Genomic DNA, 109,407 nt, shown 5'->3' with positions numbered 1-109,407 from the left:
GCCCCGGTGTCACCCAAAAAATGGGTTAGATAAACATAAAATAATGTATTTGTATAAACATGTGTATACGCCAAATTACCTAAAGAAAAAACATGAAAACAATGACCATAAACATACACATAAAAAAATAAACAGAAAGACTGAAGTGGGAAGAAAAAAATAAAAAATTCCCATATGGATGGATGCAAGCGCAGTTCTCTACAAAAAAAACTGCATATGAAATTTGTTCGTTCAGCCCCTTAGGCCGTACAGTGTCCAAACGGTGGATCCATTGTGTCTTCCTCTGTAATCATTTCTTATCACAATCATCTCCTCTCGGATCCTCCTGTACCTGGTCGATGATGATATACCGCAATGTTGCCAGGTTGTGTTTGGCCTCAACAAAATGTTTGGCTACGGGCTGATCTATTTTCTTGCTACTCAATGCCCCTCTAATCGATGAACGATGTAATGCCATCCTGTCTTTGAAGGGTCTGATGGTCTTCCCGATGTAGCACAGGTCACAGGGACATTTAATCATGTATACAACATGAGTGCTCGTGCAGGTGACCGGTACTCTGATGTCAAATTTTCGTCCAGAATGAGGGTGAAAAAAATGTTTGGCATTGGTCGCCGGAAGTGCGGCGGATGCGGACACCGGACCGGGGGGAAGTAGCGCGAGGCGGGATCCTTTTTGTGAGCACTATTTAGGTAGGATGATTTATGTATGTTTGTCTTGCATCTTCCATTTGGTCCTTGACAAAGGAGTAAAATCCGAAACGTTGGAAACCAATTCATATTGAGTGTTGTCTTCATTAGCCCAGATGAGTGACTGTTTCACTACAGATGCTGAGCACCATGGCAACTTACAACTTGTGCAGATAGGAGTGCCATCCACTGGAAAAGTATATAAACATGTCTGGCGGGGGTTCATGGTGGTCCGCCATTGTCCGCAAGAGGTCCGGCTTGCATTTCGGGGGTACAGAAGCACTCAGGGTAGTGTGCGGGGGTCCAGCAGCGGGGTGCAATGGGGTCCAGCAGGGGTGTGGGAGGGTCCAGTGGTGCCCGCAGGGGGCTTCCAATACTGTGGAAGAGAAGTAGCTGGTGAGAGAATGGCTGCAAAGCCACTCCCACGCTGGCAGTCATTGGACAGTGACATCATGACACCAGGTCACGTCATGACATCACGGCACATCCGAAATATTCCAGTTTTATTTTAAACATTGATGTTATAGGTTATTTTATTTTTATAATAGCGCTCGTGTACACTCAAGACTCGATATGGGGCATCCACTTAGGGATGGTATACTACATAGTATACTAGGGATGGCCACCAATCATCGATGGTTTGCAAACCAATGTTAATGAAACATCGGTGGCTGTGGTTGCAAACAATCAATGCTTTCTATTGATGGTTGAACCCATAGGCCATCGATGGTACAGCTGTCAATAGCCATCATTACAGTTTACCATAAGAATTGCTAATTTTATTGAATACGATGTTTAAAAAATATTTTTTTTTATAAAATTGTGTTGGATAAGTTTTAAAAAGATGTTCTTGACCTAATTCAGTCATAAAAAGACAGACAATTTCTGAGCGTTTTTTTAAAAAAATATTCGTCAGTTAAGTGGTTAAAGGTGAGACCTCTAGACTCAAGAGCAAGAAGATGTTTGAATAAAGTACCCCTTTAACACAGTGCTCCTAATGGCGTCTTTTAGTGCATAAAAGTCACAGTTTTTTTTAACACAGTGCCTGGCACTGAATATACAATACAGTGTTTTTTAACTCAGTGTCTGGCCCTGAACACACAATACAGTGCCTCACAGTGCTGCAGCCCACAGTCCACACCCACCCAATCACAAGGGAGGGACTTTTTATATGCAATCAAAAGAACACTATATGCAACACCGGGAAAATTACGCAATACAAAACACGCAAGATCCAGCATCGGGAAGATGATGGTTTGCCTCATTTTGGGATCCGAATTTGGTGGGAAAACCTGAGCCATGGCTCAGTTCAACTAATATTTCAGAAATCCAAACCCACACATCTCTAGAATTAAGTAGTAGCTATAGGGTTTATTTACATTGGGCAAGTAAAAAACAAAAATCTTAGAGCCTGATTCAAAGGTGGATGCTGCATCTGTTCTTGCATCTATTGCTGGAGTTGAGACACATTCTGTCTTTCCCTGGTGTAGTAGCCTGTGTCTGAATGCGCAAGCACTGAGACACCCACCTTCTGCATCTATGCACACTGTGACACCACCATCAGGGGCATCGACTGGGGGGGGAGTGGGTACTAATTATCCAGGCTCGGGCTTGCTCTACGGGCACAGTTGGGGCCCACACTGCCTCCTCCCTCTTACACAGCTGCAGCAGTCTCCAAGAAGCAATCACACTGATCGTGCCCCCCTGCCTTTGCGCTGGGCTGAGGGGCTCATAGCACCCCCCCTCCTCAGCGCAAACATTTTTTTTTAATTCTAAGGGGATTGGTCATGCTGCCTATGATTAGGCCAAACCTCCTTCCTCCCTGGCCCGTCACGGCTCTCAACACCCCTGACCACCATCATCATCGGCATTGCGCACACCATCAGCACTTACACAGCCCTATGGCAGGTGCAACTTTTCTGCCCGGAGTTGGGCGATGGTAATTTATTAATACTGGGACTAAGCCTATATCTAAGAGGGAACAGCTGACATAAAGAACTTTTGGAGAGATTGCTCCTAAGAGAATATAATACAGCTTGCCATCCTTATTTGAATCACTATATGGGGGATTTAAGTGGCTGGCACAACATTAAAAGACTGCCTATACTGCGCTCTACAAATGTGTCAAATCTGATTGCAGAATACGCTTACTTGACTGATAAGAGGACCTATTAACAAGTTCGGTGAATATAAGGTGGAATGTACCATTTATTAGCATAGAGCTGTGGCAGGATTTATATTATATATGCATTGATCCTTGTCTTTGATACCGTTATTCAGGAGTAGGGTTATTATATGTTTTTTAATGAATGTATTTATGTGTAAATTCTGTATATGAAGGTTTAAATATCCTTGTTTTTTAACTATAAATAAAATACCATTTGGTGTTTATCTGAGTCCTGATTTGCCCAATATTATGCCCACTCTCTAATGGAGTGATTTTCACGCCGTTTGATTCTTCCATTTTCTTTCTTTGTGTTTTGGGTTACTACAAAAGAACCTATTTGGTAGCAGCGTTTTAATAAATGTGCATTTATATATATTTCACGATTGCACTTTAAATAATTAGGAGAGCGCCTGGTGTTTAAGTTACCAAGGTAACTTAAAAATGTGTTGCCTACATAGTATATGCAGCATTATTATGATGGGATCGTGAGTCCCACCCGGGTAGAGGTACAAGTTTAAGACTAATTTCTGATTGAGTTAACTGCTATAATATTATATAGTTTGTGAAGCTTGGATTTAAAAGTATCTTATATTAAATAGCTCAATATACAATGTGTCCCTGACTTTCTGCATAGTCAACATTCTGTGAACATGGGTGTGAAAGTTTTCATAGTATTGAACAGGTTAAAGGTACGAATTACAGCCCCTTTCAAAGTACACCACAGTAAGTCTTTGAGCAGCATAATGAGTATAGAGAACACACCTTTCCCAGCTTCATCATATGTGATACAGCATTTCTTCCACAGTAACTCTCCAGCTTCCTGCTTTACAAGATGACTGTACTACAGATGGCTCTACTGGGGATTCCACTACTATGGATGCTGAAAAGAGTTTTCTTCTACTTGTGGCAGGACTTAATGTTCTTTATCAGAGTAATCAATTGTGGGAGGAAGATGGATAAGGAGCTTCAACGCTGCCCCTCTTTTGGCATGGTGGATATATTTTTGAAACAAGTGTCCATAAGACCTGACCAGACATTTATTTTGTACCAGGACCAGTCCTATACCTACAAAGAGATAGAACTTAAAAGCAACCAAGCGGCATGGGCTTTACAGCAATTTGCAAAGCTGAAAAAAGAGGACTGTGTTTGTATATTCATGAGTAATGAGCCTGCATATGTATGGCTTTGGTTGGCATTAAGCAAATTGGGATGCGCAATGGCTTGTCTGAACTACAACATACGTGCTAAATCCTTTCTTCATTGCTTCAAGTGCAGTGGTGCAAAAGTGCTTATTGCTGCTCCAGGTAAGAGACCTGGATATACATTTATCAATATGATTAGTGCCTGGAAGACAAAAATATTATGTCTTGAAAGATTAGTTAACTGGTAAATAAATATTAAGATGTATTGGAGGCCTAGAGGGAAATTTACTAACTAATATGTAGTTTTGTCAAATCACAGGTTTCTGACTGTTTTTTTTTATTTTTAAATCACCAGATTACTAAAAATAAAAAATTCTATAAATATGCCAAAATCCACAATTTTTACAAATTCCACCATATACAACACCATCCCATTTTTTTAGATGCAAAGAATACAAACCACCATATTCAACAACCGCCAGAAAAAGCTCCAGAAAAGATATGGTTGTGACAGGTGACATAGCTCAAACTCCATGCTGTTTGAGCTATCTGGCCTATAGGAACAGAAGAGGAGGCAAAATACACTTGTTAATTATGAAGTCAATCATAATTTATTGATTAAAGGGACAAAAACAATCAATATCATGGGGAAAAACTATTATATGAATACTGTATATTTAGGGAGATAAATGAATATTATTTTATTAAGACAGCAATATGATGTTGACATAATTTTAAGGGCGCAATATTGTATAATTAAATTATTGTGGCAATAATAATTTATTACAGGGGGTCACTTATTATTTCAAGATGTGGGCACCAATTATATTTACAAAACAATCAGTTTTTGACTGGTCTCTTATGCATTTTCCAATTTTGAGTTTGTTTTCAGGAAATTGTTTTTAGTTTTGTTTACTTATCTTCTATGATAACAAAGGTATTGTGGGCCTGATTCAGCAAGGATTGCAGTTGCTAAGACGTACGCAATCAGCCGCACATAGGTATGCATTGCAGTGCGCGTGCGCAAACTGGCCACTGCGATCGGGACTGCGATCGTAGAGGCTAAGCAGACCCATCGCAGAGTGATTGACAGGAAATGCCATTTGTGGGTGGTGACAGGGGGGTGGTCGGCCGAATGCAGGTGAGCCAGTGTGTTTCAACGCCATTGCATAAGCGTGCATAAATTATCTACTGCAATACTATACGCAGCCTGAGGCCTCATAGCATGTGCTGAAGTTAGCAATTCCTGAGTGAGGTCTGACCTGCCTTAACTGTGAATAGGGGTCTGATGGTACACAATTGTACTGATGTTTTTGCAGTCTTGCTAACCATTACGGATATGCATGTAAGTGAAATGGACATTATAGAGTATATTGTACCTCATAATATTGAGAGTGCTGTCTGGCACCTCAGTGTATTTGTACCATTAGTGTATATGGTTATTTATTATTTTATGAAATAAGATAATTAAGGGCCTCATTTATCAACGAGTTTATCACTCAAAACTAGTGATAAATATCACTTTTTATGATAAATGGGGCTCAGCCAATCAGCTCCCAACTGTCAACTGTTAGAAAAATGACAGTTGATAGTTGATTGGCTGGAGCACCATTTATCATAAAAAGTGATATTTATCACTAGTTTTGAGTGATAAACTCGTTGATAAATGAGGCTGTAAGTGAGTAAAGTGACAGCCCAGCACACTTACACAAGTTCCCTATTACTGACACTAAAGGCAGCGCTAAGGTTCAGCAGTGTCATATAGGCAACTGGAAGAGTGCAAATACTAGCAAATTGCAGTAAGGGACAGAGAGTATCGTGTACCAAGCACTCAGGATCTCAGACACTACAGTTTAAATACTAAGGAAGTAAATATATTCAGGAGTATAATTTTCCTCAGCTCAGACTTTACAGATATATATATATATCCGCATTTAAGGGAGCATAAGTGCTTAAGATTTCATGTGAGGAATGACATGTTCAAAGAGAGCATTTCAGACAAGCATCATTATAAGGAATCTGCATAGACTGATCCAGGAAAGGCAGGAAGAAGGGTGCATTGTAACAAAATTTCAAGTATTGATTCAACTGGGAGCAGTAGATAATTAAAGAAAGATTCAGTGTGACATCTAGAGGGGAATATTATTCCATCTTGTAGCAGAGGAAACTAAGGGCCTTATTCAGACCGCGCTCGCTCTGAATCAGGGCCGTGTTTTTTTTTTATAGAACGGCCTCCTGGACGCTCGCATAGCTGTGGGTGACCACTCACAGCTACAGCGAGCGGCCATGATGATGGTCGCGATGGTCAAGACCATTGTGACCATCGGGCTTGCGACGAGACCCTTGTGGTAGGGTCTCGTGGCTGCAAGCCCCAGAGAGATTTTGGCTCTAACAGAGCCGGAATCTCTCCACTGACATCACTCGTGATGTCAGTGGGGCCGCCCCCAAACGACAGGCGTTCTCATGGGAACGCCTCCGTTTGGGCAGCCACCCCCCCTGGCCCGCCCACCAAAGGGGGCGCGCTGTCACTCAAAATCGACAGCTCACCCCCTTTGTTGCGAGACCCGGAGCGATGGAGTGCCCGTCGCTAGCCGGGTCTCGCGCATGCGCACGATGGAGCCGGCTCCATCGTGCACATGCGCTGTGGGCCACCATCGACCCTGTTGCGAGCGCTCAGCGCTTGCAATCGGGTCTGAATCAGGCCCTAAATCTTTTGCATATAAAGAGTATTTGAGAAATAATATAGCACACAGCCTTATGCTCTGGCTCCACTTAATCCTACAGGAATACATTGGTTGAAGTTATGAGATTATCATTCATCTAAAGCATCATCTTAGCTTTTATCTGCAGGATCTGGACTATTAGTTAACCTAGGACACACACATATTGCCTTGGAATACAACTGTGACTTATAAAGTGAGGGGAAATGCTTCACCTATAAGGTTAAGCAAGGACAATTTAACCCCTATAAGTGACAATCTTGGTAAACTATCGCCAAAATACCAGGAACTGTATTTCTTGTAAATGTGCATCTTTCAATTTCTTTATGTATGTGTATTGTACTACATTAGTAGATAGCCTATGTATGTTGTTTATTACTCTACTCTATAAACAGAAAATGACTACTGTGTTTAGTGTGCAATATTTACCTGGAGCAGATATCTGAGGAAAGTTCCGGAACAGCAACATCCTGTGTAAGAAAAGAACCAGGTGGTAATTGAAAGCATATTTGGTATAGTAAATTGCATATTGAATATTTGTGCACAACACACTAGAGAACTGTATGGGAAAAATTGCACACTATATTATTAGTTAGTAGGTTGTCCCAGGGCAACCTTAATTAGCTTGGGTGGAGGCACAAATACATTTAGTACTTGTTAGTAACCCAGCGTACCCTATACTGGGTAAAAAGGGGGGGTTACATTATGTAGTGGTGCGGCGGCATTGTGATTGCTATGGATTAGCATACTATCACAGTTGAACTGCGTGCATACACTATATTGCGATCCGTAGTGAATCAAGCCCTGAGACAGATAGTTATTTTAGCTTTTTGGTTTGGTTTGGTGTTTTTTTTGAATGTTTGTTATTACAATCAGCTTAATTTTGAATGTCTCGCTTATTGAGTCCCACCAGCTGGATTAATTTACAGTATAACTGAATCCAATTGGTCACCAACAGACATAAAACACCCCTTGGAACTGTGGGGTCTACATTGCCTTATCATGAAATCATGTTATCCATGATGAAATGCATCAAAGCCTGAAGGAATTATTTATTTAACCAGCTTTATAGTTATTGTTGCGGTATACATGATGACCAAGCCACCTTTCTATGGTTATTTCTAAACATTTTTGACTGCAACATGGGGAGATATAATGGGAGATATAATGCCTGTTTCTGAGTTAGATGCTAGAGGAAATGTGGACAGATCTAATGGATATCTGCATACTGTGCATGTACCATAGAAAGAAATCACCAACTGTGCATGCTCTGAGATGGAGTTTGCAAGTGCTTAAGTATTGATCCGTCAGCTGCCAGAGACCTATTTCAGTGAAATGGACATTTGTGGGTGGTTACTGGGTGGCACTGATGAGAATGCATGCAACTGATTTAACTTGGTGGGAGTGTAATGGGGGTGTAAGCCAACTTCTATGCTTGTTTGTAGTGTGCGGATACAGATTGGACGGCTGTTTCTGGTGGATCTTTAGGACTCAGCATGGGTTGGGTGCTAGTCTCGATACTAATAATGATGGCTGTAAACTTAGAAACAGAGGGCTGGATGGACTTCCACATGCAGGTGCATGGATATTCGGCATACATGGGTGGTTTCTCACATTAGCACAAGCTAGTAAGCAGGCTGCCACGGTCATACGGGAAAATGGATGCACATGCTTCCAACTCAGATTCACCCCCTATGGAGCTGATTCTGAGTTGGAAGCAAAGCAAAAAGAGCAAGTAACTACACCTGGACAAACCATGTTGCAATGCAAGGGGTGCAAACACATTTAATGTTTTGCATGTGGGGTAAATACTGGTTGCTTTTACATGTAGCCCACAAATGCTGGGCAACTTTATTTTACACTGCAATTTAGATTTGAGTGTGGACACACAAAAGGGTTAAAGTGGGCAGGAATGGGGTGGAACTGGGTTCCATCGCCTCTAATAGTAGGTGGAACTAGTTCCCCCTCCAGCACATCCCTGCCTAGATGTCCTAAAGACAGGGGCCCACTCTGTCTGGCGGCGGCCGCCTCCCCATCCTCGGTTTCCGGCTCCATGTTCCTCCTACACCCGTGGCCTTCCGCTCCGTGCAATGAAGAAGAGCAAGGAGTGCTAAAAAAGCATCTAAAATGTATTTCACATGGACCACTTTCAGTCCTGGACACACCCCTCTTACATCTAAATCTCTCTGCACATACTACATCTGTCCCATCTGCAGTGCAGCATGGTTTGGCCAAGGTGCAAAGTTACTTGCTTTTTTTTTTGCTTTTCCTCCAACTCTGAATCAGGGGCCTGATTCAGCAAGCAAATCAATGCTGCGTTTGCACACACTCGACCGCTGTGTGTATATGCTAATCAGAGCATATGCACTGCAATCGCAGCACAAGATATAAACACCCACTAAAACACAATGCCGCCCACCTCCCACTACATACAACCAGAGTAGTCCGCAAGATAGCGGCAACATCGGTAACATCACTCTCCATCGGACACATACGCAGGATAGTGGTTGACCTGACCCTCCCACAGACTTTGCTACTTCTCCTCCACGCAGTGAGATATCAGGCTGCGTAGGGTCTCACAATGCCTAATTTATGCACGCCTCTACAACAGCGTTGAAAGGCACTGACTCGCCAGCTTTTCGCACGACCACACCCCGTCACCCCCCACAAACGGTACTTCCTGTCAATCACTGGATGTTAAGTCTGCATGCTGTCTGCGATCGCATACCCCTTCACAGCACCTGCTTTGTGCACGCACTCTGCATCTTATATGCATGCGCAGGTTGCAAAAATCGTCTGGCTGCGTGCGAATGCAGCATTGCGTTGCTTGCTGAATCAGCCCCCTGGTTTATAATGAGGATTGGTGAACCTAATTAACCTTTTTTGACTTATGGATGATTTATTGGCCTGACATTAACCTGCATACCTGTCTCCAATGCCCCACTGAATTGTAATTATTTGGCTAATTATTTACATTTTTAAATTCTATTAACTGTGTTTATTGGCTTTATTGATGGTATAATCCAGGACTATTTATATATTGTGTATTAAACCTACACAGACTCATAGATAAATTAACTAAAGGTCTTAAATTAACTAGGTCTGTTGACGGCTCTATGTCTGAACGAGCGAACAAAACTTGCGGTTGTAATTTTGAAAAAGATGCCCCCTGGCCGCTCGCACCTTACGTCATGTCCGCTATTTATTAGATTAATCGAGTACATCGAACAGCGTATGAACTGCTCTGGCTATAAAATAACCCAGTGACGTGGTTAATGATGCTCCAGTATTAATTATGCACACCCATAAAACGCCCGATTTGACCTTTAAGCATGCCTGCGTTCTGATTTCCACTCCCCGTTTTCAAGCACCTTCCCCTGTTACCACCCACATACGCCTCCTCCTGTCACTCATATTAGCAGGTATTCGCTATTTAGCGTACAAACGATTTTCGGCCGCACTGACTGGTTCGCGCATGCGTATTACGATCCATACGCATGCGCAGTTGGGCAAACATCGCTCGGAGCGAACGAGTGGCCGCTTACGAGCGGCTCTGAATCAGGCCCATTGACAGTATTTCGGTATATTTATCATCCATCGGGTTTCATCTTCAACGTTTGCACTTCTAAATGCCGTCAGTTTTGAATTTTCAAAATCAACAGCAAATTGAAATTTAAACACGATGGCAAACCTGCAGTGTCGGACTGGGGCGTGAAGGGCCCACCAGGGGAATGCAGTGATTGAGGCCCATACTTAGGGGTGTGACCAGCCTGCAAATTGGGTCTAGGCCCCTTAAAATATACAGATATGGTAAATATTGCTAGTGAATGCATAATAATGTACCAGACTAATAACAGCAATACATTGTAGAAAATACAACACAGTCTGGAAACTGATCCCTTGAGGAGGGGGTGGGCCCTCGGGCAGTGGGGCCCACCGGGAGTTTCCCCTGTACCCCTGTGGGCCAGTCCGACCCTGCAAACCCGTCCAAAAAATAAATACTGCACAGATCACTATGATCTGTGCAATTAAATAGTTAATATTTAAATTAAAAAAACTGCTAGGGTCCCCCTCTAAATCCATAACCAACCCCTGGCTTTTCAGCCTGGTCTTTTACAGGAAAATTGGGGAATTAAACAGCGTGGGGTTCCCCCTAATTTCCTATATCCAGCACCGGGTTGAACCAGCCAGGGTGATAATATAGTGGCAGGTGGACACACAGCGTAGGGTCTCCCTGCTAAAGCATTATCCATCCCCAAACTGATCAGCCCAAGGCTGGTAATTAGGGCAGCCAATTTCATCCCATTTTTGTAATACAGGTTGAGTCTCCCATATCCAAATATTCCGAAATAAGGAATATTCCAAAATACGGAACATTTTTGGCGTGACTGAGATAGTGTAATCTTTGCTTTTTGATGGTTCAATGAACACAAACTTTTTTAAGGCACAAAATTATTAAAAATAAAGTATAAAATGACCTATAGGCTGTGTTTAAAAGGTGTATATGAAACATAAATGAATTTCATGTATGTACACAAACTTTGTTTAAGCCACAAAATTATTGAAAATATTGTATAAAATGACCTTCAGGCTGTGTGTATATAAAACATAAATGCATTCTGTGCTTAGATTTGGGCAATATTCCAAAGACATTTCATTATGATATGCACATATTCCAAAATACGGAATATTCCGATATCCAAAATACCCCTGGTCCCAAGCATTTTGGATATGGGAGACTCAACCTGTACTGGTATTCCCAGGATCATTTTATGATACTCTGCCTTATTCTCAAAGAGATGTAATTTGTATTTATTTTTTTCCTTGGAACACTAATTTAAAAGTTTTAGATTACACACTTTTTACAAAACATGTCTACATATGGGAAGCTTTAAGAGGAGATAATAAATGTTTCTGACAGGTGGAGAATGAGTATTAGGGTTACGCTTGTTATTAGAATCAGTGGTAAAATGAACAGAGAACTGTATCTGCATACATTGTCCTCAAAAGCAGCCACCGCTTCAGTCAGCTGGCAGAGCTGACTAAGGCTGTGTGGGGACCCTTAAAAAAAATTGCCCTGGGCTATTCCCTGCACTCCTGTTGGCGGTGGGTGCAAGATTAATGTGTCACTGGTAGAAATAATATTGTCTTTTACAGTGGGACTACTAAGAACCACAAGTGCCAGCAGGTCCAGACAGCAAATGGCCACTGGCACCTGTACACCCACTGTAAAGAAAATATAAAAAGACAATGCACACATACAGTATAATTTAATTTATTACACTTTCACGCACACTCACACTGCATACTTACCTTCTCCCTGAAGATCGTCGTCCCCTTCGCCAGGTTCTTCTTAAAACAAAAAAGCAACCTCCAATGCCTGCGAACATGCTATACTGTATACAGTATAGCAAACCGAATGACAGGACCCACGTGGTTTCCTGCACCTTAGCACTGATTGGCTAAGAGTCAGACAGCTCTTAGCCAATCAGTGGGTGGTTTCTATGACAATGTCTGCTGATTGGCTGTGAGCGGTCTGACTCTAAGCCAATCAGGGCTATAGTATAGGTAGCCATGTGGGTCCTGTCATTTCGTTCATGCAGGTAAAATCCCTGGCCTCTTTGATCCCTGGGAGAAAGGATTTTTATGTTTGGGGTCCCTACTTTCCACGGATTGCCAGCCATGAGCTGACCAGTTTAGGACTGGGTAATGTTATTGCAGGGGGACCCTACGCTGTCCTGTTATGACATTACCACCATGCCTGGTTCAGCCCTCTTATAGGAGAATAGGGGGAACCCAATGCCATTTTTTCCCCAAATTTTCCTGTTCCAGACTGGGCTGAAAGGTCCAGGGCTGGTTATGGATTTAGGGGGGGGACTCCATGCAGTTTAAAAAAAAAAACGTTTTTAACTATTTCATTGCTTTTAAGCCTAAGAAGCATGCACAGATCATAGTGAGCTGTGCAGTGATTCTTCCAAACTCATCTGCCTCAGCCAGGTCTATTGTCTGGTGGATTTTGATTTCAAAACGGGTCATTAATAAATCTCCCTTTTCTATAGTTGTCTGTGTAAAAGTATTGATTGTTGATCCAATGTTGTAACTTGTGCTAAAGTTTGATTTTTTTGTAAATTTTACATCTATTTTGACTTTAGTAAATCACCGATTTGCAAATTTGATGGGGATTCGGCCAAAAATTTACATCGACCAAAAATCCTCCTTTAGGAAATTTAACCCTTAAACTTAGTAAAAGTGGATAATACTGTTTAGATTTACTTGATTTTTTTTATTGCTTTATCATACTAATTTTATTACAATATGTTCTTTTAACAATTTGACTTATCTGCTTAAATTATGCCTGATGTATTAACTATGTTCTATCTATTTAGCATTTCTTTGTCTGTTTTCAGAAATCCAAACACATTTTTCATTAAGTTTCAGCTAGCTGAGAGTATTTTAATTCACTGTGGATTAATTTGGAATTGTTTACTGTATATTATGTATATATTAGTGCCAAGAGATAGTGTGTTTTGCTACTGAAATAACTGTCGATCTTGTTATTATTGCCCACATAATTGAATTATTTAATAGTGTTACCCCCCTTAAAATAACATTAAAATCACATTGCCCTCTTAATATAATCACATATTAATTTTTCTCCCTTATATTCAGAAATTCATTTTGCCCCATAAGATAAATATTGTTTTTGTCCTTTAACCATTAAATAATGACTGCCCTCACAATTAATAATTGTTTTGTGACTCATCTAATGTTCCGATTGGCATAATAGTTTCTCCAGCAACTTTTTTGGTGGTTTTGTCTTTTGTAAACTGCCACATCACCAGTGGATTGAAAATCACACTCCAAACCACTGAATAATAATTGCATGAGATGTAAAGCAACAATATGAGCGCATTTAGAAATCGCCACCAAATACACTTTTCAGTAAACTTTACCCCAATGATTTTAGCTTTATACATTTATAAAGTAATTTTAATATTTTAATAATTTATATATTTGCTATATTATACATACATATTAATATTTTATAGAATTGTTTGAGTATCAGGGTAACTAACTTTTATATATTTTGGTATTTGCAATATTTTATTGTGTACTAAAATGCAGGTAAAACATTAATAAACCACATTGCATTTATATACAGTAAGCATTTAATATATTTTTATATGGTATGCATTTCAATTGCTTAACTGCAATTACAAAGGTATTTATTATGTAAAAAAAAAATTCAACTGCATATAATTACATTTAAGTTATTTATTCACAGTTATTATATAGAGCCTACATATCTTGTCCTACAGGATCTTACACTTTATACTCTCTACCACAAGGGCACACATACAAACTAGGGTTCATTTTAAACACAGGGGAAACAATCAAGTGCCACACAGATATGGGGCTGGTTGCATATTACACAAACACAAAAAGAAGAGTTGTTGGGGTGGTGCACTTTAGAGAACTAATTTTGGTTTCCATTTATTATAATATTCATAACCAGCACCGGCTCCTGCCGTATTGCCTGAGGGGGGCTGCCGCTGCTTCTGGTCCCGGCACCTGCTCAATGAATGTCAGGCACCAGGACCTGCGCATATGCATGAATGGCAGTAGCACTACGCATGCGCATAACACTAGACCAGCTTCTCGGGGCTACATTGGTAGCAGCCCCAAGAAGGGCTACCCGAAAGGCAGAGCGGTGAAGCCGCTCTCTGCTTATGTCAGCCCGGACTGGCAGTCCCCGGGGCTGCGTGTCCTGTGCAAGACTGGCAGGTGGCGCTTCCAATAAGAAGCCACCTCCAGTCAAAGCATAGCCAGTGCAGTCACGGACTGCACTGGCTCACTGAAGTGGAGGATTTTACTGGGGTGGCAGTAGCCTCGCAGCCCCTAGGTAAAATCCGCCACTGATCATAACATTTTATTGGAATGTATTAAAATATCTCCCATTGGAAATCTTTATACTGTGAAATATTAAAATTATAGGGAAGAAAAGTGCAAAAAGTAAGGTATAGTGTATAATTCTAAAAAATTCAAACCCTGCGGTCATTGATAGTATATATTATACAATATTAAAAGTTCTTGTGATCTTCAGATTTTAGTTGTTTCCAATGTTGCAATATGTGGCATCCCTGAAGTAAACACAAATTCCTGTCTTATATATAGTCATTTGTATGAAGAGATTAATGCAGTCATAAGATAATTAAGATGTTAATTATAACAATTGTTTGGGCAAATTGGTCTGGAATTGACAAACACTTTTTTAATTAGGTTGTTGTGTTGTAACCATTAATTTAAATATGTGCTCTTATCCTCATACATCTATTTAATAGCTGTGTATTTTGGAGAATTTAAAATTTGTTAACTCCCAAGTGCTATTGTTGGGCTAGATCAGTGTTTCCCAAATTAATTCCTCAGGGAGCTATGACAGTGCATGGTCTCTTTTCTAGTTGGTGCAAGAAGTATTCATTACTGCCTGACACATTTTAAAAGATTCACAGGTGTAACTAATTATTTGACTTGCGATTCTGTGATTAGACCTGGAAAACATGCACTGTTTGTGGTCCCTGAGGAATGAGTTTGGAAAAACACTGGTCTAGATATAACAGCTAATAACATCCTGTCAGGGGCGGATCTAAACTGTTCTTTTAGGGGGGGTGATTAATGATTAATTATGACTCCTCTTCCTTTATTGGCACCTCCCCTTTCTGTTCCCAATGCCTCCCCTTTACAGTTTTTTTTGTGGCCACATTTATTGTTACAATGTATATATTTATGTATTCACTATGTGTGAATACACAGTATGAGCACCAGCAGCCATCTCTCTGCTCCCCCCTCCCCCAGCTGCCCCCACCAATTCCCTGCTCCTCCCTTCCCCAGCCATCTCTCTACGCCCCCCTTCCCCATGCCCCTGTAGTAGTGCCCATATAGTAATGGCCCCATAGTAATGCACCTGTAGTAGTTCCCATATGGAAATGCCCCTGCAGAGTCCATATGGTAATGCCCCATTAGTAATGCCCCTGTAGTGCCCATATGGCAATACCCTATTAATAATGCCCCCTGTAGTGCCCTTATAGTAATGCCCCCTGTAGTGCCCTTGTAGTAATGCCCCTGTAGTGTCCTTATAGTAATGCCCCCTGTAGTGCCCTTATAGTACTGCCCCCTGTAGTGCCCTTATAGTAATGTCCCCTGTAGTGCCCTTATAGTAATGCCCCCTGTAGAGTACCCTTATAGTAATGCCCCCTGTAGAGTGCCCTTATAGTAATGTCCCCTGTAGTGCCCTTATAGTAATGTCCCCTGTAGTGCCCTTATAGTAATGCCCCCTGTAGTGCCCTTATAGCCGCTGACACACACACACAAAAAATAAAACTTACCTTAAACCCGCTCCTGCGTCCTCCGCCCTCTGGTCCGCCAGGCTGCTCCTCAGAACTATGGGAGAGACATCATGACGTCTCTCCCATAGTTCCCGTGGGGAGAGCCGGAAGCTGGAGTTCAGGGGAGAACTCCAGCCTCCGGCTATGAGCTGAGCAGTCTGTGTTCAGCCAGTGCTGTGATCGGAGCCTGTGTAATGCGCTGTCCGAGCATTACACAGGCTCCGATCACAGCACAGGCTGAACACAGACTGCTCAGCATGCATGATATAGACTGTCTGTGCTAGGGGGGGGGGTGATCACTCCAATCGCCCCCCCCCTGGATCCACCACTGCATCCTATTGATAAATGTCTGTTCAATTCACTGAAACAGCTGCTAACCCAGAGGTTCCCAAACGCGGTCCTCAAGGCTCCCCAACAGTTCAGATTTTAGAGATATCCATGGTTGAATATAGGTGGCTTAATTAGTACCTCAGTCAATTTGATTTAACCACCTGTGCTCAACCATGGATATCTCTAAAACCTAAACTGTTGCGGAGCCTTGAGGACCGCGTTTGGGAACCTCTGTGTTAACCATTGATTAATATACATGTTATCCTCATACACTTGTTTAAAGGTTCTATATGCCGGAGGATCAAGATTTATTACCTTCCCAGTGTAAGTTTTGGTCTGAATATGGCAATTAACAACACAGTTTTGATATATGTATCTTCTAATAACTGCCAAATAGCTGCTAAGCCTTAAGCTGGGTACACTCCTATACAATGTTATGCTGCTTTTGTACCTAAATTCCGCATCTGACCCGAAGGTTGGAACAGGGTTCCAATCCAGATCAGACCCGGAATTATCCCTGGCACTGACCCAGGATATTCCTGCATTTGCGCCGTTCACACCGGAGCCGGGTCTGTAGAGACCCGGCTTTTCCGGAGATGAAGTGGACACTTGGAGATGACGTCATCTCCAAGCACCACTGAAGGCGGCCAATTGTCAGGCATGCGGCACGATCCAGGTCATCGTGACCTAGATCGCGCCGTTTACCCTGTAGGGTTTCACAGGTTATCCCTGTGTTAAACCCTGCAAGTTAGCTGGGTTGGATTGCCAAGTCACTCCACCCGGGACTCCAACCCTATCCCCTTTTACACCAAGGAACTACCCGGGTTAACCCTGCAATAACCCGGATTTTAGCTCTGGATGGGTGCCGCCATCTTGTTTCCGGTCATGTGACCTAGTCGCCCTATCCTGGTGTGTCACATGCTCTCTCTAGCCAGTGACAGTCTGACACTGGGTATTTAAGGGAGTGCAGTGCTTCCTTTCATTGCCAGTGCAACGTGTTTCTCAGTGAGAGCTGAGAGAGAGAGTTCCTGTGCTTTCACCTGTCTGTTGGGATCATTTCCTAGCCTGCTTCACCCTGCCTGTTCCAGTCCCGCTGGATTCTCCTGCCTGCTCCATTGCCTCTCCCTTGCCTGAGTACCTGTGTCAGCTGTTACCCTGCACCTTGCCTCCACTTGCCTTTTCCCTGCAAATTCTCTTCAGCTTGCAAATTCACTTCAGCCTGCAAATCATTTATGCCTCACAAAACCTGGATTACTGGACTACTTTCTGTTATCACTACCTGGACTTTTTCCCATTGCTTTACTACAGTTCCCCAAGTGCACTTTAGTGCTATACCCGGACTTTTTTGTTTTGCCACAGTCATGTCTGTTAAGCCACTCATTAAAAACTTACAAACCTTACAGTTTGCACTGGCGTAATTGACCCGGCCATGGGACAGGAGTCTGGAGCGAATTTATTCCGATGTATTGCAGATCATTTGGAAAACCTGGAAACTATGCAGCATGAAATGGCTCAGTTTCTTCAAGAAATGTCTAAACGACAGGATACTCTGCAAACTTCTTTGTCTACCTCTAGTGTAACTAAGGTTACTCCTACTTCCCCATCTGACAATACCAGCTACAGGGCATCCCCTCGGCTACACCTTCCGATGCCAAGTAAATTCGATGGCAATCCCAAGCTCTGCCGCAGATTCCTGAATCAGTGTGATATACATTTCACCCTACAGCCTGACAGCTTTCCCCCTGCTAGAACTAAAGTGGCATACCTGGTGTCTCTGTTGTCTGGCACAGCCTTCGATCGGGCTTCACCACTCTGGGAGTGTTCAGATTCCCTGCTGGATACAGAGCTTCGTAACATCATTCAGGAGGATTTTTGGCGAACCTGGGCGAACTGTATCAGCCTCGTCTAGCATTATGTCACTAAAACAAGGAACCCGTCCTGTCAGCCAATATGTAGTACAGTTTCAGATTTTGGCATCAGAGCTCAAGTGGAATGAGGAAGCCCTCACCTCAGCTTTTTGGCATGGGCTTTCTGACCGACTGAAGGATGACTTGGTCACCCATGACCTTCCTAATAATCTCAATGAAATGATTTCTCTCTGTAACAAAATTGATCTACACTTCAGAGAACGTCAGGTCGAGAAGCAAAGAACTGACCGTACTAAGTCAGTCACTCTTCCTTCCCCTACCCGTCTACCTCCCCCTCCTACAGATGAAGAGCCAAAGCTGGTGAATCATACCCATCTCTCCAGAGAGGAACGACAGAGAAGAATATCAAAAAACCTCTGCCTATACTGTGGAGAACTGGGTCACCTGGTGGCCTCCTGTACCCGCAAGCCGGGAAACGCCCGCTCCTAACTGACCCTGGGTACATCAAGTTAGGAGTAATTAGTCCGTCCCCAACTTCTAAAGACTTTGTCCTGATCTTGACCTTAGATGTCAAGCCTGAACCTGCCTTTGTCACTGCTTTACTAGATTCTGGAGCAGCCGGAAATTTTATGACCTCCAGTCTCGTTGATAAATTACTAATTCCCTGTTCTACCTTGGACCATTCAATCTTGCTGACTTCTGTAGATGGATGTCCTCTGGCTAACAGAGTTGCCACCAAAGAAACTCAGCCAGTGGTGGTCCGCATTGGAGCACTCCATTCTGAGCATCTAAAGTTTCTCGTGATTCCTGAGGCTTCCCAAGAAGTCGTTCTAGGGTTACCCTGGTTGCGTCTGCACAATCCCAGGAATGACTGGTGCTCTATGCAAATTCTTTCCTGGGGAGTCAAGTGTCAAAAATCCTGTCTTCCCAAGATACGACCTGTGAGGAAAACAGTCTCGTTAGTACCTCCAGCTATCCCCAAGGAGTATCAACTGTTTGCTGATGTCTTTTCGGAACAACAAGCTAATGTCTTACCTCCTCTCAGGTAATGGGATTGTCCCATCGATTTGTTGCCTGATGAGATGCCTCCTCGAGGTCACACCTATCCTCTATTCGTGCCAGAGACCAAAGCAATGTCCGAATACATCCAGGAGAATTTAGAGAAAGGGTTTATTCGTCCTTCTACGTCCCCTGCTGGTGCTGGATTCTTTTTCATCGGTAAGAAGGATGGTGGGTTAAGACCATGTATAGATTATCGAGGCCTTAATGATATAACAGTCAAGAATCGATACCTTCTTCCGTTGATTACAGAGCTATTTGACAGGGTCAAGGGATCCACCATTTTCTCTAAATTAGATTTACGAGGGGCTTATAACCTAATACGTATCCATGCAGGAGATGAGTGGAAAACCGCTTTTAATACCAGAGATGGACACTTTGAATATCTTGTGATGCCCTTCGGCTTATGCAATGCCCCTGCTGTATTTTAAGGCTTCGTCAACTAAATTTTCTGGGATTTCTTGTATGTCTCCGTAGTCGTTTATTTGGACGATATACTGATTTTTTCCTCTTCTCTAGAGGAGCATCATAAACATGTGAAGGAAGTGCTGTCTCGTTTAAGAGGAAATCATCTCTATTGTAAGCTGGAAAAATATGTCTTCAGTGTACCCAGTGTGCCATTCCTTGGATATGTCATCTCTGGCTCCAGTCTGGAAATGGACCCCAAAAAGGTTCAGGTGATTCTAGATTGGTCCCGACCCCAGACTTTGAAAGCTATCCAGAGACTGCTTGGATTCACTAATTAAGACAACCAGACATGGATAGACCTTTTCTGTTGGAGGTAGATGCATCATCGGAGGCAGCGGGAGCAGTTCTATCTCAACGGTATGAGGATAACAGAGTTCACCCTTGTGGCACTTAAAGAGTGGCGGTACCTGTTGGAAGGGGCTAAATTCCCTTTCACTGTCTTCACCGACCATAGAAACCTCCTCTTCCTCAAAATATCCAGTGCGTAAGCCCTCGTCTGGACCGGTGGGCAATATTCTTCGCTCAATTCCATTTTACTCTGACTTTTCAGTCCGGAGCTCTCAATCAGAAAGCAGATGGTCTGTCTAGATCATTTTCCTGTTACAATACTGAAGTCTCTCACAGTACCCCTGTGCTGGAATCCAGGGTGTTTGCCATCATACAGTTACAGCCTCCTACTGGGAAAACCTTTGTGGCCCCGGAGTTAAGGAAGCAGCTGCTCACGTGGGCTCACTCCTCATGCTTCGCAGGTCATTCTGGTACACGGAAGACCCTGGAACTTTTGAAAAGGTCCTATTGGTGGCCCTCGATGAAGACTGACGTATTGGAGTTTATCTCTTCATGTATCCCATGTGCCCAACACAAATCCTCACATCAAGCCCCCGCCGGTGAATTGTTGCACCTACCTATTCCATCACATCCATGGACGCACCTCTCCATGGACTTTGTAACAGACCTGCCAAGTTCTGGGGGCTACACCACCATCTGGATCATGGTGGATCGATTTTCAAAGATGGTCCATTACGTTCCTCTAAAGAAATTACCCACAGCTTCTGAGTTAGCCCATCTGTTTGTCCAGCATATATTCCGCCTGCATGGACTTCCTGCAGAAATAGTCTCGGACCGTGGTGCTCAATTTGTGGCAAAGTTTTGGAGAGCCTTATGCTCCATTCTGCAAATAAAACTGAATTTTTCCACAGCCTACCACCCACAGAGTAATGGATCCACAAAAAGAGTCAACCAGGACCTTGAGACTTTTCTAAGAATATTCATGTCTTCATCCCAAGACAATTGGTCCAAGTTACTGTCCTGGGCGGAATTCGTGCACAATGCCTTGTATCATTCCTCTACGAATCAAACTCCATTCCAGGTGGTTTACGGGCTTCACCCTCGAATTCCTGAGTTCCGGAGCCTACCAGCTTTTGATGTTCCAGCCGTGGAGGATACAGTGCAGAGATTTGCATCCATTTGGGCTCAAGTGCGCACTAATTTGGATAAGACGTCCTGTCGCTACAAACTACAAGCAGACAGAGGCGCAGGAAGGTACCCTGCATGAAAGTTGGAGACCAGGTTTGGTTGTCCACCCGGAACCTATGCCTCAGAGTCCCGTCCATGAAGTTTGCCCCACATTACATCAGACCCTTCTCCATCACAGAAGTCATCAATCCTGTGGCTTATCACCTTCAACTCCCCTCTTACTTAAGAGTTCCAAACTCTTTTCATGTCTCCCTTCTCAAGCCTCTGATTCTGAACAAATTTCTCAAGGTTCTCCCTGTTTCACCTCAGAGAGGAGTGGAGTTCGAGGTCTCTCAGGTCCTAGATTTTCGTATCCTCAGAGGCCGTTTGCAGTACCTCCTAGATTGGAAGGGTTACGGCCCGGAAGATCGCTGCTGGACCAATGCCCGGGACATTCATTCTCCCGCACTCATCGGGAAATTCCATTCTGCACATCCTGAGAAGCCTGGTGAGTGTCCTGAGGCCACCCATAAGGGGGGGTTACTGTCACGACCAGGGGATTTCGGCATGCCAGCCAGCAGGTATTACCAGTGAGGACGCTATGGCGAGGAGCATCTGGCGGTGGCGCTGGTATCTGGCGGGGTGCATTGGCTGCGCGTAGGCTTTTACAGGCATACTGTCACTCTGGTCTAGTCAGGCCTGGTGGTGCTTCCGTTCCACTCTGGCATGGGCGCCGCCATCTTGCCTCCAGTCATGGGACCTAGTCGCCCTATCCTGGTGTGTCACATGCTCTCTCTGGCCAGTCACAGTCCAGCACTGGGTATTTAAGGGAGTGCAGAGCTTCCTTTCATTGCCAGTGCAACGTCTTTCTATATATATATATATATATATATATATACACACACACACACACAGGGGTTAAAGTGGGCCGGAACAGGGTGGAATTGCGTTCCATCACCTCTATTTGGCAACTGAAAATTCCACCTCCTCCGACCCACCTCAGCCCGGCGCCGCAGGGATGCTCCATTTGCAGGGCACCCGCTGAGATTTTGTTACGCTCGACTCCTTCCCCACAGCGCCAGGGGCAGCCATTGGCTGGAGCTAACTGCTGAGCTCCGGCTTCTGGCTCCTGCAGTGTGCACTATGGGAGAGGCGTCGTGACATCATGACATCTCTCATATAGTTCCGAGGAGCAGCCAGGTGGACCGGACGGTAGCGTTCACAAGAGCAGGGCTTAAGGTAAGTAATGTTTTTGTTTTTTGTTTTTTTTCACGTGTATGCACAGGACTACTACAGGGGGCACTACCACAGGGGGCATTACTAGAGGAGGCACCACCACAGGGGGCACTACTACAGGGGGCACCACTGCAGGGGGTATTACTTCTACAGGGGGCATTACTATTGGTGGCATTACTATTGGAGGCATTACTACAAGTGGCATTACTTCTAAATGGGGCATTATTATTGGGGGCATTACTGCAGGGTGCATTACCACTTGTGGCATTACTGCAGGGGACATTTCTATTGGGGGCATTACTACAGGGGACACTACTTCTACAGGGGGCATTACTGCAGGGGCATTACTATTGGGGTCATTACTGCAAGGGACATTAATACAGGGGCAGGGGACATTTCTATTTGGGGCATTGCTATAGGGGGAATTACTACAGGGGCACTAATACAGGGGGCATTACTACTGGGGACATTGCATAGGGGGCACCACTCCTGGGGGCACTGCATAAGGTGCACCACACTACTGTGGGCTCTGCATAAGGAGCGCTACCACTGTGGGCACTGCATAAGGAGCACTACCACTGCAGGAAACACATAATGGGCACCACCACTGTGGGTACTGCATAAGGAGCACTACCACTGTGGGCACTGCATAAGGAGCACTACCACTGCAGGAAACACATAATGGGCACCACCACTGTGGGTACTGCATAAGGGGCACCACTACAGTGGGTATTGCATAAGGGGCACTACTGTTGTGGGCATTATGTGTAAGGGGCACTACTGCTGTGGGCATTGTATAAGGGGCACTACTACAGTGGGCAGTATGTGTATTAGGGGCACTACTACTGTGGGCATTGTGTATACTGCTGTGTGTCATAACATGAATAAGGAACACTGCTACATTACTATGGTGTAATCTGAATCAGGGGCACTATGACACTAATGTGAATAAGATTGTGCTATTGTGTGGTGTAATTTGAATTAGAAATACTATTGTGCGGCCACACCCCATTTTTGACACCACACCCTTTTTGGGTGCCCACCTTCTGCTCGCTGTCCCATTATTAAAGAAGCACTGGGGGTGGGGTGAGTTCCACCACTTCTCTAGGACCACTTTAAGCACTATATATATATATATATATATATATCTCCAGGAAATGGGCCGCACTCACAACTCCAACTTTAAATCAACAACTGGGGTGTCTCCCATCTTTTTCCCCCACTTTTCCGCTTACATAACCTATTGCCCCAACCAAAGAAACAGTTCTATCTACATAGTGAACTTTAGACCACTGTTCTATAAAACACATAAGTAGTTAATTTCACCTAAATAGGGATTCTGATAAGTGAAGTATTACAAATGATTATTATTATTATTATCCTTAATTTATATGGCGCCACAAAGGTTCTGCAGCACCTTACACAGTACATAAATGAGCACACAAGAAAAACAGTTAATAGTAATACAAAACAATGTAGGACAAGGACATGGTTTATAAACATAGCTGCATAACACAAGCAGCAGGACATGAGCAACCAGGTGTTAGGTGCCGTTGTGGGGAGTTAGGAGTAAATTATACTATAAGTAGGGGGAGGAGAAGCATGTGAGGGATGAGGGCTCTGCTTGTGAGAGTTTACATTCTAAAGGGGAGGGGCAGACAGACAGAGGTGACACAGATGGGGTAGATAGTGAGGAAGGAGCATGGAGCAGTGGGTTAGGATTTGTGCTGCGGTATGTGTGTGTTTAAGATAACCTGATGTTATGTCAAGATTAAGTCCTTCATTCATCTGTCTCTATGACAGAAAGTAGATTTTGATTATGTGTTATTTACATGAGAGATGTATAAAATAAAGTTGTAGCACTTTAATTATTATTATAGAAAAAGAAGGTCCAGGCTTTGAGGGGGGGGGGAGGTTAGGGTTAGGCTGCAGGAGGGGAGGGTTAGGGTTAGGCTGTGGAAAAGGTGGGTTAGGGAGAAAGGTTAAAATTACTTACCTGCAGGTGTCTGTATTTCAACCATTGGGATTACAGTGACGATATTCCAGCCACCGGAATTCTGTGCGCCAGGATCGCATACCCAGCCCATTATGTCTAGACCAAAAATATCACTGGGAAGGTAACCAATTTTAAACATCCAATATACAGAGCTATTAAATAGATGAGGATAAAAGCACATACTATATATAAAGTAATAGTTACAACCTAATTGAAAAAAAGTCGTTGTCAATTCCAGACTAATGTGCACAAACAATTGTTATTTTTAACCTCATCCAGTGCTCAAGTGGCTTAATTAGTTTAAAAAAATGAGTTACATTTCAAGGAAAAGATATAAAATAGAACATTTATATGAACATTTTATACAACTTTAGTCTGAGAGTTATTTTAGCACATTAAGGGGCCTATTTATCAAATAATATTTGAATTAGCCCATTCGCAAAATTTATCGAAGAGGGATCCATAGGCAGCAGGCCTGCTCGCACATCCAACTGCTGGCCGTAATTGAAAGTAAAGCGATGGCAATTGACCCAGCAACTGAGTAATGAAACATTTAGGCGAATAATGATTCCTTATTGCCACGAATTGACATATATTAATAAATATGATGAGCATATTACCACAGCAGCCATTACACCACTCTGCACACTTGTATTCTATCCTGAGGGATCATTGGTGGTTCAAACTACAGCTTGATTGGCAATAAATAAGCTGTCATAAATTTTGCGCAATTTTATTAAGTCTGACCAGATGTCATAATATAGTCTCACTCAGGTGTGCTGAGTTAACTCATCCTCATCAATGGTGGGTGTCTTGGGAAAGGTCAGTTTTTTCCTGGCAGCATCATTTGCAGGAGAAACTGAAGCAGGAGACGTCATGTCATGTGCCACTTGAGCTGACAACTTGCTCGCAAGGAGCTATTGCATCTCTTAAGATCTGTGCCATTTGAAAAGAAAGACATTACATGGGACTTAAACCGAGAATTATTATTATCCTTTATTTATATGGTGCCACAAGGTTCCGCAGTGCCTTACAAAGTACATAAACATATGAGCACACAAGAAAACAGTTATTAACAGAAAAAAGAAATGCAGGACAAGGACATGGATTACAAACATTGCAGAATTGGTGATCATAACACTTAAAAGTGCAGCAGGGTGTCAGCAACCAAGTGTTAGGTGCCGTTCTGTGGAGTTAGGATTAAATGATAGTAAGAGTAAGAGAAGGAGAAGCATGTAAGGGAAGAGGGCCCTGCTTATGAGACCTTAAACTCGAAAGGGAAGGTGCAGTCAGACAGGGGTGACACAGAGGGGAGAGATGGTGAGGAAGGAGCATGTAACAGTGGGTTAGGATGAGAGCTGAAACAGGATCAAGCAATAAAAGTCAAAATGTAGTGATCCAATAGCAAGATGTTGCATTCCTTTTGGTCCTGGTCAAGGAAATAAAGAACTTGATCTACTGTACAAGTCCAACATACTTAGCAGAATCATTTAATTTCATCTCCTCCTTCAATTTCTCTAGCATCTTTTCCAGTAGTTAAACTAATAGAATTACCAGACTCAGGCTGGACGTGTTTGAATTCACTTTACTTTTTAATATTTTAAATGGTTTCAGTATCTTGCATAATATGGATAGTATTATCCACTGCGCTGGAGTAAGGTACATTCTCCCTCCTCTCCCTATGTCATGGGTTGTAGTGTAGGTTTGGATGCCTTTTTGCTGTTCCTCCATTCACTGAAGCATATAAAGGGTATAATTTCACAGGGATACTATCACTTACATCAGTTGGTGGAATTGGAAATTGAACTGTTCTTGCAACTGCTGCAATCTTTAACATGTGACTGCTGAATGCCGAAAATGCCCGAAAATTTTACGGGCCACAGAACTCAGCTCCTGCACACACCTGTATTTTTTTTAATAAAATTCTGAACCAACAAATTTATTGTGTGGCAAAATATGGTACCTGTTCAAATTCATCCAGTTGTGATGCTCATTTAATGTTAATTGCATTATTGGAAATGACATATCCTTAGGAGAGTCTTAGCAGGTAAAGCCATTTTGCTATCATCCCTGAGTTTTTCTAACAGGTTGACACTTGTATGCTTTTTATCGAAGCTTGTGATACAGAAATCAGCCTGCCTGTGAATGAGCTAGAGCTGTGTGTTAGATATTGCTCCTGCTTCTGAAGGTGATACACCCACCCAGTGGGCTGTAACAGTCATGTAACCACATATCTGTAGTTAAGTGGATACTCGGCAAAATGGCATTTTTGAGGCCAACAAATATTTTTTTTTTAAAGTCCTGGTACAGGCGAGGGATTGCTGTACTGGTAAAATGGCATTGAGATGGAATTTGCTAGCAGGAACACAGGACCTCAAATAACTATCTGAAACCAAATGTATTAATGGTGGATATAGGATGCAGCTCTAATGCTAGCATAGTCATCATGGCTTCAGTGATCTGATGTGCAACTGGATGGCAGCTTTCATACTTGCTTCCTCTTGCAAATGATTGTTACACTGTCACTTGTTATTTCAAACTACTAGTCTTCTTAGTTCCTTTCTGTGATAAAGATTCATACCCGACAGCAGCCTTAGCGCGCAAGGATTCTTCTAGGAATCCTGTATAGGGGAGGAGTCAGTTAGCCTTCACAAATTGGATGCAGGAAGACTACCTCCGATTATTAATGAGGAGATTGATGATGAAGGTGTTGGCAGAGAAATTGCATGAGCTGGGATCTAGCTATGCTGATGCTGGACTGCTGGTTATAATTTTTTTAACAGGATTTTTTAGATTTTCCCCAAATAATTTGCATTGAACTCACTAAAAATTATGTAACAAGGAGTAGGTTTTTAGATGGTTAAAGTTACTTACTTTGGCCTCACAAACAGTACAGATGGCTTGACAAATGTCAGGATTTGCGTAAAAATAATTCCACACAAAAGAGGTGGCTTTTTTTGTCTTATGCATGACAATGGCCTTCTTATCACTGGCAAGAACTGGTGGATGGCTTACTTTGACACAAACAACAGACTCCTCCAGAATTTTATCAATTTCTTCTCGTCCAACACATTCATAATCAACATTCTCATTAGCGTCAAATTCACAAATATCACCCTCATCCTATTGCACTTCTACAGTAGCAAACTCAATTTCTATGTCACCATCTTTACTTTAATTGCAATTCATCCTCACATTTGCAGAAATGGCGGTAGGAAACTTCTCTAGGATTACAGTATCATAAATGTCAGATTCACACATAGCACTACCTTAGGCACTCTTAAGAGATTTGTGAAGTTTGTGAACACAGTTTGTTCTTCAGCCTTAGTGTTTTTTTGTGCACTGATTTGCCTGTTTTAAAGGTGACACCTCTAAACTCAGAGCGAGAAGGTGTTGCATATGGGTTTCAGAAGATGTCTAACTGTTTGGCCCAGACTTTTGTAATAGGCATTCTAGGGCATGAAACAGCAATAGTAGGACCACCACTCACAAAGGAAGGCCATGATTTGAGCCTTTCCTTTCCACTGCATGTGGTGTATGGCATGCTGGAAATTTTACATTTTTCAGCACTACATTTTCCCACTATTGTTAGAGGTGATGTGTTTTTCTTTAACATTGTGAAATATTGTTTAGATTTCAAGTGCCATTTCTTAAACCTTCTCTCCTCAAGACTACCTTTAGTAGATGTTAATGTACTATCATGACTGGCAGCAGCTGCAGCACTTGTACTGGGTTGCTGCTCCTGCTCTTCTATCGACCTATCCATGATTGGTTTTATTTTTGACACCAGCCAAGAAATAATTTATATGCACTTGAGAATTGTTTGGGCGTGCAAGATGATGGGGGTATACCACTGCACTATACACATTTTTTTGCACTAGTGGCTTTGTTTTTTAGACACAGACAGCAATGCCAATTGTTTTCATGCACTTCTAAGAACAGTTCTTTGTGAGATTAGATTTGGAGTGCAGATCATGGTGGGACACCACTGTACTCACCTTTATCCATCTGCTTACAAGCTAACCCTCTGTTCCGTGGCATAGCAATAGATAGTTTAGAACTAAAACTTTAATTATTTAGCTCCTGTCCTGATATTTCTTCAGCTCCTTTGTGGGTTATTTGATTTCCTTATTAAAATCTGAAGTTCTTCCTTAGCATGATACTCTGTCTGGCTTCATGGGTGTGGCCATATTGGATTCCATTCAGACAAACACTCTAATCCAACTATCTTTGAATTACGCTCACATGGCTTGCTTCACCAATGTGTGTTTAAAGTGCCCTATATAAACCTGCACCTGTGATTTACACATTGCCAGAACAACTCACCTCTAAGTAGAGATGAGCTCTGCCGACACAGCCAGCAAACCTGAGAACCGGACCCACCCGAATTTCGGGGATCCGGATCTCCCTGCCTGCCCCGGATCCCTGACCCGAGGCAAAAACTCGCGACCCCTCTGTCGAGTCGCGAGGTTTTGTTTTCAGCGGGCTTAACACTGATTGGCTGAGAGAGCCGTCTGTCACAGCTCTCAGCCAATCAGCGTTAAGCCCATTGAAAACACTACAAAATAGGGAAAAGAAGATGGCGCCCGCCATCCCCCACCGCCTGACACAGCCGGCACCCCCCGCTGCCGACACCACCAGCACCCCCACTTTCAGCATCCCCCGCTGCCAACACCACCACTGCCGACACTCCTGTACTGCTGCCCAACGTACTGAGGACACCGTCAGCGACCCCCACACTACTGACACTCCCACAGTGAGGACACAGCCAGCAAACCTGCACTAAGACACCACTGGCACCACCGCACTGCCGACACAGCCAGCAAACCTGCACTAAAGACACCGCTGGCACCCCCGCACTGCCGACACCGCCAGCAAACCTGCAATAAGACACCGCTGGCACCCCCGCACTGCTGACACAGCCAGCAAACCTGCACTAAAGTCACCGCTGGCACCCCCGCACTGCCGACACAGCCAGTAAACCTGCCCTAAAGACACCGCTGGCACCCCCGCACTGCCGACACAGCCAGCAAACCTGCACTAAAGACACCGCTGGCACCCCTGCACTGCCAACACAGCCAGCAAACCTGCACTAAAGACACCGCTGGCACCCCCGCACTGCCGACACAGCCAGCAAACCTGCACTAAAGACACCGCTGGCACTCCCGCACTGCAGACATCACTGGTACCCTTCACTTTGGAAACATGGAGGTGAGGTTTTGGCAAAACCAATCCAGATCCAAAACTAGGGTAGATCCAGATCCAAGACCAAAACCAAAACATGGGGGTCAGCGCACATCTCTACTTCTAAGTAAAAAGACTGCTATCTGGTGCCTGGTTCCAGTCACTGCTACACTAAGTGCCTGTTCTTCTGCTAGAACTGTGGGCCTAATTCAGAGACGGACGCTCTGAAAGAGCGCTCGCTCTGAATCAGGGCGTTTTTTTTTTTTTTTTTGAGCGGCCTCCCGGCTGCTCGCATAGCTGTGGCTGACCACCCACAGCTATAGCGAGCGGCCAGGTTGATGATCGCGATGGTCAAGACCATCACAACCATCGGGCTGGCGACAAGACCCTTGTGGTAGGGTCTCGAGGCCGCAAGCCCCAGAGAGCTTTCGGCTCTAACAGAGCCGGAAGCTCTCCCACTGACATCACTGGTGATGTCAGTGGGGCCGCCCCCAAATGGCAAGCATTCCGTTGGGAACCCCTCCATTTGGCCGGCCACCCCCCTGGCCCGCCCACCAAACGGGGCGAGTTGTCACTCACCATCGACAGCTCGCCCCCTTTGGTGTGAGACCCGGAGCGACGGAGCACCCGTTGCTAGCCGGGTCTCGCGCATGTGCACGATGGAGCCAGCTCTGTCGTGTGCATGCCCAGTGGGCAAACATCAACCCAGTTGCGAGCGCGCAGCGCTTGCGAGCGGGTCTGAATCAGGCCCTCTGTTAAGCTGGCCACACACTAGACCAACTTTCATCTAACCAGCCAACTAGTTGATTGGTTGGAATGAAAATCTGGTAAGGTATGGGAGCAAATGATGGTCAGCAATTTGCACCTAAATGCCAGAAAACAGATGAAAATGGTCATCAGACAAGTTTGTTAAATGTTTGATCTAAACAATTTGTTCAAACAACAGTTTTTTGTCCATTTTCCGGCATTTGGGAGCAAAGTGCTGATTGTCATTTGCTTTCATACCTTACCAGATTTCATTCCAACCAATCAACTAGTTGGATGGTTGGATGTAAGTTGGTCTAGTGTGTGGCCAGCTTTACACTTAGTGCCTGTGTTTCCAGTGGTGATTCCACTCTGCTTCAAGTACTCTCTGCTATACTAGTACTTGTTCACCTGCAAGTACTTTGTTAAACAGTGCCTGTGTTTCCAGCAGAGATCCTGCATATACTGTATCCGAAGCACCTGAGTTTACTCTGCTGCTTTCAGCATCCTTTCGTGCAGAAAGAACTCTGTCATACTATCTGATCCTATTCACAACCTATATTCAAATATCCAAAACACATGCATTTATTCTGCTGCATTCAACATTTGTTCCTGCAGCAAGAGCTCTGCTACATATCACCTGCTCTTTTTCTCAGCCTGTGTTCAAGTCTCCAGCAAGCACTTGCCTCCCTAGCTAGTTCCACAGACATTTGGACCTCCTGTTAGCATTCCACCGGTCACAGGTGTTAGGTCTTTGGTTCTGGGTATCTGGTAATTGGGGCTATTGCTGAGTTGCGTGATCCAATTCCAGATCAATTTACCAGTATGCAGGTTCCAGGGCAGTGCTTCTGCACATTCAGAGTACAGTTCTAAGTTCCTCATTTCTGATTTGCAGTCCTGAGTTTTGAGTTCTTGCCTACAGTTCTAGCTTATACTGGTTCTGAGTTTTCATTTTCTGATCATTGCTGAGTTCTTAGTAGTGGGTTCCACCTCCAGGCTCTTGTGTTCTGGTCCTAGGGCTCAGCTCTCCACAATCAGTTCCTGGTTTAGATACCTTCCCTCTCTTCAGTGCTACTTCGGTCCTGATTCAATAGATGAGCAGGGATTTCATCAAATCCTCCAAAATCTGTTACAGTCCAGCTTCAACTGGACCCAAGGGGTCCCAAGACGGATTAACAAAATCAGACATCAGTGACAGGCAGCCTCACGTTCTGCAGTATTGCTGGCAGCTTCAAGTTCTATAGCTGCTTGGTGTTCTGAGGCTGTGGGACTGTTGTATTAGCTGCAATTTGAGGGCAATTTGCAAGTACCTGTCCAAGGCAGGATCCTCACCGGAACAAAGCGAGGGGTCCAACCTCTGCTGGGGCTTTGTTGTAATAACCAGTGCCAGCTGGGTTTCCAAAAACAATGAGCTGGTGCATGCCTGCCTTCCTCTTGTACCTGGACTGTGATCACCCTCCATGAACAACTGGTCAGTTTATCACACAAGGCCAAAAGCTCATCATTTTTTAGCTGCTTATACTCTACTGCCATCTTGGATCTCACTTTTGTCAAAGAAACATAGACAAGAAAAGCAAAAGAAGAAGGGGGGGGGGACTATTTGCACTTGTCCGTTGTCAAAATATATTAAGTATTGAGTTTTTGGTACATTTTGATGTTGACCCTCTCTCAGTGATCACTCAACACTAATTTACTTATGTTCTTATAATAATAAAGATTATTATCCCACCACTTGCCACCAATTTGTAGAGTTTAGCCAGTCCACAGATATCTCAATCTGAAACCACTGGTCCCGATTATGGTTACATCAGCACTAACAGTTAATAACACAAATCAAGATGCCACTATGACGGGTTAAACTTGGAGCCCTTACGTCCTCCTGATTACAGTACCACGATTATTATTATACAAACAATAATGTCACACACATATATACTGTAGCATAGACCTTAGCAATACAGGTGTATAGGTTCATGGAAAGAACTTCAGGAATCACGCTAAGATTAAGGATTTTTAATCTAAATATGAAATTACTCCAGTGCGTAACAAATGCAAAAATGATTAAATAATGGACACAGATTAATATACACAAATAGTTTAAGAAATACAAAGGAATAACAAAGAATCTCTACTTACAAAGGATGGGTTAGGACCCTGCAGTGAATGGAGTTCACACCAGAAGCATTTGGTACATCCCAGTGTTACAGACTCTCCTTAGGTAATGGACAATACATTGCAGGTGTCTTACCATTTTATTCCTGTGCAGGATTGCTCCTACCCCCACCTTTCCCAGTGCCAATTAAGGGTCACTTTACACATGTTGTCAGAGATCAGATTTCTCAATCAAAAATGGGGAGGGAGGGAAGAATTGTACCATGCATGGACTAGTATAGGTTGAGTCTCCCATATCCAAAATGCTTGGGACCAGGGGTATTTTGGATATTGGAATATTCTGTATTTTGGAATATTTGCATGCCATAATGAGATATCTTGGGAATGGGACCCGAATCTAAACACAGAATGTATTTCTGTTTTATATACACCTTATGCACACAGCCTGATGGTTATTTTATACTATATTTTTAATAATTTTGTGCATCAAATAAAGTTTGAAAATTAATTAATGTTTCATATACACCTTATACACAGAACCTGAAGGTTATTTTATACTATAATTTTAATAATTTTGTTCCTTAAACAAGTTTGTGTACATTGAACCATCAGAAAGCAAATATTTCACTATCTCAGTCATGCTAAAAATATTCCGTATTTCGGTATATTTGGATGTGGGATGCTCAACCTATACCTGCTAAAGAACCCTGATTTCACTGACATGGTCTGGTAATATACCATGGACAGTTCTCCCTAAATATTGTGGCAGCTGCCTATTATATTAAGATGTATTCAGGAATGAACTTTGATAATTAACATCTACGCAAAAAACAGAAATTGGTCCAACTACAGCACGTATTTAAGGGTCAATGGGGTCTGCTATGTGATCAGTATATCTTTTATATATGAATGTATGTCTTTTATGCAGTAAGGATTAAAACATATATACCTTTAAATATTACATGAAGTATTATCTTTGATTTGTCCTCATAATGCTATTATTTATGCCTTTTAGGACAGGAAGTTTGGGTTTCTAAAGCAATATGTGGGAATTATTCAAGTGTAGGACCATAAAACCACATACAGTTGGGGTATCTGAAAACCCTTAGAAGTACATCCTGGACACTTACATGTGTCTTAAGTCACTGTCTTTTACAAGTAGCCAAAATGGAGTGGAGATTTGCTGCCCAGCTTTCATTGACAGATAAGAATACTGAAGTAGGTCATGAGTAGGTCATACAGTTATTACACATAAGGTTTTGGAAATTATAATGTCTAATTGTTACTGATAGCAGAATCATGACACCTTCCGTCACCAGCTTCTCATCCAGTTGTAAAGGCCCCGTTTCCTGCAGCTTCTTCACAGATATATAGTTTCATCAAATCATATAATTAATAATTATTGACTTTGACTAGACTGTTACTAATCCTTGAATCTCTTGTATTGTCTAGAGGCCTGTGATTTGCTGTTTGGATTCAGTTTCCACTTTAAATATCTCATTGGTATTTTAGAAGCATTTTTTTAATAGTTTTCCCCTTGCCTCCGATTTGTTTTTCTTGATAGATATTATAGTACTTGTCATGGTTCTGCGGACCAATTCTTCAGATACGCCAATCCGAGAATCACCGCCCGTGACATTTACAGGTTATGTCAGCACGTGTGGTTAACTAAACCTAATAACTGCCACCAGCAAAGGGGAATTTTAGTGTTAAAACACAAGGTAAGCCTTTGCCCTTACCTGCCATACAATTATGAACATTTAGTAAAAATAGGTAACATGAGCCATACCAGGCCTTGGGTCATAAAAACACTGATCCAGAACTAGAATGAATATTTAATTCAAGAATATCTTCAAAGCTTATTTACAAAAGTTACAAAGAATATAATAATGTTAAAAAGGAATCACACAATTACTTACAATTTCCAATAAAATAAAATAACAAAACTGGAGAACAAACCACTCAGTTGGATTGAATGGTTTCGGGATGAGGCCATCCCAGTGGCAAACTCTGGAACATCTGTATCCTTCAATAGCCTCAAGCAGAATGAACAACAAACTAGGGTTGTCCCCTACTTATGCCTGCTCCTCCAGGCATCCCCCTCAACCCCTTCCCTGGGGGTGATTTTAACCCTTGTCAGCTCAGAGTGGATTGTCCAGCGGGCTGAAGCCTCAGAGTTTCCCGGCCACCTGAGTAGGGGTTCTTTCATTATACCTTCAGCTCTCTGTGAAGTTTGGGAACCTAGACATAGGTCAATAAATGTGCCCATTGATTAGGTAAGAAAATATACACATCTGTAGACTGAATGTCTCTTGGTATATACAACCATTCTTTGATCTATGTCCCTAAACAGAACACAGGGCTCTTAATGACTGTTTAGCAAGGGCCTGGCCAGCTTTCCTGTAATTTCCACAGACATTTTTCTTATATGCCATATACAATTGGACATAGTTATGGCTGATGCAGGAAACAGACCTTCTTACAACCTCTGTTGCTCATCTTCAAAGGGGACTAGACCAGAGGAGTTTTGTCACCTATCCTCATACAAAGAATGCTACATGCAAATTTACAAGGGAAAGTTACATGTTTATACTAACACATAGTTTTGTCCCCTATCCACATACAAAGGATGCTATATACAGTACCAGTTTACAAAGGAAAGTTACATGTTTATACCAACACAATTTCATGTGCAGTTATGCCCATGCTGATGCGAAATCAGCTTTTCTGCTACAGTACTGTTAGTAATCAGTCAATCAATCAATGCTCTAGCTGGCTTCCAATTAATAATACTCCACCTCCATGTATCTGTGATGGCCTTGTGCCTCTGATCTACAGTAGTTTTTGATTAACATTCCAGATGATCGTATCGTTTATTAAACTGCCATCCTGTCTGCCACTGCAGTGTCACTATGTTTCATAGATGTGCTATATTCTTTTAAACTGCCATATGTTTGTGACACTGCTCAGTTGTTTAGTTATCCCCAGCATCTCCTGCCCTCCCCTATCACTTCCCTGACCCTTCCCCATGAGGCCATGGCCCTTTTTCAGGTGGACTATCTTATGTCAGCACATGGGCAGCACAGATGGTGTAATGGTTAGCGTTACTGCCTCACAGCACTGAGGTCATGGGTTCATTTCCCACCACGGCCCTAACTGTGCGGAGTTTGTATATTCTCCCTGTGCTTGCGTGGGTTTCCTCCGGGTACTCCGGTTTCCTCCCACACTCCAAAAATATACAGGTAGGTTAATTGGCTCCCAACAAAAATTAACCCTAGTGTGTGAGCGTGTGTTAGGGAATATAGATTGTAAACTTCACTGGGGCAGGGACTGATGTGAATGGCCAAATATTCTCTGTAAAGCGCTGCGGAATATGTGTGCGCTATATAAATAACTGGTAATAATAATAATAATAATAATGTCCCTATTTACAAAATAAGGGGGGGGCACCAATGCTTTCTGGCACAGGGCACCAAAAAGTCTGGTTACGTCTCTGGTCAACACTGACTGGAAATTAATGGTATTAATGTTAATGATACTGTAGGAACAAAAACAGGTAAAAGCACATGATTTTAGCCGCTTTTAAAACTTTTAAAAAAATCAAAACCAAATCCCAATATTTGAGAGTGGTTTTGCCAAAACCAAAACACGACAAATATTTAAAAACAAAAATTAAACATGGGGCTCTGGGCCTGATTCAGACCCACTCGCGAGCGCTGAGGCCAAGCTGTCGCTCCGGGTCTCGCTACAAAGGGGGCGTGCTGTCGATGGTGAGTGACAGCACGCCCCCTTTGGTGGGCGTGCCGGGGCGTGGCTGCCCAGACGGAGGCGTTACCCATGGGAACGTCTACCGTCTGCGGCCGGCCCCACTGACATCACAAGTGATGTCAGTGGGAGTGCTTTTGGCTCTGATAGAGCCGAAAGCACTCCAGGGCTTGCGGCAACGAGACCCTACCACAAGGGTCTCGTCGCAAGCCTGATGGTCGCGATGGTCTTGACTATAGCTGTGGTCTTGACTATGTCAAGACGATGGTCAAGACAATGGTCGCGATGGTCTTGACTATAGCTGTGGGTGGTCACCCACAGCTATGCGAGCGGCCAGGAGGCCGCTCTTAAAAAAGATAAGGAAGGCCCTGATTCAAAGCGAGCGCTCTGTCAGAGCGTCCGGCTCTGAATCAGGGCCTCTGTGCACACCTGAATAGGTGCTGTGTACTGTGCAGCAGAAATAGGTTGCATTGCAGCTACATAGAGAGGGAGAACAGTAAAGAACTCCCCCCCCCTTCATTGAGAAAGGTAGATTTCTCTCTATTTATTTATTTATTTCAATCAGATGAGAAAACAAACATAAAACACATCAGATAGGCTCCCGGCAGACCCAGCCATGAGGCCAATGACCTATCCATGGCTTGATTTCAATGTTACCTTCGGCACATTACCATTGATGTCATGCAAACATCAACTACATAACATCAATATTTTGTGGTATTAAAGCATCAAAGGGCCTGATTCCGACCCACTCGCGAGCGGCTGTCCGCTCGCAAGTGGGTCGATGTTCTGTACTGAGCATGCGCACGACGGAGGGAGCTCCGTTGTGCGCATGCGCCAGACGCGACGAACGAAGGAAAGTCCTTCGCTCATTGTGTCTGATCAAAGGGGGCGTGCTGTCGATGTTGATTGACAGCACGCCCCCTTTGGTAGGCGTGCCTCCCTGACGGGGGCGTTCCTAAGGGAACGCCTCCCGTCAGAAGCCGGCCCACTGACATCACTAGTGATGTCAGTGGGAGTGATTTTGGCTCTAATAGAGCCAAAATCACTCCGGAGCTTGCCTCCCAGACGGGGGCGTTCCCAAGGGAATGCCCACCGTCAGAAGCCGGCCCCTGTCACGACCATCGCGGCCATCAAACTGCACGCTCGTATAGCCTGCTATACGAGCATCCAGGAGGACGCTCCATTTGCATGGAGGGCGGCCCTCATTCAGAGCGTGCGCTCTGCTCAGAGCGTACGGCTCTGAATGAGGGCCAAAGTTTTAGAATGAAAACATTGGCTTCTGCTACTAGACACATACACAAATTATACTCCAAACTCTTCTCACATGTGTGACTGTCACCTCATGCTTAACTACTGCCAACACGTCAAACACACACCCAGTGACTATAATGTGCATGTAAACAATGTGAAATATCGAGTGTTGTGTTAGACCATGTGTTCTCAGAGAGCCAATTAGAAACAACCATCAATGGGAGGAAACATTGATGATGGAAAACATCCACCTCTCAACATTGATGTTTGCAAAATAAATAAAGCTTTCAAATATTGACCTCAAATCACTGATGTCCAAACAAGAGAAAAGCCCCTGCAAATTGTATGGCCAATCATCCCATGTCCATTATCACAATGTCTCTAGAAGGTGATAACTGTTGTTTTTCTCACTACCTATTTAAAAATCCATATATATTTGCAGATGACTAAAAGCAGTTATGGAGCCTGCAGTCCTGATACTGTAGTTTTATTTTGTTAAATGTAACATTAATTATATGCACGCCTGTAGTAGAAGTATAAAATATGCTGACTATTTGTGATTGACAATGCCTCTTTTTTTTTAATAAGAACTGAAGAGTGCTGTGGAGGAAGTGTTGCCTGCTCTGGCAGAGGAAGGAGTGCTGGTGTTTTACCTGAGCAGAGTATCCACCACTGATGGAGTACATAGTCTACTTGACAAAGTGGAAGCTGCTTCTGAAGACCCAGTTCCTGAATCTCTTAGATCAGATCGATCCCCCAAAGCCCCAGCTCTGTATATATACACATCTGGAACCACAGGTAACCTAATTCATTGCTTTGTTTTCACATAATTAGAATTGGGTTAATAAGGCAACTTAAAGTTTTGCTCTAATATCAGTGACATATTTCGTTAGTTGTGTAAGCTAGAGGTGGATCATGCAGAAGGAAAACTTAAGTGTCTGACCAGCTTGCAGTGGTATATGGCTGTGCGCTTTGTGGAGAGGAGTCTGTGGCTGTGTCTGCCCTGTGGACGGTTCTTGTAGAAGTGAGTATTATGCCACCGTCTATCAGATATTGCATGCATAAGGTCAGTGACCCCACATAACTTTATTTTTATCTGACTCTTATTTTTTATTCAGCATATCTATGATAGTTGCCCTAATTAGAGCAGTTCCCCTTTTTTAACCCCTGTGTGCACCATATTATATAAGTAGAATAACAGAAGGAGTAGGACCCTGCAATCCCAGCATAATGGCCATGGTGCCTCCTCTTGGACATTGGGAACTCTCTCTTTAAAGACCCAGGTCCTGACATCATTCACAAAGCCACATGGCCAGAATGCAATTGCATCCGCTGTGCTGCCAGGCACCCCCACGGAGGTGTGGCTAGCTTGTCTCACTGCCTCTCTTCCACTATCCGGCCTTCCCAGTGACTCCCATCTACATCACTGGGGTGGTAGAGCTTAAGCTTGGCCGGGTCCTACAGCTGGTCATATTGCTCGAACGGCCCTGACACTCAGTACATGCACCGACGCCGGCTAGAGTTAACCCCCACCCCCACGGCAAATTAAACTGCTTGGAGTAGTTTTTATCAAAAATGTCTTTTTAACATTATTTTAGTCAAATAAAAAAGACTGATATATAAAGCCCTTAAGCTGAGTACACACGGTACGATGTGTACCCAGAGATGCAATGAACGATGGCATGATACGGTAAAAGGTCCATGAGGGGGTGACACCATGAGTTGCCGTACCGGGTGACACCAAACCTAGTGACACCTCTAGGTAAGGGGGATATCAAGGGAGACTAATGAAGATATAAGAGATTGGACCATCGACCAGAAAGGGGCAATATGTGGATATGTCCACAAGACATGAAAATAGGAACCAATTTGTCCACATTATCTCCAGCAAAGGTTAGAGGTATCAGGATATATTTGATGTAAATGCTCTGGAATAAGGTACCAGTCAGTGTATACCTTATAATAGTTTTCCTTGATAGAAACACTAATTGAACATTTCGATATGTTGAGGCGAATTGCTTCCCACGTGTCTTCACCTAGAGAGGTACCTAAGTCCGATTAGTAATATCGTTCAAGGATCTCCAGGAGTGGAGTGTCCTGGATTAAGATAGAATGGTAAATTTTAGATATGATGCCTTGTCCATGGGCCTATAGATACAGTACATAGGCGTTCCATTGCCTTTGGATTTTGTAAAGAATCTGGAGAAGAAAGAGATGTAGTAATAAAGTGACGGATCTAGAAATATTGATAGAAACAAGACTGTGGTAGAAATTGTTTTTCCCATAGTTCTGAAAAAGATTGTGGAGCAAATCCACCCAGAATATGATGAAAATGGTAATGCCAGCTGCTAACCATGTGGAGACAATGTGGGGGTGAATAACCAGGAAGAAAAGAGAGATGAAACCATAAAGGCGTTTGAGGCAATGGATGATTAGACAAGGCAAACTTAGTATCAAGAGAGTCCCAAATAGAAAGAGTAAGTATAATTGAGGGGGCCGACGAGATTGAGAGAGGTCTTTGTTTCCGAGGAAGCCACGGAGGGTTAGAGGCCGAAGAGACCTTACTGAGTGCAGATTCAAGATCAACCCAAGGTTTGGTACCTTTGGGAGATTCCCAGGCAACCAATTGGCTGAGCCTAAAGGCTTGGTAACATTTGGACAATGATGAGAGACCGAGACCTCCATCTGCAGTACTCTTGAATAGCATATCTCTGCGTATGCAAGGTCTTCTATTGTTCCAAATAAATTTACCATAAAGCGTCTTAAAGAAGAGAGAACATGGGGGAGAACTGCCACAGGAAGAGCCTGGAAGAACTTTATCATTAGTGTAAAGTTTATGCAAATAAAAAAAAGACCGTCTTGCCTATAGAAACTTATGGACTTCTTTCCACAATGAGTCACTGCAGAGGAATCTGAAGGGATGCCTCTATGTCCCCTTCCCATCCTAATTGCACATGTGGTGACCTATGGCCATGCATGCACAATGGGACTCCTGGGTCATAAAACTGGAAGTCCTCACATGGGACAGCTCTTATCAGAAGAGATGTCTTGAGTGAAATTATTTATGAGTATTCATACATACGGCATTGATAAATGCCGCTATGCATGTGATAAGGGGTGGAATGTATTGCATAGAATATGCGAAACATGATACCCACCCTAAATAACAAATATGTGACAGAGCTATCCTAAAACTGATCAACCAGCCCAAGCACTACTCATCTTGGCTGGTTCCCAATATTTTATACAGTAACAGGAAGACCAAGAGTGTTGGTTCCAGTGTCCCTAATTTCTACAGACTACAGGATCTGCACCAACACTGTGGTTCTTCCCAGCTGTGTGGAAAGGGTAATGAAAGATTGGGATCCATGGTGGTAAATGTACTAAGAATCGTGTTTCACCAAGATTGTATTTCCGTGCGAGTTTTCCCTGAACTTGCAACTAAGAAATTTACTAAAGGCAATCACGAGTACAAAAACATGAACCTGCACAGAAATAGATGACCAAACAGACAAATAGAAGTAAATAAGCCATCAAACCAACACGTAAGTACTTTCCATACACAGGAATACAACTCACAGATTTACTAAGAATCATGTTTCAAACCACGAAGGAGTAGAATATAATAAATCAATAGAAGTGCCTGTGAGCTGTATGTTCTGCTGAAGCGCTGAACAGATCATTGTGATCTGTGCAGTGCTTTTGTGTGTAAACTGTAAATAAAAGGTAATAAAATAGAAAAACATTGGCATTGCCCCTCACCCCCCCAAAAAAGCATACCCAGCCCCAGACCTCTGAGCCTGTGCTGGTAGTGGAAAATTGGCTTCGGGTTCCTCCATATTTCCAATAACCAGCACCAGGCTCAGCCAGCTGGGGGGAATGACATAGCAGGGATACACACATCACGGAGCGCCCCTTGCAAAAGCATTATACAGCCACAAACTGATCACTCAAGCCCTGGGATTCCTTGGAAAATGTCACAATCGTGGGATTTAGAAGCTGTGTTCCCGGACTGGGCCTCGGACCTGTATTACTTGGCGCAGACGCTCGCTGGAGGAGACGTGGCTTGATAAAGTTTCTCCACATGAGAGGGTGCAGTGAACTGATAAGGAGTTTGAGTAATGCAGAAGTAGCGTGGTAGCTTGGAAGCCACTTGGAACGGCTGGATAGCCTTGAGTGGACATTGGTAGCGGGGAAGCTACGTGAAGCGGCTGGATAGCCATGTGAAGACATTGGTAGCTGGGAAGCTACGTGGAGTGGCTGGGTAGCCGTGTGAAAACGTTGGTAGCTGGGAAGCTACATGGGGCGGCTGGGAAGCCGGAAGGTGAATACTAATCTAGATAGCAGAAAACACCTTTGGAGCCGTGGGTAGACGTTGGTAGCTGGGTGGCTACGTGGAGCGGCTGGTTAGCCGTGGGTAGATGTTGGTAGCTGGGTGGCTACGTGGAGTGGTTGGGCAGCCGTGTAAAGACGTTGGTAGCTGGGAAGCTACGTGGAGCGGCTGGGTAGCCGTGTAGAGACATTGGTAGCTGGGAAGCTACGTGGAGCGGCTGGGTAGCCGTGTGGAGACATTGGTAGCTGGGAAGCTACGTGGAGTGGCTGAGTAGCTGTGGGAAGACGTTGGTATCTGGGAAGCTACATGGAGCGGCTGGGTAGCCATGTGAAGACATTGGTAGCTGGGAAGCTACGTGTAGCGGCTGGGTAGCCGTGTGAAAACGTTGGTAGCTGGGAAGCTACATGGGGCGGCTGGGAAGCCGGAAGGTGAATACTAATCTAGATAGCAGAAAACACCTTTGGAGCACAGTGGGAAGGCTCCAGTGGAAAGAAACTAGTTGTACTGGCAACTTGTGTCAGCATTGGGGATCCTTTTATAGTGGACGCTGGGAGCTGACAGGCTGAGAGAGAAGGAGAAGACTCCTCATTAGTGGTAGTGGAGTCACATGGGCAATCCAAGATGGCTGCGCCCATAGACCGAAGGACAGCGCTTCTTGGAAGTAGTCAGCGGGGAAGCAGCACAGCAGCGGGACCCTCCAGAGGACAACAGCGGAGACTGCCCTGAGAGAGGAGGAAGCAGCGTACAGCGCGGGAGCCGGAACACAGCGCGGGTCAGCGCCCGCAAAGGTAAGCGATGGGGTCTGATTCTGGGGTCTCCAGAGCGGCGTGTGACAGAAAATGGGGAAAGGGAAAGGTCTGACTCTCAACACTATGGTGCATGTAACCTCGTGGGTCCTGTCATTCACCAGGAAGCTCTGTATGTACAGAATATACATACAGTCCTTGCTTGCCCAAGGGATCTGGTTTTTGGTTTGTTTGTTTGCCAAGACCCCTGGATCTCTACCTGAAGAAGGGGACTGACCAGCACCATGGAGTAGGTAAGTACAGTGTGTAGTCTGTGATTGAATGCAGGTGAGTGTGTAATAAAGGGTTAACCTATTACGTGTCCATGTACTGTCTTTTTTATATATATTTTCTTCACAGGTGTGGCACATATACTGTGCCCTTACTGTCCGGGCATGGTGGCACTTGTGGTTCTCCAAGTGCTGCCATGCTGGGATAGGCTTGCTGAGACCTGTAGTCCCACTGCAAAGAACAATAATAATTACTAACTTTTGCATTAACCCTGCACTCGTTGCCACCAGGAGTGCAGGGAATAGCCCCAGGCTTCACCCCAGCCTTGGGTTATCCTTGGGAGGGGGAACACCTTTTTTTGGGGTCCCCATTTTATGAGTAATCCCAGTGCTGGGGTGACCAGTCTGGGACAAGATTATGCTTTGGCAAGGGAGACCTCATGATGTGTGTCCCACTGCTATGGCATCACCCCCCAGCTTGTTGAGCTCGGTGCTGTTTACTGGAAATATGGGGGAACCCCAAGCCATTTTTTTCCACTTCTCCAGTACCTGAAAGGCTCAGAGGTCCGGAGTGATGATGCTTTTGTGGGGGGGACCCCATGCTGATTTATTTCTGATTTTTAACACTTTCTTTACGCTGTACACTCAAAAGCATGGCACAGATCTGACTGATCTGTGAAGTGCTCAGCAGAGTCTATTGAGAAAGGGTCAAAATGACTGAATTGCACATGATACAACACGATCAGTATTGCCATCAAATCAAATTAGACAGGCAATTACGATTCTTAGTAAATAAGTGATTTTGTTTGCAAAAAACTCATGCGAATCCCAACATTGCCCAGCAAGCCCGACACAACTTCATTTTTGTTACAGTACCTCCCCCAAACGCTGACTACCTGTCACTCACTTTGCAAATAAATACTCTCCTAGACACCAATTACTAATTCATCACCACACGTGCGCAGACAGCTTTGATGTATGCGTAGTGCAGAGGTATATTAAGAGAGGAGGGGGCCCATGAGCAGTCTCCATCTGGGGCCCCCTCCTCTCCCTCTGGTGGGTGGCAGTGCAATGAGTGCAGCGCCGTAGCAGTAGACTCTGGCACTAGTCTACTGCGCATGGGCAGGTCACCGGGAAAATGGAGTGCGCATCTGCAAAACAAAGGGAAAATGGCTGCGGTGGCGAATTTCCAGGTGATTTTTACAGCGCTGAAAGCACCGACATGAGACTCTGGAGAGTTAAGTTTAAAAATATGGGTGCATGGTGTGTGGCGTGGGCCCCCGTGGACCCAGGGGCCCGTGTGCCCTGCACACCCTTCACCCATTATAGATACGCCCATGGCGCAGTGGCAAAAAAAACTCCACTGCATGGAACATCAACATTGCATTCATCTCTGAATCAGTACCATAATCATTTAGTGCCAGGGCTTTTTGCAAGCAGTTTGGGTATGATATGTCCACAGTCACAATCTCGACATTCATCATGACGACGTGAGAATGTCAACATGGTTATAATGTCGATATTCATCATGTAGACATTGATTAAATGTTGACATGTTAGAATGTCAACATAGCAAGCATCCCTGGAGGCCCAGAGGTGACTGACCTGCTCCAGATTGCTGCAGCGGCTCCAGCGACGTCTTCTGGGTCCTGGCAGTCATGTGCCTGTGACTTCTAGGTCAGACCTCTGATCCTCCGGCGTTCGGGTATTTCTCCCCTAACTGTAATCCATACCCCCAACCTTCCCTCTAGTGTCCCCCCCTCCCCTGGGAACCAAACCCTAACATCCCCCCGCAGTCTAACACTAAGGCTCCTGCTGCAGCTTAACCCTAATCTCCCCCTGCACCATAACTTAAACCAGGGCCGGCTCGAAGGGGGTCGCCACCCCATAGAGGGCGCACCTCTCCCCAACATCCCAATTTCAGTGGGACAGCACTGTCCCGCTGTTCCACCCATGAACCGAAGTGGCCCGCAGGTGGTCTGGTCGGGAGGTTGGGTACCCCCACCACCGCAGCCATGCGGAGGTGCCGGACCTCGGAGTCTGAATGGATGCTGCGCGCATGCGTGCAGCATCCATTCAGTGCCGGGAGAGGGCTGGGGGAAGCCCAGCATGTGACAAAGTGCTGGGCTCCCCACAGCCTGACGTTACACGGGAGACATGCCATGTGGGTACGCCTCCAAATAACGTCATTTAGTGGACGTGGTCTATGGTAATTAGGCCATGCCCCCATATTTGGTCACTAGACTAGAGGGGGCGACCATTATCCTGGTGACACAGGTTGATACTACCCCTGGGGCCGGCCCTGACCTTAACCCTCCTGTCCACCGCCTAACCCTAATGTCAACATTCTGACATTTCACATGTCTACATTCTGACAATGTCGACACATTGCCTGTTGACATTTTAACAATTTCAACATCATAACTGTAGAAACGGTGGCATCAACATTATGAATATCGACATTGTCATTGTTGAACTTTTGATTACATCCCATACAAGCCATCCATCATTATCTTTATACATGTTTCTTTTCTCATTGAGTAATACAATTATTTATCCATTGGAGTAGTAGAAACAAAGATGTTTTTAAGAAGATAAAGACCTAAAAAGTTTTAGGGGTCAAATCAATTAGGGTCGAGTTACCGTAGCTACGGCGTAGAAATGTAGAATCTCTCTCTGGATTCGCTGATCCTTGTACGTAGCTAAATGAGGCTCCAAACAAAAGTCAACAAGTCCAGAGCTACCATAAGCATACAGTATATAACATATAGCCACACTTACTCGAGGACGTGACATGGTTACACTTAATTAGTGCTTAAAGTTAAACTAAAGTATGCATTTATATTTGGGACTATTAAATACTATCAAAGATTTTCATACAACAGCATTCACCCAACATTTAGACATCAGGACAAAATAAGTTACACCCCTGATTCCACCACAAATGATAAAACCTGCCCATATTCGTGTAAACCCCTCCCTTTATAAGGTTTACTGCACTGAACTGTTCTAATAAATCAGGTGTCAGCAGGCAATGTACTGTCGTCATAATGTTGATATATTAACAATGAGGACATTCATAATGTCGACATCACAATGTTGACAGTTACGATATCGACATTGGTGAAATGTCAACATTGAACATGTTGGCATCTGAAGAATTTCAACATGTTTACAATGTCGACATGTAAAATATCTACATGTGAAATGCCAACATTCTGCACAGACCAGCAATGGAGAGTTAGACTTAGGCATTAGGGGGAGGGTTAGTCCTACAACTGGAAGCACCACAGGGTCCATCGGAAGCCATCCTGATGACACCACTGCACCTGGAAGACACCAATGGAGCCGCCATACCCACCATACCTGGTATGCAACCCCTAGACCACCAAGGACATTGTGTCGATATTCCAATCATGTTAACATTATGAATGTCAACATGATGAATGTCAGCAAAATATACCACACCCATTGAGAGGTTTTATTCCCTGATCCGCAGCGTGGAACTAATGACTGATATTGTACAGTGCACATAAAAAAACACAGAAATGTTGCAACTATAAGACAGAAAAAAAGTTGTTATGGTCAATGGTAATCTGCCATAAATGGATTAAATCCCTGAAAATACAGTAACTATCGCCCACTGAGATGAATTTATAACTATTTTGTGTACCTGTCTTGCAATATTTTTGATTATTTTTCATTGCAAAGTCATTTTTATAAAAATGTTTGATGTAGCACTACCAGTGGGGAGATGTGGGGAGGAGGGTAATGGGCGGCATTTTATTTGTACTGAGTGGTTGGGGCTAACTTCTGGGTCCCAGAGGCTTCAGCTTCGGGACCAGCCAGACCTGGTCATTATGAAGGGGCGGAGCCAGAGCCGCCTGTGTTTATAGTAGCTGTGACAGGTGGCTCTGAATAAACACAGCTGGCTCTGTCTCCACCCCTAACATGATGGCCAGGGAAAGCTGGTCCCAAAGCTGATGCCTCTGGGACCCAGCAGGTAGCTCCAACCTCTCTGTACACACAAATTGCCACCCGTGTCCCCCAACTGCCCATCAGTACTGCCAATAATGTTGTGCCTGCTGGGGACAGCCTGACCCTTAAATCTGCCATTGACTAAGACATGAATAGTACTTGACACTCTACTTGTGATGGTGAACATAATAAAGTATATCTCTTGTAGGTCTCCCCAAGGCAGCAGTTTTCAGTCTGGCCCGTCTTTTGTCAAGCTCCTCGTTAAGTACACTCTCTGGAATTACATGCAGGGATATAGTGTACATAACATTGCCTTTGTACCACAGCTCTGGCCTTTTGATTGGGGTTTATGGATGTATTCAGCAAGGTAAACTACCTAACTTGAACTGTTTCACTATTCATTTCTCATCATTCCGTATGCTATTTTAAACAACCACAGTTGGCCCTCCATAGAAGGATTTTGCCATGGGAGCAAAAGCAAATCACTGGCTCATCTTGCTGCATTATGAAAGCAAGAGCACAAAAAACATGTGGGCCTGGTTTGTCCAGTAGGTATTTTTTTAAACAGCAAGAGAAATACTGTACATGGAAATATTGTGGAAAAATCATTGCTCGACCACCTGCACTCCTGCATATCTCTTGCCAGGAGGAGGTCTAAATATACTGAGAACCAGGATTAGTAAATCACACTCTAGCCTTAGTGTGGGTGTGTATAAAAAATAAAAACAAGGGGTAGTGCTTATAAGTTATAGGTTTACTTTGAACATGGGGTACATGTAAAATAACTAGAGATGAGTGGGTTCGGTTTTCAGAGTTCTGAACCCACCCGAATTTAGCATAACCGTGTTGGATCCAAGCAGGCTCGGAGTTTCCCGCCTGGTCGGATCTCGAAACCGAGGCAAAAGGATAGAGTCGGAAATCTCGCGGTTCGCGAGCTTTCGTCTCTATGATCAATGTAGTATATAAGGGACCATGCGACGGATGCCATTTCACTCCAGCTGTGGAGACTGAACAGGGAGGGTGGGTAGTGTGGGGCTGAGAGAGGTGCTGGTGCTATCTGCTGTGTCCTGGGCTGGTGATTGCTGATCCATTCTGGTCTTTGGTAACGGTGCTGTCACTGTGCTATCTGCTGATCCATCTGGGCTGTCTGCTGTGTCCTGGGCTGGTGACTGCTGATCTATTCTGGTGTCTGGTCACAGTGCTGTCACTGTCACTGTGCTGTCTGCTGATCCATCTGGGCTGTCTGCTGTGTCCTGGGCTTGTACTGTGTCCATCTCTGGGCCCAAGTTCAGGACTCCAAAAAAAAAATAGTAAAAAAAATCAAAGTGTCCTTTATATTTTTCTGTGTGTGTGTTAGGCTTAACCGCAGTATCGCACAAGATTCAGCCCAACTCCAGTCGTGCTAAAATAAAAAAAATCAGAGGGTCTTTTATATTTTTCTGTGTGTGCGTGCGTGTTAGACTTAACCGCAGTATCGCACAAGATCCAGCCCAACTCCAGTCGCGCTAAAAACAAAAAAAATTAATCAATCAAAGTGTCTTTTATATTTTTCCGTGTGTGCGTGCGTGTTAGGCTTAACCGCAGTACCGCACAAGATCCAGCTCAACTCCAGTCGTGCTAAAAACAAAAAAATTAAATCAATCAAAGTGTCTTTTATAATTTTCTGTGTGTGTGTGTGAGTGCCGTGCATGTTAGGCTTAACCGCAGTACCGCACAAGATCCAGCCCAACTCCAGTCATGCAAAAACAAAAAAAAATCAATCAAAGTGTCTTTTATATTTTTCCATGTATGCGTGCGTGTTAGGCTTAACCGCAATACCGCACAAGATCCAGCCAAACTCCAGTCGTGCTAAAAACAAAAAAAATCAAAGTGTCTTTTATATTTTTCTGTGTTTGTGTGCACGTGCATGTTAGGCTTAACCGCAGTACCGCACAAGATCCAGCCAGCAACGCAAGTTGCAACCTCTTGCTGCCCGACTCCAGTCGTGATCAATCGTTGCTCTGGAGCCAAGTTCTTTTGGAGCTGACAAAAAAATAAAAATCATCATTTGTCTTTTTTTCTAATATTTTTGTGTGTGCGCAAGACTGCACGTGTGTGAATTTTGTAACCGCACCTTGGCTACACTATTGGTGATTGTGACACTGCTTCAAGACTGCAGAAAATATGGAGGGCTGTCACATGACAGGAGAGCAAGACCAAGAACTGCATGTTGTAGGTGCCGTCAAATTCCTCGTCCTCTATGAAGGCCCATGCCCCAGGACTTAAGTCACACCATCGATATGGTAAAGCAAGTTTTACTGAAGTTATGAAAAAAAAATTGAAAGGATATTTTCCTTTTGATAAACACAAAATTGGCAATATGCCATTCACTACATGAAGTGTACTACTTGTAGTAGTGGTGGTGGTGGTCCAATTAAGAATGTGAAAGTTGTTAAGACAGCTCCAGAAAAACCAACTGTGTGCCCTGAGAAATCGAAATCACAAATCCCCGAGGAGAGTGCAAGTGTGTCCGCGGTTGCCATGTGTGAGCCCGACCTAAATACTAGTGTACTGGAGGATCCACCAAGTTCCAACATTTGTGTGCCCTCTGTAAATGTGGGGAAGGGCAGTCAACATCTTGCACATGTAGCCATCGAGGATGTTTCTGTGGAATTGCACATGGAGGAGGAGGATATTTTGGTAGTTGAAGGCACTAAGGATGATGAGGACGTTGATGATGAAGATGTTGGTGATGAGGTTGTTGATGCCGAGGATGTCCTTTGTGTAAGTAAGGCAACAGCTGTTGCCCATGGTTTGAAGAAGCCAAAGCCCATTGTTTTCATGCCGGGACAAAAGACAAAAAAATCAACTTCTCACGTGTGGAATTATTTCCATCCCGATCCGGACAACAGTTGTCAAGCCATATGTGCCTGTTGCCATGCAAGAGTGAGTAGAGGGAGGGGCCTAAACCAAATAGAAACCTCCTCCTTGTTACATCACTTGGAGCGCATTAATCAAATATCAAAGTGTACGTCGCCAAGTTCCAAAACTCAAAACATAACAAGTCCAGTGTCACCTACCTGCTCCCTCTCTGTGAGATCCAAGTGCCTTCGATCTCCAACACCAACACCTGCATCATCAACATCCTCATTCGTCATCGGAAGTAGTCCTGCTGCATCCAATGTTGGTATTCAAAGCATGATTGACTCCTCTCCTATCTGTGATTCCTCAGAAGGATCCTTGATGACTACGCCTGTTGCTGCTGCTGCTGTCAGTGGATCTTCATCCCAGAAGGGGACCAGGCAGAAGACTACTTGTAGCGTATTCTCCAAAAAAACAATTAACTCAAACAATCGTTTGCAAGGGCAAACAAGTATGACAGCAATATATTTTGCACAGCAGATTACCGACGCCATAACAGCTATGCTGGTATTAGATGTGCGTCCAGTATCCGCCATTACTGCAGTGGGTTTTCAACAGTTATTTCAGGTCCTATGTCCTCGCTACCAGATCCCTTCTAGATTCCATTTCGCTAGAAGAGCAATTCCAAATCTGTACAAGGACATTAAAAAAACTTTATTAATGTCCTCAGAAATGCCGTTGTACCCACTGTTCACTTGACCACTGATATGTGGACAAGTGGGACAGGGCAAACTAAGGATTACATGACTGTGACAGCCCACTGGGTAGGTGTATTGCCTACAACAGCAATAGCAGCAGCAACATCTCCCAAAAGACAGCTGATACAGAGGCAGGCTACTCTTTGTATAACTGGTTTCACTAAGAGGCATACAGCTGAGAACCTCTTAGAAAAACTCAGGGAAATCATTGCTAAATGGCTTACCCAACTTGGACTCTATTCGGGATTTGTGATTTCGGACAATGCCATCATTATTGTTAGAGCATTACATGTCGGCGAATTCCAACACGTCCCATGTTTTGCTCACACAATTAATTTGATGGTGCATCGTTTTTTAAAAAATGACACGGTCGTACAGGAGATGCTCTCGGTGGCGCGCAAAATACCTGGACATTTTAGACATTCAGCAACCGCTTGTCGAAGATTGCATAACCAGCAGGTACTGTTAAATTTGTCCTTCCATCAGCTGAAGCAAGAGGTAGTAACTTGGTGAAATTCTATCCTCTATGTGCTTCAGCGGATGGAGGAACAGCAAAAGGCCATCCAGGCCTATACAACAGACTATGACATAGGCCATGGAGGGGGAATGCACCTTACTCAAGCGCAGTGGAGAATAATTTCCATGTTGTGCAAGGTTCTCCAACCCTTTGAACTTGCCACATGTGAAGTTAGTTCAGACACTGCCAACTTGAGGACTATTCCCTCTTGCACCTTTTTCCTTTCCATTATGTGCTGTTTGGGGCATTGCTGCCTGACATTTTAAATTAATATTATGGTTGGTTTAGGAAGAGATTTATTTTTGAATTAATTTATGATCAATTTAACAGCCAGGGGCTGCACCCAATGAATTGTTTTTTAAAATTTAATTTATGATCAATTTTACACCTGGCTGTCATTGTCATTGGCGTAGCTGCGCTCCATCTGTCAAGGGGCTGCTGCTCAAAATAATAAATAATCAATTTTTTTGTGAGCGTTTCAACCACACCTGTCTTTGGCATAGCTGCGCAGGGGTGCTGTGCTGCGTTCTGTCAAGGGGCAATGAATGCATAAATATTGCAATGAAAACTTTTTATTAAGTTATTGGGTTACAAAAAGTTTTTTTTTTTACTCTTAAACATAGCAGAAATGTTATCCTAACAGCTTATAAAGTTATATGCTCTAAAAAACTAAAGCCTATATTTGTAAAAAACTAAAGCCTAATTCTGCCAAAAGAGAGACTGACACCACGGCTAAACATAAGAGTCACCTTCTGGATGTGAATTGTCTCATTTACATGGGAAAAACCCAACCCTCAGATGAGATGGATCTCAGCCAGTGGACAACATTGAAATCACCATTAAAAAGTCACAATGGAAGACTACAATGTGGAAAATCTTTTTTCACAGTCAGGAGAGGCCTCGAAGAACATGAAAAAAGATGCTCTAGGTGCTGAACTTCAAGGGATTTCTCCATCATGTTCTGCAGTGTGGAAAGGTTTCATTCACATGTTTACTATAAAGCAGTTCAAAGTTACAGCCTTCAAAGTGTCTGGCTATAACACCCACCTTTGCCAGGAATTACCAAAGATTATTACAAGCAAAGGATTCATCTGTCCAGAATCTGTCTGGGAATTCATGGATCACATTTGGCCTGAATGCACTAAGACATCCAGTGATTCTGTCACTGTGTTCTGTAGCTGACTTTATTCAAGTATTTAGTTCAACTACTCTTTTCAAGTATTATTTAAACTCCGGTGTTCAAGTAGTCACTTCATCTCTTGTGTTAAGATATTCATGCCAATATAGTCCCGGTCTTTCTGCTACTCCCAGGTACCTGTCCAAAGGGCCAAGACTTTGGAGGGGTCACTGGTGAAAACCATCAAGTGGGTTAAACTCTGCACCTCTGTGCAGACCTAGTCAAACCTGGGTTTGGGCGCAATAGGGAGACCTAGTCATTGGCACTCGTTGTTCCCTAGCCACCCTAACCCCCTGGCTTTTACCCTGACCTAAGGATTTTCCATACGGATCGTGACAGTTTGAACAGCCAATATGCAAGTCACCGGGTTCCAGGGTGAAGCAAGTTTTCAAGATCTACTCCTTCGTGTGACTGCACAAGAAACAGCTCAGCAACTCATGGATTTACAGTTACAAGAATTTGTTTCTCAATTAAGTTCCATTCTTCTGTTATTGCCACATCATCTCGCCTCATTTCAAGTTCCGTCCAAAAATTCTTCTGGGTCCCTTCCTCCTGAGCCAAGTTTCCAAGATATTTCTACTCTGACTGCAGACTTCCTTTCTAATTGTACAACTTCAAGAATTCCTCCCTAAATTTTTCCAAATATATCCCAAGCTATCTAGTTCCATACCTGTTTCAACTGAGCAACCTGTGCCTCCTCTCTTATGAAGAAAAGTAAGACATCATAGTTTCCTACACCCGAAGCTTACTGAGGCAGAAAGACAGCAACGCTGGTAACTTTTTCTTTGTTTATATTGTGGAAAGGTGGATCACTTCATTAAGGACTGTCCCCTTAGTCAACCCAGTAAGTATAATTACAGTAAGACTTCCTATGACAACACTCTTGGTTCCAGCCCGCAGTCTTCTGCAGCTTCCCTAACTTCTGTTCTGGGCAAGGAGGCGATGTCGTCTTCACAGGTTCGAATTTACGATTGGTGTCCTGTAACAAGACACTTCCACTCATCTTGGGAAGTTAGGCAGAATATTCCAACCGCCAAAAGTTAGCATATCTCCTCCAGTCTGTTCTGGTTTCAGTCTGGGTAAAGCTTCTCCTAGTTCCGACTCCGGTGATGATTATGCTTCTCTCACTTTCTTTATGACGTAAGTTTCTTTAATCATGGGATAAGAATTTGATTTAAAAGTTTTGAAGGAGACATCTGAGCTGACATCTTCTGAGGGCAAATCCATTCAGCTAACTCCAGGAAACATTCCTGTGTCCTCACCATCAGAGGTGGATTTTAGTTGCTTACCCCAGGAGGGGTCTTCTGGTGTTATACCCCAGGAGGGGTTTTTAGGTGTCATACCCCAGGAGGGGGTCTCCAGTTTCTCACATCCACAGGGGGTTTTAAGTCTCGTACCCCAGCAGGGGATTTCAAGTCTCATTCCTCAGGAGGGGGTCTCTGTTTCAAGTTTCTCAACCCAGAATGGGGTCTCAAGCCTCACACCACAAGAGGGGGTTTCAAGTTTCATACCCAAAGAGTGGGCTACAAGTTTCACGCCCCAGAATGGGGTCTCCATTTCGAGTTTCATACCCCAGGAGGGGATTTCAATTCTTTCACCCAAGGAGAGGGTCTCAAGTTTTTCAACCCACTTGAGAGTTTCAAGTCTCTCTCCCCAAGGGGGAGATTCAAGTGCCATACCCCAAGAGGGGTTTTTAAGTGTCCAACCCCAGGTGGGGGATCCAAGTGCCATTCCCCAGATGGTGATTTCAAGTGCTATTCCCCAGGAGAGGTTTTCAAGTTTCACACCCCAAGAAGGGGTTACAAGTTTCACGCACCAGGCGAGGGCCTTCGTTTTGAGTTTCATGCCCCAGGAGGGGGCCTTCGTTTTCAGTTTCATACCCCAGGAGGGGTTTACAAGTGTTTTATCCCAGGAGGGGGTTCCAAGTGCCATTCCCCAGGAGGGGATTTCAAGTGTCATGCCCCAAGAGGGGGGTTTCAAGTGATATACCCCAGGATGGGATTCCAAGTGCCATGCCCCAGGAGGGGGGTTCCAAGTGTTATACTTCAGGCAAAATCTTCAGGTGTTATACCCCAGGATGGGGTTCCAAGTGTTATTTTTCAGGAGAAGTCTTCAAGTGTCTCTCCCCAGAATGGGGTTTCAATTGTTATACACCAAGAAGGGGTTTCAAGTCTCATACTGCAGGAGGGGGTTATAAGTTTCTTACCTTAACAGGCAGTTTCAAGTCTCTCTCCCCAAGAGGGAGAATCAAGTGCCATACCCCTGGAGGGGTTTTCAAGTGTCTTGCTCCAGGAGGGGATTCCAATTGTTATTCATCAGGAAAAGTATTCAAGTATCTCTCCCCAGAAAGGGGTTTGAAGTGCTATACCCCAGGAGGAGTCTTCAAGTATTTTACTTCAGAAGAAGTGTTCAGGTGTTATACCCCAACAAAGGGTTTCTAGTGTTATGGTAAATAAATAAATAAAATAATAAAAACCAAAAAATATGTAGTGAAGTGTATGCAGATAAAAATATATACTTAAAACTCACATGCAAAAATATACAGATACCTAAAAATCAACATGTACCACATATATAAGCACTACAAAGAATTGTAGCTAAATTAAGTATAACATCATTCAGTGCCACTCAGTGGAATTAAACATAAAAGAAAAAAAACAGATGGTTAAAAATACTACAACATCAAAGTATTCTAATTTTATATATATTTTTTATCCTTCTTTGTTGTTAGGAAAAGTGCATACAGCACTATTTTTAATATATCTGCAACAGTGTCCTTAGTGGAGATATGATAGTAGGTATGTTGCTTTTGGACAGCTGTCCCAATAGTTCCAATATTTAAGTCTGACTCCAGGAACAGAAAGCTGCTGTTCAACTTCACTGTTCCAGTGTCTGTGATTCTTACCAGTGTAGCTCTGTGTTATTCCCTGCAGAATGTTGCTTCAGCCTACTCACAGTTCTCCAGTGTTTTCTGCATTAGCTTCCATGCTAATTTTCAGTCTGAGACTTGAGCTCTCTCAGTTTTCCAGTCTTTTATGTTACTTTTACTGTGTATTTTGTAGTGTGCTTCTCAGCCTCTATTACAGCTTTTCTGTGGTACTGAGGTGTCAGGTTTCCTGCTAATTACTATTTAGCTTTCAGCTGGACCTCTACCAAATCACAGTACATGCATGTGTCCACATTTCTATGAGTTTCTCTGTGCAAATCTACACCAGGATCTCTACATTCTCAAGTTAATTTCCAGTGTTCAAGTATTCCGTTCATCACCAGTGTTCAAGTATTCCATTAATCACCAATGTTCAAGTATTCTGCTCATCAACAGTGTTCAAGTATTCCGTTCATCACCAGTGTTCAAGTATTCTCGATTTCATCTCCAGTGTTCAAGTATTCCATTCATCACCAGTGTTCAAGTAGTATTCCGTTCATCACCAGTATTGAATTATTCCATTCTTCACCAGTGTTCAAGTATTCCATTCTTCACCAGTGTTCAAGTATTTAGTTCATCACCAGTGTTCAAGTATTCAGTTCATCACCAGTGTTCAAGTATTCAGTTCATCACCAGTGTTCAAGTATTTAGTTCATCACCAGTGTTCAAGTACTTAGTTCAACTCCTGTTTTCAAGTATTATCTAAACTCTGGTGTTCAAGTAGTCACTTCATCTCTTGTGTTAAGATATTCATGCTAATATAGTCCCGTTCTTTCTTCTACTCCCAGGTACCTGTCCAGAGGGCCACGACCTACCTATTTGGTACAGCAAAACCCAAATCCCAATTGGAGGGGGTCACTGGTGAAGACCACCAAGTTGGTTAGACTCCGTGCTTCTGGGCAGGTCTAGCCAAAACTGAGTTTGGCCGAAATAGGAAGACCTAGTCATTGGCACTCACTTAGTTGTTCCCTAGCCACCCTAACTGCCTGGCTTTTACCCTCACCTGAGGATTTCCCATACAGATCGTGAAAGAACTACTGTGTGGTGTAATATGAATAAGGGGCACTACTGTGTGGCATAATGTAAATGGGGCACTATTGTGTGGCATGTGAATTTTGGGCACAATTTGGGGCATAATATGGTCTGCCTTCCAAAATTAAAATGTGCTCCCCTCAGTGGTCAGCACTCTGCCCAACAAATGAACACTACTGTAAATAGAATATTTGGTTCAATACATATAACATCATAAATCAACAACATTCACTTATTTCAGTAAGTCCTGCACTAAAATGTATGAATCCAATAATACTGAAATTCAGTTGAAATATTGTTTGTTCACAGGAGCCACCTGTGCAATAAGAAACAAATTCTCAGCTAGTCAGTTCTGGGATGACTGCAGAAAATACAAAGTAACAACTTTCCTGTACATTGGGGAGATACTCAGATATCTATGTAATACTCCTAAGGTATGGATAATATTATCTTTTGAATTATTATTTTATTATAAGAATATTAAGTGTAATTTATGAAATAACAGAACATGCGCAAAACCAACTGATTTAAGCAATCTGCAAAGATTTCGCATGTGAAAATGGCAACATCTGCTAAGGATCAGGCAAGACAAATACAAATACATTTGCTTTTTTACGTACTCATTTAAAAATTAGATTGTGACTGTGAATAAATAGTCGCTGCAAGGGACTACGGTAATGTACCTTGACTCATGCAGCGTGCGACTCAGACATTGCGGAGACGGACGATAATCTCTCAACTGTGCAAACATTGGCATAGCATACAAGTTTGAATCAGGCCCTTATTGTGCACATCCTCCGTGATTGGGGGAAACAATTATTAGCCTATACTTTCAGTAGGCTTAAATAACTAAAAATATATAGGTAGTGGCGCTTCATTTAACAACTGTGGGGCCGATTCAGAGATGGACACTATTCCAATGTTTTCGCAAATGGCCAATGTTCTTTGTACTGCACATGGGTCCCGTTGGTCTTGCGATGGCGGTCACAGAGTGGATTTATTTGTAAAGTGATTGACAGACATGAATCCTTTTGGGCAGCAATAGGGTGGGTAGCAATTAAAACGCAAGCATGTTGCGACCATTTCAGGGGAGGTGTCACGGGATGTAGTTACTATACCGACATGTGGCATCCTGGCTGAAGAAATCCCAACACCGGAATGCCACTACCCCAGGGGCATATCTATAATGGGTGCAGGGTGGGTGGTGTACACAAGCCCCCGGCTCCAGGGGGGGCCCACACCGCACACTCTGCACCCATATTACTTAAAACTTACCTATCCAAGGTCCCACGCCTCTGTCGGCAGCCATTTTTCTGGCATTTTGCACATGCGCAGTAGACTCCAGGCACACTCTTGTGCCCAGAGTCTGCTAATGCTCTGGTGGCTGGCCAGCTGCGTTAGTCGACTGTCGGCTGCCGGGAAAAGAGGAGTGGGCCCCGGACGGGGAATGCACACGGTCCCCCTCCTCTCTAAAGACGCCTCTGCACACCCAAGCTCCAAGACCGGTGGCGGAATACAGACAGTGGGTGACATTCTGATGCCAGAATGCCGACTGCATATTTTTCGCATGGCCTCTGCGTACAAAGATGGTATCTTACGAGCGCACGGCCTCGGAACTCATCTCACTGCAAGGTCCTGTATCCTCGCACGGGGTAGCCGGGGAGGGAAACTTGCCTTGGAGTATAACTGCTGAATGGCGTAGAAGAGAAAGGAAGTTCTGAATGTGGGGAACAAATCAGCATCTAAATGTGTGCAGAGACACATTTCGCAATATCATCAGAGGTCAGTCTCCTATTTATATCTGTAATTGTTTTGTAATCTTTTAATGTCATTTTTTTGCTCCCAGTTATTTTATTTATACACATAAGACACAGTTGCCCGACACCTGGGGGCTGTTCCACGCGACAGAAGCCACAGTGTATGAGGATACATCTGTACCTCTACATATCTATTGGTATGGGTTGCTTCCTTACGCCTGCAAAACCAGCTACTAGCTTCTGGTGAATTGAGGGGCTACAGCCTATACTGGAAAATGTAACAATGCTGACTTCACTGTGGGTATTTCAAATGTGCACTTTACTATATCAGTGTCTTCATATAGATGTTAATGTTTTTACCAGTATGTCTGCCATCTTTTTGCTCCATATCGAAATCATACTTTTTAAATCACAATTTAATCCAATCTGCACCATTTCTCCATTTTTTAGAAGGACAATGACAAAGATCACTGTGTGCGTATTGCTGTGGGAAATGGGCTCCGATTGGATGTCTGGAAAGAGTTTATCCATCGTTTTGGTGATATCAAACTATATGAATTTTATACTGCAACAGAATCAAATACTTTCTTCTTCAACTACACTAGAAAAGAAGGAGCAATTGGCAGATGTAATATGTTCATGAAGGTATACAATACTGCACAACGACTGATTCATAATTTGACATGTTGGAACAAGAATTGTTGTGTTACTAGACAACAAAAAGCTGTGTGATTCCATTATCAGTGCTTTATATTTATGGCCTCTTATATTACGCTATGAGATTGATCCTCATTATATCCTACTGACCCATCATCTACTACACACAGTCCTTATAGCAGCCTTGTACTTATCATCTTGCTTGAGAGATAGTCTAATATTCTCTGAAGTAAGTGTCAACTGGAGGAAGTTAATTACATTTCCTCAAATAGTATTATTGATTGTAATGGTTCTTAGAAATAAATAAAAAGTGTACTCCCCTGTTTATCCAGTTTTTCTTAATTCACAAGATGGGTTCATAACATAAAAGAGAAAAAAACACAACAACCAATTGTGTAACCTTGTTTACATATTATGTTGTACAATATCCAATATAAAGTACATAATCATATGGCTATAATGATATTAGTCCCCCGACCTAAAAAGCCGAAGGTTATTGGGGTTGTCCCCTACACATAACACTCACAGCTGTATACTGAATTTTATGTATATAATGTTCTCAATACCACAGCCTGCACCAACCAGAGCCGGCCCTAGCTAATTTGATGCCCTAGGCAAAATTTGGACTGGTGCCCCGTAGCATATAATGCCACCACCAATCTTATTGTTTATACGCGGATGCCAAAAATAACACATTGGTTTATAACTTTTTATTGTTAAAGAAACATGTGCTAAAGCACAAATTATAGTATAAATACACAGGTACCAATCAGCAATATAAATACCAGCCAAACTATACTATATAAATAAAAGAATTGTGCAAACATCAATCAAAATGTTAAACAAAATTAGTGCAAAATTTGAGTAAAATACTTAATGCTGATTACATGTGTTGGTTTACAGCCGAACTCGCCTTGACTTTCTTGCAGCAAAGTCATCTATCACATCATCATATGATAGTTGTTGTGAGACAACATGATTTACACTTATGATGGCAAGTCCACTGAACCACTCTTGCTCCATGGTCGATCTCAGATAGCTTTTAATAAGTTTGAGCTCAGAGAAGCTACGTTCAGCAGCAGCCACTGTAACAGGAAGAGTGGCAGAGATCCTAAGTGCTACCCACATATTAGGATACATTTCTGTTAAATTTTTATTTTGCAGGAAAGTCAGGAGTTCCAAATTCAACATATTTTGTGATGGAAAATTAGGGAAATTTTGCATTTCTACTGCAAGTTCCGTGCCATCAATATCTGGTTGCCCATCAAGTGTTAAAGCAATGCTCAATACTTGACATTGCTCTAACAACTCTGTTTTGGATAAATTGGAAAAGTTTACAAGCAATCCAAATTTTTTATTAACTGTCCCCAAGGTCTGGAATCTCTCATCAAGTGAAGAGAAGGTTGCATCCACTAAGATATTAAAAAAAGTGGTTTCCATTTTCCTTAGCACATTAACAATAGGCTCATCTGGAGCCTCATAACTAAAGTGCCTTTTAGTTGTTTTCAACCGATTTTGTTTAAGTATTGCCTCCATGTTCATTTCGTCACATTTCCTTTGCAACTGTCTGGGTATCAGAAAATCCTGTGTTTCTATAGCAGGTAAGGGAATCTCTGGTCTTCTGCAGCAAGTTGACAGACAAATCTTGCTGCTTGGAGGTTGACTGCATTAGTTTACTCGCATGTTGGATCTTGTTGAGAATGTCATACAATATCAGAGAGCAACTATAAAACCAATATGATCCAATCTCCTCAGTCAAAGACTGGGCTTCAACTTTCACCACAGGGTCTGTAGTAGTCTCCCTTACTTCCAGAAGAGCCTCTTTGACTTGCTCAGCCTGGTACCTTACTGCCTCAATGTTTTTAATCCTGCTTTCCCACCTGGTGTCTGACCATGATTTCAGGGTGATTTTGACATGTTTCAGCAGAATAGCCCATCTATGCTTGGATGCTGAGAAGAGTGTAAATATCTTCATTAAGTATCCAATTGCATCTACTGAGGTCTTAGCAGCATCAGCTACCACCAGATTTAAAGTATGGGCACCACATGGGACAAAAAGGCCCTTGAATTCTGCTGAAGCAACCTAGCCTGAACACCTTTATTCTTTCCCTTCATGTTGGCACCATTGTCATAGGATTGACCTCTGCAGTTCTGAAAGGGAATATTAAGCTCCTCCAGCTTTTTGAGGATGAGGGATGATAAACCATCTCCTGTTGACGCCTCTGCCACAAGGAAGCCCATGAAATGTTCTTTAATTTGTGGTGATTTTTCCAGTGTCACAATACTTACAATAACAGAGAGCTGTTCCTTATGGCTTAGGTCAGGGGTGCAATCCAAAATGATGGAAAAATACTTTGATTTTTTTATTTCTTCAACCATTGTATCAAGTATTTTGGCACTGATGGAGTTTATCAATTCATTTTGTACTCTCTTGCCCAAATATTGTATGTGACTGCCAGCTCCACTTTCAACCTTTTCAACATGATGTTTTATGACTGGGTCAAACTTGGTCATAAGCTTCACCTCTTTGAGGAAATTACCAATGTCTGGTTTATTTAGTGTGTCTGTAGACCCCCTTAAAACCAAGTTTCTTTCAGCTATGGACTGAATTATTGCAACTAATCTGGTAAGAACTTGATGCCACCTGTTTCTCTAAGCTACAGCAAGTGCCATCCCTTGTTTGTCGACTGTTAGCCCCTTGGAAATACGGACCTCCAATTCCTTCCATGTTCTCATGTTTATTGTGTGCTCCTGGCTATTCTCATGGTTCTTGAGCAACTGGCCTGCATTCCAGTCACTTAAACCTTCTTTAATCAATTTAAAATCTTTCTGAGAGAACAGTTTGCAACAAAAGCAGTACAGACTATCTTTTTTTTTTTAGTACATTAGCCAACTTCTTTTGAATTTTTCTCCATTGACCAACACTCTGTTGAAGTACTGATGCTGACATCTTCTTCCATCTTTTTGTTTCATAAATGTAAAAGTTGTTTTGATCTTATATGGTCCTCTGAGGACAAACTCTGCTCTGATGTTATCAGATAAGGTAGATGGCCAGTCAGCAGGGTCTATTGGGGCAGCCTGTAGAGGTTCAACAGAAGGTGACTGCCCAGCATATGAAGTAGGTGTGCTTGATGTTGAAGTGCTGGGCAGTACTGAAGAGGCGACATCAGGGGGATTTGATGTAAAAGTGCTGTACAGTGCTGAGGAGGCAATGACAGGGTCACTTGATGGTAAAGTGCTGGGCAGTGCTGAAGAGGAGATGGCAGGGGAACTTGATGTTGAAGTGCTAAGTAGTTCTGTGGAGGTGATGTCAGGGGCACTTGATGTGGGCAGTGCTGAGGTGTCAATGACCGGGGCACTTGATGATGAAGTGCTGGGCAGTACTGAAGAGGCGATATCAGGTGGATTTGATGTAAAAGTGCTGGGCAGTGCTGAAGAGGCGATGACATGGTCACTTGATGTTGAAGTGCTGGGTAGTGCTGAGGAAGCATAGGCAGAGGCATTTGATGTTGAAGTGCTAAGTAGTTCTGTGGAGGTGATGTCAGGGGCACTTGATGTGGGCAGTGCTGAGCAGGAGTTGTCTGCGGCTGGTCCACAATTTCCAGGAGAGGGGTTACTGAAATATTTGAAAAGTGCATCTGAAGAAAGAAGAGAAGTATATGTGAGCAAAGTGTATTACATGCAATAGCATAGTCACAAAGCATAGAACATGCAATCACATTACCTTTGTCTTTTTTCCATTTTTCTTCCTCTTCTCGTCTTTTTTTTCTTCCTTGTGCACCAGAGGACTTTGAGCATTTTGACATGATGGTTCAAGTGTTGCAACAAATCCTAGCACAAAATAAAAGGGATTTACAGGATACTACTACTCCTGAACCCCTGTTAAGGTGTTGAAAGACATGTTTGATGCCCCCAGTTCACATAATGCCATATATGACTAACCTGATTTCACATGATAATGCCACACATTACTAATCTTATTTCACATGATAATGCCACACTGTAATACGTAAAGTTCATGTTTTTTTAACCACAAGATACACCAAAAATATGCACATCTCACATCAATGACAGAGCACCAACCAAATTATATGCACAGAAATAATAGAAACTATAGAAGGTTTATCATATGACAACTATCGAAAATCTGACGCATTACTGACCACAGTTCACATCAATGATACAAATTACTGACCACGGGTCTCATGAATATGATACAAATTACTGACCACAGTTCACATAGTTATACCGTACTTTCCAACTTTTGCAAATATACAGTAGGAAAATTGTGAAAAAAACATCATCTTGCCACTGAACATAAACAATGAATAATCTGCGCTCCTAATTGTTAACATAAAAGTAGATATTCAGCATTGATAATAAACAGTCTCACAGTATATCACTGAGTTAAATATTAGTCCAAATGCATATTGAGGATCCACCAATGTCTCAGTCACTCTCTCACAAGTGGAATCATGGATTATTCATCCCCCATGTGTTCCTCCAAATATACGTCTCCTGGTCATATATTATTCCAGGTAAGGTTTCTTTATTCTTCACTGTGCAGTACCTCAAAAAAATGGAATAGAGACCCACATAGGGGCATATCCTATTAGCCGCGGGGTTTACCCCGTGGCTAATTGTTGGGATTCAATTAGCGGAGATTCCACGCGCGGGTGTCCCTGAGACCCCGCGTGCGAGTCCCCACTGTTTGACTTTACCTCTCGCCTCATGTAGGTGTGAGGTAAAATCAGCGTGAGGCCGCCCTATTTGGCCTCGTGCGAGAGGGTATTACACACTGATTCCGCAGTTCTCGCAGAATCAGTGTGTTCTCGCGTGGGAGTCTCGGTCTAATGATGTGGGGATTTAGCTATTTAATTGAATAGCTAAACCCTGTGTCACGGGACTTTTGCCTGTCAATTAGCCGCTGGTGAAATCCCGCGGCTAATTGGATATGCCCCATAGTGTATGATCCAATTTTCCAAATTTTAATAAAGTGCAAACAATAAAACAATGTTGCAATACAATAATAAAAGAATAAAAACCACCAGATGGGGTTTACCCGTACCAAATATGGTCAATCCCCTACCACCAATGAGGTCTTTATCAATCGGTCGAAACACGTTGGTGGTAGGGGATTGACCCATATACCCATTGGGACCATTAGGACTAAGACCACTGCAAGGAGGAGAAAAGAGTACCCGGGCTCATCACATCTATACCTCCAAGTGTGCCTTTCCCAAAAGGCCCAATTTGGTACAGGTAAACCCTATCTGGTGGTTTTTCGCAATGTTTTCATAAATGGAGCAATTTGTTACCACTGTGCATGTGTCTGACTTGCACTGCGCATGTGTCAAGGTACATTACTGTAGTTACATGCTGCAAGTCTTTTATCACAGTGCACTTGACAAGCAGGGAGTGTTGGCTAAAATGTCATTTTTGGGGCATGTCACAGTTGCAGATATATTCGAAGAGTCAGGTAAGCATTTTAGTACAAGTCCCGGCTGCTGCTGCATTTTAATAAATAAGAAGATCCAGTTACTGGAGTGTTAGCGTACAACTTGAATTCAGGCCCATAGTTAACCCCAGGCGTGTAGCGACGGTGGTTCCAGTGGAGCATGAGCTCCGGGTGCCAAAATGTATAGAGGTCGCCATCCCGGGTTCTGGAATTCATGGGGCGCTGCACAGTATGACAGTTGCCTGTTAGTTTTATCTCGGTTTGTTTGCCCTATATCCTAAATAAGTTACAGATCTCAGATCTGTTTCTACATTTCATTCTCCCTCAAGCTTCCCAGATTACCTCCCCTCCGGCCCCCCCTCCTCTGTGATCATCTTCTGTCACCTCCCCTTTCCTGTCATATTGAGTACATTCACTTTTCACCTCTTTAATTCCCTCCCCTCTCTAACTCCTCTGGTTAACAATATGCAACACTGTAGTGCTGCCAATACAGGTTATGCCACACAGTGACCCCAATTCATATTAAGACATATTCTAGTGCTCATAGTTCATACTATGAAACATTATAGTGCCTCCTTACCATCATAACATCCACTACACATACCACCCCTTGAAAGTGTAATGTCACCCCATTCAAGCCAGACAACGGTCCTGACCCAATTGCTCACTTATTTCCGTAAACTTGGTAGACACATATGCTGTGGTCTAGGGACCTCTAAACCTCTGAGCCCCATTGTAATGGCACCACTACACGACTATACTTACACTCTTGCTCTCTACAGACAGTGTACACTTACCTTTTAGGTATTTCTCTTATCTTTCTTCTGCTTCTTTCTTTCTTTAGGAGTCTGGCAGAGGACACAATATACTGATTTATTTGCCCCTCTTTTAAAAAAATCTATTGCATCATTCTCTCTCTACACACAAAACATAAATTCTGCACTTCTGTGTTAGGATATTCAGGAAAAGTGTGATCACACACAGATGAAAGTTCCAATTTTATAAAATAATATTTCCTCCTCTTCATGGTCATTTTCACCCAGTCAACACATATTTAGTTTAAATCATTTCCTTCACCTCCCAATTAATAAGAACGCGCTGCGCTAATTTGGCTGAGCTACAGCTGAATGTCATTTAGGAAATCAATGCCGCACTGTCTTATTAATCAGCACCAGGAAGACCGATTGACATATCTGCCATGATTGGATAGTTAATTGTGGCAAAAGCAGTGATAAGGCTGCAGATCAATTTGGGCAAACAGAAGCTAATCTAAAGGCCCCCATACATCAGAGTTTGATTGCAGCAATCATGCAATTTGCAATCGATTGTGTATAAAAATCTTTCCCTTTTTCAATCGATTGTGTCAATTCTGCAATCGATTGAAAAAGGGAAGGATTTTTATACACAATCGATTGCAGTATTGACACAATCGATTGAAAAAGGGAAAGATTTTTATACACAATCGATTGCAAATTGCATGATTGCTGCAATCAATTCTGATGTATGGGGACCTTAAGGCCCATATTCAATTACAGGCGAAAAGCCGTTTTTGCCTGAAAACTTTTCTCCAAATTCAATTCCAGGTGTATTTCGACTAAGCAGAAACTCAATGCATTCAAATAGGAGAAAAAGTTTCTCCATTGAATGGCAGGAGACAAAAAGTGAAAAATCTTTATTTTGAGGTACAAACATGTACAAGCATGTAATTTTTGGGGCAAAAATGTAAAACGTGGGTGGACAAGTATAAAAACTAGTGAAATAGGGTACTTGGGGTGCTGTAAGGAGGGGCCAAGTGTTTTTGGGATTGCAGGTGCATGTAGCAGGGTGTTTTTTGACAATTTTTTAAAGTTCAATTTAGAGACATAAAAATATGCTAGCACCCATTTTCAAGTATCCCAAATTGGACTGGACTATTTATTTTCACAAATAAGTTCAAAATCAGTTCAATTAGGGCTATTAGGACACATCCTTATTGATTCCAGGTATACAGAGTGAATCCCCCAATTTTTCCTGCACTTTCCGCCTATTCCGCATTCGCCAATTCCCGAAAGAGTGGACGTACACGGAGAGATTTTGCCTCTGAAACAGGCGAAGGAGGCGGAAAGTCGGATAGGAAAAACCTCTCCGACTTATCGCTGCTAATTGAAATCAGGCCTAAAACTGAAAGATAGCAGGAATACTCGTATATATTGGAGGGTAAGGGGGTGATTTAAACTGAATGTCTTGACTGGATGAAAATTATCCTGAAGAGGAGGACACACTGGCAGATATATTGGGTGGTCAATTGATCGACCAATATATCGGGTGCCCGTCGGCCACTGTGCATCAGTGATATGTTCACAGACATATTGTGTTGGCTCTGAAAAATGGTCATTACCCATGGTATAGCGGTGTATGTTATTGAAAGTATCTGGAGCACTATATATATATATATATATATATATATATATATATATATAAAGAAAAAGGGGGACAATGACAAGCACCTGATAGTGTAGTAGTTAGTGTTAACTTAAATTAGATACAAATATATTCATATGCATGTACCATGAATATGCTTGTATATTAAGCATATAAGGAACCAATCCTCAGATCACACATGACCGGTTTCCACAGCAGTCTTAACTTCAGCCAGATTTCACCCAGGGAATAGCTGACCAGATAGCTACAACCTTTTTGGAGCAGAAAAATTTGCTTCCATAGTGTGGTATGTTTTATAAGTATATGGTTTTTAATATACACAAATATACATGTCACACACAAAAACAAACATAAGAACGTAGCTTATCTTATAGGTCGCAGTGGTCAGTTCCAGTAGTAGTACCTTCAGGTACATCTAATAAAAGTCCATATAAGTCCCTTTAGGGTAGGTCTGGATGGTTTGTAGAGTTGGTGTAGCTTTTCCAATGCGTTTTACCTTTAACAAGGCTTCCTCAGGGGTCTTACATGATAAATTTACAGGGGGCTTTTTATACCTGTATGTCCTCCAAGATTTGGCCGTTTTTGGTGTTTTTGGTTTATGTAGTTTAAAAATCCTTACTCAAAAATTGTTCATCCAGAAATGGGAAATTCCTGGTAGGTATAATCAACCAAGTTATATCTTCTTATTAGCAGACAGTCATCGTCATTATATACATTCCACTGTTCAGAGAGTACTTCCATTTAAAAACAAGTCTCTCAATTCTTGACGGAATTTTTCTCAACCCCCCCCCCCATGGCTCTAAAATGACTCATATGAGTCAGAGGGACACAAATAGAAAGTAGTGCAACATCTTCTGAATAAAATAAAGGCAATTTATTTATCCAAACACGCATATTTTATAAAACAACAAGCATGTAATAATATCCCCAAATGCTTGGGTCCTGGTGTACAGTAGGTTTGGTCTGCCTCAGGTACAGCTTCCCAAAAGCCCAGTCAGTCAGCATAGAGATCACCTGGCTTGATGCGTTTCGGACAAATAGTCCTTCTTCAGAAGTCTGGTGACCAAGTAAAACAATTGTCCTTTATACCCCTTAAAATTATTACTCTTCCAATGCCACTCCCTTCACCTCCAGTTCCTGCCAATGAGCGTGGTAAGTCCGGAACCAGAGGTCATCGCTGACAAATGCAGATGTTCCCCATGCAACTTCTGGGTAACAAAGAACTTCTGGTCCACATGTCACTTCCACTTGTTTGCATTCCATATCGAAACCGAACGTTAGATGACATTCTTCTGCCTTGTTTTCAGAAGCAGATCCTCACATTGTATTCAGTGGGCAGTAGCGGCTCCAGGCACGTGTAAGCCGGTCCATCGCCCGGAGAGCTACTGTTTCCGGATGGCGCATGAAACGCCCACCACCCTCCCAGCGCTATGGGAGATATTTAAGCTCAGGGGAACGACTCTGTTTGGGCAGCCACTCCCCCGGCCCACCCACCAAAGGGGGCGAGCTGTCACTCAACATCGACAGCTCGCCCCCTTTGGAGCGAGACCCGGAGCAACGGATTGCCCATCGCTATCCGGGTCTCGCGCATACTTATGGCGGAGCCGGCTCCGTCGTGCGCATGCGCTCTGGGCCACCAACCATCAATCCGGTTGTGAGCGCTCAGCGCTTGCGACCGGGTCTGAATCAGGCCCTAAGTTCATAAGCAAAAATGCAAAAATGCATGGATTAAAAAAATGGGAATTTAATTAGATAAATAGATACAAATTATAATATATACATAGATGTAAACTACACTTAAAAGAATAGGCAAGTAATATATCCAGCTTAAAAAAAACCTATAAAATATATATTTCTAAGACATCATTCATAAAAAGTATTTTAGTTTGAAGCCCCTATTGAGACCAATGTTTTAAGTGTATAGATCCATGGCATCTCAGCTTGTGATAACTTTTTTATCTAGATATCTGGATCTCCAAGAAGGTAAAACACATTGAATTCCCCAGAAATAATTTTTTTCACATTCTTTACTTTCAGAAAGTGAGAAGAAACTGGTCTCAAGCCCTTTTCTAATATTACATATATGTGTTCTAATTAGTGATGTGCACCGGCCACTTTTCGAATTTTGTATTTTGGTTTTGGATCTGGATTGGTTCTGCCAAAACCACCCTTCCGTGTTTTGAGCTCTGGGTTTTGTGTTTTGGATCTGGATTTTTTTGGAAAAAAGCATAAAAACAGCTAAAATCACAGAATTTGGGGGTTTTTTTTGTTCCTACGCTAGTATTAACCTCAATAACAATTTCCACTCACTTCCAGTCTATTCTGAACACCTCACACCTCACAATATTGTTTTTAGGCCAAAAGGTTGCACCGAGGTAGCTGGATGACTATGCTAAGCGATACAAGTGGGCGGCACAAACACGTGGCCCATCTAGTAGTGGCACTGCAGTGGCGAACAGTATGGCAGTTTGAAAAACTAGGTCCCAACGAGTACATATAGCAAAGAAAAAAAAGAGATGCAAGATGGAATTGTCCTTGGGCCCTCCCACCCAACCATATGTTGAATAAACTGGACATGCACACTTTAACAAACCAATAATTTCAGCGCCACGGTCTGACACCCGACTCTGCCTGAAATTATTGGTTTGTTTGGGCCCACACAAAACAAGCTGGCAATTAATCTGGCCCTGCACAAACTGGCTCTACAGATGCAAGATGTCATCCTCATCCTCCTTATCCACCGATTCCTCACCCTCTTCAGTGTTGTCCTCATCCTCACAGAGTACTCATTCGTCCCTGCTGGAATCCACCACCACAGGTACCTCTGTACTTTCTGGAGGCTGGTCTTCCTGGAAGAATTGATAATTTATTTTGATGAACATCATCTTCTCCACATTTTGTGGAAGCAACCTCCTACACCTTTCACTAACAAGGTTCCCGACTCCAGTGTGTACTTTCAGAGTACAGACTGGAGGGGGGGCAACTTAGGTAAAATAGAGCCAGTTTGTACAGGGGCCTCCAAATTGCCTCTTTTTCCTGCCAGTACAGGTATGGACTGTCTGACATGCCTGCTTGGATGCAGAGCCGGCCCTAGCCTATTCGGTGCCCTAGGCAAAATTTTGGCTGATACCCCTTAGCATGTATTAATATATATATGTACACGTAATAAAAGGCCAGCTCCCCACCTTGCCGTTCCACCAGCCCCATTCCCCCAGACCTAGTGTGTGTCTCAGCCCCACTCCCTTAGACCCAGTGTGTCTCTCGGCACCATTCCCCCACTGCGTCAGCCTCATTCTCCCCCCAGCCCCAGGGTGTGTCAGCATAATTCTCCCCTCCAGCATGTTTCCCAGCCCCAGTATGTCAGCCTCTTTCTCCCAACCCCCAGTGTGTCAGCCTCTTTCTCCCCCCTAGCCCCAGAGTGTGTCTCAGCCTTCTTCCCCCAGCCCCAGTGCATGTCTCAGCCTCCCCCCAGTCCCAGTGCATGTCTCAGCCTTCCCCCTCCAGCCCCAGTGTGTCTCAGCCTTCTCCCCCCAGCCCCGAGCATGTCTCAGCCTTCCCCCCCAGCCCCATTGCGTGTCTCAGCCTCCCCCCCCAGCCCCAGTGTGTGTCTCAGCCTTCCCAGCCCCAGTGCATGTCTCAGCCTTCCCAGCCCCAGTGCGTGTCTCAACCTTTCCCCCCCAGCCCCAGTGCGTGTCTCAACTTTCCCCAGCCCCAGTGCGTGTCTCGAACTTCCCCCCCCAGCCCCAGTGCGTTTCTCAGCCTTCCCTCTCCAGCCCCAGTGTGTCTCAGCCTTCACCCCCCAGCCCCAGTGCATGTCTCAGCCTCCCCCCCAGCCCCAGTGCATGTCTCAGCCTCCCCCCAGCCCCAGTGCATGTCTCAACCTTCCCCCCCAGCCCCAGTGCGTGTGTCAGCCTCCCCCCCAGCCCCAGTGCATGTCTCAGCCTCCCCACAGCCCCAGTGCATGTCTCAACCTTCCCCCCCAGCCCCAGTGCGTGTCTCAACCTTCCCCCCCAGCCCCAGTGCGTGTCTCAACCTTCCCCCCCCAGCCCCAGTGCATGTCTCAGCCTTCCCCCTCCAGCCCCAGTGTGTCTCAGCCTTCTCCCCCCAGCCCCAGTGCATGTCTCAACCTTCCCCCCCAGCCCCAGTGTGTGTCTCAACCTTCCCCCCCAGCCCCAGTGCGTGTCTCAGCCTTCTCCCCCCAGCCCCAGTGCGTGTCTCAGCCTCCCCGCCCCAGAGCTGCCACTTACCTTGGCTGCTTCTTCTCCACGACTCCTCTCGATCCTCTCCTTCCAGCAGCCCGGCCCCTTGTTATGATACGGTGCGCATGACGTCACGCGTGCCGTGTCATAACAAGGAGCCGGGCCGCGGCGGGGGGTGGCTGTTATGTTGGTGGAGCCGGAGTGGCCGAAGCGGGTCCGCTCCGACTCCAACCATTTAAATAATGGGGACCGGGTCGGAATGAGCTTCTATGCAGAAGCTCATTCTGACCGGTCAAAGTCACCTGACTGGCTGACAGGTGCGCTGCCAGGTCGGAGTGAAGCTCCGATCGCGGCAGCGGCAGAGCCTATTATGCCTATGCCTAGGGCCGGCTCTGCTTGGATGCTGTCACCAATGTAATCCTCCACCATTCTGTCAATGGTGACAGTATCATATGCAGTGACAGTAGACATGTCAGAAATTGTTGGCAGGTCCTTCAGTCCATTCCAGATGTCCAAACTTGTTCCTGTCTGTCCTGCATCACCGCCAGCGGGTTGCTTAGGACACCTAAACTGTTTCCTGGCAGCCCCAGTGTATGAACATGATATTGAATCATTTTTGTAATGTGTTGTCTTTCAGTTTATACTTCCTTTTGAGCTGATCAAGTACAATGTGGAAGTGAATGAACCAGTGCGAGATGCATCAGGACATTTTATCCGAGTACCAAGAGGTAAAATATCTGTAATAATCTTATGCTGCAGAAATGCTTTTGAGTTATTGTGCTTATGTACAGTGTATGCACTGAAATATTGTTTATTGAATTAATTTAAAAATGTAGAATAAATGTTGAGGTCATGGGTCCAAAAATAATAAGTATGGTGAAGACAAACCTAGCACATTAGCACTTGTTTTTTTTAGATATTTGTGACAATTGGCAATAATCTGCCAGACTGCTGTGCTGATCCAGACATTGCAAGTCCCACTGCACATATTGCACATAAGAGCAATCTCTAAAAATCACACCATGCACACTGCCTGAAAGAATACTTCTACTGTAGGTACTAGATAAAAAGCCACCTCCATCTTTACAGCTTACACACTCTGAAAACCCATAACTGTCACAAAGGGGAGGAGTAAAGGGACAGTCAGTATAGGGATGGCCATCTGTGCGGTTGCCATTGATAATTGCCATCAATGTTGACCGTCAAAGATTCACGCATGCACAGAAGACATGGCCTATGCAGCTAGGCAGTTTCCTCTGAACATGCGTGGCAGCCAAGCAGCTCCGCTTAACTTCTGACACAGGGCAGGGCCCCGTGGATGAGTCTCAATCAGCAACCCAGCACACTGTTTGTGAGTGCCATAGCTGGGGGCGTTGCAAGGCTGCTGACTGCTGAGCCTGTCATGTCAAGTCACCTACAGAGTGAAGCGGTCCATTTGCATCCTGAGATACAGTGTGCCAGGATGCTGGTGGCCCACCTCGCTCTATGAGCAGCCCTGCACCATCCCAGCTCTTACACACAGTGCAGCACTGTGTATGGGAAAAAAAATTTCAGACACACAGCTACCATCAATGGCAGGAAACAATCTGGTTCTCTGCCATCAATGGTACAACTATTTGACATCCACAGATGACCATCGATGGTTGATGACCATCCCTAAGTCAGTCTGAAGTTACATTAGGCGCTAGATGGGATGTAGTTTAAATCCCGGCAGTTGAGATGTCACCTAGCCAGTGCTGGGATCCCAACACCAGTCAGAATCCCGGCACCAGCATCCCGACTGCCAGCATCCCAATGTTAAGTATTGGGGGGAGTGTTAGGGGTTAGGGTTGGGCACTAGGGGGAGGGTTAGGCACTAGGCGAGAGGTAAGGTTTAGGGAGCAGTGAGGGAGGGTTAGGTTTAGGGGTAAGGGTAGGGTTAGGATACTTACCGACAGGTGTCGGTATCCTAAACCTGTCGGGATGCGGCTGCCCAACCCAGCAAGACAGGTACTCTGCAAGCACTATTAAAAAAAATCCTAGTGAGCAGAAATGCTTTTGGAAGGACAATGTTAATTTTGGAAGACTGTCCTGCAATCAGGGGGATTGGAAGCTGTTGCATTGTTGCAGAACATGCAACTTAAAAAAATGGCATTTGTAAAAACCTACTCTTTTGTAGATGTCCTATATTAATTAATACACTGCAGAGTGGTACACTGATAACATTATTAGAACTAAATAAAGCCCCACTTTGGGCCTGATTCACTACCGTATGCACCTGCATATGCAATAGCGACTACACACGCAGATCAACTGCGATAATATGCTAATTCCAGAATCTACTGCGCAACCGCGTGTCTATGGGAAAATGGCACCCGCGCCTTATTCCCGGGGACATATTTTCTGCGAATGCACGAATTACCGGGAAAATGGCAGCCACCATTTTCCCTGTGATTTTTGCTGCTTTGCAGAGCAGCACTCTTAAGACTGTGGAAAGGAAAGGTAAGTATAAACTAGAGATGTGCAGGTTCAGTTTTATTCGGTTCTTATCGCCAAATTATCGCAAGTTCGGATTAGTTCGGATTTATCTTATTGGCTGTCCAAAACATGTGGCAGCCGGATAGCCAATATGATGCAGTTTTTGAGATCCGAACATATCAGAGTAAATCAGAGTAAAACCAAACTGCACATACTATAAACTAAATATGGGTGCAGGGTGTGCGGTGTAGGCCCCCCTGGACTAAGGGGCCCGTGTGCACTGCACACCCTGCACGCATTATACAGTATATATGCTCCTGGATCTAGCAATATCCAGGTGTGTTTGTGTGAATATAGTGTTAAACTGTGTTTGAATTTAGTATAGAACCAGCTTAGTGCATTTTTTATATGGATCTGGCATTTTGTGCATACAGTATATAGTATACTGTAGATCTAGCCCTTGATGTATATGTAATATAAATCCAGCTTTTACAAATTTCCACGGTAACAATGAGTAACTTATACTATGATTTGATCACAGGTGAGACTGGGCTGCTAATTACCAAAATTACTGTTACCACTCCTTTTGCGGGATACGCAGGAGACGAGTCTCAGACTGAGAAGAAGAGATTTCGAAATGTATTTAAAAAGGGAGATTTGTATTTCAACACTGGAGACCTGCTAATGATAGACAAAGAAGGATTTATTTATTTCCAGGATCGTGTGGGCGACACATATCGGTGAGATATCTGCTGCATTCTTTCAGCACTGAAAGTTATCCTTCAGTCTTCTAAACATATTTCCTTTAGCAATGGAACAGCATCATTTAGCATTTGCAATGGTACAGTTCTGCGATACTACTGTATGTCTTAATTACATTATTTTTTATTTTAATTTTTACATTTGATGTTTGCATAATAGGGTAAGTAATCATTACAAAAATGCTGCAATTTGATTATAATAATGATTATCATAATTAACTGCTCTCCCAGAAGTTACGCGAGTCTAGTTGCAGAATAGACCTGGTTGATGGCGGTGTGGGCTAATTATAATGGCATAAAATATTATATTGTCATACTCTTCTTTGCACAGAAATAGTCCTTAAAATGTTAAAAGATGAGTAATTTAATTCCTCCAAAAAATTATTTATCATACCTGTCAACAAAGGGATTACTTCCTGGGGAATATACAGTATAACAGTAAGGTAATTTCATTAGCATATATTCTCCAGTAACTATGCCCAATGCTGCTAATACTCACCCCTGCTGTACCAACATTATTAGTCAGGACCGGATTTCCTGAGTGCCTGTCGAGGGCCCAGCGGATCCCAAGGGGACTGTGGCCGGACTCCATGAAATCCGGCCCATCAATCACAAGGCTGTCTTCCAATTGTATCTTTAAATGTTTACAGAGGCTCAGTAACCGGGCTCAGACCAGTATTAATATCACTAACACTGGCACTAGGCTCCGTTGCTGTTCCTCTGTAAAACGTTCCTAGAGGAGCACTGCACACACTGCTTCATGTCATAATGTCACGCGGACCCACCCCGCACTCTCAGAGGCCCACTGTGTCTGCACTGGGGAAATATATATTGTATATGATGAGTCCGTTTTCAAAGGGATACCCCTAATACCTAATAATATTTACTTATTTATAACGATGGCTTGGGGGTGCGACCACAGACCAGGAAGCGCTAGTTTCCAATTATAAAAGATAAAATAGGTCTGTATATGGTGCACATATAACTTTTATTGATATGTTTTAAAAGTTGTCATGTATAGACATATAGCAGTGAAATAATGGTTAAAAAATAAAAAAAACTTAAATGTGTATGAAAAATGAAAGGTTTCAAAAATAAATAAAAGTTATCAATGACGCTCCCCAGCAATGGCGGCTGTGCATGCGCAGCAGCCCCGGCAGCTCTCTGGGCACTTAGCAGGAACAGGCTTCAGAAGAAGTCCCTGCATGCTCCAGATGATACATCCAGGCGCTATGATCGCATACTGCATTGATTTCAGGGGCGGTAATGTCATGCCCAGATCGTATTGCAATAGCGATAATTAATACTGTAAATGGGGGCCTAGGACAGGGAGATGCTGACTGATTGCGCAAAGAATTGCTTTGGAATTACCGGGTTTTACGGCTCTGGCATGGCCGGATTAAGGCCCACATGGGCCTGGAGCTGAAAATGTTCAACGGCCTATACTGAGAAGGGGAAGAGCTGTGATCGGTGCTGTGTGAGTGTGCTCAGAGTCACCTTGGTGTGTACACCCCCTGCACTATGAATTCTAACTACATAGAAATAGTAAAATTGCATTTTTTTTTGGGAGGGGGGGGGGGGGGGAGTGGACTAGAAAAACTATTTAAATACTTAAAATTTATGGCCAGTTAGGCATCTGGTAATCATACTGTCATGTTGATGGGCCTATTTTTATGTGGAGGCCTGGAGCTGGAGCTCCATCCTCCCCATTGTTAATCTGGCCCTGGGCTCTGGTTGCCTTGTAGAAGCTCTGAAAGCGAAGCGTATGTTGATGTCTCAGCCACATGTCTGGTGTCCCTAATATGGATGCACAATGTGTTTAAATATATATAGAAAGCTAGTCAGAGATTGCAGATTGAGGGCCTTATTCAGTAAGAATCACAGTTGCTAATATGCACGCAATCGGCTAATTGTTGCATGCATCGCAGCACACGTGCACGAACCAGCAACTACGATCTGGACTGCGATTGCAGTGACTACGCAGACCCATCGCAGAGTGATTGACAGGAAGCACCGTTTGGGGATGGTGACAGGGGGGGTGGTTCGAAGACAGGGGCGCCGAGAGGGGGGGGAGCGGGTACTAATTACCTGGGCCCAGGGCTTGATGGAGGGGCCCGGGTCTGGCGCCACCCCTCCGTCCCTGGGACACACTGGGACACTGCTCGGCAGCTAAGCCCATGTGGGTTCCAGCCAATGACCGGACCACTAATGGAAGTCGCCGCTGATTGGCTGCCGCCCCAGCACTAATGATAGCTCAATCCCGGGGCTGCCATTAGCGATACTCTGTAACAATATGTTGTAGCGTCTTGTTACAGTGTCTCTGGGGCCATCTTTGGATTACTGCGGAGGACATCGTGGGAGAAAAGGTGAGTATTGGATACTTTACGTTGAGAAGGGGGACGTGAACATCTGGGAGCATGTGATTATGTATGTATATATATGTATGTATGTATGTATGTAATAAAACTTTATTTTCACGGTGTGTGTTGTGTTTTTTTTACACATTTCTTTACAGGTGAACTACATGTACCATTGACCCCTTAATGCCCCCGCATGCTGGTACTTGTGGATCTCCAAATACCAGCATGCGGGGAAGGCTTGCTGGGACCTGTAGTTCCACTGTAATGACAATGTGAATTATTAAAATTTTTACACACTACAACCTAAACTATCAACCCGCCACCCACCACCCAGGGGTGGCGGGGATAGCCCCAGGCTATCAGCCTCGGCCAGGGGTGCCCTGGAGAAGGGAACCCCTTTATTGGAGGGGTCCCCAATGCCCCAGGGATCCCTGGCCCGGAGCTGACTCGCGGTCAGGGCTGATGCTGCAGCTGGAGGGCCCGTTGAAAGGGCTTCCCTGGATGTGGCATCAGTCCCCACACTAGAAAGGGTCTGGAGCTGGTTTAAAACTAGGTGAAAACTAAACGCCATTTTTTTTCAACCTATTTTTAAAACCAGGTCTGGCCCTGCTGCCTGGTGCTGGTTCTTAAATTATGGTGGAACCCTATTAATTTTGTTCCCCATCATTTTCGGAACCAGGACTGGCTGGCAAGTCTGGGGCTGGTTACGCTTTTGGGGGGGGGACCCTATGTCATTTTTAAAAAAAATAAAAACACTTTATATTACTTATACAGGCAGAAACATACACAAATCACAGTGATCTGTGTATGTTTCTGCCAAACTCGCAGCTCAGGAGGTGGTCTATTTGAAAACTTCTATTTCACAGTGAGTTTGCTATAATCTCACACGAGATTGAAAACTTGATTTCTTAGTAAATTTGCGAGTTGCTTCTATTTCATCTAAAGTACTTCCTATTTTGGCCGATGGTGAGTTTTTTCAAGTTTGCAAACTCACATGAGTTTTTAACAGTGAAAAAAAAAAACTCACATCAAACTCACTCGAGTTTGTCTTTAGTAAATTTGCAAGATTAAACAAATGCCTAAACTCACGTGAGTTTGCAAACTCACACAAACTCCTAATCTTAGTAAATTTAGGCTTGGTCAGTGGTATATTTGATTTAAGGCACACTAACGGTCCAGGTTTGAAGGAAATCCATGAATGAGGAAAAGGTGAATTAAATAGAACTTCGGTCATTTTGATTTAATTATCTGTTCTCAGTCATGGATATTTTTGAAACCTGAACTGTTAGGGTGCCTTGAGAACCGCGATTGGGAATCACTGGTTTACAGTGATTTGGGTTAGGGTATTAGAGTTAGGTTAGGGGTTAGGGCAGTGGTTCCCAAACTGTGCGCCTTGGCACCCTGGGGTGTCTTGGGACACTTGTAGGGGTACCTCAGGTTGATGGTCCAGCACCAAATCAAATTATTTAGGGTCAATGATTTGTAAATATGTGGACAAACAGACGCACAAACCTGTCCACCACCATATAACTGAACCTAAGGATGACAGGTAAGCACAATTTATTTGACTTTGCTACATTTCTTTCTGAATCTCTTAATAACAAACAAACTTAGGGGTGCCATGAAAACAATGCTGTTACTCTAGGGCGCCGTGATTTAAAAAAGTTTGAGAACCACTGGGTTAGGGTATTATTTATTGTGCATTAGTATTGGTTTAGCGGTATGGCTTACGGTATTAGGGATAGGGTACAGGCCCGGCAACAGGGGAGAACTAAGGGGACACATATACTGGGTCCCATGCTCTTGAGAGGCCCCGACGCACCCTGCCTCCTATGCAGTGAATGCCCGATCAATCAATAGTTTGATCATGTTGGGGATTCAGTGTCTCTGCAGTAGAGGCTGTATTTCCCAGCAGCACCAGCTACAGGAACCCACCAGGCAAGCAAGTGTACCCAGAAGATGGGGCCGGTGAAGTGAGGAGGGAAGATGAAGGTATCTACATTTGGCGACGAGAAGCATGACCCACAAGTAAAGAGGAGAAGAGTGGATTTCAGGAGGCTTCAGGGAAGTTACTGTCTGTGTGTCCCTCTACACAGCCCACCATCCACATTGTCAAAGATACCAAAACATCAACAAATATATGATTATATAAGTGGATTTACATCATACATTCACGCACATATAGGATTTCATATTTTCTTACATTATTCACATATGGAGTTATGTGATAGAAAGAATACTTTATTATCACAATCACTTATATATTTATGTTTCTTCAACACAGCTATATATACACAATATATTTATTATTATTGGTATGTTTACACATTTTGCACTTTTTTCATATATTTTTTTAGTTTGAAGTGGGTACACTTATTTAAATTTTAAATTATCATTAAATTGATTTTGTGTAACACAAGAGATTCTTTGATTGATAATTACACTGACATCTTAATTCCACATATATGTATGATGGTAAATGGTATACTAACAATGCAAGTGGGAATTAATGTTTTGATATTAATAATGTATTATTTTGAATATATATTATTATATTACATATTTTTTATTTTTAAAGGATTGTACACTGTGATTTTAGGATATTAATTCAAAACATTTAAAAAATTGAATTACACTAGTAATAGTTAGATATTATATATTTACATACATTACAAACTTATAATAATAACCTAGTATATTCACCCTTTCATAATATATGTAATTAATTAAAATACTACAAAGAATGTTTTATTTGACACTATTAACAATTATATTTTATATATCTATATATTTTATATTAATAATAATTTGGTATATCCACCCTTTTGAATACATATCATAGATGTTGTAATAACATATATTATGCATGAAATATTTGTATTTTTAGTTATTTACTAAAAGTATTTATATAGTGCAACATATTCCGTTGCGCTTTACAATTGTAAACATTAATAGAACAAAACTGGGTAATAACAGACAGCTATATAGGTAGGAAGGCCCTGGTCGCAAGCTTACAATCTATAGGGAAATAGGCATTGATACATAAGGATAGGTGCTATATATTGCATTTTCTTCCAGCCAGAATGTGCAGTTTCTTGGTGGGCTGCATGATCCAGTCACACAGGAATGTCGGCCAAATGTCAGGAGGATGTGAAAGATAGACTATGTGTGAGGTTATGTATGGACTGTGAAAGGGGATGTAATTAGATATGGAAGCTATGAAGGTTATGTGGGCAGTTCTGGAATCTGATAAGCTTGCCCTAAGAGGTGAGTTTCCAGGGAACGCTTGAAGGATAGGAGACTAGAGGAAAATCTTATTGTGCGTGGTAAGGCATTCCATAGAGTGGGTGCAGGCCAAAGAAAGTCCTGTAACCATGAATTGGAGCAAGTAATGCATGGGGATAAGAGACACAGATCTTGTGCTGAGCGGAGAAGTCGGGTTGGGAGATATTTTGAGATGAGTGGAGAGATGTATGTTGGTGTGGTTTGGTTAATAGCCTTATGTGTAAGTAAAAGTATTTTGTATTGAATACGGTAGAAAACCGGCAACCAATGACTGACAGAGTGGGGCAGCAGATGATGAACGTTTGGCAAGGAAGATCAACCTCGCAGCTGCATTCATAATGGATTGTAATGGAGATAGCCTGTATTTGGGAAGACCAGTAAGGAGGCTATTGCAATAGTCAATACGGGAAATAATAAGTGCATGGATTAGAGTTTTTGCAGTGTCTTGTGTGAGGTATGGTCGAATTTTGGATATGTTTTTTAGATGTATGTAACATGATTTTAAGACAGATTGAATGTGGGGAACAAAGGACAGTTTAGAGTCAAGAATGACACCAAGGCAGCGAGCTTGTGGGGTAGTAATATCTGCAGCACCTAACAGCAAATATAACTAGAAAATATAATATGTAACAAACGTTACATCGATGTTCATCCTATTTGACACCTCTTACAGAGTACATAGTTAGTGAGGGCTGGCTCTTTGTATCTTAACATTCGGAACACGTATGAGTGATGTCATAATTCCTTCTCTTCTCTGATTGGAGACTTACCTCCATCTTTTGATGGGCTGATATATGGTATTTAAAACCTGAAATGGGCTAGTGCTCCTATGTCTTGAGAAAGCTTGTCTATTGGCATTGGCATGTGGTTGTGCACTGTCTAAATATAGGTGTACTGATTTATGTCTATTTAAATGTGCGTGAAAGTTGTATGACTCTGCGGAAATGCCATCTGTAATACAGAGCAAATCTTGAACAGATTAAAACCATTAATATAGTGGAATCGTGCAGGTCTTTTTACACTGACATGCTGTAATTAGGAAACAAACAGCACAGAGATTACGGGGAGGGCAGAACACGAGTTGTGTTTATATAACACTGTAATAGCCAGCACTCAGTTACCCCTAGGGACATGTGCATATAAAACTGTGGAGCTGTTTAACATTAGCAAGGAGAGATATAGTTAGAAGTACAATCCGTCATGTTCAAAGTACGAAAACTTATCAGTGAACACAGAGGCGTCGCTAGGGTTGGTGTCACCCGGTGCTGTGCTGCACCCGGTGACACCCCCCCCCCATCCAAAATAAAAATTCGGTACCAAGGTGACGATGCCACGCCCGATATTCTGGGTAGCAGTGCTTAAAGTGGACCTAGAGACGTGGTGGAACAACCCCCCCATTCCTCAGTGATTTATCAATAAAAGGACAGCATGCGCCTTAGGCGTGTGGTGCAAAAAAGGGGCATGATCTCGAAAGGGGCATTGTCATACAATACTATCCCAAATTCAAATTACTCCACACAGTAGCACAATCTAATCTACATTACACCGAAACATAGTGCCCCTGATTCACATTACACCATAAAGTAGTGTCCCGTATTTATGTTCTGGCACACAGTAGTGCCCATTTTACACAATGACCACATTATTGACCCTTATACACAATGCCCACAGTAGTGCCCCTTATACACTGCCCACAGTAGTAGTGCCCCTTATTCAATGCCACCTGTGGTAGTGCCCCCTTATGCAATGCCCAGTAGTAGTGCCCCTTATGCAATGCCCCCTGTAGCTGTGCCCATTATGCAGTTACCCCTTTAGTAGTGCCCCTTTGTGCACTGCCCCCTGTATTATACCCCTTTATACAATGCCCCTGTATTAAGCCCTTATGAGCCCTTTACAGGAGGTGCTGTATTAAAGTCCCTTACGCTGTGCTCCTTATGCAGTGCCCCCAGTAGTGCTCCTCATCAATACCCCCAGGAGCTCCTCTTATGCAGTGCCCCCAGTAGTGCCTCCAGACAGTAGTGCCCTTATACTGTACCCCCAGTAGAGCTCTTATGCAGTGCCACTTTTACAATACCCCAGGAGCTCCCCTTATGCAGTGTCCCCCAGTAGCTTGCCCTTATACAGTACACCTCCCAGTAGTGCTCTTATGCAATGCCCCCAGTAGTGACCCTTATACAATGCCTGGTCCCAGGAGCTCCCCTCATGCAGTGCCCCCAGACAGTAGTGCCCTTATACTGTGTCCTCATACAGACCCCCAGTAGTGCCCCTATGCAGTGCCCTTATACTGTGCCCCCGATACCGTACCACCAGTAGTGCCCCTATGCAGTGCCCTTATACTGCGCCCCCATACAGTACCCCCAGTAGTGCCCCTATGCAGTGCCCCCATACAGTACCCCCAGTAGTGCCCCCAGACAGTAGTGCCCTTATACTGTGCCCCCAGTAACACCCCTTATGCTGTGCCCCCTCCCCTGTGCAATAGTACTTACCCCTCTTCACGATGTCCGGGCGTGCATCTTCTTCTTCTTCTCCTCCGGCGTGCCACATGCGTGATGACGTCACCGCGGCCGGCGTCCAGACCCACACCGGCCGCTTTGTGTCTGTGTGTGGCGCTGTACGCTGGACGCGGTGAGTGACTCCAGGCAGCGGCGGGGTGCGGTGGTGCCGGGGAAGGGAGTGCAGATGGGGTGCAGCCCGCGGGTGTGTGCGCGCTGCTCTTTGGTGTCACCCCCTTGAAGAGTGACACCCGATGCGGGCCGCACCCCCCGCACCCCCCGCACCCCCCTTGTGACGCCACTGAGTGAACACGCGGCTGACATCCTTGAATTACTGTAACTGCAGGCCAAGCTAACAGATACAATATAGTGATCTCTACGAATAGAGATAGGGCTTTGTATTATATATCATTCTTCCCTGAGAATAGCATAAGTGGCTCATTGTATTAAATGAACTATAAAATTTATTTTGTTTATCACTCTATGGCCCGTATTCAATATGAGCCGAGCCGTGATAATTTAACGTGGCCCAGACTTAACGCCTGTTTTGTAGGCGTTAAAGTATCGCGCGCGGTCCCCTCGTATGCCCATATTCAATTTAAAAGTAGGTGAAAACTAAACCCAGCGATACTTGGATCGGCGTTAAAAAATCTGGAATTTTTGGGAAATAATCCTCGTACCCCCCTTTTGATGTCCAGACATGGGGGATCACTATGGGTACCCCCGTTTTTGGCTGCAAAAGAAAGTTAGGTTTTTAAATAGCGCGGCAGGTGTTTTTTTTTCCCGACTTTGAAGAAGTGATGCAGAAGAGCATATAGCTTATTTTTTTCGTTTTTAAAATGGTCCCATCAAATTTGGGGTACGTGAAAATGGGTACTAGCATATTTTTAAGTCCCAACTGTGGAAACTGTCAGTAGATGGAGCCAATCAGCGGCCGCTCTACAGTCAGCGCAGCCACTGATTGGCTCTCGGGACTGCCAGCTCCGTGCATGTTCCATCGGCTGGCATTCAGGAGCTATAAGTATGTGTGGCAACATACATACTGATAGCTGTTGCGTGGATCGTGTAAACTAATTTTTTTGTTTTGCCAAGTACCTGGATTACTGCGGAGACCAGCGCCAGGATATAGGCGAGTATGAATTTTTCTTTGCAGAGCTATTGATTAAGGATATTCTACTGGACAAGGGGACAGACACATCTGGTATACGTAAGTATGTGTGAGTGGGTAGGTGTGTGTAATAAAGTAATACTGTCACGGAGTGTGTGTTTTGTCTTTTTTTAACCATTTATTTTACAGTGAAGTTACAGGTTCCACATGTCTGCTGGCACTTGTTGTTCCACAAGTGCAAAATGGCAGGCATGCTGGCACTTGTAGTTCCACTGTAAAACACAATAGTTTGACATTATTTGGCCCCCCCATTACCTCCACACCCACCAAACCAGGGGTATGGGGAAGAGCCCCGGGCTTCATCGTAAGCCTGTGATGCTCGGGAGGGGGGGGGACCCTTCTTTGGGGTGCTAATGCTTTGGACCTGGAGCCCCGGAGGGGGACCTTATGTCATTTTCTTAGTACATTTTTACCCCGTTTTTTTACAGGTTAAACAAAATGGGAATTTTCAGCAAATATTTTAGGGACCCCCCCCAAAGAAGTGTAGACATAGGGAAGGACAAAGGGTATCCCCATTTTTAACTCCTGAAGGAAGTCGGGGTTTCTAATAGCCGTAGCAGGTGCATAAATGTGGCTTTGAATAAGGTTATGCAGAAGAGCATTTAGAAGTTTTTTTAGGGCAAAACGACTATGCCCATCAAATTTGGGGTACTTGAAAATGGGGTTCAGCATATTTTAAAGTTGCTAAAATTACTTAAAAAAATTGTGAAAAACCCACCTGCCACAAACACCTGCAATAAAAAAACACTTGGGGCATACTTGGGGACCCCCCCAGATTCAAATTCGCTATTTTTGAAGTTTGCACCCCAACCTTTTTTTTTGCCCCCTTTTTCAAAGTAAATTTTTGGGGTGTCCTTCATTTTAAAATAAATAAAAATTTTGACACAGATTACTTTTGAGGGACTGTCTGAAGGCTGCACGGGGGTTCCCAAAACGTTGTGCCCCAAAACCCCAATTCTGCAATTTTTTTCAGAGGCGGAAAGTCTTTCAAATTGAATACGGGGTAAACCTAAAACAGGCGATAATGACGTCATCGGCGGTAAATTACCGCGAATCCGGACTTAACGCCTCAAATTGAATACGGTCCTATATCTTTATGATTTTAAGATTATATTTTGCTTTAGCTTTATTCAAGGACATATAATTCTTATATAAAAATAACAAATATATTTCTCTTCATATAATAGAAACAGAGTGGGACCTTAGCACTCTTAACATATTGAGACCATAGGATATTGGTCTTTTTAAGACATACCTAATAAAAATTGTTATATATACACACAGTATATGTTATGAGAGGATGTGAGTGCAACAATTAAAAATTATTATCTTTCTTCTTGAAAAAGTTTTGGTCTATACACTCTAATCAGTAGGTGGCATCATCAAATATATGAAATATAAATCTGAATTATTGTTAATATGTTATATAGCATCCTCACCTTAATACTATTTTTTACTTAATAATCTTGGTGCAGGATTATTGTTTCATGCATATAATTTACATTCTTATAAGTTATTAGCAACTTTTTCCTTTCCCAGCACAAGAATAAATATTTGAGATACTAATCAAGCTAATCCACCTATGGTATTGCTAATTGCGATTTATCATCTTTATATTTGAAAGTAGGTATCCTTAATATTTTTTTGGAGCCTAGTATGACGAGTTTCAGCCTGAGTAAAGATTTAGACAATAGAAAAGAGAGCTGGAATAAGGGACAGGGATCCTCTGTTTTTGGAGGCTGTAATATTACATGAAAATCAAAACATTGGTCTGAAAACCTAATAGAACTTAAAAATCTTTTGTATAAACAAACCAAAGCCTACTGGAATAAATCAAACTTTGAAAATGATCTAAAATCTTACATGACACCACGTGGTTTGAGAACAAAACTATGTCCCTCCTTTGAATTAGAAGATGAACTCAGAAAAGAGTGGGAAACATCCTTATTGAAATGTTCAAGGGAACTTATGGAAATTTTAATAAAACATGATACAAAACTTCTGGAACACTACACTTTGGAAATAAATAATTGAAGTATTTCACTCACTTTATTAGAGAAAGATGATTTCCAGAAGATGTCTGAAAAATATAAGAATGATTTAGATCGTTTTGAAAAAGCACTTATGGACAGAAAGAGACATAAATTTATGCGAGATAAGAATGACTATGTTCCGAATACAGTTATTAAATGGAATCTAAGACCAATAAGAAAACGAACCTAGGAGAACAATGAATATAGCTCATCTGAAATAGAATCATCAGGAGAGGGATCTAGCAACATATTACCACATAAATGGCAACGGGCAAATTTTTTTAGGGCAAGGCCCAGTAGAACATGGCCCTCCAGATTTAAGAAGATCAGACGCAGAGGGAGAAAGAAATACACAAACAAGAGAGAAAAGAGAGTGGGAAAGATATCCACAGAGAGCGAGGCGCCCGTACAAGAAATTTTAAATCAGGAAGTTCTCCCAAGTTATTAATCTAAGTAACATAATTCTCAGCTCCACACAATTGGACATACTTTCCAAATGCCTTAGCTTCTCCCCATGTAAAAACACGGACAGATTTAATGTACAAAAAGATCTTCAATTATTTGTAAGAAAGCTCCTACTTCAAAAAAATGTTCAAGGTACACAAAGTGAAAGATCAAAATCAATAGCAGACCCCTCTTCAGTTATACCAAGGAAGAAATGATGCCCTATTAGCGTTGGAAGAATTAGCCCTAGAAAGTAGCAACTCTCAGAGTGGAGATTCTGTAGTAAAAGACCCTCCCTACGAAAAAAGTCATCCTTTTCCCCTAGTTTACATATCTGTCCACAGGTATAAGTATATTTGGACCAAGTGTCCAAGGAATTGGATGATATCTTTAATAATAATTACAAATATAAAGAGAGTAACATCAGTAAAGAAGAAAAAACAGCTTTAAAAGAGATGGAAAACTGGGAAGATGTCATCATAAACCTTCAGACAAAGGAGGAAACATTGTCCTTTGGTCCAAGGAATCATACCTTACAAAAGCACATCAACAGCTATCTGTCACGTCTGAAACTGGAGAAGAGGACGTGGTGGGCCTAAGTTGGGGAAAGAAACGGAGACGAGGGGCCTGGATGTACGTTCTCCTCATCCACAGGTCTTGAGTGTTGGCGAGACCTGGGCAAAGGTGCGGAGTCTAACCCACAGGATGGTGTTCGCCAGTGACCCCCCTAATTGGGATATGGGCTTAGCTGCACCCCGTGAGCAGGTCGCGGTCTTTTGACCAGGTACCCAAGCCCTGCAGGGATAGAGACACTACACCCGTGGCCCAGCGAGGATATGCCTGTTAGGCACAACACAGTCCCTTAAAATACTGTATAGAAAACACCTTGATACGAGGATCAAAACGTCAATAAGGATTTCAAAGTGGGAAGCGACTCACGGTTACTTGGGACGTCACCAGAGATAGAAGGCACACGGGTAGAGGCGGTAAATGTTGTAGCACGGATGTCCCACTGGAGACGTGAGGCACACCGGTGGGGATGGTAACACTGCTGCACGACTATTCACCGGAGACGTATAGGCACACAGGTAAAGGTGGGTACACTGCTGCACGGGTATTCACCAGAGACGTAAAGGCACACAGGTAAAGGTGGTAACACTGCTGCACGGGTATTCACCAGAGATGTTTAGGCACACAGGTAAAGGTGGTAACACTGCTGCACGGGTATTCACCAGAGATGTTTTAGGCACACAGGTAAAGGTGGTAACACTGCTGATGTACGGATGAATAGGAACCTGGACCGGGATCTCACTAAGGCACGCTAGGAGACAACCGTTGTTCAGGCAATTTCCCATAACCTGTGGAACAGTTTTATACCCAGGGGAACACTTAGGCTCGTTTCCAGCTGATGCTGTGCACCTGTCTATCAGGAGGAAGGATCCAGTCGCATGGGCCGACTGTCATGGCGGCGCCCATGTCCGGATTAGTGATGCCGGACACCAGCCCTCCAGGAAGCCACAGCAAGCGGGGAGAATCCTCAGCTTCTCCCCCGCCGACGCGAAGGCCGACCGACCACCCAGGATGAAAGGGGAAGCCGGCAGTGCAGTAAGCGGGCGCCGATCCCCGGCTGAGCCCTGACAGTACCCCCTCCTTTAAGGGTGGGCACTGAACACCCAACAGGCTTATCTGGGAATCGCCTATGAAAACTCTGGATTAGTCGCGGAGCGTGTACATCAGAGGCTCTGATCCAGGCCCTTTCCTCAGGGCCGTAGCCCTTCCAATCGATGAGATATTGAAGGGTGTGGAACCTGTGCCGGGAATCCAAGATCTTTTCCACCTCAAATTCAGTGCCTTGTAATGTCTTGACTTGAGGCAATTTAGGGGAACACTTCTGAAAACGATTGAGCACCAGGGGCCGTAAGAGAGAAACGTGAAAAGTATTTGAAATCTTCATTTGAGGGGGAAGTTCCAATTTATAAGTTACCGGACTGATTATCTTAATGATACGATATGGACCGATAAAACGCGGAGCAAGTTTCATGGACGGGACTCTTAAGCGAATATTTTTGGAAGATAACCAGGCCCTGTCCCCGACTCTCAACAGGGGAACCGCCAAACGTTTCCTGTCCGCAAATTTCTTGTAATTCCTAGAAGATTGCTTTAGAGATAAGTGAATTTTATTCCATAAAACTGAAAAGGATTGAATCTCTTGATTCACAGCTGGAACATCTATAGATGGAAGCTTCTGGAAATCTGGAACTCGTGGATGTCTACCAAAAACCGTAAAAAAAGGAGTGGATTTAGAGGAAGAATGGAATTTAAAGTTATGAGAAAACTCTGCCCATGGCAGGAGGTCCACCCAATCATCCTGGGAAGATGACACAAAGAGCCTAATGAAGGTCTCTAGCTCTTGATTGACCCTTCGCGTTTGACCATTCGACTGTGGGTGGTAGGCTGAGGAAAAGTTCAGTTTGATTCCACAGGTACTACACAGGGCTCTCCAGAGTTTGGCTGTAAACTGAACACCTCGATCAGAGACTATTTCCCTGGGGAGACCGTGTAATCTGAAGATGTCTCGAATAAAAATTTTTGCTAATTGAGGAGCAGAAGGAAGGCCAACGAGCGGGATAAAATGTGCCATTTTAGAAAAGCGATCCACGACCACCCATACCGTGTTATGTCCCTTGCACCGAGGTAATTCAGAAATAAAATCCATTGAGATGTGGGTCCATGGAGCAGTTGGGATAGACAAGGGACGAAGAGGACCAACCATCTGTCTACGCGGAGTTTTATGTTGGGCGCATTTGATACAGGAGCGGACAAACTCCGTGACATCCTTCTTCATGGTCGGCCACCAGTACGATCGAAGTAAGAACTGGTAGGTCTTGGTGATTCCAGTGTGACCTGCGAACAAGGATGCATGAGCCCAAACCAGCAATTTCTTACGTAACTTAGGAGGTACAAAAATTTTCCCAGGTGGCAAGGACACTACTTGAGTAGGAGCAAATACAATTGGGTCAAAAATGGAACGAACTTGTGAACACTCCTCCTCCTCCAAGTTAGTCTTGAAGGAGCGAGATAATGCATCGGCCTTCTTGTTCAATACACCAGGACGAAACTGGAGTTTTAAATCAAACCTAGAAAAAAAAAGTGACCATCGTGCCTGCCTGGCATTTAACCGGTGTGCAGTTTGTAGATAGATCAGATTCTTATGGTCTGTAATAATCGTGACAGGAAATTTGGCCCCAGAAGATACCGCCATTCCTCTAAGGCTAAGCGCATGGCTAGAAGTTCTTGGTCGCCTATAATATAATTTCTCTCGGCAGGGGAAAATTTACGGGAGAAAAATCCACAAGGATGCATCTTCCCATCTTCAGCAGACTGAGATAATACCGCGCCTATTCCAACGGAGGATGCGTCCACCTCCACAATGAATGGTTTGTCTATTTGAGGCTGACAGAGAATGGGAGCTCGAGAAAAGGCACCTTTTAGGTTTTGAAAGGCTTGTACTGCCGGAACAGACCATTTAGAAGGATTGGCTCCTTTCCTTGTGAGGGAGGTAATGGGTGCTACCAGTGTAGAAAAGTGTGGAATAAACCTCCTGTAATACTTTGCGAATCCTAGAAAATGCTGAGTACCTTTTAACGAAGTAGGCAGGGGCCATTCAGAGATTGCCTTTAGTTTATCAGGATCCATCTGGAGAGTCCCCCCGGAGATAATATGGCCTAAAAAAGGTACTGAAGTTTGGTGAAACATACATTTGGAAAGAGGTGATGAGTGCGAAGGCGGAACAATACCTCCCATACATGAAGACGATGACTCTGTAAATCTCTGGAAAAGATTAAAATATCATCGAGATAAATCACAACAAATTTATGAAGAATATCCCGGAAGACCTCGTTGACGTAACCTTGAAAAATAGCTGGTGCATTACAAAGACCGAAGGGCATTACGAGGTACTCAAAGTTTCCATCTCTGGTATTGAACGCGGTCTTCCACTCGTCCCCGGTTTTAATTCGAATCAGATTATACGCACCACGTAGATCCAGCTTCGTGAAAATCTGAGCCCCTTGAACCTTGTCAAATAGTTCTGAAATTAAAGGTAGCGGGTACCGATTTTTTATGGTGATTTGATTTAACCCTCGATAATCTATACAGGGGCGGAGTCCACCATCCTTTTTCCCTACAAAAAAGAAACCTGCCCCTGCAGGAGAAGAAGAAGGCCGAATGAATCCTTTAGCAAAGTTTTCCTTAATGTATTCCTCCATGGCCGCGGTCTCAGGCACGGACAAAGGGTAAACACGGCCACGTGGAGGACTTTTCTCAGGAAGCAAATCGATGGCACAATCCCAAGGTCGATGCGGAGGAAGTTTATCTGTGGCTTGTTCACAAAATACGTCAGCAAAGTCTTGATAAGCCTCGGGCAAGCCCGGCTGGGGGGAATGTTTAGAAGACTCTGGTCGAGGGGACTTCTTAGCCGAGTTGGCAACCATCGCTTGGTTACATACTGGAACGACCTTGGTTAAACAATCTTGGAAACACTGTGAACCCCAGGATAGGATTTGCATAGCATCCCAGTTGAACACAGGATTGTATTTTCTCAACCAGGGCAGCCCTAATACCAGCTCATAGGAGGATTCGGGTAATATAAAAAATTCCAGCATTTCATGATGTAGGCACCCAATTTGAACAGACACAGGATGAGAGAGTGAAGAAATGGGTAACCCCACCAGAGTTTTACCATCTAGACCAGACAGTAACAATTTATTAGGTAGGGAAACGACTGGAATACCCAAGGTGTGAATCAATCTCTCTGCAATAAAATTACCAGCGGCACCAGAATCAATTAAAGCGTGAACCTTTCTTGTCCTGGACTTATGGGAAAGCGACACTACTAAAAGACTTTCGGATAATTGGGATGGCTTGAGAATAACCCCCAACTGAATGCTCCCTACTTCAGTCAGGGTTTCACATTTCCCGCAAGTAAAGGACAATTCCTCAGAATGTGGTTAGATGCAGCGCAATAGATACACAATTTATTTTGGAAGCGTCTATTGCGCTCTGCCGGGGTGAGTTTGGCTCTGTTGACCTGCATTGGTTCGTCTTCACTAGCTAGGGTGGGTATAGGCGGACTAACAGCAGAAGAGCGGACTGGTAGACGTTCACCTCTTCCCCTACTAGCCCATCTTTCCTGATGGCGAAGGTCAATTTTGATACAGAGAGAGATAACGTCAGCGAAGGATTCTGGCAAATCTCTGGAGGCAAGCTCATCCTTCATCCTCTCAGAGAGTCCATGAAGGAAGGATGCTTTAAGAGCTTCCTCGTTCCATTTTAATTCAGATGCCAGGGTCTGAAATTGGACTACATACTGCCCCACGGACCGTGTGCCCTGTCGCACTCGGAGGAGGTCAGAGGATGCAGAAGCAGAACAGCCTGGCTCGTCAAAAATTCTCTTAAATGCGGAAACAAATTCCTCGTAGGTAGATACGATGGGGTCGCCCCGTTCCCATAAAGGGGAGACCCAGTCTAACGCTGCTCCTGTTAATAATGAAATCACATATGCTAATTTGGCCCGAGACGTGGGAAAGTTCTGGGGAAGACATTCGAATTGGATTTCACATTGGTTGATGAACCCGCAGCACCGGCTGGGGTCGCCATCAAACCTTTCTGGAGTGGCAAGCTGTAGTCCGGGTTTGGGAGTAGGAACCACCGGTGGAGGACCTGATGGAGATGGTACAGGAACCGCAGGCGGGGGAACCGGGAGAATAGAAGCCAACGTGGTTTGGATCGAGACCAGTTGCCTCGAGAGCTCCTGTAAATACTGAGCAACTTGTTGTTGTTGCGCCTCCTGGTTGTCCATCCGAGAGGTCAACTCTTGCAGAGACCCAGTATCTTGGGATCCTGCAGCCTCCATTGGGCCTGAACAAACTGTCACGTCTGAAACTGGAGAAGAGGATGTGGTGGGCCTAAGTTGGGGAAAGAAACGGAGACGAGGGGCCTGGATGTACGTTCTCCTCATCCACAGGTCTTGAGTGTTGGCGAGACCTGGGCAAAGGTGCGGAGTCTAACCCACAGGATGGTGTTCGCCAGTGACCCCCCCAATTGGGATATGGGCTTAGCTGCACCCCGTGAGCAGGTCGCGGTCCTTTGACCAGGTACCCAAGCCCTGCAGGGATAGAGACACTACACCCGTGGCCCAGCGAGGATATGCCTGTTAGGCACAACACAGTCCCTTAAAATACTGTATAGAAAACACCTTGACACGAGGATCAAAACGTCAATAAGGATTTCAAAGTGGGAAGCAACTCACGGTTACTTGGGACGTCACCAGAGATAGAAGGCACACGGGTAGAGGCAGTAAATGTTGTAGCACGGATGTCCACTGGAGACGTGAGGCACACCGGTGGGGATGGTAACACTGCTGCACGACTATTCACCGGAGACGTATAGGCACACAGGTAAAGGTGGGTACACTGCTGCACGGGTATTCACCAGAGACGTAAAGGCACACAGGTAAAGGTGGTAACACTGCTGCACGGGTATTCACTAGAGATGTTTAGGCACACAGGTAAAGGTGGTAACACTGCTGCACGGGTATTCACCAGAGATGTTTTAGGCACACAGGTAAAGGTGGTAACACTGCTGCTGTACGGATGAATAGGAACCTGGACCGGGAACTCACTAAGGCACGCTAGGAGACAACCGTTGTTCAGGCAATTTCCCATAACCTGTGGAACAGTTTTATACCCAGGGGAACCCTTAGACAGGTGCACAGCATCAGCTGGAAACGAGCCTATCAGGAGGAAGGATCCAGTCACATGGGCCGACTGTCATGGCGGCGCCCATGTCCGGATTAGTGATGCCGGACACCAGCCCTCCAGGAAGCCACAGCAAGCGGGGAGAATCCTCAGCTTCTCCCCCGCCGTCGCGCAGGCCGACCGACCACCCAGGATGAAAGGGGAAGCCGGCGGTGCGGTAAGCGGGCGCCGATCCCCGGCTGAGCCCTGACACTATCTGACATAACAATATACAATTGGCTGATATTTAATCCAACCGCTAATTTTTTGAAGTCATATAAAAATATCATTGCAGATGCATACCGAGATGAAATTATTACTAAAGCAGACATGGAAATCTTGAGAGTAACTAACCCCAAAACAGCAACATTTTATATGTTGCCTAAAATCCACAAAAATAAAGAACATCCACCTGCAGGCCAATTATATTGGGCATTGGATGCTTAACTGAGAAAGCCAGCATTTTCATTGACCAAAACCTAAGGAAATATGACTTTGAACTTGAATCATGCACAAGAGATTCTATGGATATTCTTAATAAACTTCATAAAATCAACTTGCTCCCTAATACATGGCTGTGTAAATGCGATGTGAAGTCGTTGTACACAAGTATCGAACACAAAATGGGCATTAAAGCTGTACAGTATTTCTTGGATATGGGTAGGTACCAAGAATTCATGACTTCGTTATCCTCTTGCTTCGTTTTGTATTGACAATTTTTCTTTTAATTTTTGATGAGAAATACTTCCTACAGGTCTGGGGTACAGCTATGGGCAGTACATGTGTCGCTACATACGCAAATCTGTACCTTGGATGGTGGGAGAGGGATATAGTTTTCAATAGCTCCCATGAGAATTTTACAAGACACATTATTGGATGGCATAGACTTATAGATGACATCTTCATCATATGGGAGGGAGATCATGAAAAACTTGAAGAATTCATTACGATTCTCAATGTAAATGAACGGAATCTAAAACTCACTTCTGAGATCAGCTACACGCAAGTCACATTTTTAATCTCCAAATCAGTAAAACTGAAGATAACAAATTGATAACAGATATATTTCGAAAGACCACAGCAATCCACAGTATTCTTCATTACACAAGTTTTCATTTCCCATCAACACTGAAGGGAATTCCTAAGGGTGAGCATGTTAGAACCAAAAGGAATTCCTCTGAAGAAGGTATCTTTGAACAGAGAGCAAAAGAACTGGAAAGTAGGTTAACCAAAAGAGGATATAAGAAGGGAATGCTCAACAAAGCCTACAATATTGTAAAAGAAATGTCAAGACCTTCTTTACTGACTCCAAAAAATTTGAAGAAAGATGAACACGGTAATATAAGATTTACTGTAATCAATGGAAAAGCATCAACCAAGCATTACAGAAACACCACCATATACTCAATATGGATGAAGACTTGAAGAAGGAAATCGGTAACAAAATTGAAATAAGTTAGAGGAAATCACCTAATCTTCATGATAAACTTGTTCACAGCCATTTTACCAACAAAAAAAGAGGCAGTATCAATATAAAAGGCTGTTTCAAGTGTGGAATATGCAAAGCGTGCAATTTCATACAACTTCAAAAAGTTATCCAAATAGGTATGAGAAGAATGTTGAAACCTCTGATTTCATCAATTGCTCAATGCATATATATTGTCTGACATGCCCTTGCAATTTAAAATATATTGCGATGACAAAAAGACAGTTCAATAAATTAATATTAGAACATGTAGGCAATATAAAGAATGCCCAGAGGGATCATCACAATATGAGACAATTAACAAGTGTAGCAAGACATTTTTTGTGAAAACATAAAGGTGACTACAGCAAAATTAAAATCTTTGGTCTTGAAAAGGTGGAACTTGGTATTAGAGGAGGTGATATAAATAAAGAATTGCTAAAACGAGAATCGAGATACATTTTTCTCTTAAATAGCCTCACACCATCAGGCTTGAATGAAGAAATCAATTATTCAGCTATTCTATGATTAATAAAAATATATTAATATACAGTATGATTTTGGGTAGAATTCAAAATTTACATTGTCAAAGATACCAAAACATCAACAAATATATGATTATATAAGTGGATTTACATCATACATTCACGCACATATAGGATTTCATATGCTTTCTTACATTATTCACATATGGAGTTATTTGATAGAAAGAATACTTTATTATCACATAATCACTTATATATTTATGATTCTTCAACACAGCTATATATACACAATATATTTATTATTATTAGAATGTTTACACATTTTGCACTTTTTCATAACCTATATTTTTTTTAGTTTGAAGTGGGTACACTTATTTAAATTTTAAATTATCATTAAATTGATTTTGTGTAACACAAGAGATTCTTTGATTGATAATTACACTGACATCTTAATTCCACATATATGTATGATGGTAAATGGTATACTAACAATGCAAGTGGGAATTAATGTTTTGATATTAATAATGTATTGTTTTGAATATATATTATTATTATACTTATTATTGTACACTGTGATTTTAGGATATTAATTCAAAACATTTCAAAGATTTAATTACACTAGTAATAGTTAGATATTATATATTTACATACATTACAAACTTATAATAATAATCTGGTATATTCACCCTTTCATAATATACAGTATGTCATTAATTAAAATACTACAAAGAATGATTTAATTGACACTATTAACAATTATATTTTATATATCTATATATTTTATATTAATAATAATTTGGTATATCCACTCTTTTGAATACATATATGTTGTTTAGTAATAACATATAGGGTCGTGGTCACATCTTCCACGATTAGGCCACCCCCCTACCCATCCCCCGGCCGCCGGGACCCGCTGCAGCATGCAGCATGGTCATTCAGTGTGTATGAACGACCATCATCTGCAGATATATCTGAAGATCACTCGATCTGCAGATATATCTGTCAGGTGTGTACCCACCTTTACCTCCATATTTTGCTGATATATGGTATTTAAATCCTGAAACGGGCGGGCTTCGGCTCCTATGTCTTGAGAAGGCTTGTCTAAGCGAAATGCGCATTGGCATGTGGCTGTGCACTGTCTAAATATATGTGCATTCATTTATGTCTATTTAAATGTGTGTGAAAGTTGTATGACTCTGCGGAAATGCCATCCGTAATACAGAGCAAATCTTGAAGACTAAAACCATTAATATAGTGGAAGCGTGCAGGTCTTTTTACACTGACATGCTGTAATTAGGAAACAAACAGCACGGAGATTACGGGGAGGACTGAACATGAGTTGTGTTTATATAACGCTGCAATAGCAAAGCACTTTAGTAAACCCCTAGGGACATGTGCATATAAAACTGTGGAGCTGTTTAACATTAGCAAGGAGAGATATAGGGCCTGATTCAGAGCCGGACGCAATTAGCGCTCGCTCGTCCAGAAAATAGGGGTGGCTATTCAAATCAACCGTTCGCTCTTTGCGGTCTGTTCCCGCCTCTAGGTCTGAATGAGCGAACAAAACTTGCGGTCGTTTTTTGTATAAATACGCCCCCTGGCCGCTCGCATCCTACGTCATGTCCGCTATTTATTAGATTAATCGAGTACATCGACCAGGGTATGAACTGCTCGCTATTCTTGTGGTTGGTTTTTCCTACCGCAAACTTGCGAGCAGTTCTGACTATAAAATAACCCAGTGACGTGGTCAATGACGCTGCTGTTTTAATTATGCACACCCATAAAACGCCCGTTTTGACCTTTAAGCACGCCTGCGTTCGGATATCCACTCCCCGTATTCAAGCACCTTCCCCTGTTACCACCCACATATGCCTCTTTCTGTCACTCAAAATAGCAGGCATTCGCTATTTAGCGAACAAACGATTTTCGACCGCACTGACTGGTTCGCGCATGCGTATTACGATCCGTACGCATGCGCAGTTGGGCAAACATCGCTCGGAACGAGCGTACTGCCGCTTACGAGCAGCTCTGAATCAGGCCCATAGTTAGAAGTACAATCAGTCATGTTCGAAGTACGAAAACTTATCAGTGAACACGCGGCTAAAATCAATTGAATTACTGTAACTGCAGGCCAAGCTAACAGATACAATATAGTGACCTCTACGTATAGAGATATAGAGTTGTATTATATATCATTCTTCCCTGAGAATAGTATAAGTGGCTCATTGTATTAAATGACCAAACTACACAGACGTCAAATAAAACGCTCCTAGCAATTGTTGCTACGGAGAATTGTTATCTTCATAACCTGTATATGCCTATACTTAATATATTATCAGAAATTTAGAATTGGTTTAACCCCTTTCTGTTTATGGTTGACACATGTGAATAATTTGTATTACAAACAGAGCTCACATGTGAAGTTACTGTTGCTTGCCTCAGTATTATATCTATAAAGAAAGAATATCGGCGTTATATCAAAATTCCAAAAGATATCTCCTTTATGCAGCATAATGCAAACAAGAGGAAAATATAGCATTGTCCTGAAAATGGCGCACTAGGTTATATAATTTTGTTTAGAAATTAAAATATAACTTTTATTATATTTTCTTAATAAAATAAACCTTATAGGGTCCAGTAGAAAAATATTAAAGACATAAACAGCAAAATATGTTAAAATTGCATGTAAGGGATATAAATGCTTAAATTAAAAGTGCTCAAAACCAAAAAAAATATTATAATGAAAATAAAATTAAACTTTTAATACTATTATGTGTCCTTATTTAATTGTGTTTTATTATTAATTAATTTATGGTCTGTATTTATTATTAATCATTTTCATAAATTAATAGTTACTTCATTGTCCTATTGAATGGGGGATAGTTTTAAGCAGAGCTAATAGATTAATATTAATAATTGTAAGATTCCTGCTGTAGAATGTAATTGCTGTTATCCATGTAACAATTCTAATATAATTTTGTTGAAACAATTTTATCTATTGCTTCATGATGTTACAATATATTTCTTGTATCAATAAAGTATCTAATTGCTGTTAAAGATCATCACTTTTTAACAGCTAGACCTAATTCAGAATAAAGGACTCTTATAAATAGAAGGCTGGTTCTCCGAAGTGTGCTATTAAGCTGTGTACACACACAACGATTTTGTTACAAACGATTTTCTGAACGATTTTCTGTCAGATTTTTTAAAGTGTAATAAACGATTTTTTTTAACTACAAACGAATTTTGCATATTCACCTTAATGAAACTCGCAGAGTTAGTCAGTCTGACTGAAATACAAACTACAAACGTGAACGTGCATGAATGATAGTCGTTCATCGTTTTAACTTAGAAAGTGAACGATTTTTTCAATGATTGAACGATAAACGATATCGTTAATGATAATCGTTAAAAAAATCGGTGTGTGTATGCACCTTAATGTATGACCACAGGTTATTGGCCTTCATTAACCCTTACCCTGGATCATTCAATAGCCGGAGTCCTTACTGCTGCTCGCGGCTTCACGTATTGTGTCAGGCAAGTAACAGCAGTACAATGTTTCTCTTAGTGTGTATAACACTGATATATAACCCTAGGTTAATAGCCTTCATTAACCCTTTTCCTAGATAATTCAATAGCCGGAGCCCTTACTGCTGCTCATGGCTTCACGTAATGTGTCAGGGAGAGCCGTAGCTAGACTTTTTGGTGCCCTGTGCCAGAAAGAGCATTGGCGCCCCCCTCATTTTTCAAAGGGACATGATGCACCCAAAAAAGAGGAATTGCCTCATGGGGAAGGGCCAGGGAATAGATAGGGGAGGCCAGGAGATGCTGGGGATGAAATAAGAGGAAGCTACAAGTGAGAATGATAATAAACAGAAATTTGACAGGCCCAAACAGCGCCTCCTGACCAGTGGTGCCATGTGCGATGGCACCGGCCGCACTACCCTAGCTACGGCCCTGGTGTCAGGCTAGGTACTATCAGTAAATCGTATCTCTTCAGCGTGGTATGTATAGTAAACTGTTTAAATCAAATCATTATATTCCAGTAAGTTTCTTTACAGGTGGGATATTATGGATGGTTTATATATCATTCTATACAGCAATTGTTCTTATGCGTGGCTAGATCAATGGCATTACCTCTTCTCTTAAATTATCTAGTAACCGGAGCTCATACTTCTGCTCCCGATTTATTATTATTATCCTTTATTTATATGGCGCCACAAGGGTTCCGCAGCGCCTTACAATTAACAAAAACAGAGTACAGAAACATTTGAACAGAACAAGAAAACAGTGACATACAGTACAAGACAAGTACATGGCATATAAACATTGCTGCAACAGTAGCAGGGTGTCAATAGTTAGGTGCTGTTTTAAGGAGTATAGAGTAGATAATATAAGTAAAGGAAGAAAAATCACATGAGGAAAGAGGGCCCTGCTCCTAAGAGCTTACATTCTAAAGATTAATACAGCATCTGATGCTGCATACACACCTAAAGATTTTCTGTCCAACCATCCAACTAGTTGATTGGTTGGAATGAAAATCTGGTAAGGTATGAAAGCAAATGACAATCAGCAATTTGCTCCGAAACGCCAGAAAATGGACAAAAACTGTTGTTTGAACAAATTGTTTAGACCAAACATTTAACAAACTTGTCTGACGACCATTTTCATCTGTTTTCTGGCATTTAAGAGCAAATTGCTGATCATCATTCACTCCCATACGTTACCAGATTTTCATTCCAACCAATCAGCTAGTTTGATGGTTGGACAGAAAATCTTTACGTGTGTACCCAGCTTTGGGTTAAGTGTTATCACCAATTCACCTTCATTTATACAGCTTCAATATACTTGCCCTATAAATTCTGTTTAATACGTATATTCATCAATTAGAGAATCTCAGCACGTTTTAAATAGATGATTACACATTATTTTCTGACAGCAGGAATTTGTTATTATATATAGTCATTTAGTTAGCGAAATGGCTTAATCCTCCTTCCCCCTTAATTAAGCTTAATCTCATTCAACACTATTAGTGTCAAGGGTATTACCCGGGCACAATTGCCGTTCTAGTGAAAATTCACAGTACCGACATAGATATCTTGTTATCACATAGGACAAGAGCATTTTTAACACTATTCTCTTATTCCACACATATTAGAGGTCACATAGCGATCATGCCGATGCGCGTTTCGCTGTGTAGGATAGCTTTGTTGAGGTTCCAAAATACGTGAGAGCAGGATAGCCAATAAGATGCCAAGTCTTAGATCCGAACACAGACAAATAAAATCGAACCGCTCATGTCTAGTTATAATATATGATCTCAGGTAAGCCAGAAGTTTTTCAGAGTCGTGCTTAGACTATCAAATGGATGATGTATCAGAAAGTTGTTGTTTTATTCTTCAAAAAAATAAGTAGTTTTATTAACTATGCAACATTAAATAATGGGCTTTACATTCTGCTCAGTCTGGTATAAATTGTTTTGCAGATGGAAAGGGGAAAATGTGGCAACTAATGAAGTGGCAGACATTGTAGGCCTAATGGATTTCATTGAAGAGGCTAATGTTTATGGAGTTCCTGTGCCTTGTAAGTATTCATAGGTACTGTAGCATACAGTATATTTGTCAGGTTGCGGCCTAGGATTGGCTGTTACTCACCATGGTGCCGGCTTTCCCTGATCCCTCGGGTGGTCAGACGCCAGGTGCAACAGCGGGTGATGCACTGAGCATTATTCTTAGAGCCATGTGGACATCCGTGTGCCGTGCCTTAGCTAGTGCGGTCGCCGTCATGGTAGTGGTCAGCTGACACTGTCCACCTATGATCTGCTACCTTAGGGTATAAAGCCCGTCTCTGGACGGAAGGAAGTTGCCTGTGCAATGTTGTCGGTAGCTTGTGTTCTAGGTTCCCTCTTTGTTCTAGGTTCCCTCTTTGTGATATCCTTGTGCTGACAAATACCAACTCCTTGTGCAACAGAGCATCATAACATCGTGCCTGTGTGCTAACAAGTGGCACTTCTGTGCGCAGAAGTGCGTCCTTTAACATCTCGCCTGTGTACAGAACCACTGCCACTTCATGGTGCAGAAGTGTGTCCTATAACATCTTGCCTGTGTACCTATCTAGTGCCCTCTTTGTGCGCAATTGTGCATCTGGACACCACTCTGGAGTGTATTATCGACAGCAAACTACCTTCCTTATTACAAGTGCCACCTCTCGGCGGAATTGTGCGTCAGAAGACTTCCCCAGTGCACAAATTGCAGATCTCCTCATTGGTGCAGTCTACTTCTACAAAAGTAGTTCTCCAGGGCCACATTAGTAAGTTCTCTATTCCTGTGGGTACCAGACACCTGATCAAAGGACCACGACCTGCCAGCTGGGTGCAGCTAAACCCATATTCCGCTTGGAAGGGTCACTGGTGAACACCTGCCGGCTGGTTAGACTCCGCACCATTGATCAGGTCTCGCCAACGTCTGGTATTCGTGGATGAGGAGATCTTACATACAGGCCCCATGCCTCCGAATCCTTCCTCAGCCCAGGACCTCAGCTTTCATCCCCTCAGCAGGGGATTCCACACAGCCGGTCATTGCAATATTGGTATTTAAGTAATCTGTTTTACAGATTATATATTTGACTCTCTCTATAATTATAAACATACTAACCCCTCTGAAACCAGTAACCACTGTATGAAGCCATAAAAGGAAAACAGTTGGAAGTGTGGTCTGGTAGCCAAGACACATAATTCCATGGCTTTACAACTACTTTACTTATACTGGATGAGTCCACCTAGCTTCAAACTGACCACCAAGGGTCCACTGTCTGCCCACTGCATTCCATCAATTCTTCCACCAGCTGAGTTAACCAAGTGAGGCCTACATGCTTGCTGCTATGACTCACCACCACAGCCTGTCCTCTGAATTTTAAACTCGACAAGAGTCGCTGAGCAGAGCTCAGACATCAAAATTCTCACTTACCAACCTGGCACTTATTCCACTGGAGGTGTGATCCTCAGCCTCTCAACAATCTATTTCCATAATGCCTCTCACTGATCTGTCCCAAACCCTGCTGAAGGAGAATATCAAGAATCAGTGGTATTCCTAGCAGAACAGTCTCACCTACCAGTGAGCCTTTTCAGTCAACACAGTCTGCTGTCCCCTCTCACCTGACTCATCCCCTCCTGTCTCATCCCTGATCTCAGGCTGCCATTGATGGTGTGCCTACCATTTCATAGTGCCCTGCATTGTGACCCTGCTATTCCTCCCTCATTGGAGGGGTTGCATCAGAGTTAATATATTCGCCAAATATATTGTATGGCAGTGCAGTCATTTTTGGAAATACCTCCTTACTCTTACCCTCTTACAATTATTCTCTAGCAGGTATACACAAGATCATGTATAACATCCACAGCTTTGCATCCCTGGTTATGACTGGTGGGCCTTATTCAGAGTTACATACAAGTCTGCCACTGATGTAGTCACATTGCAAGCTTTCAAATATGGATCTTTGCCTGTATTCAGAGTTCCATACATCTCTGTGTTTGCACCGCCCTATCCATCCAGAAATAGTAGTAGCCCCCTTCACCATCAGTGTGGACTTGCACCAGCCGATCCTTGGTGCAAGAGACCAGTCTGAAATCAGACAGATCCCTGCATATGCTCATCTCTGTATAGACTGCATTCATGCCCTTGACTACGCCACGCTGTCAAAACTCTTAGGTGTATATACCACTTACAGGTTTTTAGAAGTGGAGATGTTGCCCATAGCAAGAATCAGATTCTAGCTATTATCTTCTATAAGGTGTTAGATAAATGTCAAGTAGAATCTGAATGGTTGCTATGGCCAACATCTCCACTTCTAAAAACCTGCACTTTAGTAAATATACCCCCTAACCTAAGTACTAACACCCCAATGCCAGCTAGTTATACCCAATCAGCTGCAGGCAAGATATGTATGACTCTGAATTGCTCATAGATGCATGTGTTTGGCTTTGACATATTGATAAAACTCATGAAATCCATCTGTGAAGCGGAATTACACGCAACTCTGAATCAGGCCTTGTGGCTTTCAGTGTCTGATTACTGAATATTGTAATAAGCTGGCTCTCGGCTACCAACCTGCTTGTCCTGAGCATACTCCTCCACAAAGGATACCGGCCTGCTTGCCCTGAGCATACTCCGCTACAACTGATACTGGCCTGCCTGTCCTGAGCATACTCCTCCACAAAGGATACCGGCCTGCTTGTCGTGAGCATACTCCTCCACAACCGATACCGGCCTGCTTGCCCTGAGCATACTCCTCCACAACCGATACCGGCCTGCCTGTCCTGAGCATACTCCTCCACAACCGATACCGGCCTGCTTGCCCTGAGCATGCTCCTCCACAACTGATACCGGCCTGCCTGTCCTGAGCATACTCCTCCACAACTGATACCGGCCTGCCTGTCCTGAGCATACTCCTCCACAACTGATACCGGCCTGCCTGTCCTGAGCATACTCCTCCACAACTGATACCGGCCTGCTTGCCCTGAGCATACTCCTCCACAACTGATACCGGCCTGCCTGTCCTGAGCATACTCCACCACAACTGATACCGGCCTGCCTGTCCTGAGCATACTCCTCCACAACTGATACCGGCCTGCCTGTCCTGAGCATACGCCTCCACAACTGATACCGGCCTGCCTGTCCTGAGCATACTCCTCCACAACTGATACCGGCCTGTCTGTCCTGAGCATACTCCTCCACAGCTGATACCGGCCTGCCTGTCCTGAGCATACTCCTCCACAATGATACCGGCCTGCCTGTCCTGAGCATACTCCTCCACAACTGATACCGGCCTGCCTGTCCTGAGCATACTCCTCCACAACTGATACCGGCCTGCTTGCCCTGAGCATACTCCTCCACAACGGATACCAGCCTGCCTCTCCTGAGCATACACCTCCACAATGATACCGGCCTGCCTGTCCTGAGCATACTCCTCCACAATGATACCGGCCTGCTTGTCCTGAGCAAATGCCTCCACAACTGATACCGACCTGATTGAATCCTTATTTATCCACATAAAATGTCACCTTTTCTATCCAACGCCATCACTGCTATTTTCTATGGCATTCTCAAATTATGTGCTCTCCTTAATGGTCAGCTTTGAGATGGGAGAACACATGTTATACGGCATGCACACACCATAACGCTATTCTTTCATAGGGAAATCTCAAAGATACAGATTCTCCCTTATCCACATTACAAAGGTTTATTCTCCATACTTTTACAAATCTATATACAGATGTGTCCTCTTGTATTGGCTGTGTGTGCCACGGTACACCATGTCACGAGCTGCATTTGCACCATGCAATCCAATGGATCGTGGGTGCGAACACAGCCAGAGTACGTTTGCGGACGCACGACTCATGCCATACATGGCACAATTTGCTGCACAAGCGGCAAAGATGCAAGTGGACATATCTGTATTTGACAGCTTCACTGCCTCACAGACGTGTTTCAAAGGGATACAAAACCGCTCCTACACCCAAACATAGCATCAACAAAGCATTGGAGAAAGCTGCTGCTAACATGAAATCACAGATGATCTTCCCTAGATATTAGGTGAGATGCTGATGATGCTACCCAGGAAATCCATACCTCCTCTATGGGGTCCACAATTATATGTCCCCTCTGTTTTCACTGACAAAAATCAGTGAGATACAGCTCTGTATCTCACTCGGAATTACAGCATACCTGACCTTACTTAGAAATTGCTAACCTTGTTGCACGCAGTAAGCACTCAAGCTGCGTATATGCCATTGCAATGGCTTATTTATGCACGGCCAAGTAACAGCGTTCAAACGGGCAGACACACCTGCATTTCTCTGACCACTCCCGTCACCAACCCCAAACACCGACCTGACGTCATTCACTCTGCGATGGCTTTCTTTCTGCTTCAGTGATCACAGAGCGATTGCAATGCTAACTCAAGCACATGCACTGCGGTGCATACGCAGTACGCACCATCGACTGATCTGCGTGGGCGGTTGCAATTGAGATCCATGATGAATCAGCCCTACTGTCCATTTATAAATGAACAGACAACAAAATATGGTTGAGTAGAACATGTGTAAGCCATATTAGTTGAAGTCAGATGCCTTTGACCTCTATGATTGATAGACCCTCTAGGCAAAAAAAATATGGTAGTTGCTCAAATCAGCTAATTGCATAACAGGTGCTTGTAAAGGGCGGGGTTTACACTGAACACAGAAAAAAAGAGATTTGCCCACCAGCACACTGCAGCAAAAACAATACTTAAATCCTACATGATAATAGAGATTTAGAGGTATTAGTTACATACATTTGCAAATATATGAATAAGCGCCAGGCCAATCGTCAAGGCTCCTTTATACTGGCGTCCTTAATATTAAGGGGTCCACATCCGAGAAGCAAGGCACCCCAAAAAAATTCCAAAACTTCTCTATTTGTTTGTATATTATTATTTATGTCATTTTCATTCTTTCTCATTTCATTAACACTTATTGATTTATCCTAACACATCTTTTCTTTACACTTCACTATCACCTTTTTCCGTGTGATGTGCTGGGGATGGCCCTTGGCTGGAATTTTTTGGGGTGCCTTGCTTCTCGGACGTGAACCCCTTAATGTTAGGGATGTCAGTATAGAGGAGCCTTGACGATTGGCCTGGCGCTTATTCATATATTTGCAAATGTATGTAACTAATACCTCTAAATCTCTATTATCATGTAGGATTTAAGTATTGTTTTTGCTGCAGTGTGCTGGGGGGCAAATCTCTTTTTTTCTGTGTTCAGACCCTCTAGGCAAGTAAGATCTTAACACCGGAATCCTGGCGTTGTTATTGACAGTAAACATAGTGACAACCAGCGGTGTAACAGGACAGCAGTGCACTCTATGCCAGCCCACCCCTTAAAGATGTAACATCATGACATCATGTCTAGGGGCGGGGCCGCCGACTCTGGGAAGATTTGCACTACATCTGTACAGTCAGCAGGGTGCCTGCCAGGAGTGTCCATTGGACGCTCCGGAAAACTCTGCAGTAGTGCTATTGGCTGCAAGGTGCGTTTCTAATGATCCTGCAAGCCACATGCATGTGCTATGGGGAAGTGAGGATGATGCAGTGGCACAAGTCACATACCCTTAGTTACAGGCCTAGTGACAAAAAGAGAGGAACAAGAAACCAGCATATACATGTAGATGCAACTTTATATATATTAAAATTAATTAAAAAAAATATTAAATATATGTATTACTTTCTATTTTCCTTTCCTTTTCAATTTTTCCAGATCATGAAGGAAGAATTGGAATGGTATCCATCAAACTTAAGGAAGGACTATCATTTGATGGGGAAAAATTGTACAAACATGTGGCAGATTATTTACCCATGTATGCAAGACCTCGATTTGCAAGAATTAAAGTAAGCGAATTCTATATATCATTAATGAAATCAATATTAAGGCCAATAATCTGTCATATATAAAAAAAAAATTTATAACCTTATAGATAGATCTTCTCCTCCTTCTATATATTAATTAGGAAAAAAAGGCCAGGTGTCTTGCATCATTAGATGACAGGCCAAGATGATGTCATTCTCTTTGTATCGCGTTATTGTGCCACTAGTTATATAACTTGGTTACCTATCTCCAAGTATTTCTCCACAGTATTAAACATTCCACCTAATTTTACAAACTACCTTCTTACTGTTTAATTCATCTGTACTTGTGAACACTTTTGATGCACCTATTCTAGATGATGACGTATTGTAAATATAATTATTCCATATATGCACAGGATACCATGGAAGTTACGGGAACCTACAAACAGTATAAAACGGAACTGGTCAAAGAGGGCTTCAACCCACTCACCATAAAAGATCCGCTTTACTACCTAGATGACACTATCAAGCGATACAGGCCAATGGACTCCAAGACTTACAGTGCCATTTTGGAACATACACTGAAATTGTAGTAGTATGCACTAAATAGCTCAAAGTTTAAAAAAAGTCTGTAAACATTTCTCATAGTATTTGTGTGTGATATTACAATATATTTGTAATTACCCATGCGGTGTGACAGAGAGATAATACACATGGGAGATTAGAAGGTTTTTCCAACACTCAGGTGACATTTTGTATTGATACAACATTAAAGCAAGATTACATTTCTGTATACCAGGGATTCTCAACTCTAGTCCTCATGCACCACCAACAGGTCATGTTTTGTGGATTTCTGTAATCATGCACAGGCGAGCTAATCATTTTGCTGGGTTAGTAGTTAGTAATTGGGAAAACATGAGGGTTGAGGTTGAGAACCACTGCTGTATACAAACCAATTATAATGACTAATGTGAATGAATCAGTATTATCTGGTAAGTACAGATGTGTCCACATACACCTATCATCAAATCACACCAAATAGCCACGTTTGCTGTGCCGCGGACTTTGCGACTTAGAAGCATCAAGCGTCCTGTCGGAATTTTTTTATTTTACAAAATATGCAACTTATTCGCATTACTAATGCAACAAACGTACCATGCAAATGTGACTACTGATGCTGGCATTTCATCTGTGTATGACTCAGTTACTAATCTAGGTAAAGAAAACAAAAACAGAGGTCTGATACTAGTGACCCGCACAAGTTCCGGACTATAGATAGACAGCAAAAAGGTCGACAATGTCTAGATAGACACCAGATGTTAGGCACTCAATAGGTCGACATGCAATAATGTCGACATGTACAAATGGTCGCCATGATCAAAAGGTCGACACACAAAATATGATCGCCACAAAAACATGGTCGCTGCATGTTTTTTTTGTTTTTTAGGGTCAGGTTTAGGATTAGGCACTTACCCCGATGGATAGGGTTAGACACCGGGAGGGAGGGTTAGGGTTAGGCACCAAGGGGAGGGTTAGGGTGAAAATTAGGGCTAGAAAACAAAAAAAAAACATGTGTAGACCTTTTGACACTGTCGACCTATTGACTGTCTATCATCTGGTGTCTATCTAGACACTGTGGACCTTTTTACTGTCTATCCCTTAATCCACACCCGACTCGCACCATGTATTGTTGTGCTTATTCTGCAACTTTACTGTACCAATTCCTTAGTGACAAAAATACCAATACTAAAAGCCTAGCACACTTCAAGTGAATATGTATGCGGAAACCATGCGAATAAGATGCAAAATTGAGGAACAAAGTACATAAGTACTTAAATTGCTACACGTGGCAGAGCGTCTAAGTCACACCAAGCATTGAGTGCAATATGACACAAAATACACTAGGTGAATAAGGACACATCTGTAGTAAAATAAATAATATATATATATATATTTATTTTTTTTTAAATCACACCTTATTAACTATTACATTTGTGATTAATTCCAGACTCTTAATGACATACAGTGTATGTTCTGTATGTACTGTATTAATCTATATAAATTTATGTCATCACAGGTGTACACACCCAGTAATGTAACACACTATCCCTTAGTAAGGTCATGGTTACAGTGGAATAGAGGTAGTCCAGGAAATTGCTGGGAGACAGATAACATTATCTGCTTGCAGCAGGGTTGCAGCTCCCATCATACTGTACAACTACAGCGTTTTGAGAGCACAGGTACGATCACCTGCACCCAGCACCACTTACTGCAGGCTACAACAAGCGAAGATGTAGAAAATCAGGACATCTCTAAGAGGGGCTTATGGTATGCATGCTGTGCAAATATAACTGTGTACCATGTACAGTAGAGAGGGGACAAGGACACATAGTGTAATGTACAGTGCACTAGGGGGTTATTGTACAAACAACAATGCCCTTATCACAGTAAACCGGAGGAATGTTATGATGTCACCTTTCTGCGATCTCTGCCCTGCCTAGGGATGGACATGTTTTTCTGGTAATGGTAGTGTTTTTACCATTCGAGGGCGACTATGTGTAAGCGATGACCATTCGATGTTAAAATACAACTAAACTTAGCTTTTTAACATTGAGAATGGCAGTGGATCGCAGAGAGAGAGGAGGGTGAGGACATGTCGGTGGGGAGAGGACTTAAGAGAGAAATTCTAATCCGAGCAAGAAAAGCCCAGGCAAGACACAATAGCTAGTAATACCATAAACTTGTGTTATTGGATCTTCAACAAACAATACATTGCTCAACCCCACTCTATTATTATGAGGCCTAGCCAGCGAGAGGGCTGCTGATCTTAATCTTAACTTTAGAAAGAGCAAAGACTTCTATAGATAGCTCACCTTTCAAGAAAAATATAAAATTATCATTTTACTAGAAAATAATAACATAAAAATATATAATAATTGTAGATTCCTACAATGTATTAAAAATAATGTAATAAAAATGTAAAAGCCAATCCATATGCATGTGTTGGGGATGTGGAGATAGAAGTAGTGCTGTGAATTTACACTTGTTGATTTTACTCTTCCATCCAGGTACTTAAACTTCACCAGGGAATAAAGTGGTCACAAATACTAGAAATACTAGCAATCGCCTCTATTATTAGAGTCATGGGTGTAACTACCATAGGTGCAAGGCGTGCTGCTGCTATGGGCCCCAGAGCTGAGGGGGGTCCATCTTCCTTGTCACAGTGACATGTGTTAAATACATTTTTCGCCATTGGTTGGCACATAGGGGCCCTTACAAGCTTTTGCTATGGGGCCTTCAAATACCTAGTTACACCTATGGTTAGAGTAACTGTTGCATTACAGCAAAACATAGATTTCCAGCAGCAGTTTGACAAAAACACTGGAGCAAAATAGTGCAGGTTGTAAACTTTTTGACAACCGATGCTATTTAGTGAGACACACAAAAAATATTGAATTATTAAACAACAGTACAGAGAATAGAAAGGTAAGACAAAATCAGACCAGAGTCCTCCAACATGATTGTCTGTCACGGTTAGCAGTTTACAATCATGCCCTGAACGCAAGGACAGTTGGGAAGCAAGAGAGCATATGGCAAAAACTGTATGGGAGAGTCAAATCCCCTATTTGTAAACATGTT

At 43.2% G+C, this 109,407-nt stretch overlaps 1 protein-coding gene across 1 annotated transcript; it reads left to right on the top strand.

Moving 5' to 3' along the window:
• Positions 1–3,683: 3,683 nt before the first annotated feature.
• LOC148540387 (long-chain fatty acid transport protein 2-like) lies at positions 3,684–106,361 on the top strand. The gene is made up of 10 exons (XM_088443614.1): positions 3,684–4,158; positions 38,159–38,368; positions 47,105–47,263; positions 56,457–56,581; positions 58,355–58,549; positions 71,277–71,367; positions 73,638–73,836; positions 99,872–99,969; positions 105,680–105,810; positions 106,185–106,361. The coding sequence occupies exons 1-10, from the start codon at positions 3,687–3,689 to the stop codon at positions 106,359–106,361; spliced, it is 1,857 nt and encodes a 618-aa protein (XP_088299740.1). The 5' UTR covers positions 3,684–3,686.
• The last annotated feature ends 3,046 nt before the right edge of the window (positions 106,362–109,407 follow it).

Source organism: Taudactylus pleione, unplaced genomic scaffold (genome assembly GCF_031769625.1).
Source record: "Taudactylus pleione unplaced genomic scaffold, aTauple2 ptg000019l, whole genome shotgun sequence".
NCBI lineage: Eukaryota > Metazoa > Chordata > Amphibia > Anura > Myobatrachidae > Taudactylus > Taudactylus pleione.
Note: the sequence above shows the minus strand (reverse complement) of the source record. Positions and strands in the feature narration are given on the sequence as shown.

What these genes read in the sequence shown, in the direction of transcription:
- LOC148540387 (XM_088443614.1), top strand. Translation starts at nt 3,687, where the DNA reads ATGACTGTACTACAGATGGCTCTACTGGGGATTCCACTACTATGGATG. An exon ending in ATCTATGTAATACTCCTAAG is followed by an intron (nt 56,582 to 58,354) that starts GTATGGATAATA and finishes TCCATTTTTTAG; the next exon opens with AAGGACAATGACAAAGATCA. An exon ending in TTTTATCCGAGTACCAAGAG is followed by an intron (nt 71,368 to 73,637) that starts GTAAAATATCTG and finishes ATTTGATCACAG; the next exon opens with GTGAGACTGGGCTGCTAATT.